This window comes from Heterocephalus glaber, unplaced genomic scaffold (genome assembly GCF_053883595.1).
Source record: "Heterocephalus glaber isolate CG9 unplaced genomic scaffold, H.glaber_assembly_v1.0 deba00001479, whole genome shotgun sequence".
In the NCBI taxonomy this organism is placed as follows: Eukaryota; Metazoa; Chordata; class Mammalia; order Rodentia; family Bathyergidae; genus Heterocephalus; species Heterocephalus glaber.
Window position 1 is genome coordinate 1,808,052 of NW_028258316.1, and position 122,020 is coordinate 1,930,071.

A 122,020-nucleotide genomic window follows, 5' to 3' on the forward strand; every position below is an offset into this window, starting at 1 on the left:
TTCATTGTAGAGGTCTTTCATTTTGTTAGGTTAATTCATAAGTAATTTTTCTTGATCCTATTATGAATGGTATTATTTTTCTAATTTTCTTCTTGGTGAGTTCATTATTGGTGTACATGAACACTATAGATTTTTCTGTGATTTTGACTTTATGTCCTCCTATACTGCTGAATCTGGTTATTAATTCTAGGAGTCTCTGGTGAAATTTTTTGGGTCTTCTATTAGAGGATTTTGTCATTTGCAAATAATGATACTTTGAGTTCTTCCTTTCCTACTTATCTCTTTTCTTTCTTTCTCTTGCCTGATTGTGCTGGCTAATGTTTTGAGGACTATTTTGAACAGCAGCCTTGTCTTGTTCCTAATTTTAGAGGAGAGCTTTCAGTTTTTCCCCATTTAATATGATGTTCGAAGGTTTGTCATAAATGGGTTTTTATCAGCTTGAGATAAGGTCCTTCTATACCTTTTTCAGGGTTTTTTGTTTTGTTTTGCGATACCAGGGATTGAACTCAGGACCTTGCACTTGCATGGCAGGCGAGGCACCACTGAGCTAAATCCCCGGCCCTACAGGATTTTTTAAAAAATCGTGAATGGATGTCGGATTTTGTAAAAGGCTTTTCCGTGTCTATTGAGATAATAATGTGATTTTATTGTCCTTGTTTCTGTTGATGTGGTGTAGTACATTTATTGATTTGCATATGTTGAACCATCCTTGCATCTCTGGGATGAAGCCTAGTTGGTCACAATGTATGATCTTTTTAATGATCTGTTGCATTCCACTAGCCAGTATTTTTTTTTTTAACAGGGAGTCACTATGTAGTTCAGGCTGGTGTTTAACTCACTATGGAGCCCAGGCTGGCCTAGAACTCACAGTGGGCCTCCTGCCTCAGTCTCCCAAGTGCTGGGATTACAGGTGTGAGCTACCAGGTATTTGCTGGTATCTTGTTGAGGATCTTTGCCTCCGTTTTCATTAGAGATTGCCCTGTGGTTCTCTTTTCTGTTGGATCTTTGGTTTTGGAATCAGGGTTAATGCTAGCTTCCAGGAATGACTTTGTGAGCACTCCTTCCCTTCCAATGTCACTAGTTTGAAGATTGGGAAGGGCTTTGTTACAGTTATGGCCTGGTTGTCTCTACTGGGCTGAGACTGGGGACGTGTCCCCAGATGCTGCATCTTGTCCTTGGTTGTAGCCTTGCCACTGCCTGATTGGTAGATTCACGTGGCCTTTTAAATAACTGGATAATGATGAAAATGGGTCCAAAATAATGTCGCTTCTCCATCAAAGCAACAAAATATTCTTCATATCATCTTCCAGTGGCTCAATTAATTTTTTGGGAAGGAGCAGAACACAGTGAAATACCAAAAATGGAAAACTTCATTTTGGAACTTTCTGACTGCCCTACACCTGTCTTTCTGTTTTAATTTTCCTGAGGTCATAAATAGTGAAGACCAAAGAAACAGAATATATGTTTAAGAGCCATATACCAAGAAATCTGTGGGCTGGAAATTTAGCTGAGTGGCACTGTGCCTGCCTTGCAAGCACAAGGTCCTGAGTTCAATACCCAGTACCACAACCAAAAAAGAAAAAAAAGAAAAGAAATTTGCCTTGAAAGCTGCTATTCTGTAAAGGAAAAGTATATCAAGTTCCAGACTGATCCTGTTTTTTTTTCTTTTTTTTGGTGCTGGAGATCGAACTCAGGTCCTTGTGCTTGCAAAGCAGGCGGCAGAGCTAAATCCCCAGCCCTGATCCTGTTTTTAAAGCAAGGTTTCTTGTGTCCTTAGATTCTGAAGATTAAGACAACTACAAGCAACCATCTGCACAGTATTTTTAGCAGTTGAGTAAAAATCATGACATTTGTTTCGAGGGCTTTGTCGAGTGGCAGGTTCAGCACTGGAGTGGACGGCTCCAGACTTTTGTTTCGGTATTGTTTTTCATCTATCACCTTGATGACACTTCTTGCCTGCACAGGAAGCTGTCTATGACCTTGTCATGAATGGTGTTTGCCATCACTTGCAAATGCCCCTGGATCATCTACTTACACATCACAGTGCTGTTGCTCAAGGAAGCTAAATGAGAACATAAGACAGTTTTTGCTCCTACCCATTTTTTTTTTTTTGTATCAGGGATCGAACTTGAGTCCTTGCGCTTACGCAGCAGGTGGTGAAACCACTGAGCTAAATCCCCAGCCCTCCTACCCCTCTTTTTAAACTTAACAGATGCTTTGATGTTCCCCGTCCCCATTCTAGAAAGCTGTCAGAAGTGCATAGTTGAGGACTGGCCACAGTAGCCGGGCGTCCCTATGCCTTATCACAAGGGGTGCTGTTGTCCAGGCAGATGAAGCTCCCCTCTAACAAGAAAGCCTTGCTGGCAACCTCCAGGACTTCAGAAAACAGGATCCCAGAGGGTGGATGCTGGACCGAAATGGTGCACCTCACTTCTGTTCCATCTTGGCTGAACTTCTAGACCCCACAGTCAGCTAAGTCATCTACAACCACGGGTAGATTTGGTCCTCGGCAACTTTTTTAACAATGGACCCTTATGAACTACAGGAGATTCCTAGTCCTAACCTCCCTGTTCCCCCATGATTCTGCAGTCTGCAAGTGTTGGACTTTAGTCAAAACAATCCTGACAACCATACTGCGAGTCATGTTCTTAAAATTTATGAATTTAGGGCTGGGAATGTAGCCGAGTGGTGGGGCACTGGGCTAATGTACATGAGGGCCTGGGCTCCATCCCCAGCCCTACAAAAACAAGGTTTACCTGTATTTAGTCCATTTCCATTCACTGAGATTGTCCGTAAGCTGGACCTAATCCTAGTCTTACTCTTCCCTTCCACTCACCTCCTTGTTTCTAAGTTTCTCTTCCCTTCTTCTGGATTCAGATCATCTGCCCCATCCTATTTTGTCAAGTTTTTTGTACACACCTTTTCTATCTTTTGCTGATTGCGATGGCTTGAATGGCCCCTCTCAAATGTGTGACTTCATGGTCATAGTGTCAGGGGAAGGGATAAATGAGAGAGAAATGCAGGTGTTCGCTGACATGACTTTGGGCGCTGCCTTTCTGCAGGGAAACTGGCCACTTCCCCTGGGAAAACGTGATGTGCAGATTGCCTTGACCAACTGGGCAGTGTTGGTGGATTCTTCCTTGCCTGCCAAAGCCACCATCTGATGCAAGATCCTACCCCAGAGGCTTCCTCATGTTTGGTGCTGTCCCCTGCCTCATGACTATGCTCGTAACTGGTGTACTTTTTTTTTTCTTGAGACTGGGTATTACTATGTAGTTCAGGCTGGCCTTGGACTTGTGGTGATCCTCCTACCTCAGCCTCCCCAGCGCTGGGATTACAGGTGTGCTCTACCACGCCCAGCTTCTGCTGTACTTTTTAAAAATAAATTTTCTGCTGTACTCTTGTAATAAACTTACTTTCACCTGTAGAAAATCTTGGTGTGGCTCTTCTCTGTTGGTATGGATTGGAACCCCCAATTTCTGGTCCCTTGCTGTTGCACACAGCAACACTATGAAGAGGTAGGACTTTGCCCAGGAAGGCCCCGCCCACTCCATGAGCAGGCAGAGGCTGTGTCACAGCAGTGGTTAGTGTGGCAGGACTCTGGGTAGGTCTTGCATCTTGGCCTGTGTGTGCTCCTTGCTCTCCTGCCACCTTGGGTGGGACACAGCTCAGAGGGCCTGCCTGACACTCACCTGAGGCCCCAGGACTCCGAGCAATCAATCTGCTCCTTGTAAGTGACTGAGACCCAGGCATTTAGTGACACAAATGGACAGAGTGGTTACCTAGGAATATGTGTTTAACTTAAATTCTGATTTTTACAATTAACAGAATAGTTGAACCCCAGCCACCTGGCTTGGAGCTATCTCTGGCCATTATTCCAGATCTGTCTTGGTTCTCAATGTTACGAGATATTGCTGGGTTTACACCAGCACTGACCAACGCACCCTTTAAAAAATCCATAGCTGTTCTGTCTCTGTGTTGTTTAGCATAACTGGGGCTCCTGAGCATCTGAAATGTGGCCAGTACAGACAAGGAAATGAGTAGTAACAGGTCACTTGTGCATTCCAGCTACCAAAGTGGAATTCTGTACACCTGACATTCAAAACATCTCGGGCCTCTGCTCACCATTTCCTGTGAAAACATTGCTCTTTCCCTCTTAAAGTGCGTCTCCTCCAGCTAGGGTAAGACGATGTTTCCAGGCGATGCTTACTGCAGTGCCGCTTTACTGGGCACAAATCCCAGACTTTCTCCTCAGTGCTTCCCATGCCTCGGGAATCACTGTGGCTGCCACAGCACCAGCCTCAATCTCTTCCTCAGAAGGGAATGTGTTTCTTCCGAGAGCTGCAGACACGTGCAGGGGTAGTGTTTCAATCCTGCTCGGGAGCTGTGTGTCACCTGCACCCTCCAGGAAACAGACTTGGAGACTGAGTTAGCAGTGCAAGCGTTTACTGGGGTCCCGCCTGTGAAGGACAGAGGGCAGGAGAATGGGGTAGACCATACCACCACCCGGAGCTGCCAACGCTGCAGCCTAGCCCCAGGACAGGAGTCCTGCTTGGGGCAGACGAGCTCAGGCCCAGAGGCTGCCCACTGTCCACATCCTTGCAGGGGGACGGCATTTCTCAAGGAGGACCCAAGGGTGCCCTGCTGTGCTGCCACCGGGCCCCCAATCCCAGGATTTCCCCGACCACTGGGCCCGCCATTCTGTCTCTCGTTGAGCGAGACTCCACAGAGCAGCACAGCCAGCCTCTTGGGAGAGGCTGGAGCCCAGGAAGCTGCTGCACCCTGGTGCCTGTCTGCTTTCACTTCTCGTCACCTGTGGGCTCCCTCTCCAATGGTGGCTCAGCTGGGCTGATTTTCTGCCTCCAGACAGAGAAATGCCCAAGGCTCCTAACCACTTCCACACTGCCTCCACACCCGTGCCTCCAGTACCAGCAGGCCAGCATCAACCCGACCCCAGGAGGTGCCAACTACTGCCTCACAGCCCTTGAGCCAGTGACGGCCTGCATGTGGCCATGTGGCCCTGACCTGGGAAGACTCCCCTCCCTCCCTCCACTTGGGCTCTGAGCTTCAAGGGCGCTGTGAGGACTGTGAAGGAGACTGGAACGGGAGGCAGGCCTTGGTGTCCAGGCCCAGAATCGCACCTGCTCCCCTTGGGGCACCCCTCCCCTCCGCCCATCCCACTGAGGTTTGGACAAGGCAGCTGGCTGAGGCCCCGCCTTCCCGAGCACCCCCCACCAGTGGGTGGTCCCCCCTGCGCCACGCCCACTTCCTTCCTCCCTGACCTGAAGACCCTGAGAAGCTCCCACCTCAGAGGCCACTGGCGCTGCTGGGCGCCCCTTGTGGTCTGAGGATGTGGCCAAACACCCTGGGGACTGTCCCAGCGTCATGCACCGCCTGCATAGAGAGACAGCCAAGGTGGGTCGGAGGGAAGGTGTGGCAGGGCGGTGCTGGGCGCTGGGCGGGAGAGGGTCCAGCAGGGCTCAGGCGAGGCCGGCCCGCTCCAGGTCCTGCGGCAGCACCCGGCCCTTCTTTCGGGCCTTCTGCAGGCGCCGCTCGGCCCGTGCGGCCTTCTTCTTGCGCAGGTTCTGGCGCCGCTTGTCCTGCCGCTGCTGCATCTTCTCCACCACCTGCACTGAGCGCTTCTCCCACTGCCGCTGCCGCTGCGCCCGCCGCTTCTCCTTGCGCTTCAGCGCGTCCTCCAGCAGGTGCTCGTTGTCCCGGATGCGCACGCCCTCCGCCTTGTACAGCAGATTGGTCCACTTCATTTTGGCCTCTAGCTCCTGGGCTTTGCCTGCATCCTGCTCACGCAGCTCCTCCAGCCGGCCGCGCCGTGCCTGCAGGCGCTCCAGCAGCTGCCGGTAGTTCCTGCCTGTCAGCGGCGTCAGGTTCCCCTTCACCCGCTGTCGCTTCTCCTTCCTGCGCTGGGCCTTGCTGGCTGGCTCCTCCTCACTCACCTCCACCTGGGAACGAGACTGGGATCGGCTCTAGCCCTCGGGCAGCCCAGGCCAGCATTGTGGTCATGTCCATGCTCTGCAGGGCTGCCGCTGATTCGGGGCGACAAGCAAGGGGCACTCCCGGCCCAGAGGCCTCTGCCCGCTCACCTTATTGAAGATCAGCGCCGGCTCTGGGCGCTCTGCACAGGCCACCCCTGGGGCCGCCTCAGCCACTGGCTCCTTCTCCTCTGCCTCCTGAGTCTGGGCTGCTTTCTTCCTGGCAAGCAGCTCCTTCCGCTTCCTCTTCCTTCGTTCCCGCTCCTGCTTTCTCCGGCGCCGTTTCTCCAGAGTGGCTGTAGACAGTTCCTTGGTGCTGCCCTAGGGGTGCAGGTTCACTCAGCAGAGTCCTTCCTCCCCACCTCAGGGTCCCGGGTGGCACATGGCTGGGAGGCAACCAGGGCTGGAAGGTGTGTGAGGAAGTCCTGATGCAGGACATGGCCACCATGCAGAACTTGCCACAGTGAGACGTCCCCTTACCCAACATGCAAGTGACCCCACAGAATGACATGCCTCCCAGCTCCCCAGCCCTTCCCGAGGGCCAGGATGCTACTCGGACAGTTCTAAGCACTGTCATCCTTCCTCCAGTAGCTCAGAACCTGGATGGGACCCGAGCCCCTGCCCTGACCTCAACGTGTTCTCTCCTGACAAAACCAAGTTCCACTCTCCTGCTGCCTCTCCCAGCCCACAGCCAACCAGACCATGCCAGGAAGAGGGCGCCAGGTGGTCAGTCCTCAGTATGGGGCAGGTCGCCTAATCTCAGGGCACCAACCTTTAGAGGGACAGACACAGGCTGCGCCTAGCCATCATGGTATCAGCAATGACAGCTTCCTGAGGAGGAAGGCCAAGCTTCCCCCTAGGGCCTGTCTCTGCCCCTGCTGAGGAGACACAGAGGGCAGGGCGAGAAACCATTCCACAAGGTCCCAACCTACCTGGCCCCGGGCCTGCTGGATCTTCTCATGCAGCCGCTGTCTCAGAACCTCCAGGGCAAAGACAGAGCCAGGCTCTGAGGCACGGCCATCTGTGGGGACAGAGACAGGGCTGGAAGGGGGCCCACCACCCTCCCCAGCACTGAGGGCCAGCACTTGAGCCTCAGCCTCTACTTCTCTGGCCCCACCCTGTGGCCACTCGTGGAACTGCAGGCCAATCAGATTAAACCCTCCACCTTTCAAGCTGGGTTGGTCTCCAGAAACCTGCCAGGACAGGCAACTGACTCCCAAGTAAGTCACTGCCGCATAAGAAGACACTTCCTACCGGGGATTTAGCTCAGTGGTTCCACTGCCTGCCTCGCAAGCGCAAGGACCCGAGTTCGATCCCCGGTACCAAAAAAAAAAAAAAGAAAACACTTCCTAGTAGCCAAGCTGCTCCAGGACCTGAGAGGCATGGCCTTGGTCCTTAACATACTGGCCCCATGTGGTTCTGCATCCCACCCGCCCTCAAGCAAGGCTGATCTTTGCTCCTGGGAGTCTTGTGTTAGCCCCAAGTGCCTGATGGTTGCCTTTTCTTAACAGCACTGGAAGCCTCGCATGGTAACCCCATGGGCGCTGGAGCCCCTCACCTTCAGGGGCTCTAGTGGGGCTAGAAACCTCCTCTCTAACTGCTGCTGGCTTCTTGGACCCAGAAGCCATTGGAGACTTCACCCCCTCGGATTTGGCCTTGCGCTCTGCAGACTTCTGTTCCCGCTCTCGAGACTTCTTTTGTGTTTTCTTCCTTTTCTTTTTTGGGGGCCCAAAAGCTTCTGAGCCTCGAGCTTTGCCCGCTGAAATACAAAATGATAAAGAGCTGTGAGCTCTGACCTGTGAGTCACTCAACAGGCAGGAAAGTCTTTCGAGGACTTTAATCCCCAAGGGTGCACAGAGAGAAACACGATCGAGGGGCCAGCAGGGGCTATCCAGAGCTAGAAGGCACTGCCCGGAAGCAGACTGACCACATACCAAAATGCAAGACACCCTCACACGCATTCTGCTGTGGGAATTATGCTCGAAGGTCTAGCGTCAAACGTATTCCTATAACGTCATCTAAGAGATTATAATACGACGATCACCTACCTAAACACTCATCTGCAGCAACAAACCATGGCACCGCGTGGCAAAGAACCACTACCTACTACAACACAGGCTTCGCTTTAAGGGATGAGGAAAAGTTGCACAATTTAAATTCCAAAGCGGAATGTGAATCAGGTAGTTTCAGAGCATGAAACTCACACATAGGATAAATCCTAGAAAGCCAATTAATTCTAAGTTATAACTGAGGGTGAGAAACTCCCTTAAGTTTCAACATCTCCTATAACGAGGGTTTTCCTCTTACAAAAAGGAAACCCTGCATTGTGCCTGCTGGTTCCTTGTTCAGCCTGATGCCCTCCTCTGGGCCCGGGCCTGGGCCCCACCCGCAAGCCCCGGCGCCCGCGTGCCCCTGAGCCCTAGGCCCGCAGACCTCTCCCTCCCTCCTCGTCCCGAGGGTCGAGGCGGCTCTTCCGCCTGCCGCTCTCCGCCGTGACCCCCACCCCCACCCCGCGCGCCGGTCCAGCCGGAGTTCCTCCCGGCGCAGGGCCCGCGCCGATGCCCAGGACAGGGCGAAGCGCTGCTTTCCCCGGCAAAGTGCAGCTCGTCCCGCAGGGGGCCGCCTGGGCCACCGGATGGGGACAACCGCGCCCGCCCGGCCCCGCGTTACCCCGCTGGCGCCTCGGCGGCTCCGGGCCCGGCTGAACGCAGATCTTCCTGGCCAGGTCCTGCAGGTAGGCGTCCTTGGCGAGCAGGGAGGCCATGACTTCAACCCGCGGGAAGGGATGACGCGCTTAACCCCGTCCCACACCCGGGCCCCAGGACCGCGCGACTCGCCGGAAACCGCTGCGTCCGCAGGCGCGGCCAGCCGAGCGCCAATGCGCCAGCTCGACCGCTCGATTAGCCCGACCGGCGCTCGATTAGCCAGCCCGACCGGCGCGGGGCACTGTGGGTCCGCACTGGAGCGGGTACCACCTAGAGGTCGCCTGTGGCTCCGCGTGCCGGGCGCTGTCCCCGGTCCCGCTTTCGGTGGCTGCCGAGCCCCGCGCCGCACCCTGGCGGTGACGCCCCGCACCGGGACCTGCTCGGTCATCCGCGACCCACCCTGGCTTCTTCCCCACTTGCAGCCCTGCAGCTGCGTCCGGCATCCTGCGCATCCCGTGTCACTGCCCCCCGGGTTCTGCCCGATTTGAGAAGACACAGCAACTAAAAGGGATGCAAAGTAAAAACAGCTGTAAAAGCACACGGCGAACAGTGTGGCGGGGATGCGGGTGACATGAAACAGCCCCTCGTTTTGCTAGTGGATGGTCTGGGGCCATGAAGAACATTCTCTTGGCAAGCTGATGAGTAGTTTGCAAATGAAGTCCAATTGTTTTCATACACGAGAAATTGCAAAGGGCTGGGCCCCCCAAAGGGCCTAAGTGGGTGTTGTTTCCACACACTACTTATAACTCTATAATACTACCTTTAACTTTTCCTGAGGCTCTAGCATCCTCAAAATGAAATGCTTGGGATCAGAAAGGTGGAATTAGACAGGACTGACCAGGGTTTAGCGCTGGTGACTATACTGTGGCTTTGCGGGAGTCACGGAGGGGAGCCCTGCCTGCCGCAGGCAGGCTCCACAGAACCTGTTGAGGGGGGCCTTTCACGGAGTGCTGCCAGGAGCAACAGCTGTGCCCAAAGGAGCTGCTTCCAGGGAGAAATTTCAATGTTGAACGGCTTTGGCCAAGCAGAGAATAAAAAGGCTGTGATACAAAGATTTTATTACTCAAGTTTTTGAAAGCCTTGTGTTTCCATCTGGTTGTAAGCGCTTTTTCTTCCTTAGTGGTTCAGTACGGGCCCATCCCACAATTACAATCCTGCAGGAGACCACCCAACATCTTACCAGTGGAAGACTCTCGCTCCACGCAGTCTAGACTCCAGGGCCAGGGCCCCGGGTGACCGTCAGCCTGTTACCTAAGCTGCCAACACTGGGGACAGTGGTCTCTATCTTCCTTCTTGGGAAGGAGACAGGGTGTGTGGATGGCAGTTGGGGTAGGGCTGAACCCCATCTCTCCTGATCTGACACCCCCATCCTGCCCCAGCACTGTGGTCTCTGCATGCTACAGTGAGCCTGGTGCCATCCAGGGTTCAAAACCTGTTTCTGCCACTTCACTTTCTGGCCCTGTAGCATGGGCACACTGCCAGTTCCAAGCCCACATCTGCCACCCTGTGAAATGCAGGCTTTTAACAGCACCAGAGGTGACATGAGAATGAGATGACAGCAGAGGCAGAGGTGCCTAACACACAGAGCCACCCAAGAGACAGTCATGGCAGCAGTGTTTTCGTTCATTCACCAGACATGGAGGACCTGCTGGGTGCCAGTGGGAGGGGCCTAGTCTGGATCCCAAGGCCACCCAGGCAGTGAAGAAGTGATGCTCAGATGTGGCTGGGTGCCCAAGGGTGGTCCCGGGCTGACCAGGGATGAGGATGAGGAAGCAGTTGAAAGAGTGGCAGTGTTTTTATTCAGTCTCATTACAAAAGTGGCAGAACAGACATGGCAACAGGATATGGGGAGAAGCCCCCACAGGGGCCTGCCAGGGTACCCAATCCATGGCACAGAAGGGTATACCAGGGCAAAAGGCAGTGGGAGGGCTCTGCACAGGCACCATGGCCCGAGGACGGGAGGCGGGGCTTGGCCATGCACTTTGGGCGGCCCCCAGTTTTAAACTCAGTGAGGTGCCTTCTGCTGTCAGTCAAGCTCCCTGCCCAGTCCAGGGCCTCAACTTCCTCCCACCTGGCCAGCCCAGAAGGCAGCAGCTGGAGATGACGACAGGCCACCCTGGAAGCAGCTGGAACAGCTCTGCCCAGCATCCCGGGAGCTTCCCAAGGAGGTCACAGGGGCTCCTGGGTCCCGGGGTCTCTAAGAAGTGAGGCTGCAGGGGGCATGGGGGGGGGCACTGGACTCTGTTCCTGATAAAGCAGGGGCGCAGGGAGGGCATCCCAGGAAGCTCAGGTATGCTCTGTGGGGCCGGAGCCACCAGCATGGGAGTGGGCAGGGGCTGCAACCTGCAGGGGGCCAGTGCCAGGCTCTGGGGATGCCAGCAGAGGGGCCGAGAGGCCATCAGCAGAGTCTGTGTCCAGGTCCAGCCTCCAGTAAGCTTCGCACAGAGGCAAGTCATTAGCTTCGCAAAGACTTGAGCTTTTCCACCACCAGAAACCCCAGGGAGGGACAGGAGCAGGCAGAGAGGAAAGCCGAGAGGGGAGAAGCAAGACAGAAGCAGAGTTAAGAAAACATGGCTGCGGCCCCAAGCTGCCATCCCTTCCTCTACTCCGAAGGCCTGGCCAGGGGAGGGCATCGCGGCGGCTGCCCTTCCTCCCGAAAGGAGGAAGCCACCTACAGGCTGTGCCACCTCAGCCGGCGCCCCCACCCGCTGAGCTGCAGCCCTCTGGTCTGACTTCCACTGGCATCTCCTAGCCCCTGCGGGGTCCCCATCTTCGTGGGCCCCAGCATGTCCCTGCACCACCGCTCTAGGGCTCTGTGCACTCAGACTCCCCACATACCGGGGGACTCGAGGCAGAGCCTGGCTGTCAGTCATGGCAGTGGCTACTTGGAGCAGGGATGCCCCACAGCGAATGTGTACTTGATGGCCCTGGCCTCCCCCACACCAGCCTCAGAACCGTCCAAGACAGAGTGACACCCACAGGAGAGCAGGGCAGAGGCAGAGCCAGAGAGAGCGAGCAGCAGAGAGAGGGCAGAGAGGGCGAGCGCTGGCACATGCGTGGCACAGGTGGAAGGGGCCTATGGAGGGGCAGCTGCTTCACCACGGGGCTGCAGGAGGGAGGGGCTGGCTGGAGTGGACGGGACACCTGCGGGAGAGACACAGACTGGCCTGGGGGCAGACCAGGGACTTCGGGAGCCTGGCACTCATGGTCCCAGGTTCCTATCCCACTCTGCTGTGTGCCCTCAGGCTGAGCCTTCCTCCCACTGGCCGGCAGCCCCCTGCGGCTAAAGTTACTGCCCCATGGCTGCTCTGTTGGGGCTCCAGGCCAGCAGCCGCCTCAAAAGCCTCAAAGAAGAGCTTTGCCCCAGGGGACCCTGAGCCACCCCAGGACCCACTCTGCCTCCCTGGGGAGGACCAGCCAAGCTAGCCCCAGAACACCCTAACTCTAGAACCACTCCAGCTGGGCAGAGAACCTGAGCCCAGCCCAGACCGAACTGGCTCTGGATGAAGGGGCCAGGAGGGAGGACGACTGTGTGGAAGGCTCACGGTGCCTGAGCTTTATGACTGCTGGTCCCAAGCTGCACAGCCTGCCAGTGGGGCAGGACGAGGCCCCCGCCAGACTTGCTTCCCACCACGTGAATATTACTTTGGACTCTGATTTCCAGGACCCCTCTGGCTCAGGAGGTGTCAGGTCTCAGGATTCCAAGTGGTCCCACGAGGGCTAGGATGACCACTGTCCCTTGGGCCAGCATGCAGAGGCCCCTGTTCCGTGAGTAAGGCTGCGGTGACCAGAAACCAGACATCCGAATACCCCAGGCTTGGGTCCATGCCATTCTCTGCTCGGTCTCCCTCGTCCCTCCCAGGGCCGCCCTGTCTCCACACTGTGGGGTTCGGTGACATCCACATGGAATTGCATCTGGGCAAACATGGTGTCCTCAACATGAGTGTGGGCCTGGCCTTTAGCCTCGGCTGAAATGTCTATGTATGGATTCAAGAGCCAAGCACAGCGAGGCCCAGAGGACCCCCTTCTCCAGACTCCGCCTCCCTGACACATGTCCTGAGGTTTCCATTGCTCAGCGCTGAGGGAACGGCTGAGCCCGCGAGCAGGTGTGAGCTGTCTGTCCATCAGACTGTTAGGGGAAACCAGGCCCTTCCAGGCAGGGCCACCCGCCTGCTGGCTCCGCCCTATTTGTACCTGGATGAGTAATACTCCTCCTCCAGCTCGTACAGGTCGATGGAGACCTCATCCCGCAGGGTGATGAGCTTCCGGTCACACTCCTCCTGAAGGGTGCGCAGCTGCTGGTTGCGCTGGTCGATGGCCTCGTTCACTGATGGGAAGTCGTTGAGGATCAGGAACTGCTTGAGGTCGGACACCAGCTTCATCAGGGATTCACCTGCTCGGACCTGCAGCCACCAGAACCAGGGCAGGCACAGCGTGAGGGCACAGCAGTGGCCTCCCTGGGAGCCTCAGCTCCCTCATCTCCAAAAGGAGACGGAGACCCCAGCCAGCATGAGGCCATCTGAGGATAAGCGAAAACACTGAAATCTGAGCTAGGGGAGCCAGGGCCCAGCACCCATCCCGATGGGCAGGTGGGACAGGCTGCTCCCTAGCTCTCCCTCCCGGGCCCTGGTTCCCACCCCCATGGGCCTGAAGTGCTACTGGACAGGCTATGCACACACTCTTCTGCACACTGCACCCAAACCCCCAGGAAGCCCACGTCGTACTCCGCCTCCTGCCCTGCTCTTCTCAGAGGCAGCAGTTGAGCAGGGCTCCTAGGGGCCTTGCCCCGTGCATTTCCACCCGTGGCACACACCTGCAGGGACCCTGGCTTGCTGGGTTCTCCTCTGATATCTGGAGGGATCACAGCACTCACAGTGACTCAGGGAATCTTCAGGTCAGTGGGAAGGGCTGCCTGCTCCTGCCCACCATACAACACCAGGGTGGACTGGGCAGACCAGTGCCCCTCTTGGGGACAATCTCCTGAGAACTGATTTGCTGTACCCCGCTCTCAGAAACTGCCTACGGGTGAAATCAAAGCAGCTCAGCATGTTGAAGACCTAACTCCAGCGGAGACCACCTGGAGGCCCGGCCACACCCTCTGCCTGGGGTACTCACGATGTTGGCAGCTCGCACATGCATCTCATAATTGTCCTGTTCACCTTGAGTGGCCCGTGACACCTGCGTCTCATCCTCGATCTGTGGACAAGCAAGAAAGCCTAGGATCAGCTCAGCTGACCCGTCCTAGAGTCCCTGCTGCTGGCCCAGCCTGGCAGTCAGGAACCAGATGGCCGCTGGTGTGTCCACGTTGCTACAGCCAGTCTAGCTAGCCACGTGTAGCCCCAGCGTTCCACTCAGCGGATCCTGGCAACGTTCTGTTCCCCTTCTCCTGTTCTGTTCTGTGGGAGACACCAGCACCTTATTGGGGACCAAGGCACAGCTGCCTGCACTGACAGCTGCACTAGGAACAGGGACGGGGTCTTAATGAATGGGGCCAAGTCCTTTTAGCGTGTGAACCCTGTTTGGCAGGGACCGGTGTGCTGGCTCAGGCACTAGGTAAATCATTGAATAACAGGGGGAAAAAAAATGCATTTTGTTTTGTGTGTGTTTTTTTGAGACAGGGTCTCCCTGTGTAGTTCAGGCTGGCCTCAAACTCACAGTGATCCTCCTGCCATAGCCTCCTGGTGGTGGGATTACAGGTGTGCACCACCACTCCCAGCAACAACGCACTTTGTTGAGCAAACATTTCCTGATTGCTGCCAGGGCGCCGGGCTCTGTACTAACACTGCTGCTGTCCATGACTCAAGCCTGGCCTGCCATGCTAGGCCCACAGATGGGCCAGTTAGAGGTTCACGGTGTCTCTGAAACAGAGGAGCCAGGAGACCAGCCCAGCACGTCTGCTCAAAGGACCTGGGAGCCAGCCTGGCCAGAGCTTCCAACAGGGCCTTAGGATGGAATGGACGGGGCATGAGCTCAGAGCCAGACTCCTCAAGTTCAAATCCTAGCTCTGTCAGTTAGCTAAGTGACCACGGGCAAGTTATGGAGTCTTCTGGGCCTCAGTTTCCCATTCTGACTGTGGAAAGGACAAGGGTACCTGCCTCACAGAGTTGTAGGGGGGATTAAGCAGAGCAACACAAATAGCCCTGGGCCTGACTGAGCTAAATAAATGTCAGCTCCCTTTATTACCATTCTGGCCGACCGAGCCGGCCTGGGTGCAGCAGTGGGGTCAGCCTGGCCCCAACCAAGACACTGACTGCTCTGCCTGCCTGGAGGGGCCTGCCTGGCTTCTGGCCTCCCGTTTCTCTGCTGTTCACTCTCACTTGTAGTAGGAACCAGGACTGGGTAACTCATTCTGTTCTAGGCCCTGCAGTAACTGCTCCACACGAACTCATCACGAGGGCCCACAAGGCTGGGGAAACTGAGGCACTGAAGAGTGAAATCCCCATCAAACCCACAAGGCTGGTAAGCGCTGGGCTTGGAGCTCTCCCAGTTAGGCTCTACCAGGCCTGGCAACTATTTGGTTCCTTTGCTTCTCTGTTGACCTGTTTGTGATGACACCCTGCCACCCCTACCTACCCTAAAATGCTTTCTGCACAGGACAAGGGCCATTCCTGTCCCATTCCCTGCTGTGTCCCAGCTCCAGCACAGAGCACAGGCCCCCGGGATGGTGGGTGCGGGGGCCCCTGGCTCTGGCTCCCCAGGTCTCAGAGGACAGCGCCCACCCACCTTGGCGGTCTTGATGATCTCAGTGAAGTTGTCCATGATGGATTTGATGTCGTCCTTCAGCCGCTTGTTGTAGGACTGCAGCAGCGTCTCCTTGCTCTGGGGTAGGGCTCTTTGCTGGGCCATGACAGGCTCAGGCAGCGCAGTGGAGGCCAGGGACCCTGACACAGTGCAGGACAGACCTTCGTGTGGGCGAGACAGGCTCTGCCGCCCTCCACCACCCGAGCAGAACGTGAAGAACTCTGAGGAGCCCCTTTCTGCCACAGGGTCACCCCACTCCTCAGCAGGCACAGCGGGGTCGGAGCTGTCCTCGGCTCACCCCTCTCCCCGGGAACGCGCACCCAGCACCCGACAGGCCAGCTACATCTGTCCAGTCCAGTGGGTGGGCAAGCTGGACGGCCCACCTGCTTGGGTTACCCCGCCAGCCCGGGGCTGTCCCACGCAGGCGCGGACCATGCCGTCGGGGCTGGGGTGTCTCCGCTCCAACGCCCGGGCCCCAGCCGCAGGTCTCCGTCCCTCCGATCCCGCCCCGCGCCCCAGGTCCCCCGCGGCCTTTTCCCTCCCCGGCCCTGCCACTCCGGGGCTCGGGACCCGGTCCGCACAGGAAGGCCAGCCTCCTGGGCACTCAGGATCGCCCCAAGCTGCGCTTACCGACGGTTCTGCGGGACCAAGCGACCCACCACGGCCTCTCCGCCCCGCCCCACCTCCTGGCTGAGCGCGAAGTCGCTCTAAGCACCGTTCCCGACCGAAGGATTTAAGGAGTCCCGTCGCTTTAAATCCAAAGTCCCGCGTAGGCGCCAGCTCTCGCGATAGCCGCTGCCGCTTACATATCACCCACAATTCCTTTTACTTTCTCTTTCTGTCAGCCGCTCAAGATGGTGAGTGAGTCTGAGTTCTGAGGTCCCGCATTTCCCTCCGGGATCTATCCGCCGCCATCCGCCCCTGGCTGCGGCCGCGCGGGGTCCCCGATTCGGCTTGGTGTTGGAAGAGGTCTCCCGGGCCTAGCAGGGAGACACTGAGCCGGGTATCCGGCGTCAGGGACCGGATGGGCTGGCCTCTGCCGCCGACGTGGAGCCGGCTTGGGGCCCTGGCTGCTGCGCCGGGCGGCGGCCGGGCACACAAACCGCGCCACGGAGCAGCCCGCCTGCGTCCCGTGCCGGATCCCTCGGTTCGAGTGCGCCTGCAAATGCTGTGTAAGACCTCGCCCGTCCGGAGGGTGCCGGGCGTCGCGGGGGCCGGCCTAATGGGGTTTTCCTTTGTGCTCAGCCGAAGGGGAAGAAGGCCAAGGGGAAGAAGGTGGCCCCGGCTCCTGCTGTCGTGAAGAAGCAGGAGACCAAGAAGGTGGTCAATCCCCTGTTTGAGAAGAGGCCAAAGAACTTTGGCATTGGTGAGTAAAGGAGGGAGAATCAGAGTGACTGCGCAATGGCTTTCTCGGGAGAGTGGCGGCATCTCGAGCCGGGGTGGTGGCGCAGGCCTGTGATCGCAGCACCTGGGGGCTGAGGCGGGAGGATCGCTGGGCCGCAAGGCCGGCCTGAGCTGCCGACGAGACCCTGTCGGCACGACGACGTACTACTGTGCAGCCAGCAGGGTGGGTCGCCTGCTGCCGTTGGATTCATTCTGCAGCTTTTCTAGAAAACTGGACCCACTGCTTGAGCCCCGCCCCTTGCGTGGGGACAGTGGTGGTGTGTTTAGTGGGTGTCTTCGGCTCTGGGCTTCAGGGGACGGTAGGCTGGACTTCTTACAGAGGAGAGTCGCCGCTGGCTGCCAGGCCTAGGTGTTGGGTGCAGATGATGTGAGAGAATATTTGCTATCTGAAAGACAGTGATGACGTTTCAAACCACCAAGATCGCTGATGCACCAACACCCTCCCAGGTGGCCCCGGTGTGCTCTGACCCAGGGCTTGAGCCTCATTCATATTCTTAACCTCTTCTCAGGACAGGACATCCAGCCCAAGAGAGACCTCACCCGCTTTGTCAAATGGCCCCGCTACATCCGGCTGCAGCGGCAGAGGGCTATCCTGTATAAGCGGCTGAAGGTGCCTCCTGCAATTAACCAGTTCACTCAGGCCTTGGATCGCCAAACAGGTGGGCTTCTGTGGTGTGGAACTGGCCTCGCTGCTGCTACCCAGGATGCTGGCCTAACTGAAAAGATGGTGCATGGCCCTGGGATTCCTAAGAGCGAGCTGGTGGTATAGCTCTGTAGGCTGTGGGTTCAGTCCTCAGCACTGCTAGGGACCCAGCGTTTATATCATGTTAAGTGATCGGTTGGGCCCTACACTGCAGAGGGTAACCGAAGGATGCTTTTCTAGCTACCCAGCTGCTTAAGCTCGCCCATAAGTACAGACCAGAGACGAAGCAAGAGAAGAAGCAGAGGCTGCTGGCGCGGGCTGAGAAGAAAGCTGCTGGCAAAGGGGATGTCCCCACTCGGAGACCACCAGTCCTCAGAGCAGGTGGGGGCCTGGGGCAGATGGGAGGCCACGCTGGGCAGCGGTGCTTGAATTTCTTCACCTGAAGTCACTGTAAACTGAGCTTTTTAACACTGAGTCACAGCTGGTCACAGCTGCATCTGGGCTGTAACCAGAGCATCCTGAGGACTCACACACAGTGGTTGTGTTCCAGGTGTTAACACTGTCACTACTCTGGTAGAGAACAAGAAGGCTCAACTAGTGGTGATCGCGCACGACGTGGACCCCATTGAGGTAGGCCTGCTGGGTTTCTGAGCAGTGACTGCTGGACCAGGGTCTTCAGGCAGAACTGGGAACACGGAGTAGGTGTAATGTGGAGTCTGGCGCTGTGGCCAGAACAGCCAACAGGATTTGGGGAGGATGCTGCTAAAGTATCTGTATTGGCTAATTTTAGGTGACCAGGGAAGGCATTTTGTTGGGTTTTTTTGGTAGCGGGGATCGAACTCGGGTCCTGGCCCTTGCGCAGAAGGCAGCGAAACCGCTGAGCCAAATCCTTGGCCCAAAGACATCATAATTTCTTTTCTACATCATCCTACTTTTTTTTGTACCGGGGATTGAACTTGGGTCCTTGCGTTTTCACAGCAGGTGGCAAAACCACTGAGCTAAATCCCCAGCCCCTGTATTGGCTAATTTTAAGTTGCTGAGACAAAATGCCTTGCATATACATACAACATGGAGGAAGTGGTTGAGCCACATAGCAGGAATTCAGCCCTTGCTGTCAGAGGGGAGGGGACTGGGGACAAGCACAAGTCCTAGGTCACAGGCCTAGGGACACCCGTCTTCCAACCCTGCCTCACCTAGGAGCATATTCAGCTGGGAACTCTTTATCAGTGGACTGAGTATCACCCCTGTGATCAAAGATGTTTGTATAGTCCCACTTCTGAACATAGGAGCCTTTCCTGGATGGGGGGGGAGTAAGATGAGTGGATTCTGTGTGGCACTTGCAATGATGTGAATCTCTCGCTGAATTATACCTTGAAGTACATGAGCTTTTTAACCCTGAGCAGTTGCCACCAAGCCAGCTCTTGGAGAACTGGTTTCGGTAAGAACATACTCCAGCCCATCCTGTCTTCCAGCTGGTTGTGTTCCTGCCTGCCCTGTGTCGCAAGATGGGGGTCCCTTACTGTATCATCAAGGGGAAGGCAAGGCTAGGCCGTCTAGTCCACAGGAAGACATGTACCACCGTTGCCTTCACACAAGTCAACTCGTAAGTACACAGCCAGGTCGCCTAGTCCGCCCCTCAGGACTTGGGACAAGTGTCTTTGTGCAGTGAGTACTCTAATCTGAATGTTTGCCAGTGATGGTTAAGAATTTCTTCACCTGAATAACCCATGTGGTCATGTTTTATCTGAGGCAAAAAGGCTCATATTTCAAACTACAGTGGAAGTCATTCCTGTTTCCTAAGATCCAAGGCTAAACGCCCATTTCTTTCACCCCTGCCTTCCTTGTTAGGGAAGACAAAGGTGCTCTGGCCAAGCTGGTGGAAGCAATCAGGACCAACTACAACGACAGATATGATGAGGTAAGCAGTGATTGTACACAGGTAAGGTCTTGGGTAAATCAAGCTGTTCTCAAGGGACCAACTTGAGCAGTGCTGCTTGGTGTGATCCACTTGGATGCGTTAGAGAGTGGGGTCGAGTACACGCTTTAAGCCCCAGGACTGGGTGACAGGTGCTAGATGAGCTGTCCCAGTGAGGCACCCCCAGCCCTGCACATGTGCTTTGAAAAGTCTTGGCGGGTGCCAGGCCACACTGACTGCTCTTTTGTCATTTCAGATCCGCCGTCACTGGGGAGGCAATGTCCTGGGTCCCAAATCTGTGGCTCGCATCGCCAAGTTGGAAAAGGCAAAAGCTAAAGAACTTGCCACTAAGCTGGGCTAAGTGTGCCCTTGAGTTTCCTGTATATAAATAATAAATCATCCTTACCCAGCGTACACTTGTCTGGAGTGGTGGCAGGTGTGCAGGCAGAATGCTTGCGTGGAACTGTGACACAAAGAGCTCAGGTTTTCTTTTACAAGCAAGCTTTTTATTTTAAATAGGGGCAGGGCTGTACTGACCCTGTCACATGCCAGGCATCCGGTGTAGAAACTTCTTACACCATAAGTATGATGTGGCTGCACACAGCCCGTACCTGGGGAAGAGAACATGAGGTTGTCAAGCTGCACACTGGTGCCTGAGGGGAGGCCCAGGGCCGAAGAGACTGACTGACCAGGTAATGATGTACTGCATGTGCTCATTCCGCAGGGTGACTCTGGTCTGCCCTCCGATGGGTCCTCCAGGGACGGTGCTCTCTGTGAAGACGGTGGGCTCCTGTCCTCACTTGTGCAGGTTCTTGAGTGACAGGCCTCTGCCCGGAACCTATCACTCTCAGGTTCCTCCTTTCCCCCAAATATCCCAGCCTTCTCTGTGGCTAAGGGCCCACTCCCATGCTAGGGCAGGGGCTACAGTGAGTGAGAAGTGTTGGGCAGGCCACAACATACTGAAATCTGCATCGATGAAAATACAGTCTGCGCCTGTGGTCCTGGCCATGGCCTCCAGGTCCCGGTAATGCCAGTGGTTCCTTTCTGGGCTGTTCTCTGGGACAAAGGGCTTCCTGGTTTCTGTCAGCCTCACCACCCCAGTTAGGGCCACTTCTCCCTCGACCTACAGAGTATTAGAGGCTGTTTCATTGGAGAGCAGGTGACAGATGAGGCCCTCACAAGGAACAGCCTGCGCTTCCTCACCTGGCCTTTCTGCCGGGTCTCGGGATTCACCTTCTTTCTGGGGACAAATCCTCTGTTTACCAGGATGGTGACTCTGGAGGAATGGAAGTGCTATTTCAGGTGGGCAGAACTGTTTATGGCATCTCTAGAAGGGCTCCAATCTGGGGCAGACCACAGCTATGAGTTGAAATGGCCGAGGCCCTGGATACCAGCAAGGGCCATGCCACTCTGGGGAAGTCTTCTCTCCTGCCCTCAGGATTGGCAGTCCCTGCCATTGCCTTTTACCACTCCTGCACCCTCCCCTGTCTTGTTGCCCCACCTCTCACCTAAGAGCCATGGGGACGGCGCTGGCAAGGGGCAGCCTGCTGGACAGGGAGCACTCAGGCCCCGGCCCAGACCCTGGGGGCTGATGAGGCCTGGGTGTTTTGCTTTGCCCAGAATGCTCTTTGTACTAACTCCTAGGGTGTACACAGCCCCTGGAGAGCCTTCCCAGCTTCATTCCTTGCTCTGGCTGCCCCTCGTGCTGCACCACAGCAGCCTAACTTGTTGGCCACTGGGTTTTTGGGGGAGGGCTGTCATAGTAACTTCCCTTCTCGTCAGTGTTTAACATCCTATTCAGTAATGAAAAGGCTGCTTGATGCCAGAATTGGCGATTTTAACCAGGGAATCGAAGCTTTCTGGGTATTGTGGATCCTCTGGGGTCTTGACAATTGGGATGGACAGTGATAAAAACCCACTTCCTCTGCCAACCAGGTCAGCACCCTGCACAACCTACTTACCCCAGGTCAGTGCAGTGGAAGGGGGTGACTACAAAGGCCCCGCTCTCGGCTGAGGAGGAGATGCGGCCAGCCTCAAGGGCTTCTCGGGCAGGGTCCACCATGGTCCGGGGCATGATGTACAGCTCCTTGGAGTGGTCAAAGTGGCCCCTGACCTTCACTGGCCTATACTCCAGATTCTTCAGCTCCACTGGGCTACAAGGAGAGAAGAGCCATCGCCAGTAAGTCCCCTTAAGGGCGTTTCGAATGACCAGACCACCAGTGATACAAAAACAAAGAGGAGCCCAGGATTTAGCTCAGTGGCACTCAACTGTGCCTGCCTCGAAGGTGCAAGGTCCTGAGTTTGATCCCAATGAAGGGGCAGGTCAGGTCCAGTGGAGACCAGTGGGCCTCAGGGTGTACCCCGGAAGGGGCTGGCCCTCAGCGCTAGCCCTGTGATACCATGGGAATACAGGTCTGTGCTGTCGACATGAAACTAGTTATGTGGCTTTCTGTATGAGTGTTTTACATAAAAGTAATAAAACGGACCCAAACCCCATCTACAAGGCAAATATGGCAGTGTTCTCTTTGTTAAATGCCAGTGGCACTTTAAGACCGTGCTTTCAGATGAGGGGAGAGGGCAGCTAGGTCATTCTGCGCACTTTCTGCAAACCACTACACTTATGCTGAGCCCTGTGTGACCTGCCCTCACCCACCAAGATCACTGCCACAGAGCTGCCAGCACAGCGGGACAGCTCAAGATCTGAAGAGGCTGAAAACTAGCATGAAAAGTGTCATCCCAAGAGTCGCCTGCTGTCAACAGCAAGCCCTGCATGACTGATCTGAGGGCTCCTTCAGGTCAGGGACATGATGGACAGGACAAGAACAGAGGCCAGGCCCCACGAGGAAGCCACACTCACTCTGCCGGCAGAGGGATGGGCTCAGCCATGACTCGAGACTCTAATTCTGCGATCAGTTTCAGCTTCCATTTCCGACGCTGGACCTAGAGAAACAGCTTAAACCAGGCAGACGGCAGCAGGATCAAGGGCTGGGGCACCCGTGCCAGACACCAGTCTTTACCTGCCACGTGCCCAGGCCAAAGGCAGTCACAGGGATGAGAAGCAGCAACCACTGGAGGACAGAGTCATCTTCTGGCTTTGTGGCCGGGGCTTCTGCTGCAGTGCTGCTGCACCTGCTTGGCATCCATGACACCCCTGAGGAAGTTTTACAGCATTGCCCTGTGGTCAGAAGCCATAAAACAGCACTCAGCAGCCAAAGGCTCCCCTGTGCAGCCCCAAGGGTGTAGTGGAAGAGTGAGCAAACAGAACCCGGCCCTCTGCCAACCTGCAGCACCTGTGTCCAGCCCTGCTGCTCACCCAGTGCCCAGCACACGTTTGTGAGTGAACAACTGAGACCAGAGCTCACTGCTGGCTCTACCCTCAACCAGGACCACGTCACCTCAGGACGTTTTTTTTTTTTTTTGCGATGCTGGGATTGAACTCAGGGCCTTCGAACTGAGATACGTCCCCAGCCCTTTTCTTTTCTTTCTTTTTATTTTGAAACAGGATCTTACTAAACTGCTAAATTTCCCAGGCTGGACTCAAGCTTCAGCTCCCCAGCGTGCTGGGATTGCAAACGTGCCACCTCGCCAGGCTAACTTCCGACTCAAAAATGTGCTGTGTTCTAGCGCACTGATCTGCGCAGGTATTCATTTATTGGCCCACGTAAAAAGCAGCTACAATTAATAGGGATCTCAGCCAGGCACTAAAAGCTTTGTGCTACCCAGGAAGAAGCATGTCATAAACTCAGGGCACTGACTTACGAAACTCCCAACAGCCTCTCGTTTCATTGCTCGCCATAAATGCTGGGGGGGAACAAAATCCACAGAAGGGACCTCAAGCTTTCAGATCCCTAGAGCCTCCCAAGCCTTGCTGATCCAGGCCTGCCGAACGTCCAGGCAGCCGATCCCAGGGCTGTGCGGGGAGGCGCAGCCCGTCACCGTGACCTGAGGCGCTGTCCTCGAGTCTCTCCGCGCCCACCACGCGGTGACTGCAGGGCCTGCAGCCCCAGACCCGCTCCGAGCCCGCACGCGTTGCTCACCTGGGTGTGGGGAGACTGTGAGGACACTCCGGGAGGCGCAGGCCTGCGGGGACGGGACGTCTGGCTGAGCTCCCGCCCGACCCCGCGCTCCCTCCGGCCTCCCCTCCGCTCCCCACTCTGCCTCCGCTCACCGGCTTCACGCACGCCGTGCGGAGCAGCCTCGCGGCCCGCAGCCCCAGCATTCGAGGAACCCCCGCCACCATCGTTCCTGCCACCAGGGAGCGCTTCCGGGGGCAGGGGTGTCTGCTTCCGGGGCTGGGCGTCTACTTCCGGGTCCTGCCCCGCCCCACGCCCATGCGCCTGGCGGCTCGCAGCCTTGATCATGGGCGAGCCATCTGACGCCTTGCAGGCCTTCCTGAGCCAGCATCCGAGCCTGCGGCTGCTCCCTTTCGTCAACAGGGTCCGCACCAGGAGGAGAGGGGAGCGGAGGGGCGGGGACGAGGAGGGGAGGCTGCTCCCTGGCGCCAACAGGGTCCGCACCAGGAGGAGAGGGACGCGGAGGGGCGGGGACGAGGAGGGTAGCGGGGTACGCCGGGGCCCTGATCCGGCCTTGCCCGCCTCTGCAGGTGCGCTGCTCCCTGACGGGCCACGAGCTGCCCTGCCGCCTGCCCGAGCTGCAGGTCTACACTCGTGGCAAGAAGTACCAGCGACTGGCGCGCGCCTCTCCGGCCTTTGACTACGCAGACTTCGAGCCGCACATCGTGCCCAGCACCAAGCACCCGTAGGTGGCCGGCGCGCCCTTACTGGACTGAGACAGGGTCCACCCTCGCCGCGGGGCCCCTCGGTGTGGGTGCAGCCTGTGGCTGGCCCGCCGTCGGAGGGAGGAAGTGGTGGCAAAGGTCCCACACAAGGGCCTTCGCGCGCAGGCTGCCTCCCGCCTGCGCTCGCCCTGGGGTGGCGTCGGGGCTGTGCCCGCCTTTCAGGCGACAGTAAGAGGTCACAGACCGTGTGGGTCAGTGGTTTCCACTCCAGCCGCGCCGTGGGTTTGTTTCCGAATCTTTTAAAACCGACGCTCAGGCTACATCACCCCCATGCCCAGCTCTCGGTGCGATCCTGCTTACAGCCGTGTGGCAGGGCCATAGGTTCTCCCCTGAACCTCCTGCACGCTGGTCTTCTTGCCCCGTAGGCACCAGTTGTTCTGCAAACTAACTCTTCGACACATCAACAAGTCTCCGGAGCACGTGCTGAGGCACACCCAGGGCCATCGGTACCAGAGAGCACTGCGGAAATGTAAGTGGCCCTGCACAGGCCTTTGACTGCTGTCACCTCCCCTTGGCCAGAGTGCGCCCTGTGAAGGCAGCAGTGGCTCCTTGTCACCCTTCTGCGGCCCCCAGGTGATGCATCTGCCTGGTTAGTCTGAGGATGGGAAGATGGGGAGGGGAGTCCCTGGGCTTCTACCTCCCAGCGCAGAAGGGCAGCCAGGTCTCCCTCACAGGTTAGTTGGCCCCTGGTTCCTGGAGCCCACACTTGGAGTGCTGAGCTGTACCAGCCTGGGGACAGGAGGAGACAGCAGGGCGACCCCAGCAAGGGGCTTCCCAAAGCCTCATGCCAACTCCCGGGCTCTAAGCCCAGGAGCCCCCAGGGCTCGGCAGCCAGCTGGCTCTCACTGAGCCCCCAGGCCTGGCCCGTTGGGCACTGGGGAGAGGACTGCTGTCTGCAGGTGACAGGCTTGTGGCTTTTGTCCAGCCTCTGTGGGGCGCACATGGGGCCTGTGCAGTGCCCCCTGGCTGCCTGCTTGCGGCCTGGCCAGGCTCGGGGGGAGCAGCCCAAGCTTGCCAGCTCTGTCCCCGAGTCCAGGTGCCCGCTGTGCCGTGCTGGTGCTCATCCTGTGAGGTGTGGCACAGCCCTGGGACACAGGTTGGCTCGGTACCCAGAGGACCAGGGCGTGTTGGGTACCGAGTCAGCCTGCTTGTCCCCAGATGAGGAGTGTCAGAAGCAAGGCGTGGAGTTCGTCCCTGCCTGCCTACGGCACAAGCGGAGGAGGGAATACCAGATGGATGGGAACAGGCCACCAGGCCTGAAAGACACCTTCTGGCAGCCAGAGTCCAGTGATGAGGAGGCAGCCCTGAGTGACGACAGCATGACAGACCTGTACCCACGTAAGCACAGTCCTGCCCCCCAGCTCCACGCCCCACCTGCCTCTCCTGGGCGGCCCCCGCTCTGCTAGGTGTCCTCCTCCTGCCGCTGGTGGCACTCTCACTCCCTGCAGAAGATGAGCCCCATGTCTGCTTCTCCTAGCCGAGCTGTTCACCGAAAAGGACCCAGAAGAGCCTGAGAATGGGGTCGACACCGATGGCTTTGTGACAGAGCACGAGGATGAGAAGCCAGGGTCCCCAGGAGGGAAGCGCCCCGGGGACAGGCGTGAGATGGAAGTGGCCCGTGAGGAGGCCTGTAAGCGCAGGAAGGTGAGCTGTCGCTTCTGGCCGCCAGCAGGCAGCCTGCCCAGTGGTGGGTTTCAGTTAGTTAGGAAAATAAGGATCACACCTCTATTCCCAGACTCAGAACAGAGGCAGGAGGTGGACCACAAGTTCGAGGTCAGCCTGGCCTACACAGAGAATTCACCCTGAACTATACTAGCAAGGCTGTGTCACAGAAACAAAAACAACAGGACTTTTTTCACAAGTGGAATTCCAAGCCAACAATGTCCAAGGGGAAGCGGAGGGCGCTGCTGTTAAGAGGGCCTCCAGGAGCAAGGTCCCGACCTGTGGTCTGAAAGGACAAGGACACCCCCCCCCAGCTGTAGTGGGTGCGGCCATGGCCTGTGGCCCAGGAGCCCAGAGGAAGGGGCCTGGCTCCAGGCAGCGCCCTTCTGTCCCCTGTGGGAGAGAAGGGAGCGGGTGTCAGGTCTTCACTTCGAAGGGCAGAGGGCGCCCCGCCCCACACTGCACTGCGGGGAAACGGTGGGAATCGGCCCTCCTTGGGCTGGTGGGGTGGCGCATGCGCAGAGCACCCTGGTGCAGGGGCAAGGCCGCTCGCCCTGACCGAGCTCTCTGCTCTGCCGCAGACGCAGCGGGGCTCCCTGACCAAGAAGCTCCAGAGCCATCACCGCAGGCCCAAGAGCTTGGGCTCCTTCAAGCAGGCGGGTTAGGAAGGCCCTCGGTGACTCCTCTCTCATCGCGTCTCTGACCTTCACTGCCCACTAAGAAGGGCTGGATGGCCTGCTCCGCACCCGCGAAGCAGCAGGGCTCAAGGGAGATCGCACCCCGTGCTCCTTGGGTCTTGAGCAGCACGCAGCTCACCAGAGCCCTGCCCAGGCTGGACACCACCATGCGACCACGCCGCATACACAAATGCCATTATTTATTTCAATGTTTCCAAAGATCAGAACGTTTTCAAACACAACTAAGATATAAAATACAGCATAAAATGAGATTTATACCTATTCCCACATAAAGCAAAAGCATTTTCAGAAACTGTTTTGCCAAAACCAATGGGCAGATTGGATCCCCACCCCCCCCAGGCGCCAGCCCTCTGGGCTGAAGACAAAGCTGACCCTGGGGCCGGCGTCATTCTATGGCCAGTGTTGTCTGAGATTGTCACTGTGTTCATGGGGAGGAGGCACGTGCCAGCCGAGACAGGTGCCCTTCGGTGTCGTCACCCAGGGAGGCAAGGGCCCTGTGCCCTGGAGCCCTTGCTAGATCTTTTTTTTTTGGTAGTGGGGATCGACTTGGGACCATGTGCTTGCGAGGCAGGCAGCAGAACCACTGAGCTAGATCCTGGCCGGTCTTTGCTAGATTTTACGCATGGGAGTTTGTGCCAATCAGAAGGAAACACTGAGGGACAGGTGTAAGCTGCTGTCCTGCACAGGCCCCACCACTGCCCGCTCAGGCCTGGCCCAGGGTGGCCTTGGAATGCACCTTGGCCACAGACATGGGGTTAGTGGCCACTGTCCCCTCCAGGGCCATGCCTCTGGTCAATCTCCCCAAAGGGCCCGGGGGAGGCTTGGAGAGGCCCCAGCCACCCTCATGGACCTCACTGCCATGCAGATGAGCAGAACCACAGCATCAGAGCCCTCCCCCCTAAAAAGAGGACACAGTGTAAGGCAATGTTAGAAAACTTTAAATACAGGATTGAGACCGAATCGATAAGGCATCACAAACTGTGAGACATAATCTTGGACAAAACTGGAGCAAGCAACAGCCTCAGGGACAGTGACTTGCTGCTGGGGCGTCCAGGCCTGGCTCTGAAGGTCGAGTGAGGTAACTGGGCTGGGACCTGCAGGGCAGCTGCTCCCCGAGCTGATCTGATGGGGTTGGCTATCCTGTGTGCAGCCTCCTGGCCGGCCCTCCCCACTGCCAGACTTGGGGACACAGAGCCCAGCCGAGCCTGTGAATGAGTGACATCTGTCACCAGCAGCCTCGGCCACCCCTCCAGTACTGCGTCACTCCCTGGGTCTGGGGTTCTCTAGGTCTTCACTGGCTGAGCTGGAAAGTAACTAGAAGACGGGCAGAACGGTGTTGAAGTGTTGAAGCCACTGGTTACGGTTCTAAACCAGGGTGCTTAACTGTGAGGTGTCTGAACAGATCATCTCAAATCGTGTCATTTTGAGCAAAGAATGTAAACCGAAGAAACAAGGGAGACTGCTCTGAGTGACATTGTCTGCTTAGTATAGCTGGAAGGCTCTCGCCCCAAAAAGGACTCAAAATGGGGCTGGGGGCCACGACCCACCACACTACTCGCTCCAAGCCTGGGCTGGGGGGCTGACCGTCCGGATGGCCAGCACTCAATGGTCAGTACCAGACTGGTTCCAGAGCAGACCTTCCCGTTGGTTTCCAGGTGTCTACGAATAAAGTTCTCAAAACATCGGTGCCTTTACCAGGGAGGGGAGGGGAGGGGAGGACAAATGCTGGCAGCTTCTCGGCTCCACCCTGAACCAGTCCTCGATGGCTGGGTCTTGGCCAGGTAGGGTAGGGACTGTTTGTTACCACTCCTTCTTCTTCTCATCCATGGAGACACCGCCGGGGCCCAGCGCCACCACCAGGAGCAGGCCTCCGATTACTGACATGGTCTGGAAGAAGTCGTACTTCAGGAAGTCGTGCATGGGTTTGTAGACGGGAATGGTCCAGAAGGCGTTGAAGTACACGTTGATGGCAAACAGCCAGACAACGAGAGTCAACGCTGCCAGCTTGGTTTTAAAACCAATGGCCACTAAGATCATCAGAGCCGTGCCCACGAGGTTCTGGACGATCTGCATGGTGTGAAAGGCAAGGCATCAGCGGGAAGCAGCTCGGGAGTTTCATGCATGACCTTTGGCTGTGTCATTAAGGCCCCTGTGCCAGGCTGATGCAACCACTGCTGCTGTGGGAGAGCAGGAAGCACATGGGAACCAGATGAAGCCACCCACCCATTTGAGTGGGGAAGGCTGGGGAGAGGGAAACCATCGCCCAGGAGATTTACCAGGATGAACTCCAGGACGGGCTGCTGGTTTGTGCCTCACTCTAGCCCAACGCATCTCGGCCCACCCAGCCATCCAGGCTGGAAACTGCCCTCCCCCGGGTGGCAGCGCCCTGCCCAGCCCCTCTGCCCTAGCACTGCATATGAACACACTCAGCAAAGGCTCAAGTGGGGCCAGAGGGGCCTGTGGGGAGGACAGTGGGCTTTGGACTCCACCTGCCGGGAGGCAGCTCTTGGTGCACAGGAGACAGATGGGGCTTATTTGATTGAGGTAAAAGGGCCGCTTCCTGTGCCCAGACTGTTCAGACCCCTCCAGAGTGGGTGTGAGAAGCCAGGGCCCCCAGCAGGCAGCAGTACTCACAGAAAAGAAGCTGGCATCGAAGTGGAGCAGAGTCATGAACATCAAGACCAGCAGGACACGGCCTCCAAGCTGCATGTACTGCTTGGGGGAGCTCTCGCGCATGGTGGGGACACCTGCGAACATGCTCTTCCCTTCTGAGCGGGACTCTGCTAGGAGCAGCAGCAAGCCCCCTCCCAGGGCCAGGTTCCTGAGGAACAGAATGGGTAGCTGGAAGCTGAAGCTCACCGGGCATCCGCCTGCCAGGCCAGACTGAGGTGAGGCCCATGCAGCGCTCAGCAGGACCAGGTGAACCTGAGCACACAGCACCAGCCTCCAGCATGAGGCAGAGCGGCCGTGGAGGTGCAACCAAGCTGGTCTCCACTTCCTGCTGGGACCCGAGCGACCCTCAGCCCACATGCCCAGGCCAGGAGAGGCTGCTCTCTCACCACCCTGCTGGCCTGCGGCGGGGTCTGTGACACTACCAGAAAGTCTGCTCCTCAGAGGCACTGTGCACTGGAGGATTCCTCCAGCCAACAGTGCGCCGGAGCACACCTACCTCATCAGAAACTTCAGGTCCCACAAAATGCTGTAGGCGATCGTCTGTGGGACAGAGAAGTAAATCAGCACTTTCAAATAAGTTCCATAGATTAAGAATGACATTGGCAGTTTATCCAGCAGAGGGCGAATATGAAATACACAAAACCACTGTCAGACACCAAGGGCAGCCCCATGTCCAGCAATCTGGTTCACTGTTTCTCAGTGCAGCGTGGCCTGGCGCCTGTTTTATCGCCAGAGCTGTGCGCATGACGTCCTAGACAAGGTGACTCCTCGGAGACCACTGGTCTGGATTAAACAGCCCACTGTGAGCGTTTCCTTCTGGCTAACTAGGCACTGCTGCTTAGGCAGGAAAGTGATCGCCAGTCAGCGTCCTGGCTGCAGCCGTCCATGTCACCCACGCCCATCTCAGGACACTCAGGAAAGTAACAAAAGAGGGCCCAGTGCCCGGTGCTGGCACCTGTTGAGAACCAGCCTCTACAGCCAACTCCGGGTGGCTGCTCCTGAACTTGGGAGGAGGAAATGCTAGCATTTCCCCCGAAGACAAGCAGCTCCAGGCAGCCAGACTTCCAAATACACGGGGTTGAAGGGAGGACACTGGGCCCAACACTCATCTCTACCAGAGCAAGAGACCTGTTCGTGTGCCCCACAGTGTGACTCTGAAGTGAGACTTGCCACACGCCCCAGGTACCTGCAGCGCTATGATTCCGAAGAGCCCGAAGCAGGCATATTGCACAAAGTTCCTGCTCAACACCAGGACACAGCCAGCTAGAAAGAGAACAGCAAGGGTTGGGGACACTCACGGTATACTGCCACCTCGTCCAACTCTCTGGCCCACTTGTGGGTGAACTACCTCCCAACCCAACAGCGACTTCTAGCCAACAGCAAGGCCCACACAATGAGACACCGGCACAGCGAGAACCTCAGACTACAACGTGGATGCCTTGCTGGCCCAGCCAACACGCCATCTACCAATGGCAGGCCAGCAGAGGCTCATCTCCTCACCGATGGGCAGCTTGGAACAGGCTCTTTCCCACCCTGCAGTGTGCAGAGGGTGGGCTGCACCAGAAGATGATGGGTGGCCAGGAGCAGACCAGCGGCCCTGACACGCCCCTTCTGTGCTGACCCAAGCCCTTGTCAGCCTTTCTGGATCCCTTTTGCCTGCCTTGGCCACCTGGTCTCCAGCATCATCTGCCTGGGGCACTCCGAACAGGGACTGTGCCTGAGTCCTTCAGAAGCTCCAAAGCAGTGAGCCCAGGACTGAGCACCAGGTACCCACCTGGTGCTCACAGACAAACCCTGCCCAGCGTGGCCACCCAGGCTGCAGACCCTCCTGATCACCAACAGCCTTGCTCTGGGTTGAGTGCTGTTCGTGCAGGAATGGGGACCCTGGGCACGCCTGGGGTGACTTCGGGCCACTCACTCAGCTGTCCTAGAAGGTTGAGGAACACGAAGGATGAGGCCAGTAGGTAGCCACAGCTCCAGGTGGTGTCAATGTAGTCACGCTGCTCACCCCACTGGAACCACATGCGGATGCCGTCCTCCAGGAAGGTGCTGATCAGGCAGAGCCGGGCCACGTGCGGGAGGTACTGCTTGGTGACGCGCAGGAACTGCAGGGCCAGAGACCGAGGGTGAGGTGGCTGCAGCCTGGAGCACCAGCCACATACCTCCCGGGGCATAACCCAGGCCCTCTGGGGAGGATGTGGGTACGCAGGCACCTGTTCCCAGGCACTCCCTTGAGTCTGGACACACGAGACAATCCAAACTCGGCCCATGGGTAAGACTCAGCACAGGGTGTGCTGGCACCTGGCCTTTAGGGTGGGGTCTGCAGCACTGACACTGATCCCCCTGTCACCTCCACAGCACGGTTAGATGGTAGCTGCCACCACCAAAGGTGGACCTGCCATGAGACACAGCGCTTCCATGGTCAGTCAGGAGCACAAACAAGTAGGAATCACAGGACCGCATCCTAAAAAAAAAGCCCACGCCACTCCCCACCCTGACATTCAGGGCCACCCCCTGAGCAGCACAGCATCCCTAACCTCCACCCCCAAGCTGGCATTACTAGCTCCTATACCCCCAACCATGGCACCAAAATGCCTCTGTGGACGCCACATGTCCAGTCCCCGGTGTTAGAAATGGGCAAACCGAAGCCTGGAGGGCACAAGGGTTTCCTGGGGCTGGGCAGGTCACACAGCTTAGGTGTTGACCTGCTGGCTCCCGGAAGTACTGAGAGCCCTCCTGACAGAACAAGGCTCCTGGCCCGGGCACCACAGGTCAGCTGGAGGCTGTTTACATTACCAGTTAACCTGAATGTCCAGAGCAGCACGAAGATAACTGTGAACGGCAATGAACTCAAGTGTGTAAAATCACTGCATGATGGAGGGGGAAAATACCCTCCTAGCTTCCTGCTGTTGTTTTGAGTTAGGCCATCTGTGATGGCCTGATCAGGACGTCAGCATGCTCTGCTGGGGCCAGGTGCAAATGTCATACAGGTATACACCACACAGCCCGTCAGAGCTCAGATACATGTGAAAGAAATCCAGTGATAACACAGCGGGCCCTTGGGAGAAAGATCAGGGCCCTGCCCCCAGGAGGGACATGTCAGGAAGTCTAAAGGGCAGAGTCTGCCTGTCTAAGGGGAGCTGAGTGAATGTGGGTCATGCGTGCCCTCTTGGGCTGGCTGTGACTACTGCTATAACAGTGAAGGGGTACAGAGGAAGCTTCCTCAATCTTCAGCGTCTCCACAGGGCGCTCCAGAGCCTGAGCTACTGCCACAGCTGCCGTGCAGCTGGTGGCACCTGGGCCCTCGGCTCAGACTCAGCCCTTGGGGGGCACCCTGTGGCCAATCCCTTCACACCGACCAAGCCTGAGCCTGTGTCACCACTCCACGAACTTATTCAGAAGCCAGGGACAGACACACACCCCAGACAGCCAGCCACAGGATCAGCCAGGTGGGTGTGGGAAGAGCCCAGGTGGAGACCTGGTGCTCGCGTTCGAGCCATCCTGACACCGACCAGAGGGAGGTGGGGGCGGGTGAGCTGTGGGAGGCTCTGCTGCCCTGTGCAAAGTGACACAGTTCAATGAGTCGTCACTACGATTCTCTACAATTTGCAGTCAAAAAACCTACAAGCAGAGGAGGGAGAAAGACTTGCTTTAAAATAACCAGAAAAAAACCCAAATCCCAGCAGCCTGAACTACAGAGCAAGACCCTGTCTCAAAAAAAAAAAAAAAAAAAGTATATAATGATGCTTAGAAAAAAATTAAAAATAGCCAGGTGGTGGCACACACTGGTCCCAGCACTTGGGAGGCTGACACAGGAAGATCACTTGAGCCCACAAGTTCAAAACCAGCTTGGGCAACAGAGTGAAAACCTGCTGTGAAGAGAGGGAGGAAAAAAGAGAAAGAGAAAAGGCAGGCCCCAGATACGCCTGGCTGAGTGTCAGGGCCCTGTGGGACACACACGGACACACACACACACACACACCCCGGGAGGGTCCAGGGACCCCTCACGCCACACGCTGCCCGGTTTCTGCCACACAGTTCTAATGTCTCAAAGTGCCAAGCAACAGTGTAATCACCAGGGTTGGGAAAGACAACTGACATTATCAGGGCTGCTCCTGATCCAGCCGCTCCAGGGAGGAACCTTCTCGTGGCCACTGAGCAGCCCTGCTGGCAACAGGCCTCCGCCTTGTCTACACCTGGGGAAAACCCACTGCCAGGAAGGAGGCGCTTCGTGGAGGGACTGCCCAGGGTGGGGTGGACCCCAGGCAGCCGACAGACACTGGAGGTGTTCTGACATGCTTCTCCTGGGGGTGGCAGGCGGCCGACAGGATTACATGGGCCACGCCTGCAGGTGAGCACCGCTGCCCCAAGGCTGTGGTCGACCCTTCCTGGGCCCACAGCCCACACCAAGCAGCTCATTTGCAAGGAACACAGCCTGCAAGATGGAGGCCATGCTTAAAAGTCTCCTGATGAGTCGGCTACTCTTAATTGGGGTGTCTGGGTCAAGAGGATTAAAAAGCCACAGGCAGCCATGGAAGGAGGGGCAAGCCAGTGGGGCAGGAGACCCACACGGCAATTTGCTTTGGGAAAAAAGCACAAAACTGCAGCCATGAGCGCTGGACTAGGCACGTCTCCTGTGTGTGTGTGGCTCCTTTCAGAGGCAAGTGCACCTGGCTGCTCTTAGGTCAGCCTGGCACAGGGCTCCTATGAGCCAGCCCTCCTCTGAGGAACACCTATGGGAACATGGAAGAAGAGCCAAGATTAACAGCAAGGGCAGACCCCACTGGACATGTATGCTGGCCAAGGCCTGGACCCACGTGTACTGCTCTGGAAAGTGTCCCAGAGCCACTGTCCCCTCAGCACACAGAGAGGAGCCCAACCAGGACGGGGCATGGAGAGCTGAGAGGCCACAGTGCAGCCCTCAGGTGCAAGGCGATGGCCCAGCCTGGCCATGAACACTGCGAACACACAAACCCTGTGACCATGGACCTTGTTACAGTTGCAGGACAGGAGAGCAGGCAGTGGGTGCGGGCAGACAGTGTGGAGAGGGGACAGCCCACTGCCACAGGCAGGCTCCTTACGAGCCTCGCCACCCCACAGATAGCATACAGGTATAGGGTGGGCCTGTCACAGAGAGACTGGTGGGGTCTCAGAATACAATTACTCCTGTCCTGAGGCTGCTGAGACAGGACCAGGAACTCAACGGCATGGCCACCTGTAGGCAGCCCCGCCCTGGGCAGAAACCCTGGCCTTCTCTGGGTGCTTAGGAAGGAGAGGAAGTGAAGACTTTGAGAAGGCAGGTCAGATCTCCTCGATCATCGCACACTGGGGCTGCCCCATTCTGGGGCCCACGAGCCCATACACCCCAGGAAATGAGACTGTGACTACTCCTGCACCAGGCAGAGCTGAGGCTGGAACAGGAGTCAGCCACAACTCGAGGACCCCAGCGAGGGTCCCTCCAAGCGCTGCCGGGAAGGTTCCCACACTGTCCCTTGTCAAGAGCCGTTATGCTGCAGGGTCACTCACCTGGTTTACTAAATACGGGAGTGTGGTAAGTGACCCAGGTCCTGGGGGGAGAGCCAGGTCTTACCTTCCATTCATCTTCTGGGGGAGCTACTACCAGTCTCCCCTGTGGCCCTGCCCCACTCCCCAGAAAGGCACACCTTTTTTTAAGATCCTGTTATGATCAGCAAAGCTAGGCGTGGTGGCGCATGCCTGTAGTCCCAGCACTTGAGAGGCTGAACAGGAGGACTGCTGCGAGTTGGAGGCCAGCCTGGACTACATAGTGACACCCTGTCTCAAAAAACCAAACCCAAGGGCTGGGGATTTAGCTCAGTGGCACCGCACCTGCCTTGCAAGCACAAGGTCCTGAGTTCGATCCCTGGTACCAAAAAACCCAAAAAATCCCAAACCAAAAGACCAGCACGAGAAGGAACTGCTCAGGGAGCCCACCACTGTCACCAGGACCTGGCTGCGCCAGAGTGCCAGGCGTTCTATTTTAATCACAAGCCAAATACTATAATGCTGCATGTGGGGTCTAGGGGGCCTTGTCAGGGCCTGTCTGGTACTCCTCAGGTCAACAAAACCCCAGGCCAGCTCCTAGGTCCCGGGACAGGACTAGCTCTGCCTCCCAAAGGATGGGTGAAAGCACCAGAGGCTTTCCTATTACCCTGGAGACAGCCATTAGGCAGAGCCCATTAAGCGCTGATGTCCCACTTACGTGTGTGAGCATGGTCAGAGATGACACTCCACAATCTGTCAGTAGGCAGAGAGTGGCGGCTACAAGGCAGGGACGTTAGTCTGGAGTGCTGAGTTCATGAGTTTCTGGCCCCTTCCAACCTGGGCTCTCATGGCTCCGAATGCCCAGCTCCCTCGCACAGCAGCCGTAGGACTTTCTCCAGAGCCTGGCTTCCTGGGGCTAGAGGACACTGTCCCTGGCTGCCAAGGGCAGGAGCCTGATGCCAGGGGTGGAGACTCAGCTCGGAGGAGCCTGCCAGCGGGCACCAAGCAGCGCACTTCCCCACCGGCTGGCTGCTGCTGCACAAAGGAAAGGTGGCTGGGAGGACGCTGTCCGGTAACCAGACAAGAAGAGTGCAGGCCCCAGCAACCTCCCCAGGCCCTGGACGTCAGGAGGGTCGCAGGAAGGCACAACTAGGCCCGGCCCGCCTATCACCCGGGGTGGGCCGAGACAACACTTTTTAGGTCTCAGCCTCAGCAGACCCGACTCCGGGCAAATGCAGTCACTTCACTTTTGCTTCTGTTTTCTGAAGACAAGATTAGACAAAGTGAATGTTCCATTACCTGATGGTGACCTCCACGACAGACCCCCACTGCAGATTAGTCTCCTCACTTACCTCTTCCTATAGTCAGCTTTGTTTTATTTTATTTTATTTTATTTTTGGTACCGGGGATCAAACTCAGCTCCTTGCGCTCGCAGGGCAGGCAGCAGAACCACTGAGCTAAATCCCCGACCCTAGCCAGCTTTGTTTTAAATGGTGAGGGTGAATATCAAAACCAAAGTGCCCCCAAGCTCAGTCAGAGTTTTGTCATAGGAAGTGGGCACTGCCCACAGCAGAGGGTCTTGACCCTGGTTTTGAAGGGCAACAGAGTCACACCTGTCCAGCACCACAGAGGGGCACCAAAGGGCCTGTGACTTCCTTCACCACCCCACAGGCAGATCCAGCACCCACCACTGCCAGTGATGTGCGTGGCAGTGTTTTTAAGACCCTCCCCCCAACTCCAGGCCCTGAGGCTACTCCATAGAGCACTCACTACCCTAAGGGTTGGAGGCCCCAGATTCTCTCTGGGCTGTGCCACCAGCAAGCCCAGAAGCCGGAGGGGACCCAGCCTTCCCTTCAGCAACATGGTGGGTCTACCCTACCCCTGAGAGGGCCCTTCCAGACCCAAGATCCTGCCACTTTTGCTTAAAGTAAAGCCAAATATATGGAGAAAAAGAAGCTAGGATTACATAAAGAGAGTCTGAACTTTTCTGTCTGTAGAAAATCATTCATTTGAGAGTTGGCAGCAGCTCGACTGCAGACATCTATCTGGGTTTGGTTATGAAATTCACTTGCAAAACTCAGGGCTTGGAGGCTGAAGAGCAAGTGTACTGGGCCCCCATGCTTCCCTCGGCAGAGGAGCCATCTTCTTAGAGTTGCTACTTGGGGAAACAAAACTGGGTCACTACAAATCGTGTCAGTGAAAAAAGGCCTACTTGATTCTTAAGAACTTTTGATAGGAACTGTTTCTGTGAGGAACAGTTTTTAATTTGTCTTTAAACACAAAACCATGACCTTACGAAAAAATATTTCAGGTTGATATACCTTCTTTCCCCCAATTAGTTCTAAAATACCAGTTCACAGGAAGATGATGCCAAAGAACCCAGTGATGAGGACACACGAGAAAGATGTCACCCACCATGGGGTCGAGGGGAGTGAATGGTGGAAAGGCTAGTTTGCCGACAGATCAGAAAATGCCCAAATCAAATACACACAAAATTTCAAAGAAGGCTAGGACTCAGAGTTTGCTTATTCAGTACACCCCCCTAAAATTAAAAACTGAACCGTCACTACCTGTACCTGGGGCCCAGCCACAGAGGCCAAGGAAGAAAGGCTGGCAGGGGGCAGGCGCAGCCCCGCCTACGGGGCCAATTATGGCTAATGTGCAGACCTAACGGGACACTTTCAGAAGTAAAGGGCACGTATGGAACGATCCCCGATCCCCACCCGGCTCTTCTGGCCGAGCTTAATCAGAGACGGAAGCTGTGCCTTCACTGTCCCGCGGCCCGGCCTCCCCGTCCTGAGGCCTCCTGTGCACTCCGGAGGGGCCTCGGGGACTACCCCGCCCGGCCCTCGTGCCCGGTCAGAGTCCACCGGGAGGGCGCGAACCCCGGCACAGCACAGGCGTGGAGCGGGGCTGTCCGGCGGGGAAGCGGCAGGCAGGGCGCCCCCTTCCCCCGGGAGGACCCGGGTCCCGCCGCCGCCAGGGCGCCCCGCGAGGGGCTGTGCGGGGTCACGGGGTTCAGGGGGCAGAAGGCGGCCCGGGCCTTCGCGGTCCCTCGCGGCCCCCGCCCGGAGCATCCCGCCGCCGTCCCTCGGGGTCCCGCTTGCGGGGCGCCCTCCCCCGACCCCGGCCCCGGCCCCGGCCCCGCGGCCTCCCGCCCCAGCCCTCCGCGCACCCCGGCGGCGGAGGAGGGGCGAGGGGGCCGGGCGGGCCCACCTGGTCGGCGACGTCCTCCGCCGTGCCCATCAGGTCGTTCTGGCCCATGGCGGCGGCGGCTGGGCCTGGCTCGGGGTCGCGCTCGCCCGCTGCGGCCTCCACAGGAAGTGCCCAGCCGGCCTCGCAGCGCGGCAGCGGCTCCACAGGCTGCCACGTAGGCCAAGCCTTAAAGGGGCCGCGCGCGCCCCGCCCCTCCCCGCTCCGCCCCTCAGCCTCCAGGACCCGCCCTCCGCCCACAGCCTCCCGGTCTCCGCATCTGAACCCCCCCCCCCGACCTTCGCCCCGCCCCTCAGTCGCTAAGCCCCGCCTTCCGCCGCAGCCTCCGGCCTGCCGTGCTCGGAGCCCCGCCCTTCAGGCTCGCGGTCCGCAGGTCCTCAACGGGCCCGCCCACCACGCTCGAGGCCCCGCCCTACGTCCCGGCCCCGCCCCGCGGCCCCTTTTAGGCGCAGTGTGGCTGGCCGGCCGCCGGGGACGCCTGGACCCTGGGCTGCCTGTACCCTGGGCTGCGGCGGCGACGTCCAAGCGGAGGGTCTCCCGTAGCGTCCCTGCTGAGCCTGGACTCCCAATGGCCAGCTTACCGGCCGTGAGGCTGGGCGTTGCTCCCCCCCCCCCCCCGACACCATGGAAAAGTACCAGGTGCCGAGTGTCCCCCGCGGGGGCGGTAACGGTTCTCGCGGCGGGGGACCCCCCAGCCTCCGTAGGCGACCTCCGGGTCTGCTCGGCGCCCCGGCCTGGCTTCAGAGTCCCCCCCTGAAATCAACTCGGAGGGCGAGAACGGCCCCTTCCTTCCGCCGGGGCCCCTGGGCTAGGTCCACGGGCAGCCTGGGACCCGGAGCGCAGGCGGGAGCCCCGGAAACGCCCCAGCTCGCCGGACACAAAGGAGAGCCCAGAAGGTTTGGGGTTTGTTTCTGGCGGTCCTGAGGACCTTTGACCCCACGGGCCCTCTGCCACTGAGTTACACCCGGGCCCTTCCAGGTTTTTGAGACAGGGTCTCCCTAAAGTGCGCCGGCTGCCTCTTCCCTGCGATCTCCCAGTGCTAGGATTACAGGGTGCGCCACCACGCCCCGCTGCAGATGCAGTTTCAGGGCCTCGGTGCCTAACCTGCCAGCCTCATTACATATTCATGAACTAGTCAGAACAGTTTCACTAATAACGAGACAACTTGTAGGTGCGGTTTCCCTCCCTCTGGGAGGGTTCTCTGTGAGCAAGGGCTACGGAGGTGGCCGGTGGTAAAGCAGATGTGTTTCTGATGACCAGAGCAGGTTTAAAGTTTTCAGAGGAAAAAAAGAATCGTGTCAGTCAGAGCTGTGGGTGCCTTTTACTGTGCGGCCTGGGGCCCCTCCTCGGGCCCTTGGGCTTGTGCTGCTCTGGACTTCATTCCCTGATTAGGGATCAGACGACCCACAGGGCCTGGGTGACAGAGTCCTTTTGGCTCCAAGGGTTCCGAGCACAGGCTTCCACCCGAATCCCCTCTGCAGCCTTTCCCTTTTCCCCATAGCTGCCCTCCTCCAGCCCACAGGCCTCTGCAGAATTCTGCCTCGGTGGCTGTCTCTCTCCGGGTTGACCCTGGAGTTTTGATCCAATCTAAGCAGTTCCACTTATCAGTGCCACAGCCACAGTTTGGTGGCCCAGTTTCCTGCTGCATACACCTGAAGGCAACGACTGTGCAGACTGCATAGGGTGGCTGTGCCCAGGATGGCGCTGTCTTATTTGGATGCTCAGTTTGGAGGCAGATGCTGGGATTGCGGTGGTCTGGAGAGTGGATAAGGACCAGTGTGCTCCCAAGGGCTGGTGTCCTCCCTGCAGGCTAGGGAGAGGTGTGGGTTGTAGAAAGAGCCCCAGAATTGGCCTCAGAGAGATGAGCTCACATAGGGCTCTTCCAATGCGGGCTGCTAGGCTTCCTGGACCATTTCCTGCAGAGCAGATCTGGGGGACAGGCCATGGCAGAGCTGGGGGGACCAGTGCGGGCTGGGAGTCGGGAGTTGGTGCATGTGGAAGGTGCAGAGCGGTGTGTGTCTGCTGACATCCCTTCCTGGCAGATCTTGCAGGAGCTGAGTCCTGGCGCTTTGGGGGTGAACATGGTGGTGGAGGAAACAAAAATCAAAATCAAGCACGTGATAAAACAGGTCAGAGCCAAGTCCTGAGACCCTGTGGGGCGGTCCTGTGGCCATGCTTTTGCTAGTCAGAAGCCCTTCATGGCCAGGTTAGGGAAAGGCTTCCCAGCAGGCGGGAGGCACACCTGGTTGGGTAGATGGGACGCTGGAGCCAGATTTGCCAGCCTTCGTGCCTCGGCCCCCACCCTGCTGGGGAAGGAACTGCTTTGCCACACCAGCCACAGCCTCTGTCACCTGCTCATCCACGCCACGTGTCAGTCACTGACTGTCCCATCATCACTGGCTAGGGCAACAGGGCTTCCATTTTGCAGCCAAAGACAGTGAAGCTTAGGGCGCCCCATTGCCAGGACCCCACAGTTTTCAAGATTTGAATTCTGGGGGACACAGTGCTCCTTAGTACAAGGTCACCTGTTTTCCCAAAAGGGAGCCAGGGCCAGAGCTGGGGGGGGACAAGCCATGGTCCCACAGGGCTGAGGGCAGGACAGGGGACCTCTTCACCAGGGCCAACACCTGGGGTGGCGTGCAGCCTACAGGGGCACACCCTTGTGTCCCCAGGCAGTGTCTGAGGGAGGGGAGCTGCTGTCAGTGTCCCCAGAACACACTTCCCTGGGGTAGAGGTGGGGACACAGTGGCATCCGGCTGGCCTTGTAGGTGGGTGGGCCTCGTTGGCAGCCCCTGCACTGCCAGGCCTCCCAGGACTCGTGTCTGTGCACCTCCGAAGCCCCGCTGCCAGGCAGCTGGCCCTGGGGTCCCTGTCCACCCCCGTTTAGCTGCTGGCTGTGGGGTCGCACCTAGTCTAGCCAGGGTGGCTCACTTCACTGGCAGTTAAGGAACTTTTGAAAAGGTTTTCTTGGGGAGCCGTGTAGGTAGGAGCTCATGTATCTTTCTAGCCTTTTTTCTAACCATCTGTAAACTTCTTTGTTTTTACAAGAATGGTACAGCTGAAAGTGGTAATTGGCAGTTTCCCCACCTAATTAACGGTGAACATTGCCCTGCATCATTACCAGAGCTCCCTCTTCTCCCGGTCTCGTGGCTGTGTGATGTCCCGTCCTGCTCATGTGCTGAAGCTGGCCAGCCAGTCCCCTCCTGGAAGATGAGCATTTAGCTTGTTCTCAGTTTTCCCTTAGTATAAACCACTCTGATAAACATCTTAACAGTTTTCTTCCGTGAGCACCCATAACGTCCTTAGGAAATTCCCTGGGAGTGGGATATCTGGGCCTTTCTTTCTTTCTTTTTGGTACTGGGGATTGAACTCAGGACCTTGCACTTGTGAGGCAGGTGCTGCACCACTGAGCTACATCCTCAGCCCTCTTTCTGGGCGTTTCTAAGTTTCAGTGTGTGTTGGCTGGCTTCCCCTACTCTTGAAGGTGGCAGTGATGGGGTGGTCGTTGGTGGTGATGGTATGCTACAATGACAGCACAGCGGTGGCAGTGGCTCACCACAGCTTCACTGATCCGGCGCTCCTGTGCCCCTGCAGGTGCAGTGCATGGACCATCGTCATGCCAGCCAGGCCCTGGAGGAGGTACCTCTTGGGGAATGGAGCATGGTGCCCAGAGGCTCTGCTCTGTCCCTCTCATGGGGGTGGGATGAAGTGATCCAGGAGGGGCTCAGGCCCAGTTCTCCCTGGTCACAGGGAGCCCCAAAAAGAACTGCCCCGTACATGCAGGTGCTGACAGCCAGGAGCTTGGGGTCCCGGAGGAGATGGGGGAAGTGTTGTAGCGGCCACTGATCCACCAACAGCCATCTTCAAAGTGATTGTTTTCCTTCAGGCTGGGGTGCAGCTCAGTGGCAGAGCACTGCCTGCAAGGCAGAGGCCCTGGGTTCCAGGCCTAACGCTGCACACACACAAAAAAGCTTTTTTTCTTTAATTACAAAAATATTAGTTACTGTAGAAAATTTGGAAAATACAGAATTGTTTACCAAAGAAAATGTAAATCACCCATAACTCTACCACCCAGGACTGACTAGTGGCCACATCCTTATTTACAATAATGGCAGTCATCAATTTTGTGTTGTTGCTTTTGTGTTTTGAGAGAAGGTCTCGCTATGTAGCTCAGGCTGGCCTCAAACTCACAGTGATCCTCCTGCCACAGCCTCCCGAGTGCTGTGATTATAGGGGTGCGCCACTATTCCTGGCTGGCAATTATCAATTTAATAGACAGAGGTTCGGAAGAGTTCCTTTTGTGTGTGTGAGGTACTAGGGATTGAACCCACAGAGTGCTGAGCTACACTCAGCCTTTTTTAAAAAGAATTTTTCTTTTGTGAGACAGTCTTGCTAAGCTGCCCAGGCTGGCATCAAACTTTCAGTCTTCTTGGGGCTGGGGATTTAGCTCAGTGGTTCTGCCGCCTGCCTCACAAGCACAAGGTCCTGAGTTCGATCCCTGGTACCAAAAAAAAAAAAAATTGAAAACTTTCAGTCTTCCTGTCTCAGCCTCCCAGGGACTGGCTACAGCTGTGTGCTGCTGGCCCAGACCTGAGTAGTGTTTCTCTGCCTTCCTAGTGTTACTGTGGGGGTGAAGCGTGTGCCCTCCTCCTGGTCACATTGTTTTCCTCTCTGCAGTCGCTACCCCTGTCCTTCACCAGCCAGGGCCTCTGGTGTCCACAGTGTGGCTGAGTGTGGACAGACATGTGGGGAGGAGGATGCAGAGGCGCCTGCAGCCCCTACACCCCACGTCGCCCTCTGCCGGGGGCCTGAGGGTGCCGCTCCCCACGCCTGAGTTGCTTTCAAAGCATTGTTGGGGCGAGGCGTCCCGAGGCTCTCAGTGGACCCTGCCCTTGGCTGCACCTCCCCTTCAGCCAGCCCTCCTGGCTCCCCTCCCATGCACCCCACTCCACAGCCCTCGCTACCTGCAGGCCCTGGCTGAGAGGCAGCATCCACGCTGCCCCTTTCCGGTCCAGTTTCATTTTCTCGAGGTTTTTGCCGTGCAGAGAATGGGACCCTGGACCTGTCGCCAGGCCTCGAGCTAGGCAAGCGCTCACCGCTGAGCCCAGCACCACTTCCAGGCAATGCTGGGAGGCCCGGAGAGGCTGGGGAGCTGGCCTCTGTCGCACAGCACAGCTGTACACGCTGGAGACAGGACTCCCCAGGCCACTCCCCACCCTGCCCGTCCTGCCGCTGGTGACTGTGCCGGCCCCGTGGCTGCAAGCTGCTCCCCTGACCTCCCTGCACTCTGCTCTACCCCACAGATAAGGCCACTGCTGCAGCTCCGGCACCCCCACATCTCCATGTGCGAGGAGGTCTTCCAGATGTGGGACAGCAAGGTGGGTCGGGAAGGTCGGCAGTCACCTAGTAGGCTGCACCCCGGCACTGACTCCAGCCAAGGCCACCCTGACCGGGCTCTTGCTGGGCTGGCCCCATGCTGCGGGCTCACACCAAGTCTCCAGTGAGCCCCAGCTGCACTTGCAGAGGAAGGGACTGAGGCGACTGGCAGGGCCCTGGGGGGCCCAGCTGGTGTGTGGCCAGGGTGGGCGGGTACCCTGCCCCGTGTCGGGGCAGCTCCAGGCTCGGCCCACAGCAAAAGTCTGAGTGAGTCTGTGCCTCTGGGAGGTTTCGAGCCCATGGAAGGGGCTGGCCCGGGAAGCTGCCGGGTCATGGTCATCCCGCCCCCAGCCCTACCCGCAAGGCTTCTGCAGGTCTTCAGCCAGCTTCTCGCCCATGCCCATCATGGTGCTCCAGGAGAGCTTCTGTCCTGGTGGGGCTGGAGCTCAGAGAGGGCGAGGCACTCCCCAGGGTGAACAGCTGGGCTTCGCAGCTGAGCCCCGCATCCAGTCCCAGTGCCTCTTCACAAGGAACCAGAGCCCTCCAGATGGGACTGAGGTGGCGGGAGGGATGCTGAGCGGGCACTGGCAGCCAGAGGGGACCCCAGTGCTGCCTGTCAGGATGTCTCACATCAGTGACCCCAGCTGGGGCCACTCCCTCCCCCTGCCTCCCCATCAGCTGGGCCCAGAGGTAGCCCTGGGTGGGGCTCACTGTGTGCACCCCAGGGCTCTCAGAGAGGGGCAGAGCCCTAAGAGGACGTTTCACCACAGGGAGTCCCGAGATGGCCCTGCTGCATCTGCTGGGCCCTGGGCAGGGAGGCTCCACAGAGGACGTGGGTCACTGCTGGGGGGGCAGGCGTGGTCACCCCAGCCCAGGGGCCACGAGGTCACCAGCCAGCAGTGGGCAGTATGGATGGAGCCTGGAGCGATGGGCGAGACGGGCCCCAGAGGGCGCTGCTGGTGGGCCTGTGGATGGTGGCTGCCGGAAGGCCTGTGCCGGGGACACCACCCGAGGGCCTTGAGGCCCGCAGGTGTCCTCCATGTTCCTCTGCCTGGTGATGGAGTACAGCCTGGAAAGCTTCCAGGACGTCATTGAGTCGAAGAGGGAAGAGAAAGCCCTCATCGACTCTGAGGTAAGACCCATGACCCCACAGCCCCGCAGAGGGGCCGAGAGGCAGAGGGAGGGCAGGCGCCCGGAGCCAGGCCTTGCGTCCCCCAGGAGTGTGCGGCCACAGACCTGAGCTGCACAGTGAGGACCACGCGTGTGCACTCCGGAGGGGCCTGGGCGTCCCCGCAGCCCCGTGATCCTGAAGGACACCAGGTGGGCCCAGGCAGCTTGCAGGCACGTGTCTGAGTGGATGTCGCTGCCTGAGCCCGTCATGCCCCAGGCTGCGGCGCTATGTGTCTCTCCCAGAGCTGACCCCAGCTGTGCCTGTCCCGGTGCCCATGCTTGCTTCCACTTGGGGCCGCTTGGCTGTGGGCTGAGTTTCTTAGGGCTTTAATTTGCACCTGCCATTTGGGTTTTGTGCCTATTCAGGCGTTTTGCCCATGTAAACATTTAGGTGATGCCTAGTTCTTTTTTTGGCACTAGGATTTGAACCCAGGACCTTTGGACTCAGCTACATTCTTGACCCTTTATATATATTTTTTTTTCTTGGCACCAGGGATTGAACTCGGGACCTTGCGCTTGTGAGCCAGGCTAGCGGCACCACTGAGCTAAATCCCTGGCCTCCCTTTTTTCCTTCATTTTTTTGAGACAGGGTCCTGCTGAGTCACTGAGTTGTGAAGGCTGGGCTTGAACTTTCAGTCTTCCTGCCTCAGCCTCCCAGAATGCTGAGATAACAGGCATGCGCCCAGCTTCCAGGAGTTCTTTACACATCCTGGACTGAGTGTCAGGGCGTCTGCCCCCACCCTTAGTCCTTAGCCGGCCGAGTCACTTGCTTAATGACATCCTGTGATGGGCAGAGGTCCTAGTGGCGGGGAAGTCCACACGATCAATGTCCCCCCTCACTGTTGTCAGCCTGTCCTGTGTCCTGGTGGCAGCAGCCTTTCTCACACTGCGGTTCTGAGGCACTGTCTGCTTTCTTCCAGAGCCTGGGTTAGTCCCTTTTGCCCTTGGTCTAGGATCTGCCCCACGTGACTCCACCTGCATTTCTCTGAGTTCTGCTCTGAGGGTGTGAGGGGGCTCCATCTGGGGGTTGAGGTGGCTCCATCCGGGGTGTGGGGGGGCTCCATCTTGGGGTGCGGGGGCTCCATCTGGGGCCATGAGCCCAGTTCTGGGAGGAGCCTCCCAGGTGGCTCTGGGTACCTTTTCTGGGTGTCTGGGAGGCACAGATGTTCAGGACCCTGAAGGACTCTGGTTGGTGTGGAGGATGCCGGGAGTCGTGGCACTCAGCCTCCCTGACCCCCTGGGTGCCCTGGAAACTCTGACGTGGGGTCCGGGGATCCTAGGACACCCTGGAAACCCCTGCTCCAGATGCCAGATGGAGGTCATGTCACATGGAGTCTTCCAGGTGACCTCTCTCGGGCTCTTTCACTCAAAGGACAGAAAGGCTTCGGAGTCTCTAGTTCCCAGCAGAGCCTCTGCCTTGAGCTCCCAGTGTGGGGCAGCATGGGCGCAGAGAGGCCTCTGTGGTGCCATGTGGGCTGGAGCCCTGGGCACTGGCATCCCCAGCAAGCGCTGTCCTGCCGGCCGCTGTGAGGAGCCCCTGACCACGACCTGCCTCTCCCCAGTGGCTGCAGGTGATGCTGGTCCAGGTGCTGAACACGCTGGAGTACCTGCACCACCTGGACATCCTGCACACGTGATGCATGGCTGCAGGAAGTGTGGGACAGTGCACCGACAGGCAGATATGCTGCCCAGGGGGAGCACGGGGTGGGGGTCGCAGGTTTGAAGGGGCTGCCAAACGGCTCTGATTCCATGCATGTGCTTCTTATTTAGAGGTAAAGAGAAAACTCACGAGGGGCCTGTGCGCACAAAGGGGGCACTCATTTAACCTCCTCAGTCCCACACAGTGGTGGAATCAGACCCCTGGGACTCCGTGGCTGAGACCTGTCAGGGGTGCACACCGGGCTATCTGAAACTTGGGATTCTGCTTCAGCCTCCCAGAGTGCTGGGGTTATAAGCATGTGCTCCTGTGTGTGGCTAGGAAACGATGTTTACCAAGTGGGCTGAGACGGGGCATTTTCTGGAGGAAAGAGAAGGGATGGGGTCAGGAGTAGCCTGAGCACATGTGGCCCCCAGGAGGGGTCCCCAAGCCGCCCTGTGGGCCCAGGTGCTACCTCTGGGTTACAGGAACCTCAAGCCCTCCAACATCGTCCTGGTCAGCCAGAACCACTGCAAGCTGCAGGACCTGGGCTGCCACGTGCTGATGACCCACCGAGCCAAGTGGAACGTCCGCTCGGAGGAAGGTGACCAGGGTGCCCCCGGCTGGGAGAGGGTGCTTCGAGGGGCGGCCCTGAGCATTGCAGGTGGGCCATGGCTGCGGGTACTGAGCTGTCCACCCGGAAGGCTGCCATGCTGGGCGTGGACTCCAGAGACGCCCTCGCCTGGGCTGCAGCTGGGCTGCAGCGCTGCCATGGGGACTGGGTGCAGGGTCCAGCCCTGAGAGGAAGAGCCTGGGGAACGGGGTACCGGCTGTGGCGCCCATGAAACTGTTAGCCCTTGTTGGGGAAAACAAAGCTCCAGAAAGAAGGAGACTGAAACGGGGGACAGAGGGCCCATGGGGTGTGGGCGCTGGCTATACATGGTACTGTACTGAGGCCTGAAATGGCCCAGGAGATGGTGGGGGTGGGCATGGGGGATGAGTTCTCTTTATCTGAAAAGAGAGCAGGGAAAATGGAGCTGGGCCTCATTCCTGTGACAGCAGTCCCCAGTGGGCAGAACAGCCACGCGGAATTCCAGAGCCCTTAGGTAGCAGTGCCTGGGTGGCACTGTCCTTGGTACACAGAGGCTAGATGGGTGGGTGGCTAGATGGGTGGTAGGGTAGATCTATGGATGAGTGAATGACAGGATGGATGGATGGATGGTAAGCTATATGGATGGGTGCAAGGTAGCATAAATGCATGGATGGATGGATGGCAAAAATATGAATGGGTGGATTGTAAGATGGATACATGAGCAGTAGGATATATATATATACATATATATACACATATATGGGTGGGTGGGAGGATGGATGCATAGATAGATGGTAGGATATATGGATGGATGTAGGATATATGGGTGGGTGGGTGGTAGGATGAACAGCTGTGTATAAGTAGATGGATGGATTGATGGAAGGTGGAGAAGGTATGGAACCCTGGAGAAAAGCTGTTTGGGTGGGAAATGGAGGTCTATAGAGGGAAGAGCTGCTGGAGCCTGAGCAAGGACTGACAAAGCTGGCCTGAGGACCCCGCTCTTCTGGTTCTTTCTCTGGGGTTCAGGGTTAGAAACTAGGGGAGCTGGAACTTGGCCCAGGCTCCTAACATTTGGAAGGAGAAGATGTTGAAAGGGGCAGATGTGAGCCTTCTAGGCATATTCCTCTCCCTGCTCCTGCAGCCAGCATGGGCACAGACACCCACACCTGGGCAGCCTGGTGGACAGTGAGCAGGATGGGCATTCTCCCTGGCTGAGGCCCATGTAGAGGCCTAGCTGAGCAGGGGCCTCTTCCTGCCCACAGCAAGACCCTCTCCTGTCTCCCCAGCTTGTATCTCAAGCTGCTTACTGGGGCACAAGAAGGGGACAGAGCCAGGTCAGCATGGCCTCACCCTGCCTTCCCCCCAGGGAGTCCAGGACTGCGTGGGTCCCCCTTTCTTGCCAACAGACCCCTGTAAGAAGTCCTGGATGGCCCCAGAATCCCTCAGCTTCTCCTTCAGCCAGAAGTCAGACATCTGGTCCCTGGGCTGCATCATCCTCGACTTGGCCCGTTGCTCTTTCCTGAATGTGAGCTGCCTCCCACCCAAGTACCCTGCTCAGCTCCTGCTGGGCTCTCGCGAGGACGCTCACCCCAGCCATACATGTGCCTCAGCCCTGCCCGACTGCCGAGGATACCCCATCTGGGTGCCCTGGCTGGTGTTCAGGATGCCGGGGGGCTGTGGCCTGTAGCGTGGGTCTGAACCCACCGGCTGCGCATCACACACAGCCCACAGGTTTGAGGTGCCAGCTGTCTCTGTGCAGCCTGGCGGGCGGGTGGCTCCCTCTTGTCCCTGCTTGGATCGTGCTCCAGGACAGAGAGGAGGGGACAAGGGGCCAGGCCCTTATGTGGCTGTGGAGCAGAGCCCGGGCTACAGGGAAACAGGAGCGCCAGGCCCAGTGCATGTGGTGCCCAAGTGCAGACAGCCCTGGCCTCCCTTTCCACACCAGGCACAAGCTGGGCCCCAGCGTCCCTGCCTGTCCCAGACCCCAGGCCGCACGCACCTCTGAGAAGCACCGTGCCTTCCGTGCCTATGGACAACTCCAGGGGAACCCCACCCCTGGACTAGGTGACCTTGGGCACTGCCACTTTCTGGCCCTCTTACAAGCTGGGTCCAGATAGGACAAGCCCAGTGGTCCCCTGTCTCCCTCCCTGACCTCCGTCTCTCCATAGAGGAGCTCCGGGCTCTTGTGGCCTCCGGCTGGCCTCTGATCCCCTCGGGGTTTTCCTGGTCCTGGCACCTCCCCTGCCTTTAACCCCACCACAGAAACACACAAAGCAGAGCTCTCTGTCCTTGCAGGGAGTGGAAGCCATGGACCTGCGGAAGTCCCTCCGCCAGCAGCCAGGCAGCCTGCGGGACATACTGGAGACCATGGCGGAGAGGCAGGTCCCCCTGATGGACACCTTCTCCTTCCTCCTGCCTGCGATGCTGCAGATCAACCCCTCGGACTGGGTAACCCTCAAGTGAGCTCAGGGCATGGTTTGTGTCTGACTCCACCCTAGCACAGTGAGGGTGCTGGCCTTCCTGCACCTCGAGAACACCGTCCTGATGTCCCTGCATGGCCTCAGGCTGCCCCAGCCTGGCTGTCCACACGGCACGGCAGACAGGGCAGCGAGCCCCTGCACACTGTCGGGAGCTGGCCACATCTCCACCAGGACAGGGTGGGGTGCAGCCCAAGTCCAGGAAAAAGTTTTAATCCTAATTTAAAATCAGACAAGAAAAGCCACAGATGAGAAAAGCATTGGTCCCTATACCAACACAGTCATAAAATTTGTTTCTGTTTTTATGGCGGGAGGGGTCCTGAAGCCAAAGCCCAGGGCCCAGGGGCGGCCCTGTGCCTCTGCAGAGGAAGCGCTTGCAAGTGGAAGTGCCAGACACTTGCTGGGCCTGGGGCATCGTGAGAGATGCAGCCAGACAGATTCTAACTCAGGAGGCTGAGGACCAGGAAGGCCGAGGCCGGGGCCAATGGGGCAGCCACCGCAAGGGCGGAGTCTGCCCCTCTGCTAGGGATGTGGTCCGCATCACCTTCGGGAGGAGCTCGCTTAAGTCCTCGACCCTGCCTGGGCCGTTGATACCTGAGGCCATCACCAGTGTGCTACTGGAAGGCAGCATGGCCAGCATTCTAGGTGACGGTGGCAGAGGCACGCGTCGGCGGCTGCGGTGGCCCTGTGTCCACGCCTCCCCCGTGCCGTCCCAGTGCCTGCTCCTCGCCCCAGCCCTCCTGCTCCACCAGAACCCAGCACCGCTGTGCTCAGGGTGCTGCCCCCCTCGATACCCTGCGTAGCTCCCAGGCAGGGCCCGCCCGTTTCACCCCCGTCCCGGCTACACCAATGGCTCTGCAGCTCCAAGGCCAGGCCCAGGCCACGCTGCTGCTCCTGTGTACTGTGTGGCTCCTGTGCTCGGCGCAGTGGCTCCCAGACTGGGCTCCCACCGTGGAGGTCTCCCCTCTGGGCAGGACTAGGGCCCTGAGCAGGCCCCGCCCTCCTGTCCAGCCACCCCGAGGTCCGGCTCAGAGCCATGAAGAAGCTCTTGTCCATGCCTGAGGACCAGCTCGGTAGGGGCCGCCCAGGCTGCTCATGCTCCCAGGAGGCCTATGGCTGGGCCACCTGCTCGGGACTCTCCCTGCTGCCCCTCCCACGGGTGGAGAAGGGCGGGTGAGTCTGCCCGCCATCCCTGTCCCTGTGATGGGCACGAGCCGTTTCTCATCATCCCCTCCTGTGGCCTGAGTGCTTGTGTGGGGAGGCGGCAGGCTGCGCTGCACGGACACACCAGCTCACACGCAAGTCCCCAAGAGCACCCTTCCCGCCCTCCTCATGAATGTTGGTGATCTCAGTGATTTTTTTTTGAGACAGGGTCTCCCTGTATAGTTCAGGCTGGACTTGAACTGGTGGTGATCCTCCTGCCTCAGCCTCCCGAGTGCTGGGATGACAGGCATGGGCCACCATGCCTAGCTCCTCAATGATTTTTAAAGTGTTTTTGCCAAAATCTGCTTTCCCAAGGTCTCTCCACTTAGCTGGACATGACGGTGCATGCCTGTAATGCCACCTACTTAGGAGGCTGAGGCAGGAGGACTGTGAGTTTGAGACCGAGCTGGGCAACATATGAGGCCGTTTCAAAGGAAAACAAAGCACTTGGGCTGTCTCACCTGCCCGGTGTCACGTTCACACGCCCATCAGTCCACCCTTCCATCCAGCCGTCTGTCCCTTCCCTCCCTCTGCCCCAGTCTACCCAGCCACCCACGGAGGTCTGTCCCAGCAGCTGGGGCTTCAGAGGGCACGATGCCGCCCTGGCCCTGTACCCCCTTTCTGTGCAGAGCTGGGACCAGGATGGAGGGGGGGCGGGGCAGGGAGCGCTTTCCTTCCTGAGGAACAGGCTGTCAGGTCCCCCTGGGGAGCGGCCTGCCCACCCCTGCCACACAGCCTGGCTTGGTGCTGGGTGTGCTGTGGCTCCTCACTACGAGGAGACGGCCAGGAGGACGAGGCGGGAGGGCCATGGGGACTGGACCCGTGTCACCTAGCGTGTGTACACATCTCTGGGCCTGGCTGGCTCTTGGAGGGCAAGTGCCTTCCTCTTGCTAGCCCTCTTTCTTTTCGTTTTTGGTTTTCTGAGATAGGGTCTTGCTGTGCAGTCCAGGCTGGCCTCTAACTCACAGCGATGCTCCTGCCTCAGCCTCCCGAGTGCTGGTGGCAACTGGCTGCCACCCTGTTTTCTCATCTGAGAAGTGCGGCCGTGGGAGAGGAAGAATCTGCCTCCTGGGGCTGCTGGGAGCACAGGCCTGGGCGAAGCTTGGCGTGGTGTTGGCATCTGTGCTCCCAGCACGCGGGAGGCTGAGGCAGGATCGCTTGAGCTCATGAATTCAAGAGAAGCCTGAGCAACGTAGTGAGACCCTATCTCTTAAAAAAATTAAGGCAACTTTTGATCTGGGAGTGTAGCTCAGTGCCGAGTGCCTGCCTAGCATGCACGGGGCCCTGGGTTCTGGCCCCGGCACTGCAAGAAAAAAAGAGATGCCTGGGCAGCCTGGATCAAGCACTCAGGAGACACGGGCCAGTCCCCTTTGCCCTCTGTTCACACGCCCAGCCCCCATGTCCTGTCCTGTGCACCCCGCCCTGCAGGGCTGCCATGGGCCCTGGAGCTGGTGGAGGTGGTGGTCACCACCATGAAGCAGCAGGAGAGGATCCTGGACGTGCAGCTGTGCGCCAGCACCTTGCTGCTGCGCATCCTGGGCCAAGGTGGGCGTGGCCGGCCCGAGGGTCCCTCCCGCAGGGTCGCCCCCCCTCCCCCAGCCTGGGCGCTGAGCCTCGGGCCTGGAGTCTGGAGAGAGGCCCGGGGTGGGACAGGGTCCCCTCTCTGACGCGCTGACAGGCAGGTGGGCTGCATCCCCAGGCGGGGCTGTTGCTGCCCGGGGAGGGGTAGCACTGAGCTCTCTGGCCACGGAGAGGCCCTGCAGCTCTGGATGGTGGCGATGGCTTAGCTGACTCCCGTTTTTACACCTTTACTATTCAGCTACCTTTCCAGCTTTAATACTGAGGGTTCAGTTGCCACGAGCCGTTGAGATTTTTTTGTGGTGCAAGGAACCCTAGTCCCCCTTCCTGCTAGGCAAGGACGATGCCAGAGAGCTGCAGCCGGGCCTAATGGTGTTCAGTGTTGCCTCTGGCTTGTCTCAGAGTGGCAGGCTCTTGGACGCCGGCATGGGCCGTGATGCCGCAGGGTGGCTGGGAACTCGGGCACACCCCTGGCCCTTGGTCCTCCGCTCCCCGTCCGGGGCCTGGGGCCAAGGTGGCCCTGGGTTTCCTGACCCCAGGTGGAGCTGCTGCCCCACACCCAGCCCTGGGCTGAGCCCTTCTCTGCCCCCGCAGCGCTGGTGCGGGACACGGACGTCAAGGTGTCCTGGGACAGCTCCTTCAGCTCCACGCTGCTGAGCGCCATGCGCAGGCACCCTGACTCGACGCAGCTCATCATCAAGGCCTGCAGCCTGCTCACCATCATCTCCAGCCACGGTGGGTGCTGGCCCTGCTGGCCCTCCTGCCCACACCCGGGAGCTAGGCACGCAGCCTGCCGTGGGTGGCTCAGCTGCACGGCCCACGCGGTTCTGCCCGACCTCGACACCCCTGGGCCCTCTCAGATGTGCAGACACGGGCTACACACTGGCGTCCACCCACGTTCCCGAAGCTTTGCTCCTGCTGGGCTCTGAGCTGCAGCCAGGCTGGGCCCGGTGGACAAGCGGTCACCAAGGGCTCACAGGGATGGTGACGCCCTCCATACTCCTCCCAGCCCACTGTCCACCCCACCCCAGGAGGTGAGCCCACTCTGGGAGAGGCGTCAGCTAGAACATCCATCTAGGCCAGCCAGATGCTGGGTCACCGTCCACTGTGAAAGGACACAGCGTCCCTCTAGGAAGGCAGGGCCCAGCCCCCTCAGTGGGCCGCCACAGCAGGTGGACCTGCCTGGTAATGGGGTGGTGGGCCCAGAAATGGACAGCCCACCCCGGGCCAGCCCGCCCCCATCTTTGGGTTCCACGAGGACATGAGCCTGGCCCCGGCAGGCCCCCAGTAACGTGGGTTGGAGGGGACTGTGGTGCCCAGGGTGGCGGGCGAGGTGGCACCTGGGAAGGCTTCTGGAGGGCTCTGTCCCTTGCCACCCGCAGAGTCGGCTTCCCAGGAGCTGCAGAAGGTCGGGCTGTGCGAGCTCGTCCTGCAGCATCTGAGCAGCTTCCTCCAGGACCAGGACGTCTGCCTCAGTGGCCTGGGCCTGCTCTGGGCGCTCCTGGTGGATGGTGAGGCTTCCTCCTGGCCCCACTGCCACACTGCCAGGGTCCCCTTGAGGGTGACACTGCCCCAAGGGCTCCTCAGAGCTTGGTCCGGCAGCAGATGGGGGCAGGGGAGGGAGGGGGCTTCGGGGCTCAGCTGCGAGCTGATGCCCCGCCCTGACTTCTGATGCAGTTGGGCCCCAGGCCCATGCTGGCCCCTACCAGGCCGTCTTGGCGCTCCAGTGGGCAGGGAGGGCTCCAGGCTGGCGGGCAGTCCCTTCCCTCCAGGGTCCCAGGGGTGGAGAGCCCATCTCTCATCTCCGAGATGTCCTTTCCGGTTTCCACTCTGTGCTGTCTGACGGGAGCAGGGGGCGGGGCAGGAACACAGCATGCACCTGAGCTCTGTCTGTGTCCTGGATCCAGCCGTCATCATGAACAGAGAGCCCTTGGAGAAGTTCCTGGGCCTGGTGGCCCAGGTGCTAGCCACCCACCCTGCTGACATGGACATGGCCGAGGCCGGCTGCGCAGTGCTCTGGCTGTTGTCCCTGCTGGGTGAGTGGCCTGGGGCCTGGGGAGTGGAAGGCCACCTGGACACGGCTGGGGATGATGAGGCCCTGTGCTCTGCAGGCTGCATCAGGGAGGAGCAGCTGGAAGAGGTGGTGCTGTTGTTCCTGCAAAGCATCCAGCTGGGCCAGGGCAGGGTCCAGCTGGTGAACAGTGCCTACCGGGGCCTGGCCAGCCTCGTGAAGGCATCGGGTGAGCAGGGGCTGGCACGGGCTGCCACCTGCAGGTCTGTCAGGACGGGGAGGCTGAGGACCGAAGGCAGAGGCTCAGCCCAGGAAGTGGGGGTCCCTGAGATCCAGGGAGCAGGCCCTGGGGGCAGCCTGGGTGGAACCAACCCACGTGGCATTCAAGGCACCTCGCCTTTGGGAGGCTGATTCCTCTGGGAAGGGCGTATAGGCGCTGCATTCCCCTTGGGAGTGAGAGAAGTCACAGCAGGCGTCAAGGCCAAGGCCTGACCTCACACAAGATGCCTCATGACTCTGGCACCCCAACATCTGTGCCGAGCGGACCCTGCAGGAGCAGAGCCTTTGCACCAGGTAGTGGGTGCAGAGCTGCACTCAGGAAAATGGTGCAGAAACGGCCTTTCCAACAATCCACACTGGGCAGGGAAGAGCTGGGCCCTGCCCCCAGCACTGCACTCTGAGACCCAGTGAAATCTGTGTCACCATCACCCCATCTCCCAGTTACCCTGGAGCTGAGGCTCCCGCCTCCCTCCCAGAGCTGGCAGCCTTCTGGATGGTGGCGCTGGAGGAGGGCAGCAGTGGCGGCCTTAGCCTGCTGCAGGCGACCTACTGGCTCTACAGGGACGACCCCGAGGTGGTGGAGAACCTGTGCTTGCTGCTGGCCCACCTCGCCTCCTACAGTGAGGGCCCTGGGTCACCCTGCAGGGAGCCCGCGGGCGGGCGGGAAGGAGCCCCATCCATGCCCGGTGCTGCTTGCCGAGGGGATGTGCAGGGCACAGGCCCTGGGTGGCACTGTCCCAGCCTGAGTGGCCTCTCCGCTCCCCCGCAGAGGAGATCCTGCCAGAGCTGGAGTACAGTGGCATCAGGGCCCTGGCCCAGGACATCCAGGGCTGCTTCCCCTCCAGCCTGGTGAGTGCCAGGCTGGGGCCACTGCCTGGAGCCAGCCCTCCCACTGGAGCCCTAAGGACTCGTCAGTGCAGCCCCACGATGGCCAAAATCGAAGCTGTGGGGTGTAGTCAGTCACCAGCCCCGTCAGTCTGTGGCCACTGGGGTACACGCCCTGTAGCTGTCAGCGACAGGCGACCTGCTGTTTCCCTCCTCCAGGAGCTGGTTTCTTACGCAAAAAAAGTGCTCCTGAGCCTGGAGACGACTGCAGCCCATGACCTCTCAGGGGATCTCCCTGCCCCGCCCTGAGGACCCCCATTCCCATCCTGGGGTGGGTATGGGAGAAGGGTCACTGCCGCCCTGACTAATAAAGCCCGAGGCTGGCTGCCAGTGGCCGAGTCCTGGCTGGTGTGGCTCTGGAAGGGTCTGAACACAGGGAGAAGCCACACCTCCACAGTGCCGAGTGTTTATTCGTGGCTGGGGTTTGAGCCCAGGGCCTGGTGCATGCTGGGTAGGCCTCACGAGCCTGTGGCACCGGCTGTGGGCACCATTTCGGCACAGCAGGCAACGGGCTGGGCTTGGGCTTTACTCACCCATGTGACAGCCACCCCAACCCGCCCTGGACCCGGGGCCCGCCAGCACGTGGCCCGCTGGAGCCCACAGCCTTCCCACTCAGGCCAGGGGAGGCGCCGGCTACGGTGGCCGAGGCTGAGTCTAGCTGGTGGGTACAAGTCTGCTGGGTGCCGGCCTGCGGCAGCCCTGCACCAAATGAAGTAAATGGGAGTGAGGGGCCAGCACGAAGCCCCCTCCAGGGCCCAGTGGCCGCAGGAAAGTCCCTAGCGAGGCAGCTGCTGTGCCAGCTCTCTGCACATCAGCCGCTGCTGCAGGCGCCTGGCCTAACCCCCTTGGGCCGGCACAGCCTGTCCCCTTACCCATGGCCAGAGGGCAAAGTGGCCTCAGAGGAAGCCGTCGAGCACCAGGCTGACTGCCATAGCTCATCAGAGCAGCAGGGCAGCCAGGCATGGCCCTTCCCTCGGTGGTCAGCAGCCGAGTCCTCAGGGCTGGGTACCGACTCCTGGTTGTGCCTGGGACACACACCTCGCCCCTCCCCTCCCCTGCATGCCCTACCCCTTGCCGATGCAGTCCAGAGGGAGGCCGGTCCAGCAGCCTGGCACCATGCTGGGACCCTGGCCTTGGAAGCGGCTTGCTGGAGCTGCTGCTTTCCAGAGACGAGACTGGTCCCACAATCGGGTCCCATGCTGGGGACAGAGGCAGATCCACAGGGCGGAGGGCAGGGCTAGGCGTCTTCTCTGCGGCGGTCCTGGGCAGGGGCTGGGGGGTGCCTGTCCCGGACGGTGTTCTCCCAGTCCCTCTTCACCATGACGTACAGCCTCATTGCTGCCTGGGCATCCTGGATCTGAAGGAAATGCAACCATGCTGACCGACCAGCGGGGACCACGCGTGGCCGCAGCCCCTGACTGCTGAGCCCTTCGTGCCAGGCTGTCCTGCACTCCGGGGACCTGGGTGTGCCCATTTGCCGGGGAAGGAAGGGAACCCCAGGTGGAGGGGCAGAGGCCTGGCCCTGCCAGGTGCATCGGGTGACCCTCATGACCATGGCTGTGTGCTGGGGTATGGCACTGAGGCATGGAGGGGTGGGGGGCTGGACGGTCCTGTCTGCCCAGGGTTTGTGGTCCAGGGGCCTGGGGCCAGTGCCGAGGGCTGGGACTCGTCCCCAGAGCCCGTTAGGTCTTGTGGAAGACCTGTTACACGGCAAGTACTTCCCCTCTCACTTCCTGTGTGGCCAGGCCACGGGATTGCTGTCCTCCCGCAATCTCCTCACCATGAGGCCTGCCTCCAGACCCAGTGCCAGCGCTGTGCCCGTGAACTCCGGAAGCCAAATAAACCTCTTCTCTTCATGAACTACCCAGCCTGAGGCCTTTTGTTATTGTAACAGAAAATGGACAGACAGCCTTCAAAGTAAACCAGTGAACTTTTCTCCAGATAATTATGAGACAGTGTTTTGGTATTGCACTTAAGCCTGCTGAGCTCACTCTTTCTCTTTTTCTTTCTATGAACTAATAGCCGTCTAAAAAAGCTGTCCTAGCCTAGCCACCAGCCACTTCCCCTGTGTCTGCCTTCAGGTGACACAGGTCTGGATTTTGGGGTCAGGGACAAGCCAATCCTGAGAACCGTCACCCACAGACACGTACCGAACAATGCTCCGCCTGCTGGACTCTGATGCCCAGGATCTTCTCGGAAAGCAGCTTCAGAGAGGGCCTTCCGCTCTGCAAAGGGAGAGGAGTCGGTGCGTGGCATGCTGGGGCGGGCATCTGCACAGGCTCTGCCCGAGGAGGGCACTTCCCTGGCCGGGAGAGGTTGGCTACTGAGCCCCACCCAAGCAGCCTGCAGCTATAGCCCTGTGGCCGCACCCCGGCTGGTCAGTCAGTGAAGGAGTCGCTCGAGGGTGCAAGGCTCAGTGTTCTGTACCGGGGAACGCGAGCCCACACCTTGTCTTCTGTCCTCGGCCCCCACTGGTGTCCAGGGGTGCAGGGCCTGCGTGCCCCCCCTGTGGACAGCCGTGGAGCTCGGTGTGCAGACAGCTTGCCCACCCACTTTCCCAAGGCTGGCAGTGAATGGACTCCACTTTTCTTTTCCCTTTTTATGGTGCTGAGGATGGAGCCCAGGGGCTTGTGCTTGCTAGGCCAGTGCTCCACACTGAGCAGCACCCCAGCCCTACTGTTTAGGTTCCTTTTAAAGGTTAAAAGAAAAACAAAACAAAAATGCTTTCAAGTCAGCTATCAGAGACCAGAACGAACAGCCCCTGACCCTAGTCTGGAGGTGTAAGTACCTTCACTTGCCTCTTGAAAGGTTTGTATTTCTGTGTATCCCGGATCTTCTTTTTTGGATGATCAAGAAATAGCACCTAGAGGAAAATAACAATAAGCATTTTCATTTTAGTTTCTGGCAGTAGCAACATCTTCTCACAAATAACATCTTACAGAGGACCCCAGGATACAACACCCCCCTCAAATGAGAACAGGTGTGAACATGAACTTATGAAAGAAATTATCAGCCAGACTTAGGGTGCTGCCTGATAGAAATGCATTAATAAAATCTTGAAATTGAGGAAGTAGAAAAACAATCAAGTGATTGTATGTTTGAGTTGATTCTGCACACAGGGAAGTGGGAAATGAGATTTCAACAGCTCATCTTACAACCCCAGCCTGGTTGTACAGACTGGCCCACGGCCTGCATGGGGCGGGGGGGGCAGCACATGGCTCTGCAGGGGGACATGCTGTCCTGGGGCCGCTTCTGAAGGTGACTGCACACATGAGTGGGCAAGTGATTTGGTAGTTTTTAGAAAACATTATTATGTTTTTGGTGTACAGATGCTAAGCATGTGCTCGACCACTGAGCTATTGCCTAGCCCCAAATTCAGGTCTGAGGCCTCTAAGGTCCTGTGGGATACTGAAGAGCCACAGTACCGCGGATGGACACTGTCCCTTCCGTCTGCCTAAGAGGCTTTCATTAGCAGGACCCTAAAAGGGCAGAGGCTGGAGGCTGCACACCCTGGCGTGCTGGGGGCCGGACTGTGAAGGGGACCCAGCCGGGCACGGCTATCCAGGAACTGTGTCCCCATCCAGGCCCCACAGCGGGCTGGCAGCAGGCTGCAGGCAGTGGCTGGCTTTGCCTACTGGGGACGGTGAAGCCCAGGAAGGAAACCAGGCAGCTTGGTCAGCACCGAATGCTGCACTCAAGAATGCTGAGGCTCAGCTCTGCTGTCCGTAAGCACAGCTCAAACCTCCGATGCTTTTACAGGATTAGGTGAGACTGCTGCAGGGCATCAGGAGGCTCGGTATGAGGAGGTCCGGGGAAGAAAGGAGGGGCAGCTCTCCCCACTGAGCAGACAGGGCTGCCACGGTCCTGTTGCTTCCTCCCAACAGACCATGCATGTGTTTGTCTGTGACCCTACGGGACCCAGGCCCCATAAGCAGCACTGGGCTCCCAGCATCAGAGCCACACACGGGCAGAAACTGGGCTGCTCCTGTGAGAGGCACAAGGGCTCTGCTGGTGTAAACCAGTTCCCCGTGAGCAACCGGGTGGCAGGCCATCTGCAAGGTAACACAGGTGTCCCTCAAGAGGTCCCAGTGGGCACCTTGGCCAGTCTCCTCCATTTGCTCCAGCACCGGAGCCTGAGCACCTGGTGTGGCTCCTGGAACACAGCAGCTGGGTGCAGGCATTCGACACAACCAGCAGAGTATTCCCGACACAGAGCACAAACTCAGGATAAAAAGCCCCGTAAAGGCGCTTCTGGAGACGGCACGGCAGCACGTGCATTCGGTGTGCACGAGGCACAGTGGATCCGAAGCTGGGGCCAGCGCACCTTCAAGTCATTGTGCAGTGCGTGCCCCACCAGGATCCTGCCCTTCAGCATCTCTGCCACTTCGCTCTGCACAACTTCAAGCTCTTCTCCTGAAAATCAAAGCAAAGACATGGCTTTTCACAGCCCATAAATCACTGCCATCCTCCGAGAGGGAGGCTGGCCGTCGCCAGCAGTGCATGTACCCTGGATCCTCTCCCATGTCGGGCACCACAGCGCAGCCTTGTCACAGCCCACAGGATGTCCGAGGGCTTCAACTCAACCTAATAATGAGCTGGGGCTTGAACTTTGTTAATTTTCCAAGTGGAAATAAAAAGCAGCCCTTGCAGGACGTGGTGGTGCATGCCTGCAATCCCAGCACTCGAAAGGCCGAGCCAGGAGGGTCGCTCCAAGTTTAAAGCCAGCCAGAGCTACATGGTGAGTCCAAGAGCAGCCTGAACTGCACAGCAAGACCCTGTCCCCAGAAATCAACCCCTCCCCCCAAGACAACCAGCCCTCACCTTGGGCAGTGGGGGGCGCTGCCCCAGACCCTGGCTCCAAGAAGGAAGGCTTCAGAACCATGCTTGTACCTGTGACTTCACCCAACCTCTAGGGCTTCCCAAGAGACCCCGTAGTCTGTCCATCCCCAGTGGCTTTCCTCCTCGTCCCTAACACACCCCATCTTGGTCCCCGGTGGAGGTGACATAAAGGTGCAGTGGGCTTGGGGTACTGGGTGTCCTAACAGAAAGGAGCAGAGGAAAAGCAGGGCACTTGCCCACGACTGCCCGGCCCACGCCCACGCCCTGACATCGTACCCTGTCTGAGATGCTTGGGCCGAACCCCGCTGACTGCTGTCCTGTAGTCCGTCACGGGCTCGGTCGGCTTGATGAACTTGTCATACACGCATTTCCCATACTGGTTCACGAGGGACACTCGGGCGGCGATGCTCTCCTCCCCCTGAGGGCCCACGCCCACCATCTCGCAGTCCAGGGCCAAGGCTTTCGTCAGGCTAGGGGACCAAAGGCTCCATGTAATAAGCACCTGGGCCTGGGAGGACAGGCCAGATCTCGAGGGGCACTGTGGGCAGAGCCCTGCACGAGTGCCACTCCATTAACCTGGACGAGGGGCACCCGAGTCCCCAAAGAGCCCCTGCTCTGGAAGGAGGCCGCTTCCAGCCTGGGCTGAGCCCTGCGTACCCGTCAAAGGCCTGCTCCTTCACTAGGCTGATGCTGCTCTCCTTCTGCCCGAGCTGCTTCCTTGCTATCCTGGCTGCCTCTGGGCCTATGGCAGCCTCGATATCAGCTGGGTCCACGTCATCAAACCAGATGTCCTCCCTAAAAGCAAAGACAAGAGCAGCTGGGCACCAGAAGGCCAGGTCCCCTGCCAGGCCCGGGCTCTGTGGCGCTGGTGGGCTCACAGTATGTAGGCTCAGCCCACCCCTCCTGCAAACACCTGGCCCAGCTGCGCCTGCTGCTTAGATGATCTTGGCAATTTCCTATAGTTACTCTCTTTTTAATTAGCAAACATGCTTATTATTCAAGATACAGGAACTACAGATAAACACAAAGAATATAAACCAAGAACAGGAAGCCCACCATTATGCAGAATGACGGCTGGCATCATCTAAATACACAGTTAACAGATTCACTGTCAAATGATCAGCAAACTCGGAGGGTACAAGGACCACAAAGTGGATGGAGACACCCATGATGGTGCTGTGCCGCTGCCTGGTGTGCTCCAGGTCTCAGGCTCCTCCCGACACACGAAGGACCCTCCTCTGCCACATGCTCCCGCCTCTGCTCGCTCATGTAGCTACAAAGGTGTCTGTCTCTCCCCTGCATGCTGCCATGCAAGACAGAGGGGCCTTGCCGGGGATGTAGCTCAGTGGTTCTGGCACCTGCCTTGCAAGCGCAAGGTCCCGAGTTCGATCCCCAGTACCAAAAAAAAAAAAAGACAAGAGGGGCCTTGCTGACCGCTCTGTCCTGATGGCCCGTCTAGCGCCACACTGGTGGGCACTGAACCCTGTGCCCTCAGCCTTCTGCGACTGCCCAGAATGCCCAGGCGACATGAAGCAGCCTCTGACACACAAGAATGCCTCCTCCAGTTGAGCCGTTCAGAGATAGCCACCAGCTCCCGCTGTGCCCATGCAAATGACGGTCACAGTGCTTATAGTAGTCACCAGGCACAGGGCTGGGCATGCCAGTTGCTCAGGCTCCTAAGACTCCTCAGATGGCCACACTGAGGCACAGCGGATGTCAGGAACCGGCCCCAGGCTCCCCAGCTGGCCGGAAGCCAGAGTGAGCGGCCTTTCCCACTTGGGTCTCTCCAGCGCCAACACTCATCCATGCCACGGGCTGACCGGTGCCTTCCTAAGGGCCCAGCTCTGCGCCGACGCAGTTCTGGCTGGAGCTGATTTTAAAGTTACTTTCCTCACAGCTCTGCCCTTGCCTCGGCTACTCTACAGAGAAAGTAAGACTCAAGGAAATGAAGACGCAGACATTGTTCAGGCAGGCGAGACTGGTGAGGGGAGACGAGGGGCGGGCAGGGGCACCCAGCCCCGTGGCTTGTGCCTGTGGTGAGGACAATGGAGGTCAGGTGTGGCGCTTGGGGCTGTCCCAGTCCCACCAGAGACTCAGGCAGAGATGGCCAATACTTACTCAGTGGGCGGGGCCGGGGCAGAGGCCACAGCCACCTCCTTAGCTTTCCGCTTCTTCGGGTTGCTGTCCCCTGGTTTTGAGGAAATGTCACCATTTGTCCTTTTTTGGGATCCTTTCTTATTCTCTGTTCTGTTGGCCTTTGTGGCAGGTACTGGCACCTTGCTGTCCCTCTTAGATTCAGGGGGAACAGAGCCCCCAGCGGCCGCCTGGTCTTTTTCTTTTGGCTTCTTGTCTTCCTTTGAATTACCTGAGATCTCTTTTCTGTTCTGCTGGATAATTCTGGGCTGCTTTTTGGGATCCATCCGAGAGACAAGAGGCTTTTCCGAGACCTGTGATTTTTGTTTCAGCAGCTAATGGAGTCCAAAATAGAATACAAGCCATGTTTTAATTTGGAAATGACATGAAACAGATTGAAAAGATTTACGTGTACATACACACATGTATTTACAACACCTACACGTACTTCCTGTCAGCATCTTTCCAGATGGCTGATCTCATCCCAGCAGAGGCTGAGGTCTTACAGCCCAACTTCCACCTCCTTGTGCTCAAATCCCCAGTTGAGACCTTGGCAGGCAGCAGCCAGTTGAGACATGAGGTAGATTTCTACTTACCTGTTCCCATAACACTAAAAGATCAAGAAGATTTACTTTCTTACAGAAATCAGAGAAAACCCAAATTTCTTCCTCCTACTCATTTAATTTTGCTTTACTTTCTTGGGAGAAAGAGCACAAGCTGGTGCTTAGGAAGTGATGAAGAACCGTGAGGTTGCCCACATTAAGATGCCAGGCAGAGTGTTAGGCCCAAGAAGTTCTTATTCTGTCCCTCTTGCTCACTGTGGCTCCATGACAGGCACTCCAGAAACTTCTCTGAAGGTCAACAGCAGCAGACCACAAACTCGGGTCAGAATGTGTGAGTCTGCATCCCAGTTCTGCCACTTACTAGCCATATGACCTTAAGCCAGGTTCCTTAGGCTGGCTCTCTGTGCCTCAGTTTCCCCTCGGCAGGACGTACGAATGTACACATAATGAATGTAAGTATGTTCTTTGCTTATCTTTTGGGAACACACGATTTTACGTGGAGCAGGGAGCGACCTCTGCAGTACGTGTCGATCACCATGTTAACACGGAGTTAAAAGCCTGGACCCCGGGTCACAGGGCCTGGGTGTGAATCCCAGTTCCCAGTAACAACCCTGGATAATTTATTCACCCTATCTGGGCCTTCGTCCTCACGTGTAAGAAGAGGAAAACGTTTCTCGTGGGCGTTACCTAAGACCACACCCTGCATGGATCCCAAGGCAGGGCGTCTGCACACCGGAAGAGCTCGGTACCGGGATAACGGGCAGCAACTCCAAGCGTTTAAGCCCTAAACGGCAGGAATCCTCTACACCACGTGCCTGCCATCAGCTATCTGGAGAGCCCGCTTCCTCCCCGGAAGAGGCTGCCTTGCCTGTGAACAGCTCGGCACTCCTTGGGCTCCAAGTTGCCTCCCCGAGTGCGCCTGGGGCCCCCGTCTTTCCTTCCGTGTGTTCTGCCCGGGACGACCGCGCCCGCCGCCGGGCCCTCTCCGGCCTCACCTCTCGCAGCGCCTTCCAGTTCGGAGAGAAGTCTTCTGGGGCCCTGGGAGGCCGCCCCGCGACACCTTTGGGAGCGCTTCCCGGCGTCTTGCTTCCTCCTTGCGCGTTTTTCTTCCAGAACCTTTTCTTCTTGTTTTTCTTCCCAGTGAGCTTCCTGACAGGCCCCGGCTGGGCCACGGGGATGCTCGGAGCACGCTCGGAGGTCTTCGTCTTCATTCGGCCGAGGCTGCGAGATCCCCACCAGGGACCCGGACCCCGAACCCGGAAGCTGCCCGGAAGACGACCCGACAGCGACCCCGGAAGCGCCTCCGCGGCGTGCTCTAGCCCGGAAGCGTGCTTTTCTTCGCGACCGGCTAGAAACAGAAACGCCACCTGTGGTTCCACACGGCCGGAGTAGGGCAGGGCAGTCAGGGTTGCGGCCCGATCCCGGGATCTCACAGAGATCAGCGGTCAGGAGCGACGAGGGCGCCGGAAGGGCTCTGGGGGGGCTGCTATCGGTGTAGCACCGCGGCTGAGCGGCCGGCCCGCTACGCTCGCAGTGGGGAAACTGAGGTCCAGGCGCAGCCCCCGCCCTCTTACCTGGAGCCCTGGGACCTTAAAGTTGCGCCATCACTTTCTGGTGCTAATGATAAAGCGCCATTAAGGCCACGATGACGCAGATGCTACTGTTATAGTAGCAACTGTAGCAGTTGAGGAGCGCAGGATGCTTGGCCCTGACAGTGCCTTCCTTGGTAGACACCGCGCATGTGGCTGTCACAAGCCTGCCCCTTGCCCTGGAGTCTCCCAGGGGCTTAGGGGGACAGGTGGGCTAGGAGGTGTTCAGGGAGCACGTGGAGGGTGCGCACTGTGGGGCTAAGGCTTCCAAAGCGTCCTTGCGGAGCTGTGTGTTGTTTTTGTGTTTGTGGTGTTCGGGTGCTGGGAGTGAATCCAGGCCCCCAGCATTCCCCAGCCCTATCCTGAAGAGCCCTGGCCCGCTTCAGCCCTCTGGAGCCTCAGTTGGTTTTGGACAGCAGACAGATGCCAGCTGTGACTGAGGGCATCACTGAGGCATTTCTGCTGGGTCCCCACGGGGTGCGGGGGCCTGTGGGTTGAGGCAAGCAGGTGGCTCCCACTGTCCCATAAGGAGGTGGCCTCCCAGGAGGCAGGGGTATAAGGCAGATTTCTGGATGGATTGTACCAGGAACTGGGGAGGGGCTGTCAGAGATGACTGAGCCCCACTTCTGTTCCCAACAGGTGTCAGGCAGTATAAAGTGACAAGATTCACTGTGGAGAGATAACTGTAGAAGATGCGGGACTGAGGTCAGGGGCGGGGAACAGGTCAGGACTTGCTGCTTGGGAGCTTGCGGGGGAAGGATGGGCAGGGAAGCCCAGAGGGACGAACACACGGTACTGAATGCTCTGGTAAGGTCGCGAAGATGAGGGCAAAGGTGGGAGGCTGCAAGTGGCATCGCGGTGGTGGTGGGGTGTTAAGAGCAGTTTGCCAGGGATGTGAGTGTGGGAGACCGGAAGAGAGCCAGCCCCAGAGATGCCCTTCTCACCTTGTTCCTGAGACACCGAGGGCTGGGGCTGAGATGGAGGGCAGTGCAGCCCCAGGGAGGCCTGTGCTGCTCATCGCTGTGTCCTGAGGCGGACACGCAGGTAGCAGGATCTCAGCATCTCACAGCTGCGGCTCCCAGCGCGTCCTCCATTAAGTAGCCCCTCCCCTCCTGCCTGTCATGGCCCCACCCTGCTGTGTGTCTCCGCAGTCCTCCTCCCACCACTGTCTGATGTGCAGCCTGCTAAGTTTGCTGGCTGAGTCTCTTTCCCAGCTAGAATTGAAGCTTCAAGAGGCCATGGTGGTTGTCTGGTTAGCTGGTGGCCGGTTCCCCGGCCTGCACAGTGCCTGCTGGGCCCATTGCAGAGCTTGGCTGAGCATTTGTTGGCTGAATGAATGAATGAATCTAGTGAAGCAGCAGAAGTGGTGATGTGGCAGGGAGAGAGAAGTGAAGGAGCAAAGCCTGGGGAGGAGAGAGGGTAGGAGGGACCCAGAGCCAGGCTGGCCCAGCAGAAATGGTGGGTGTGTCCTCCCTGAGACAGAAGAGGAGACGGGCTGCAACTTTAGTGGTTTGAAGACAGCAGTGGACCCCTGCTGGTCATTAGCAAGGGAGGGTGTGCTAGCAGCCTTCCATCACTGTGACACAATATCCAATAACCAATTTAAAAGGAAGAAATATTGGGGTGCATGCCTGTAATCCCAGTTACTCAGGAGGCTGAGGCAGTAGGGTCACAAATTTGAGACCAGCCTGAGTAACTCAGTGAGATAATAAAAATTAAGAAAAATGAGGGCCGGGGATTTAGCTCAGTGGTTCTGTTGCCTGCCTGGCAAGCGCAAGGATCCGAGTTTGATCCCCAGTACCAAAAAAAAAAAAAAAAATTAAGAAAAATGAGTTGGAGATGTAGCTCAGTGCTCCCTGTGTCATTGGCTACTGGGAGTTTTTGGCCACCCATGAGATGAAAATCAGATGTGGGCCAGTTTTAAGGTGAAAACAAAGTAAAACTTTATTAGGAAAGAAACACAGCTAGCTACTCCATAGACAGAGGCCCTGGGCAAAGGCACATTTTCTATTTATGGGGGTCTCATCCCATTTTGGTCTCAATAGCCCCTTGAAGGCCACACCTCCAGTGACATCACTTCCTCCTATCAGGGCCACCTTCTAAAGGTCCTGCCAGCTCCCAGTAGCCCCATTGGTGGGGCCCAAACCTTCGACACATAGACCTTGGGGGGGGCATTCAAGATCCAAACCATAATGGGGGACTGACGCATGAGGGGTGTCCAAGTGTGAATCAGAGTGTGTAAGGACCTCAGAGAAGGCCAATGGGATTGGCAGTTATTTGGTGACAAAGACAGAGATGTTAGGCCCCTCACCTGCCATATGACTGTCCCTCTAGGGTGCAGGCCAGACAATTGAGAAGTCAGAGGTCGGGTACAAGGACACAAAATGTCTGCAAGGAGTCAGTGCAGAGGGGCACAGGTGAAGGGAACAGCAGAGCGAAGGAGTGTGGGAAATGCAGACAGGAGGAAACAGTACTGAGAATCAACAAATGGCTCGTGTCAAATTAAAAAGCTTCTGCACAGCAAAGGAAACATCCAACAGTGAAGACAGCCAGCAGAATGGGAAAAACATTTTGCAAGCTATTCCTGAGTGTTATTGGGTGTTCTCTAGAAACGGCTCACCAGTCATACGTATTATAGGTCCTGCTTGCCTTGAACAAAGAATTGAATGTGACAAGCCAAAATGGTGAGGAGTGGAAGGGTAAGGAAAAAACTGGCTCTGCAGAGCGAACCTGGGCTGGACAAGAGAGGAAAGGAACAAAAATAAAAGTAAACCCTGGTCTAGAAGACTCGAGGTGGGCTACTGTGTGGAGTCATGATAGTAGAGTGTCTATGTCCTCATATGTCATCCACATCTCATGGGAACCTGTGAGGAATTTTGCATATGGGGTCCTGGGAATTATTTGATGCTGTCCTGGGATCTAGTAATGTTCCAGAATTGCGGAAAGAAACGCACAGAGACACAGAAGTTGGGTAAAAAAACAAATTTACTCGCGAGCAGACAGGACTGCCAGAAACTGGTCTGGTCGGAGTCTGCGCCCTCTGTTCTTTGTCCATCACCTTTTATACTTTTGTCAGTCATTATCTCATCCCTAGTGGTCTTTGTTAAGTAAATAAAGTTCCAATTCCTGTTTAATGGTTAGACACAGGTGGTTTCTGTCACTCATTACAGTCCTAAACACACGACAGTTAAGGCACATACATCACAAGTTTGTTCAAGGATTCCCACTTTGTTCTTCAGCGCTAGGATGTTATCTATAGTGGAGCTACAGATCAAAGGAGCTATATAACCTTCACTTTAGACAACAAAAGCAATGGGCTAAGGCAAGCTTTTAAAGGGATACGCTACCTATTTTGCTTCCACAACTACTTTAATAGCTAATTTAAAACTTTTCCCTATCAGTAATATAACAGGTCTGTGTCAGTTACTTTTCTCTCATTGCTGAGACAAAATACCTGGCAGCAAAAGTTAAAGGGGGAAGGTTTTATTTAGCTCATAGTTTGTAGAGGTTTCAGTCCATAATCGGCTGGCTCCAAGGCAGGGAGACAAACAGGCATCGCAGAGGAGAAACAACATGGCATGTACAAGGTAGCAAAGGTAACAAGAGAGAGTTTAACAGCGTCTTTCTGCTCCTTTTATCTCATCCAGACTACCAGGATTAGGGCAGTGCCGAAGCAATCACTCCCATGTAGTGGTTTAGTAATCACACGCCCTCAATCCTACCTCACACTTTCCAGGTTTAGTGACCTTCAGAAAATACATGAGGTGTGTGTGTGTGGGGACACATCTAGACACAAGCCACAGCAAAGTCCCACTTATTTTTCCAGCCAGCTTTGCCACATATCACAAGAGCACTAATATCTGGAATATATAAAGAACTCAGAAAGTTAGACTCCCCCAAAAGAAAAGACCCAATCAAAATTGGGCAATGCACACTTAACAGACGTACAAGTGGCCAATAAATACATGATGCTGAAAATCACTGGCCATTAGAGAAATCCAAATTAGCACAGATTCTATTTTATCCCAGAAAGAATGGCTATCATCAAGAAATCAAATAACTGGGCTGGTGATTTAGCTCAGTGGCTCCGCTGCCTGCCTTGCAAGCACAAGGTCCTGAGTTTGATCCCCGGTACCAAAAAAAACCCAACAACAACAAAGAAATCAAATAATAGGGCTGGGGATGTACTCAGCAGTGCAGCACCTGCCTGACAAGCTCCAGGCCATGAGTTTGATTCCTGGTACAGGAAAAAAAAAATCAAATAACAAATGCTGATGAGGCTGGAGAGAAAAAAGGAACTCTTCTTCATTGTTGGAAGGAATGTAAACTAGTGCAACCACTGTGGAAATTAATGTGAAGATTACTCAGAAAACTAAGACTAGAAATTCCATTTGACCTGGCCACTCCCCTTTTAGGTATCTTCCCAGCAGAGTTAAAGACATCGTTTTACAGTGATCCATGCATACCCATGTTTACAGCAGTACAATTTATAATAGCTAAATCTTGGAAGCAGCCTATGTGTCCATCAAGGTAGGGAACAGGGGAAGGGGACGTTACCAGAACCTCTGCAGTGAGTCCTGGTCTCCTGCGAGCCACGGCAGCACACGGCGAATTACAGGAAAGGTAGACAAATGAGACTGAGAAGAAGCTGAGCTTTGGGTCTGATCAGTGCTGCTCTGGGCAGCAAAGACAAAAGCCCCCAGCTTACCACACCTTTTATTCAGTGCCTCGTAACAAATGACTTGCAGAGAATTCAGTAGTTCACATTGGGATAAACAAGGTGTAACAAGAGGCTTGCAGAGAGTTCAGTACATCTCGGGTAAACAAGATGTTAACAGTCCAAGAACAATGAGGAACTGAGCAGATGTTTATTCTCCCAGGATGTTTCTTGTCCTGGAGAATCACAGCATCACTGGATCACTGAAGTCTCAGTTGTGACCGGAGGCCAAACTGGAGCTATTCTGTAGCTGGGCTGTAGGCAAGAGAACTAGGCTAACCAAATGATTTTTCCCTAGAATTATGTAGCATTGCTCCCAACACATCAACAGATAAATGGATAAAGAAATGTGGTGTTTACACACAATGGAGTGCTACTCTGCCATAAAGAAGGATAAACTCGAGTCATTTGTTAGGAAAATGGATGCATGAGACCATAATATTAAGTGAAATCAGACATACAAGCTAAATACGCATAGTTTCTCTTTATGAGAAACCCAAATTATGAACAAAGAGCAAAATAAAAGATAGGTAATAAGAAGTAGAGAAATAGATCTTTCTCAAATGGGAAAGGGAGCAGAAGATGTAGGGAGGGCGGTGGAGGGGAGGGGAAGGGGGTGGAAGAAGATTAAGATGTGTTCTGGACATGTACCAACTCCACACTGGCAGGCCTGTCAGCAGTATGTCCTGCAAATGTGGACTAATGAAAATGAAAAGCAAACGAGGGTGTCAGCAAGAGCAGGCTGTTGGCGGTCAGAGCTGTGGTGCCCTTGTGCACCCTCTCATTGGCCAGTTGGGAGTGGAGACCCCGAGAGAGCCAAACGTGCCCCACATTCTGCACCAGCCCTCATCTCCAGGGCCCGGGCCCTCCCAGGAGCTGGCTGTGCACACAGGGTGGGGGTGCCGTGCTGGTCAGCCCAGTGCAGGCCCAGGGTCAGGTCACAGTGGGAGGAGCTGCGGCTGCCCCTGCCCCTCTTCCTGGGAGGAAGCGGGGAGTTCCCAAGAGCAAACGCTGCCCAGCGTCCTGCTCAGCCAGTCAGAGAGTGAGCAGGGCCCTCGCATTCCACACCAACGAGATCCTGGGCACCAGGCACCCTCTCCCGCCACGGACTGGTCCTGAGGATGAGCCGGCTTCGGCCCTGGGCACGATGCCCCCTTCTCCGTGCAGCCAGCGTTGGAGGGGTCCTCTTCAGTGCCTTCTTGGCCCTCGGCTGCTGGGGGCTGTCGGACTTCCAGCAGGTGGGCTCGCGGTGGGAGCTTGGCATTTGGTCGGTGGAGGGCAGAGTGGGCATTGTCTTCCTGCTGACCATGTTGGCTTCGGGTTCAGGGGCGCTCGGGTGGAGGACCCGCGCCTGGCTTGAGGCTGCTCACTGAAGAGGGGTTGGTTTCTTCTAGTGAGGACAAACAGAGGCCAGTTGTCCCAGGCCTGTGCCTGCCCTGCCTGTCCCTGCCTCTGTCCGATTCTATCCTGTCCTCCCTGGTCTCCTCTCCTTTTTCTTCTTCTCCATTTCTCTTTTCTTGCAGAGCTTTCTGCAGGCTCTGGAGCCTGAGGAGGTGTCCTCTTACTTTGGGCCTGATGCAGCCTTGGAAGGTACACGTTCTGGTGCCTCCCTTGCTGGGGCAGTTTCTCAGGTTGGGGGGCAGCTCTGCACTGAGCCAGTGGTCTGGGGTTCTTGGTGGCTCTGGAGGGAAGAGGTCAGAGGAGTAGCAGTCACCCTGCTCATTAGCGCTGTCACTTCCTGCCAAGTTGATAAAAGCTAGACAGGGTGTTCTGTTTGGGCTGGGGTTGGCGGCCCCGAGCGAATGGTCATTAGCTAGCAAGTTCTTTCCGCCCAGGCCCTCTGCTGGGCTGGCTGGTTTTCAGGAGCTCGGTTGTTTCTGGCCATGGATGTAAATATTTATTCCTTTTTGGGGGAACAAGGTAGTGGTGGATCAGCCCCCTCCAGAGCCCATCCTCTGCATCTCCTGTGGCAAAGCCTTTCCCTGTGGCCTGTGGGGCTCGGGGTCCCAGGCCCCTGCTCAGGAGGGCTGTTAGTGGCTTTGATCAAAGGCTGGAGGGGACCAGAGGTGGGCAGGGTAGCCATCCGGTTGGGGGAGTTAGAGGGTTCCCACTTGTGCCCCAGCAGAACCCAGTGCCCTGGGGCCAGCTGGACCCCAGGTCCTTGAAGCTCTGCCTGTCCTTGAGGGCTTGGATGCCATCGCCGGGGCCCAGCCCTCTGCTTCTGGGCTGTGTTGGGAGGAGAACAGTGAGCTGGCCTTGTGCCTGTTTCCTGGGAGACCAGACTCCGTATTGTCACGTGGCTGGGATCATTGGCTGGCGTGGCATTCAAGACTGCAACTAGCTTGCAAGCACCACCTGGCCCCCAGGTGAGGCTTGGGGAGAAGAGGCCACCTGTGGTGTGCCAGCCCTCAAGCTAGGAAGAGCAGAACTTGAACCCAGGCCCTGGCCTGCAGGCCTGTGGAACCCCCTCCACTGACCCTCACCAAAGGGACCGACTCAGGCCTGTCCCTGGGTAGGAGGATAGGGTGGCCGGGCAGGGTGAGCGAGATGGCCCCTGTGTCCCACAGTGCCCCACTTCACTGTGGCCCCGCTCACCTGCGTCTGCGAGGATCAGCTCCCGACACTGCCCTGCAGGGCCCTGCGCTGCTCCCTGAGTGCCCCGGAAGAGCCCTTTGCCTTCTCCTTCCGGCCTGAGCAGGGCCTCTTGGGTCCCTCCTTTGTCACCGAGCATGTGGTGAATGCCTCCCTCCGGCTGCTGAAAGGGCCCCTCAGCCACTGCTTCACGGGGGGACGTGCCCTGCTGCCCCCGGGCACAGTGGCCAGGGTCACACACTGCTCAGGCCATGTGGTGAGTATCGGCTCGGGATGGAAGCTGGGGCAGTTGTGCCTGCTGGGACCCTGTGCAGAGGCCTCATCCTGAGTCCCCGCCATGAGGCCCGCATCCTGACAGTGCCCCCACATCCGGTCTGCCTAATGGCGAATGCACCAGGGATCCTGTTCCAGGGGGAAACAGAGGCATAGATGAGCCGGGCCCTCGTCCCCAGCCTGCCCAGCTAGTAAGTGGCAGAGCCGGGTGCAACATAGGCTTTGGCGACTTCCCAGGGCACCAGGCAAGACAGGGGTGGGGCTTTGGCATCAGGCTGAATGCAGGGGCCCTCAGGCCGGTCCCTGAGACTGGTCCTGTGTGAGTGACCACGGTAGTGCCTGGCCGCTGTCTCACACCCAGATGGAGCTTGTCTAAGGATACTGCTCTCGGGAAGCACTGCAGAGCCAGAGCCAGCAAGGCTGTCGAGCGCGATGCCATGGCCTGGTTTCTGGGTGGACCCATGGGACCATGTGCAGGAGCAGTGATTGGCATTGGGTGGGTGCTGGCAGCACGTGGTGGGCAGCAAGCCGGGTCCCAGACGTGGGGGAAGATGGGCTTGGCGACCCTGGACTTGGGCGGAGCCCTTGTGCCCAGTGCCAACGGTCAGACAGGCCCTCCCCCGTGCTGCACTCTGGAGGCCGCTGTCTCTCCTGCAGGAGGGCGACATTCAGGTGGGCGCAGGCAGACTGTATGTCCAGCCAGTGAAGAGGAAGCACCAGGCGCTGGTGCCACCTTGGAGTGGGGCCCTGCCCCACCTGATCCACAGCCCCGCCGCCTCGGGATTTGTGCAAGGTACAGCTCCTGGGAGAGGATGGCACCTCCAGGGTCAGCCAGGAGGGCTGGCTCAGCCCCACCTCTGGGAGGCCATGGGAAATGCCCTATTGAGATAGGAACGTTAGCGTGCAGGGGAAGGTGGTGTGCGGCCACCGGCCTTCGGACTCTCTGGCCCTGGGGGTGCTGGGACAGGGCTTCTGCTGTCCCCTTGTTGCAGATGGGGACCCGGAGCCTCAAAGGAGGGACTCGGCTGCTCCAGAACCACATGGCTCAGGGGCAGGGCCAGGATCTGCAACCTCCCAGGCCTGGCTGGTGCCCCACAGGGCCGAACTGGGCCTCGAGAAGGGTGGTGTGTCAGGGAGACTCTGTCCTCCAGCACGTGTCCAGGAGGCAGAGCAGAGGCCTGGGGCTTTGGACAGAGCCCTTGGGGCAGTGGGACCCTTGTCTCACTTGACAGATGAGACGATCACAGAAACTCCCTCCCAGGCTCACCTTCTTAGGTGCCCAGAGTGCCTGGTCACCAGGGGGAGCCCCCACTGGGGGTGCCCATGCCATGTGGCATCTTGGCTTCCAGGAAGAGCATCCCCCCAAGCCCAGCCGGCCTGTCTCTCCCCTTCAGCAGATCCTTCCCCCGGGCTCTGGAGGCGGACACGGAGACGGGCAGCAGGGGGCATCCTGCACCTGGAGCTGCTGGTAGCCGTGGGCCCTGACGTCCACCAGGCTCACCAGGAGGACACCGAGCGCTACATCCTCACCAATGTCAACATCGTGAGTCTTGGGCAGGGTAGAGGCCACAGCATTGGCCCGTGCGTGCTCATGCACATCTGCTCATGCACGTCTGCTCATGCACATCTGCTCATGCACATCTGCTCACGCACATCTGCTCATGCACATCTGCTCATGCACATCTGCCCAGCGGGTTGAACTTGGGTGTAGACCTGAGGCTGGGTTGGCCAGGGGCTCAGAGCCCTGGTGAGGGGTAGGGACAGAGATAGACCCCTCTTTCCTTCCTCCTCTCCTCAGTGGAGGTAGGTCTGGGACCAGCCGTTGTCTCCATCCTGCACCCCACAGTCTTTTGCTACTCGAATCCACGTGGCCAACGCTGCCTGGCAAAGAGGGGTGCAGGCTGCCCACACTGCCCTCCGCTCCCCAGTCCCACCCTCTCTCAGGCCTGTCCTCCCTTCTCTAGGGGAGGGGCAGACAGAAGCCTAAACAGACAGCCAGGGCAGTGGAGATGCCCAGTTCCCCCCTCTCCATGGTCTAGGGTGGGGGGAACTGTGCCCTCACCACCATCTCAGAAAGATGAGAGGTCATTGAGGCACAGGAGATTTAAACCAGCTGATTGTCAGGGTTCCCTTGCAACACACACACACACACACATACACACACACATACACACACACATACACACACACACACACACATACACACACATATACACACACACACATATACACACACACATACACACACACATACACACACACATACACACACACATACACACACACACACACACACACACACACACACACACACACACACACACACACAGTGCATGGAGAATGGCTGAGGCCCAGGCTGAGAGGTCAGGAATTCACCCACCACTGAGCTGCAACCTAAGACAAACTTTGAAGAGAGCGGTTAGAATCACTCACTGAAAAATTGCTCTAAGATCCCGACTGACTGGATTGGAAGGACAGTAGAACCTCATTTCAGTGAGTGGCCGACAGCTCCAGCCCCCTCCCGTCTCCCTGGCCTGCTGCAGAGGCGGGGCGGGCTCCAGGAGTGGGCGGCTGTGGATGCCTCGCCTCCTCATCTGGCCGGTTTCCAGGGGTCTGGCCCCGAGGTCCCTCCTGTTTGTGGACGTGGTCCACTCCTGAACAACCCTGTGTAGGTTTTCTGCCTACCAGCCACGAAGGCGGTTTTCCCAGCAAGAACGGTTTCCTCTAAGTCACTTGGAAACCACCGTGTTTGAACTTTGGGATGTCTGTTCCCCTCGAGCCCAGTCACCCAGCCTGGGCTCCCTCAGTCACTCGCCTGCCTCTCTGGGGGGCCGGCCCAGCAGCAGAGGTAAGATTAGCTTCCTCCCCAATGCCACCTGTGGTGGGAATAACCACTGTCAGCCCTGGCCCTTCACAGCTACGTCGTCCCCAAGTGTCCTGACAACCAGGGAAGCTTCTGCCTCCATTTCACAGAGGAGGAGACTGAGGCTCAGGGCTTGGTCAACAGAGCTCACAGCTGGCAAGGGACAGAGATTGGATTTGAACTCAGGCCAGCCATAGCCAGCGATGGGCTCCTCTCCCACCGGGCACTGTGTGCTTTGGGGGGAATTCGGCCAGCCATGAGCTGTGTACTGAGAAGCCAGGGCAGGAATGGGCTGTGGTGGGAGAAGGTGGCTCAGAGTCTGACTCAGCAAGCAGAGCGGAGGAGAAGGTGCTCCCGGCCAGTGGACGGAGACAGAAAGGACGGAGCTGGTGCAGGCGGGGAGAGGCCGGGTGATCGTGCGGTCTCACCATCCTCCAGGGCTCCCTCTGGGAGGTGGCCGGGGGACCCCCAGAGGCTGTGTGACCGTCTGTCTCTGGTGTGGGCTCCCAGCACGAGGACGTGCGCCTGCCCTGCTGCTCCCACTGGGTCAGGGCCAGTGCTGCCCACATACATGTTGCCCCCGCAGGGGTCGGAGCTGCTGAGGGACCCCTCCCTGGGGGTGCAGGTCCGAGTGCACCTGGTAAAGCTGCTCATCCTCACGGAGCCTGAGGTAGGCAGCACTACACTGGTCCCTGCCCCATGCAGTCAGGCACCGAGTCAGCGACTCCTCCACCCCTCCATCCTCCTCCTGCAATGCCTGTGGGGTGCAGCGGCTCAGGGGCTGTCAGCCAGGCAGGCTGGCTCTTGACTACTTCCAGAAGGCTCAGTTTACCCATATGTAATGTGGGGTGGCAATGGGGTTGTTATAAGTCAGACCAAGCAATGCAACAGGAGCGGAACAGATCCCAGAAAAGTGGGCTCTGCTGGTGATCCCGCAGGGGACCCCGAATATCACTGCCAATATCACCTCGTCCCTGCTGAGCGTCTGTGAGTGGAGCCGTTCAGTCAACCCTGAGGACGACAAGGATCCTGGGCACGCTGACCTGGTCCTCTACGTCACCAGGTAACCCAGCTCACAGCAGATGTGCCTGCCCAGACGGCCACAGCTGGGCCTCTCCTGCCCCTGCCTGGTGACTTGCGGGCAAGCAGTGCCTCCTGGTGGTGACGCCTTTCTCTTGCCAAGGTTTGACCTGGAGTTGCCTGATGGGAACCGGCAGGTCCGGGGAGTCACCCAGCTGGGGGGTGCCTGCTCCCCCTCCTGGAGCTGCCTTATCACTGAGGACACTGGCTTTGACCTGGGGGTCACCATGGCCCATGAGATCGGACACAGGTATGCGGCCGCACCAGCTGTCCACGCTCTGGCCAGGATGAGGGACGGTCTTGGCAGGCAGTAGGCCCTGGCAGAGCCTGCCTGGGGATCCTACACCCCAACCCCAAGGACTGGGAGAGTAGAGCCAGCCGGGGACATCTGACACCTCTTGATCACCAAATGCTTAGAAGACCCCCTTCCCCCGCAAAAAAGTAAAATAAACACGGATCAGAAAGTAAGTTTTGTAGGAAACTCAGATAGTGAAAAGGCAGGCTGTCACAAGTACCCTGAATCCCACCACCTAAAGTTCCTCTTGTGTTGTGTATTTTATTCCAGCCTATTTGTTATATACACACAGTTTTTTATTGGCAAAATTGGGCTCATGTGGAACCCTGCTTTTTAGTGTAATAATATATTCCAAAAATCTCTCCCAGATCTCTTACTTGTTTTTTTTTTAATGCACCACAACTTATTTGGTTAATTTCTTCTTGTTGGGTACATAGGTTATTTCTGAATTCTTCCTGTTATGTACGTTATGCATTGTTGTGGGCAAATCTTCGCTCTGTCTTCTGTCGTTGACTTAGGGCAATGGGCTTCTCTGTGATGTTTGGTTTTTCAGATGATGAGAGTGATACCCCAAAAGTCAAATAGTCCAGGGACTTCTAAATGAAAAGTGAAAGTTTCTTTTTGGCTCTTTGAGATAGGCTCTTGGTCTCTAATTCAAGCTGGCCTTGAACTCACTGTGTAGCCCTGGCTGGCCTCCTGCCTCAGCCTCCCCAGAGCTGGGATAACAAGCATGTGGCACCATACCCAGCTGAAAAATGGAAGTTTTTACCTTGGTTGCCCAGCAGCCCCCGCTGGGCAGGGTGCAGAGCCCCCGGGGCCGGTGGGGGGCTCCTCGCTCAGATCTGATGGCAGGCGCTGCCCCCCACGAGACTGTCAATTCTGCTTCCCCATCATTGCCTAAAAGCAGCTTTGGGCTGCATGTGTTAAAAGGCTTCGTCCCCAAAAGAGGCAGGACCCACCTGTGGGGCCAGTGCTCCCCACCACACCCAGGTAGGAAACTGAGGCAGAGCTGCCTGCTGGGTCCACTGTACCTCGTCAGCTGGTGGCAGGGCCGGGGGCTGACCCAAGTCTGGAAACTCGGGGGCCCAGCCCCTGACCGCGCCGGCTGCCCTCAGTTTAGGCCTGGACCACGATGGGGCACCTGGCAGCGGCTGTGGGGCCAGTGGACATGTGATGGCCTCTGACGGCGTGGCCACCACCCACAGGGGCCAGGTGTGGTCCCCCTGTAGCCGAAGGCAGCTGCAGCAGCTGCTCAGGTATGACCCCCAACCCACAGTACGTTTCCGGTCCCAGGGCTCCCTCCTGCATCCACTTCCGCCCCCTCATTCTCTCTCTGCCCACCCCGTCCTTCCTGCAGTCCTGCCCCTCCAACCTCTCCACGCCAATACCTACCTCTCCGCCTCGCCCCTCTCCTCCATCTTTCCATTGCTCACCAGCCCGTGCCACCCAGGGCCTGAGCCTACCCTTCCCACGTCTACCCTTCTGTCCACCCAACCCGTGTTCCCCGGAGCCTAAGCCAGGACCTGTCGCAGCACAGGGTGGGTACGCTGCATGTGGGACCTGCCAAGCTCGCCGTGGGGACCCACAGGGCACCTGCCTGATGCTCAGCCCGGCCTCTACTATGGCATGGAGGAGCAGTGCCGCATTGCCTTCGGCCCCGCTGCCACCGCCTGCACCTTTGCCAGGGAGGGGCTGGTGAGTGTGCTGCCCACATGCTGAGTGCCAGGCATGGAGGGACAGCTGCGTCCCTGGTCCAGTGCTGTTAGTTGGCTCTTGAAATCCTCAAGTTTTGGAAAATCCTCACATTTTATTTTTGTTTTTTGAGACAGGGTCTCCCTATATAGCTCGGGCAGGCCTTGAACTCACTATGTAGCCCAAGCTGGCCTCCAACTCACTGCAATCCTCCTGCCTCAGCCTCCCAAGGGCTGGGAGTACAGGCATGTGCCACTACGCTCAGCTCATCCTCGCATTTTTTGTTTGATTGGACCATGGAAATTATGTAGGTGGTCCTGGCACACACGTGTGCCTGCAGACGCCTGGCTGAATGAGGACGCCGGCCTTAGACAGCTTCCAAGGGCTCCCAACCTGGAGGAAGCAGCCTCCTCACCGGACAGCAGTGTGAGCAGGTGCCCACTGGTGACTTTCTCCCAGGGCTGCCTAGGGCATTCAGGGGTCCCAGGCCTTTGCCCTGGTGGGCTCCTTCCTCCAAAAACACTACCAAGGCTTATGCACTTTTCTAACCTTCATCAGTTTCAGCATACTGCATTATATTAGAGGACTTATTTTGACCTAAAGCTTCATTTTCTTGCTGATTTCGAAGGAAACCAGAACGTTTTTGTGGGCCCTGAGAAGCCTGGAGGGCTCAGGCCAGGGCCTCTGCCCCTCACTGATGTCAGCATGCCTTGTCTTCTCAGGCCACCCACTGGCGTCCCCAGAGCAGGGCACTGGTGGTCAATTGTCCTGTGGTCCAGGAGGGGTACTGCCTGGTGGCCCCTGAGGAACCTCCTGTCTCCCTCTTAGGACATGTGCCAGGCCCTGTCCTGCCACACGGACCCCCTGGACCACAGCAGCTGCAGCCGGCGCCTCGTGCCTCTCCTGGATGGGACAGAATGCGGCTTGGAGAAGGTCAGGGCGTGAGCCGAGAGACTGAGTTTGTGTGTGTGTGCAGCTGTGTGCACAGGTGTGTGTGTGCAGCTGTTTATGCTCAGCTGTGTGCACAGGTGTGTGTGTGCAGCTGTGTGTGCTCAGGTGGGTGCACAGGTGTGAATGTGGGCAGGTGTGTGTGCACAGAAGTGTACACTCAGGCGTATGCGTGCTCACACATGGCCCCTCCAGCCTGGCGGCCTTGTCGCTGGGGCAGGAGGCAGGAGGTCAGTAAGGAGGGGCTGGGCAGAGAGCGCCAGCCAGGTCAAGCGTGGCTGCAGATGCCCCCGAGGGACTGTGGGTGTGGGGGAGACCTGATTGCCGGCCACCTGAACCCTCCAGGCTGGGCTGCTGGTTTCTAGGTCTGTGGAATGCACTCGGTGCCTGCAAGGCCAGGGGATCTGCTTGAGTGCAGAGGCCCCACCAACCTGGAGAGTAGGAGGTTCTGAACCCCACTCCCAGGCACAGGGCCCCATCTCACCTGGACACAGGGGTCGTGTCATCCCCCCTGGGGCAGAGAAAGGTCTGCTTGGTGACATTGTGGCCCCAGCATCTCCCCAGACCTCCTCTTCTTACCCACCCAGGCCCTCTCAGGCTCGATTCCTGCTCTCTGGGTGGCCAGGCCCTTGCTTAGTCCTTCAGGTTGGTGGTCTGAGCTCTTCCCTTTAGTGTTTATTCCCAAGCAGAATGAGGTGTGACACACACCTAATCTCAGCACCCAGGAGGCTGAGGCAGGAGGATTACTATGAGTTCGAGGCCAGCTATGGCTACATAGTGAGTTCCAGGCCAACCTGAACTGCAGAGTGAGACCCTGTCTCAAAAACAACCAAAAAACAAAAGCACCCAAGCAGATGAGGTATAGGGGCGTCCATGAGGGCAGGGTCCCTGTGGGGGTCCTTGTGGATTTGGGGTCCTGTGTGTGTGTGCTTGTGTCCCACAGGGTGTAACAGAGCTGGCTCTTCTTGCAGTGGTGCTTCAAGGGTCACTGCCGCTCCCTGGCGGAGCTGACGCCCGTGGCTGCCATGCACGGGAGCTGGTCCAGCTGGGGCCCCAGCAGCCCTTGCTCCCGCTCCTGTGGAGGAGGTGTGGTCACCAGGAGGCGGCAGTGTGACAACCCCAGGTACTGTGTGGAGGGGCTGCCGGTCCTCCCAGGGAGGGTGGGGCCCCCATTCCCCACTGGGGCCATCTTCACCTCTCACCTCCTGTTCGGCATTTTCAGGCCTGCCTTCGGGGGGCGTGCGTGCACCGGGGCCGACCTGCAGGCTGAGATGTGTAACACTCAGGTGGGCCTGACTCCCGGACTGAGCCGTGGGGTGGGGGCCAACCTGGGGCTCACATCTCACTTTGGAGGGGGACCCGGGACCACAGCAGGGCGGTCCTACCGGTGACCAGCAGGGATCCCAGAGCGTCCCTTCCCTCCCCGAGGGGGTTTTGCCATCCTAGGCACATCTGCCAGTGAGAGTTGCCCCTGGGATGCCAGCACTGTGTTCCTGTCATTTATGAATTGAGGCAAAACCGCATAGCATGAAGTCACCCGTTTCAAAGTGCACAACCAGAGCCTTTTGCACGGCCACCACCCTACCTGGCTCCAAATGCTTGTTTCTGTCACTGCAGGGGAGCAAAGCAGTCCCTCCCAGGCCCCCCTCCACTTGCCCCAGCACCTGCTGATCGTTTTATTTTTTTACTCCATTTTTTCTTTCTTGGGAGTGCCAGGGATGGAACCCAGAGTTTAACCCCAGGCCGCTTCCAAGCTACTGCGTGGCCAGAGAGCCTGCAGTTCCTCTGGCTTTTGTGTATCGATGGGCACTGGTGTCATTGCCACCCGTCATCTGTTGCAAACTGTGCTGTGAGAAAGACGTTGTGCGGTGACTGTTGGGGTCCCTGTTGGGGTTCCTGTTCGTGTTTCTTTGGGCCGTGTGCCGTCCCAGTCTGGGTGGGCTGCTGTCACGCAGCACCGCCGTGGGTGATTTACAGACGCAGACATTTGCTTCGCCTGGTTCTGGAGCAGGGAGCCCCGGTTAAAGCCCCGGCAGGGTTGGGTCCTTGAGGGCTGCTCCCTGCTGCCCAGGTGGCAGCCTGTCCTGTGGCTGTGCTGTCCAGGGGAGGATGCTGGGTCCTCACGTGGCAGGAGGCACGGAAGGGGAAGAGACCTGCGCCGGCCCCTCCATCCGCCACGGGCACGGTCCCAGCCCCCAAGGCGGAGCCCTCACTGCCCCTTCACCTCCAAGGCCACCCCTCGTAACACTGTTGAGGGACTTTGGAGGGACGAGGGGATCACACTACAGCAAGCCCTGGCCGTGGGCTTGCAGGGCCGCACGGTAACATGGGAGCCGCCATGCTGTGGCCCACACACCGACCTGCTCTGCTTTCCTTCCCATCGGCAGCGGTGCTCCGTGTCCCTGGCCCGGGTTGGCTCTGGTTCTCTCCAGTGCACAGTAGACCTGGATACCTGCCTGGGGCTGGGGCTGGGTTGTCGCCCTCTGCTCTGGAACCTCAAAGTCCCTCTCCTTTCCCGCCTTGAGGTCACCTACACCCCAGAGAATAGACAGAGTCAGCCTTGACTTCTCAGAGTCCCACAAGAGCAGCGCTTTGTCCTGCTTTCTCTGTACTGCTGCCTCACATCCTCTACCGAATCTTTAGCATTTCCCATTGACAGAGAGACAGGCAGGGGCGCTGATCGCTCCACTATCCAGCACGGGGAGCTGAGGCACAGCCTAGGGCTGGGTCACCCGTGTCTGGACCCGCACGGAGGGTGCACTGTGACAAGGACCCCCTGTGCCTGTCCTCTACCACTCCGGCCAGGCCTGCGAGAAGACGCAGCTGGAGTTCATGTCCGAGCAGTGCGCCCAGACCGACGACCAGCCGCTACCCGTCTCCCCGGGGGGCACCTCCTTCCACCACCGGGGTGCTGCAGTGCAGTACAGCCAAGGTGGGCCAGGCAGCGCTGGAGCTGGGCCCCTTGGCAGACTGAGTGGGGGCGGCCCCTCGCTGCAGGGGTGGACAGGGCAGGCTCTCGTGTCCCCCAGACTGTGGCACACCGCTGGCCTGGCCTCCCAGCTGATAAGCGCTGGGGCCCCATCTCTGAGCCTCAGTTTCCCCTCTGGGAAATGGAGACAATGACAACATCTCCCTCTGGGGTTGGAGAAGGATTCAGGCAGAAAACTGACGGGGAAATCCCAAGTGCGGTACTTGGCTCCTAAACCAGTGAGTGCCGTTATCAATTTTGGTTATCATCACTGCGTCTGGAGGCAGAGCAGGGAGCCCAAACCCAGGGAGGCAGTTAGGTGCGAGGTGAGCAGAGGGCACCGCCGGCCCCTGCTCTCCCCGCCTGCCCCGCCTCAGGCCCTGTCCCTCTGCCCTCGCAGGGGACGCTCTGTGCAGACGCTTGTGCTGGGCTGGCAGCCAGAGCCTCCTTGTGCGGCAAGGACACCGGCTCCTGGACGGGACCCGGTGTGTGCCCAGCGGCCCCCAGGAGGACAGGACCCTGAGCCTGTGCGTGTTGGGCAGCTGCCGGGTAGGCGTGTGCGGCTAGCCTGGGCGTCCCTGCACCTCTCATGGCCCTGAGGCCAGCCTGTGCCTTCGGAAGGCCCCGGGCAGGTCTGTGGGTACACAGGGGAGCTGCGCTGGGAAGGGGGAGACTTGGAGGTCGCTGAGGTCATGGTCCCCGCCGTGGCCTGGGGCACAGCCCGTGAGCCCTGCAAGCTCTCTTCCGAACCTCAGAGGTGGCAGGGTTGGGGTGTCAGGAGACGCGTCCTCCTCTGATGCTGGCCCTCTGTCATCTCCTTGCACAGACATTTGGCTGTGACGGCCGGATGGACTCTCAGCAGGCGTGGGACGTGTGCCGGGTGTGTGGAGGGGACAACAGCACGTGCAGCTTCCGGAATGGCTCTTTCACAGCGGGGACGGCCAGAGGTAGGGTAGGAAGCAGCCCCCAGAGCCCCGGCACCCACAGCCTTGGCCCAGGCTGCTGTGCGGGCGTCCTTCCCCCACAATGCCAGCCTCCCATGGCCGGCTCAGACCTTGGCAGCGATGCCACCACCAGATGGGGGCACCTCGTCACCACTCACTACAGCTGCCATGCAGAAAAACATAGACACTGCATGCGTGGCAGGCAGGGCTCTTCCGAGCACCCAGGAAATCCTACTGGGGGACTCAAGCAGGCAGGGAGGCGTCACAGGGGCAGCCCTTGCCTTTGGACTACGTCGAGTCAGGTGCCTGGTCCAGCGCCAGTGTATGGTGGTCCTGGGGAACTGGTGCACCCTGCCGGGCAGGAGGCCCTCCACCTGGCCCCTGCTCCCAGCCGGGGCAGGGCCTTGCGGGTGGCTCCCCAGCCGGGTTTGGGTTGCTCTCCTGACAGGGATTCACTAAGTGGAGGCAACCCTGTGGCACCGTCAGCTGGGATCGGCTGGCTTTGACTGTGATGTGGGTATCCCGAGGCCCCAAGGTCCCCCACTTTGCTTTTCCCTAGAATATGTCACATTCTTGACAGTCACCCCCGACATGACTGGGGTGCGCATCGTCAACCGCAGGCCCCTCTTCACGCATTTGGGTGAGTCGACCCGAGGACACCACCATCCCTGGTCCCCAAGATGGCCTCACTTCTGACCCCAGCTGCAGGTTCAGGGGGTTCGCAAAATGGCCCTGGCTTTCTAATTCACCAGGAGAGTCCCGGAGCTCACAGAGGGAAGCTACCCTCCAGGTTATGCTTCCCAGGGGAGGGAAGCGAGAAGGGAAGGTGGTGGGGCTGACGTGCAGGGCTGTGTCCCAGGACCTGGCAGCCTTCCAGCACTGAGACTCAAGGTACAGAGCGTGATGCTCAGGAAGCTCCCTGAAGCTGGGAGCTTGAGTTTCTGTTGGGCTTCAGTCCATAGGGCGGTTGATGGACAGTGATACCCCAGGATAGTGTCCTCCGGGGTCTTGGGGCTCCATGGAAGCCATGTAGCTGGCCTCTCTGGTGTGGGCAGCCCTGCACCTGACCTTTGAGCCCTTGACAAGGGTGTTTGCCCTGGGGCCCAGCCACTGACCCGCGAGTGGTACTTTGTGTGTGAGGACCCTGGGAGGGATGGAGGCTGTGACCACACTAGGTTCCAAGTGAGGCATGGCGGGAGGCTGTAGGGAAGCCTTCCAGGGTGGGGGAGCATGCAGAGGGAGAGGCCAGGAGGACCAGCTGCCTAGGGGAGGCTGGGGACCCCAGGGGCTGACACCGCTTCTCACAGCAGTGAGGATCCGAGGGCACTACGTTGTGGCTGGGGAAGGCAGCATCGCGCCCAGCACCACCCACCCATCCCTCCTGGAGGACAGCCGCATGGAGTACAGAGTGGCCCTCTCTGAGGACCGGCTACCCCGCCAGGAGGAGATCCGCATCCAGGGACCCGTCCAAGAAGACGTGGAGATCCAGGTCTTCAGCAGGCAGGGGAGCCAGGGTGGGGGCTCCAGCTCTGCTCTCTTGTTTGTCATTTGTTCACTCACTTATTGGTCGGTGCCATGGTCATCTGGGGGAGCTGCCAGGTGTGGGGCCCTGTGCAGCTCATCGGCCTCACTGGGGAAGGGAGGAGCTCTGGAGCTGGGGGTGGTAGGCAGGGCCAGCAGGAGCTGTGGTGCAGAGGGAGCTCAGGGTGTGCCCAGTCCTGATGCCTCTCTGGGGCCAAGGTTCACAGCACCCAGGGAGGCTCTGTGTGGCTGTGCGTGCTCAGCTGGGGCCCAGAGTCAGTGTGCAGCTGAGATGGCCTGGAGGACACTGGGGTTCCGGCCGAGGCACCTCTGGCATCCTGGTCCCCTCCTGCTCTGCTGCTGCCCGGAAATGCTGACCCAAATGCTTGCTGCCGGGAGCTCCTCCAGCATCCGGGAAGCATGCTCTTCCAGGGGCCCTGGAATCCCCCTGTTTCCTGCAGAAGCCTGTGGGGTGGCCGGCCATGGGCCCGGAGGCGACAGGGGCTGATGGCACACTGTGCTGTAGGATCTGCCTCCAGGCTGGCCCTTCTCTTGGGTCTAGACCCCTCTGCAAGTGCACACAGGCCCAGATGCCCTGCCGAACACCTTACAGTTCCAAAGGTCAAGCCAGGCCACCAGGTGGCCACACGGCCTCTAAGATCGTGTCCCTTCCTGCTGCCCCTGGCTGAACTCTCGCTGTGGAAGCTCATGGGGTGCTAGACTCACCTGGACACTGAGCTGGGTGACCCTTGCTGGAGGCTCCACTGCAGTCCGTCCCCACTCCAGAAAGACTGGGAACCCCTGCTCCATGCGCCCACAGTACCTGTCCCTTGGGAAGCACTACCTGGGCCCTTAGCTCAGATGGTGCTGTCTGCTATGCTGTCCCCAGGGCCTGGCAATGTGGGGCTGAGGAATGAAATGTGCAAAGGCTTCTGGGGGCTGGTGGCCATGGTGGTGGCCCCGGGCGCCCACTGGACAGGGTCTGGCCCCTGCAGGTGTACAGGCGGTATGGCGAGGAGCATGGTGCCCTCACCCGCCCAGATGTCACCTTCACCTACTTCCAGCCCAAGCAGCAGGAGGTGTGGGAGTGGGCTGCGGAGCGTGGGCCCTGCTCCGTGAGCTGTGGGGAAGGTGAGGCCCAGGACAGGGTCGCCCGCAGCCCCGCTGGCCCCTGCTTGGAGGTGGCCGAGCCCTGGCTCTGCCCTTGCAGGGCTGCACCGGGTGTTCTACAGCTGCCTGGACCGGGCCCAGAATGTGTGGGTGGAGGCCACTTGGTGTCAAGGGAGCCCGAAACCACCCGCCTGGGTAGAGCCCTGCGTCCCCATGCCCTGCCCTCCTAGGTAAGTGCGGGCTCAGGGACCCATGGGGCCTGCATGGGGTGGCTCTGCGTGTGCCTTTATTTAGTGCCGAGGTCGCTCTGGGTGTGGGCTTCATCGGTGACCCCATTTCTCAGGTGAGGGACTGTGATTCAGGACAGACGCGGTGACAGTGGCTGCCTGCTGTGACCATACCTACTGCTACCTTATCTGGGCAGCAAGGTCCTAGGAGACTGGAGGGAGGCCTGGGGCTGGGGCCAGCACTGACCAGGTCCTGTGTGGTCCTCAGGCAGGAGGTGTCAGAGCCCGGCCTGAGCACCGAGGCTGGGGGAGCAGGCCTGGCCTTGCCCAATGTGACCCGTGGGCAGGGTGCCCATGGCCCGGGCTCACCAGCGACTGCAGGGGCCTGTGCCACCCACGAGATGCCACCTGCTGGCAAGGCCTGTGTTGGGACGGTGTGTCCTCCGGCCTGGGCTCAGGTGAGTGGGTTGGGTACAGGGTGGCTGGGGCTCCTGGGTCCTACTTGGCTAGGAGAATTCGGAGGCCAGTGTCCTTTGGGCCAGAGCAGGAGCACTGTTTGCTGCAGATGCTGCTGGGGCACAGGGTAAACAGAGCCTGTGGAGGGGCGGCAGGTTGGGAGGACAGAGGCCTGTTAGAAGCATCCTGGGAGGAGTTTAATTTAGTTGTTGTGCTGGGAAATGCTGCCCACCCTGGCTGGTAACCAGGCTCCCGAGGCTGAGTGAGGCTGCAGGCCAGGCTTGCAACCCCGCTATGCTCTCCAGCTCTCGGCCCACCCCACGGAGGACACTGCCACTGCCGAGGAGCCTGCAGATGCCAAGGTGGGCACACGGCAGGGGCGCGGTGGGGTGGAGGGCCCTGTCTGCTCTCCTCTGTCTCCTGATCAGGTCAGGGTGGGTGCAGGTGAGCTGAGTGCCAGGTGGAGGCAGGAGTCCCGACTCACCTGCTCACCCCCACCCCTGCAGCTGCACACCAGGTCTCCAGAGGAGGAGCCTCCAGCCGCACACAGGTGGACTCCTGAGCTAGGGCTGTGCTCTGTCTCCTGTGGTCGAGGTGAGCGCCCCCAGGATGCTCCCGATGGCCAGCATGGTCCTTAGCTCTCTTACCTGCCTGCTTCTGCCTTAGACCCAGCAGCCATTTGCAGTGGCCCCAGAAAACCCAGCCTTGTGGGTACAGGGCATAGACAGGGGACTGCAGCCAGGTCTGAGCCTGCACCCAGTGTTCACTGAGTGGGCAGAAGGTTGGGAGCGAGAGTAACACGTGGCGAGGGTGCACCGACTGGCGTCCCTTACAGCCAGGACAGGTGTAAGAGATGGTCCAGCCGGCCACCAAAGAGAAGCAAAGTCAGACACATGTAGTGGCTCTGTGTTCCTTTCTGACAGAGGTAAAAGACAGTGGGAAACTCACCATTTTGACTATCAAAGTGTTCTGTCCATCAGCGTCTAGCACGTTCACATTGTCCTGCAGAAGTCTGCTCCATCCATCTATCCGGAAATTTTCTGCCACCCCAAACTGACCCCCTGTCCCCAGTTAAGCACCAACTTCCTATTCCCATCTACAGCCACTGGCCACCTGTGTTCTACTTCCTGTCCCTGTGGATCTGACTCCTCGAGGGCCCTCAGATTCCTAGAGTCCCACAGGGCTCGTCCTTCGGTGACTGGCTTCTTTCACTTGGCGTGGTGTCCTCTGAGTTCCCCCTGTAGCAGCTGTCAGGATTGTTTTCTCTCGCAAGGCTGAGAAGCATCTTCATAGGATGGGCCAGGCTTTATCTCTCCATCCTTCCATGGATGGATGTGCGGCTCACTTGCTGTGATAATGCCTCTCTGCACAGGTGCTGCAGATCCTTCCGAATACCTGCTGCCTGTTGCTCCTTTGGGGCGTCTCCTGGAAATAGGGGGGCTGCTTGATCACATGCTCATTCCGTGTGTAACTGTCTGAAGAATCCCTCTACTGCTTTGCAGTAGAATTTTACATCCTGACCAGCTGGGCATGAGGTTCAGAGTCCTCCATCTCCTCAGTGTCTGTTACTTCTCAGGTTTGAAAAGCTTTAGTTCCATAGCAGCCATTTCGAAGGGTGTGAGGATATGCACAAGGTCCTAAGGCCCTAAGCACATGGCCCATCTGACCTCAGCAGGCCTAGAGCTGAGGCCAGATGGAGACGCTCCTAAAGCAGCCCTAAGAAGAGGTGTGCTTGGGTCGGGGATTTAGCCCAGTGGTTCCGGCGCCTGCCTCAGAAGCGCAAGATCCCGAGTTCAATCCCCAGTGAAATGCTCTTCTAGCAATTCTTACCACGTCTCTCCATGCCCAACAGTACCTTCCATTTGCGGAGCACCTATGTGTGCCAGGTACTTTGTAGCTCTCCTTTTACACCTTTTAAAATGACTATGCAGGTAGGCACTGTAATACAAAAAGCCTGAGGCTCAGGGAGGGTAAGTCACTTACCCAAGGTCACACAGCCAGTAAGTGGCAGAGCCAGGGCTCAGGCCCCATGGGCCTTGTCGGCCAGAGCTGTCCAGCGAGCCATGTGCTGTGGCCCTTGCTGAGCCACCTCTTGGGGTGAGGGGCCCCTGCTCTTCCCTGCAGGACTGATGGAGCTGCGATTCCTGTGCACGGACTCAGTCCTTGGGACGCCTGTGCAGGAGGAATTGTGTGACTTGGCCAGCAGGCCTGGGAGCCGGTGGGAGGTGTGCCAGCCTGGCCCGTGCCCTGCCCAGTGAGTGGGGTAGGGAGACTGGGGGAGGGGGAGGGGCCCGGCCCAGGGGTGGCATCCTCGTGAGCTTGGCCTTTCTCCTGCAGGTGGGAGGCCCGGGCCTTGGTGCCATGTCCTGTGACCTGCGGAGGCGGGCGGATCCCCCTGGCTGTGCGCTGCGTGAGGATGGACCACGGCCGCCCTGTCCCTCTGCCTCCCTCTAAGTGCTGGCCCACACCCCAGCCCGGCCCCTTCCAGGACTGCAGCCCGGAGCCCTGCCCGGCCAGGTGAGCCCCTCGCCCAGGGACGGACAGCCCTAGTCTGCACCCCAGCTCTGCTGCCCCTCCTGACCCTCAGCGTCTGGGCTGCAGGAGCCATCGTCCTGCTGCCCAGCAGGCTGCGGGGCCTAAGGAGACACCCCCTCGTGTCAGCGCCGCAAAGGGCGCAGGGTGCTGTGGGCGCCATGCTGGCTCCCATTTACTCCCCACCCACTCTGTATGGGCACCTGCTACGCCTGAGTGCTGCTCGGGGCCAGGGGACACAGCGGAGAACAAGAATCCCCCCTCCTGGAGCTGAAGGGGGCAGGGATGCTGGACAGTGGCTGGGACACAGTGGGGCAGTTTGATGCGGAAAGCAGAACTGCGGGATCCCTTTGTGCCAGGCGCCTTCACAGGGTCCCCTTCACACTGGCTGCCCGCACTGCCCCAGACTCGCACGTGCCACCTGTTGTTGGCCCCCGGCTTCCCTCTCTACGAAGTGGGTTACTCTGAGCACACCGTCCCCGGGCTGAGCTGCTGGGGGACACAAGGGGGACCCCAGGGAGGAATTTCCCCAGGCCCTCCCCAGCCTCCTGTCTCCCCGGTCTGGAGGGACGACGGGGAGACCTGGCTCTTTGGGTCTCAGCCACGGGGCTCCAGGCCTACTGCGCTGGTTTGTTCCAGGTGGAGCTACAAGTTGGCAGCCTGCAGTGTCAGTTGTGGGGAGGGGTCACGCAGGGGACCCTGTGCTGTGCTTGGGCCCAGGGGCACGGTGAGGCCGAGGAGATCCTGCCTTGCCCAGAGCTCCAGGAGGCCTGCAGCCTGGAGCCCTGGCCCCCAGGAGAGGGGAGGTGACAGGTCCTGGGGCAGAGTGGTGCACGGTGACGCCCACAGGCACCTGGGGTTATAGACACAGGACAGCCGGGCGGGCTGCGCTGGGCTTGGGAGGTGAGGCCCACGTGCCAGGGAAAGGGTGGCGTCCTGTGGGTGCAGTTGTGGGGAGCCCAGGGGAAGGAGCCACCGGACCTGCAGAAGGGGGAGGCCTGGACTGGTCCCAGCAGGGATGGTGACAGAGCCACCACCAGAGGGCGCCCCGTCCCTCCCATAGTTTGTGTGCTGGCCGGTTCACATTTTGTAACTTTATGGTCCCTCCAGCACAGTGTCCCGGCATCTCCCTTCATGCCGAGGTCCCTGGGCTCAGGTTATTCAGAGCCGGGGTGGGGTTTTATGGTGATGGCCGCCCCTTGGAAGATGCCGCAGCCACTCTGGCCTCTCGCTGTCCTGGAGGTTTCCAGGGGTCCTGCACTTGGCTCCCCAGGGCTTGAGGATTCCTTGGGGGAGCAAGGCTCCGCCCCGACCAGTGCACAGTGGCAACTTCTGATTTGTTTTTGATTTTTTTTTTTACTATACCAGGGCCTTTGCACTGAGCTACGTCCTCAGCCCTTCTCTGCTTTTTATTTTGAGACAAAGTCTCACTAAATCGATAAGTTGCCCAGGCTGGACTTGAACATGGCAATCCTCCTGGCTTAGCCTCCCAGAGTGCTGGGATTACAGGCATGTGCCAACCCTGAAGATGCTTCAGTGGTCACAGCAGGGGGACCTGCTGCTGCCTCCCACAGGGCATGGGGCAGGCCCCAGGCCAGCAGCACCAGGGGGAGACCATATGCCCCGAGGGCTGGGGTCACAGCTTGTCCCTCCTCAGCAACCCTGTCCCTCTGAGGACACAGGGTTGAGGGCAGCATTGCAGGCTGTGAGTTAAGACCTGGACTGCAGTGCGGGGTGCCTGGATTCACGTCTGGGCTCTGGGAATTGCCTACCGCTCCCTGCTGCATTCATTTTGAAGTGAGCTGGCAGGGCGGGGTCGCATGGGCCTTGCCGCCGCTTGTGCGCGGTGGTGCATCGGGTCCATTTCTGTTCCTTGGGCCTTGTACCTATGTCCTGGGCAGCGAGCAGCTGTGGGGTGTGGCTGTCCTGTGACAAAGGGGAAATGGGCCACTTCCTGCAGAGCCCTTCAGAACCATTCCTGGCCCAGGGAGCCCGAGACCCGGCCAGAGGTCTGGCCAAGTTCCCTCACCTGTCCAGCGATGGCTGGAGGAGCAAGGCGCTCACGTGGGCCTTCTGTCCCTGCAGGTGGAAAGTCCTGTCCCTAGGCCCATGCTCAGCCAGCTGTGGCCTGGGCACTGCGACACGTGCAGTGGCCTGCATGAGGCTGGACCAGGGCCGGGACGCAGAGGTGGCTGCAGCTTCCTGTGAGTCGTTGGTGCAGCCGCTGGCCAGTGTCCCCTGCTTCCTGGCTGACTGCACCTATCGGTGGCACATCAGCCCCTGGACAGAGGTAGGGGCTGCTATGGTGCTTGGACTTCCCCTGCGGAAGGTGTGGAGTTCAGGTGCCCTGGTGGCTCTGGGGCCACTGAGGGCCCTGAGAGGAGGGCACCAGGCCGAGTCTGGAGCTGGCCTCCGGGAAGCCGGAGGGGACTCTCTGGCCTGTGTCTCGGGCTGTGTAACAGAGACACCTGCCCATCTTCCAGGTTAAAGCTGAGCCTACCTGGCCTGTGGGCACCACTGTCCCCAGCACCCTGTGTCCAGGTCAGCCACAACCCCTCCCCCTCTCCCCCACAGTGCTCCGTCTCCTGTGGGGACGGCATCCAGCGCCGGCGTGACACCTGCCTTGGACCGCAGGGCCAGGCACCCCTGCCGGCCAGCTTCTGCCAGTACTTGCCCAAGCCAGTGATGGTGCAGGGGTGCTGGGCTGGGCCCTGTGAGGGACAGGGGGGCTCCAGCCTGGCGCTCCACGAGGATGCCACCACTCCAAGCCCAACCATGGCTGCCGCTGCTGCTGCTTCTCTGGAGTGGTCCCCGCCCCCGGCCCAGGCCCACCTCGTCTCCCCTGCTTTTCGGCCTCCAGGGCCCCAGGAGAGGCCAGCAGAGTCCAGTTAGGTTCCTTGGCCCTGCCTCTGGGAGGATGGTGGCAAAGGCACCTGTCAGGAGCCAGGACTTCCCTAGTGCTGGAGCACCGGGCCTTGGAGGGTGACGGTGACCCATGCAGCCCCTCCCGGACCCAGGGAGGCCCTTGCATAGCAGAGGAAGCCCTGGCCTGCACTGCCGGGGACCCCACAGCTCTGCTCACCCCATTGCTCCGCTCCTTCTGCAGGTGTCTGTGGCAGGCAGCACCTGGAGCCTACGGGAACCATCGACATGCGAGGCCCTGGCCAGGCAGACTGTATTGTGGCCATTGGGAGGCCGCTGGGTGAGGGGGTGACCCTCCAGGTCCTCGAGAGTTCCCTCAATTGCAGCGCAGGTACATCTAGGGCCACTGCTGCCAGGTACAGGGCCACCAGGTTCCAGGGCCACTCCAGGTTGCCCCATTCCCACGGGATGCTCCCCATGCATTCCTACTCATTGTCACGGTGACTCATGACCTGTCCCTACTTCACAGGCATGCACCTGAAACCAGGGAGATTCAGTAACGCGCCCGTACTTGGAGCCCTATAGCCAGGGAGAGGGGTGTCGACTGGGTCTCAGCTTAGCCTACCCCTGAGCTGCTGCTGCCAGCCTGGGGCAAGGGCGCTGGGCCCTCACATCTCCCCACTTTCTAGGGGAGTCCTTGCTGCTCTGGGGCCGGCTCACCTGGAGGAAGGTGTGCAGAGACCTGGCCGGCGAGACTTTTGCCTCCAAGACCAACACGCTGGTGGTGCGACAGCACCGAGAGCAGCCGGGGGATGGAGTGGTGCTCCGGTACTGGAGCCAGCCTGTGGCGGAAGCCTTCCACAGAGGTACAGCGAGGGGCTGGGGTCACCCCTGTTTCCCCATGGGGTGACCAGGCCTGTGCTGCTGGGGCAGTGGGTAGGACAGAGTGGCAACAGCTGGCCAGGGCTGGTCTGGGCATGCAGCCAGGATGAGGTTCCAGGACGCGGCTGTGGTCCTTCCTGTCCAGCCATGCAGCCGGCTGGGTGGATGTGAGGCAGGGTCCGCATCCGCCCCACCCTTCAGGCCCTCGCGCTCGGCCTTCAGCTCCCTCAGGGGCCTTAGCACCCTTCTGTGAGCCACTCTCCCTCAGTTCTCGTCCTGCGCACTGCTGTTCACGTGTGTCCCTGCACCCACGGCGCACAGGTGCCCGCCGCCCCTCCTCAGACAGAGGCCGGCGTTTCGGGGACCCTCTGGCTGTCTCTGGGGCTCGCTCTGGGCCTCCCAGCAGCCCAAGGTGGCCGAAGTTGGCTCTGCCAGCCGCTCACAGAGGTTGCAGGGGGTGCAGGGGCTTGGCCGCAGCAGAAGTTCACTTCACCACCCTCTGCCCCGGCACCCCCCGCCCCTCGGCAGGGAGCTGTGCTGCCGGTCCTGCTCCCACTGCCCCTCACTGCCTGGCTTCAGCACATTCGGGCACTGGTGGGAGGGCGGCCGAGGGAAGCACTCGGGGTGGTGAGTGGGCTCCTGGCAAGCGCTATAGAGCCGACCTTTGTCCTAAAAGGTCCCTTCCCAGGGTGAGCCGCATTCCCTTCACTCTACCGAGGAGGCAGGGACGGGAGCATGAGCTTTGAAGGTCTTTGCCTGAAGTTGCTCAGGCAGGACGAGGTGGAAGCAGGGGCCTGAGGCTTCTGCCTGGGATCCTCTGAAGATGACCTTTGTGCCCCCTGGCTGTGAGCTGCCCTGCTGTCCCCATCTGTCTGGGTTTGTGTGTCCCTGAAGTGGCCCGCCCCGAGTCTGCCATCTGTTCTCCCCTGCAGAATGCGACCTCCAGCTCTTTGGCCCCCGGGGTGATATCCTGAGCCCCCGACTGAGTCCAGATGGGAGGACTGCAGGTGGCTGCCGGGTCTTCATCAGCGTGGCTCCGCAGGCCCGCGTTGCCATCCATGTCCTGGCCACCGACGTGGGCACTGGGACCATTGGCAGCTACATCTCAGTGAGGACCCCAGGGTCGGGACTGGACAGCTGGCCCTAGAGATGAGACAGGGACTGGGCTCTGAGGACCCCCTCAGTTACTTCAGACCCCGAATCTCAGAATCATTACTGGAAAAATGGGAAGGAGAATTTCCCCTACTTACTCAACAAATGTGTGTTGCGTTACCTGCCGGAAGGAAGTGGCAAAGCCCAGCTGCGTGTCTCCGATGGGGCTCTCTCTGGTGAGGGGTCCCATCATCCCAACTGCCTTTTTCCTCCCAGATCCGGGACACCCACAGCACAAGGACCACGACCTTCCGTGGGCAGCAGGCGCTCTACTGGGAGTCAGAGGGCAGTGAGGCTGAGATGGAGTTCAGCAAGGACTTCCTGGAGGTGCATGCTGGCCTGCGAGGCCGGTACTGGACCCTCCCCCCGAGGGCGCCGGAGGGGGACCCTGCCCTAGCGGTCTCTCCAAGCAGAGGAAGGGAAGCCAGGGTGCCTGACACTCCCTGAGCACCTGTGTGGCCAGTCCTGGGGGTTGAACTGTGTCCTGAAAGTGCGTCCCAGCTCTTACTTAAGCAGATCTTAGGGACTCTCCTTGAGGGTCCTCTCCAGTGTGCAAAAACCTAGGGGTGGGAGGTGGAGATGGCCTAGAAGGCCGTTCCCAGCCCCTCAGGTACCAATAAAGGAAGCAGGAGCCCTGACTGGTGTTTTCTTCATATGACCTGTCCAAGCCTGGCTTGACACCGGTCCTGCCGCAGGGCAGGGTTTCCCTGGGTGCAGTTGGCTTATCCTGGCCTGAGCAGGCCCCTGGCCACCTCTAGTTGTCCTCTTCCTGTCCAGGAGTCCGATTAGGCCCTGAGGCCTGCGCATCTGGCACCTGTCCACACACCTGCTGGCTCTCAGCGAAGCGTAGCCCTTACACTAGCCCTGCCCCTATGCTAATGAGGCCCAGCCCCCTCGGGCCTGCCAATAGGCGGCCTCTAGCCCCGCCCCTTACACTAATCTACCAGCCTCCCACCCCTACTGCTCGTGAAGGCCCCGCCCCTCGTGCTGATGGAGCCCCGCCCCCTCAGGCGCTGCTCTGCCCGACCTGAGGGCCCCGCCCCTACGCTAATGAGCCCGGAGCCTTCCCGGAGCCTTGGCCCGAGGCCTGCGAGCCCCGCCCCCTATGCTAATATCTCCTCTCCCACAAGGCAGTGCGCGGGTGGACGCGGCTCTTTGTGCGGGCCGGGGGCAGCGCCCGGGCACCATGAGCGGCTCCGGCGGACCGGGGGCGCCCGCGGGCCCTGCGCCGCCCGCACAGGAGGAGGGCATGACGTGGTGGTGGCGCTGGCTGTGCCGCCTGTCGGGCGTGCTGGGGGCCGTCTGTGAGTACCCGGCGGGGACCTGCAGCGGGCGGGGGGGCAGGAGCGACGCTGCTCCCGGCCGGGTGGGACCCAGCGCCCCTTCTCTCGGGTGGTTCGAGGCCCGGGTACGGCGGCCCCGTGCTGGGCTTTCTCTCTGCGCGGCGGTTCCCGGGGGCCGGGCTGTCAGTCCCCGGAGCAGTCGTTCCCCTTTCCTGACGCCTCCACGGAGGGAGGTTGCCAGGACCCGCGCTCACCCGGCTGGGCGGGCCGCCCGGGCAGATCCGTCCCCAGCAGGAGCCGGGTTCAGCGGCTGGGAGGCTGCGCCCTGGCCCGTGGCACTGTCCAGAGCCAGGTTCTTGACTCAGGAGCACCTAGGGGTCGAAGCCAAGTCCTCTCGAATGTCCTGAGCTGCATCCCGGCGACTCCAGTGGACGGTGGAGGGGAGGCTCTGACTGGGGCCTGAGGCTGTCCCCTCCCGTGGTCTTGATGGGTGGCCCAGCTGACTCCAGTCCAGTCCTGTGCTTCTCAAAGCCCGGGTGCTGTGCTGGGGCCACAGGGCGGCTTGAGGTCAGGGCACCTGCCCCCTGTGGGTGTTGTCATGCAAGGACCAGGCCCACACCCTGAGGAAGGCACACATGCATCTGCTTTAGAGCTGATGCAGGGATTCAGACAGGGCTGGGCGCCTAGCTGGCCTCTCTGAGTTAGGTTGCCCTCCCCTGCCATGAGGGTCCGCCCCGGGAGCTGGGGAGGCATCTACCCTCGTCCTGGGGCATCTGGACACAGTAGTGAGGGGGCCTGGCAACAGTGCCTCATGGGGAGGACAGAGTACTAGAGACCCCAAGGGACATCCTCCAGCCCTTTGTAGTTGAAGGACTCCTGGTGGAGCCTGCCGGTCTGGCTTGAGACCTGGCCTCCCAGGGCTGGCTGGGAGGTCAGTGGGATAGGGGCGGGGCTGCAAGCCAGGTGCAGGTCATCTGCAGGTCCTGAGGTGAGACTGGGCCAAGACAGGTGCAGGCAGAAGGCTCCTGTCCCCGAGCCTGTGGCCCTGGGAGCCTTGCTGCCTGAGGCAAATGTTACTAAGGATGCCCACGACCTGCGCCAGCTGGAGCCCTGCAGTATAAGAGTCCGTGGGCACATGAGGACAGCCTCTCTCCGGCTGGGTCACTTCACCTGGTCTCCATGGCCTGCTGCCCGCGTAGAGTTACACAGGAAGATGGAAAACGGCAGGATTCCAGGCCCTAGTGGAGTCAGGTGCAGGGGAGCTGCTACAAGTTTAATGACCTGGTGCTAATTGCTGCCTCCGAAGGCCAGTGCCCTGCCCACCCTGGCGACAGCTCCCGAGTTCCTGGTGAAACCTGTGGGCAGCTGTGGGTGGGCAGCCGGTGGGTACAAGGAGGGAAGACCGCCTGGCTCCACCTTTGGAGCATGAAGAAACTTTGATCTGGTGCCTGTCCGGGCCCCTTGGTGTTCCAGCAGTGGGTGGGTGTGCTACACCCGAATATAAGAGAACTGGCTGGAAGGAGGAAGGGAGCTATCACCTGGCTTTTACCTGGTCCCTGTCTCCACAAGAGAAACGTTTTGTCTCAACCCAGATCTACTCCACACTCTGAGGCAGAGGCTTCCTGTGGCCAGCCCAGGGTGTAGTGACAGCTGGCCCTTACTGAGGGATCAGGCTGGGCAGAGCACTGGCCTGGCCTGCAATCCTTGCCACCCTGTGGGGTGAGTGTGGATACAGCTGGGGCCAGAGGGTGACCACTCTGAGGCCCGAAGGTGGCCCTCCTGCCTCCTTGCTGGGGCTGGGGGCTGGCCCTTCCCCTCTCTGAGTGGCCGCTTGATGCCATGTCAGATGACGGAAGCCTGCTCATGCCTGCTGCGTCTCCACTTTCCAGCCTGTGCTGTCTCCGGCCTCTTCAGCTGCATAACCATCCACCCCCTGAACATTGCGGCTGGTGTGTGGATGATGTGAGTAGCCGTGGCTGCCTTGCCCTGGTGGGGTCTGAGGCTGTGGTTTTCTGGCTAGAGCACGGGTCTCCTTCCTATACCCACCATGTCCAGGTCCCTGGCGAGGGGTCAGGGCCAGGGAATGGCATCCAGCCCCTTACCTGGGTTCACAGTCAAGGCCCCAGAAAACCCCTGAGCTCTGGGCCCTGGAGGAAGGCCCACCTTGGGAGGCACAGGGAGAGCTGGGGTGCACGCCAGGAAGGGCTGCCTGGCCTCGAGGTGGGTGGGCGGTGCTGGGGACAGGCGCATGCTGAGCTGCATCTGTTGGACAGGTGTCAGTGACACTTTCTTCCCAGCCTGGCGCAGACAGCCTGGCTGGGGCGAGGGCTCGGCTTGGTAACTGAGTTTCCCGGCCATCACACCGGCCAGATGCCCTGTCAGTGGCTTGGCTACTCAGGTGACAGGGGCCTGGACACAAGGACTTCTGAGTGCCTTTCTCTGCCACGTGGGCTTCCCATGTGTCCCATTGGGTCCCCAGCCCAGCAGTCGCCATGGCACTGGCACGGTCAGCCATCAGTGACTGTGGGTGCCTGGCCGGCCATTCTCTGTGCTCCTGCTGTGTGGCCTTCGCTGTGGTGGCAATATTGGCAGCCATGGCTACAGCACTAACGGCTGGCAGAGCTGCCAGGTGCTCCTGGAGGCTGTCGCCATAGCAAGGGGGCCTGCCCCTCCACGTCAGACAGAAGGGTAGAGGGACCGATGTCCCGGCGCTTCCCTCCAGGGGTGCAGGTGCAGGGGGCGGGGCTGGGGTGCCCACCAGAGGCTCTGAGGGCACGCACGGGTGCCCGGCATGACCAGGGTGGAGGGTGGCATTCCTGTGGCACCGGGGCTGCCCTGGCCCTGCCATGCCTCTCTCCCTCCCGTCTCCGCAGCATGAACGCCTTTATCCTGTTGCTGTGTGAGGTGCCCTTCTGCTGCCAGTTCGTGGAGTTTGCAAACGCAGTGGCCGAGAGGGTGGACCAGCTGCGCTCATGGCAGAAGGCTGTCTTCTACTGCGGGTGAGGGGCTGCGGGCAGGGAGCAGAGGGCCAGAGAGAGGGCGACAGTGCTGCAGAGTGTGGCCCAGGAGGGGCCAGGGCTTCAGCCTGCAGCCGCAGTGCCCATGAGATGAAAGGATGGTGTGCAGGGACTGGAAGGAATGGGCCCTTGACTGGGAGGTGTGGAGCAGACTCATCTGTGTGGGGCGCTCCCAGGGGCTTGCCTAGGTGTCTCGACATGAAGGAGTCAGGAACAGGACATCGCTGCTCTCTAAATACTCTGCTTTCATTTTCCTGTTTGTGACGAGGTCAGTGTGTGGCACTTCACCTCGGAGTCAGGGCCCTGAACTACTTCCAAGACAGATGTAATACTCTCCCTGGGCAGGGCCTGTGCCCGGGAGGCTGCCTGAGCAGCAATATTTATTATTGTTACCCAGCTGTCTTTAAGATAGATTCATGCCGGGGGTGGTAGAGCCTGCCTGTAATCCTAGCACTCTGGGAGGCTGAAGGAGGAGGATTGCAAGTTGAGCCCAGCCTGGGAAATGTAGCAATGTAGCAGGACCCTGCCCTGAAATAAAAAATACAAGGGCTGGGGATGTAGCTCAGCGTGAAAGCCCTGGGTTCAGTCCCCAGTACCAGGGGTGAAAAAAAAGCATAGATTCAGACACACTCGGGGCTGCCGGAGACCAGCAGTTTCTGCGGTGTCTAAATCTCTGAGAATCTCAGATCCAGGGTACCCACTGGTGGGCCTCATCGTACCTTTGGGGTTTTAGGTATGTATTTTCAAAAATCGCTAGATGGGTTTGTAAAATAGAAAAGTGTTACTCAGAGCCTCGCGCCCTTCTGGTGTGTCCCTTCCCGTCCAAATTCAGGCATTTCTTAAGCTTGTTTTTAACAGTTATAACCATTATCAATAACTTTGTTTGTACCTGCTTTTTTCACTTAATGTAACAATATAAACATTTTTATGTCACCCCCGAAGACTTTATGACATTATTTGTAATGATAGAAATATTTGTTCATTCTTTTTTAAATTTGTTAACTGATATTAATGAACTGTGACCAACATTTCCCTGCTAACACGTACATGTTTATGATGATTTCCTTAAGATGTACTTCCAGGTATGGAATTAGCAGGTCAAAGACAATGATCATGAAAAAGATTTTAATGCATATGTTCAGATGCTTTCCAAAGAGGCCTTCTGTGTGTTCTCCTGACCCCGGTCCCCTGTGCTGGGTGCCATTTTTACATTTGTATTTGTTACATAAGGGATAAAGTATTTCCCATGTGTTCTAATTGCATCTTCATACTTGAATGTTTTCTGCTTTACTTTTTCAATTTATTAGAGTCCCAGGGTTTGCTTAGCAGGTCATAGATGTTTTCTGTATTAAAGATTTCATTCTCCTTTGTTATATTTCCTGCAAATACTTCTCCAGCCTATGGTTTGCCTTTCATTTTGTTTCAACAGTTTCTTCCTGCTGTGAGCCTCCCTTTCCCTCGTGGTTTTTATTGTTTCTCTATTAACGATGCTCCTCCACTTCTGATGGGGTTACAACCCGATGAACTCATTGTTGAAAATACTGTAAATTGAATACAACTCCCCTCCCAAACACCACCGCCCAGCCTGGCCGGCCCCAAATGCCTTGAGAGCCCTTGGTGTCTCCTCATCGGGTGTCTTGACGTGACACTGGGCATGTCACTAGGCCAGGGAAAGATCAGGACTCAAAATTCAGAGTACAGTTTCCACTGAGTGGGACTTGAAGTGTTTTTGGTACCTGAGGATCTCCTGAACACGGGTCCCCCAAGACAGACGGGAATGCAGATGGAGCGTGGCTGGGAAGCTGCGGGACAGCGCCCCCTTCAGGTTGGCAGGTGCCAGGATCAAGAATGGGCTGCACGGCTTTTAAAGCCAAGTGGACCCCACCACCAGGTGGCGCCCCTGCAGCCGTGCGCCTGAGTTCCCCGCGTTGCAGTCGGGTCGGGGTTGCTGAGCGGCGGCTGGCTTTCCTGTACTAGCAAAGAGCATTTATCTGGTGCTTATGATGGCCCAGGGTCGTGTTAAGTGGCTGACACACCGTCCTTGGCCAGATTCACTACCTCTCTGAGGTGTCACCCACTTCTCTTGGAGAAGCTGAGGGCTCTGGGGCCAGAGTAGACTCCAGATTCGCTGGGCACGGCCTCTGTTTTCATGAGCAGTGGGTGCCTGGACCAGCTTGTTACCGTTTAACTCATTTTCACAGGCCTGTCAAAACTCTTACAAGCTTTCGGATCAAGTTCAGGGGCCAAGTTTCGGATCAATTCAAGGACCTTCTGAAGCCAGCTGTGAACTTGTCTGGTTGACCTCTAGGGCTTCTTCCTGCCCCTCAGTTGTCTGGGGGGGAGCGGGTGAAACGGGAAGCCCAGGGCATTGTGGGGCGGGAGTGTGCCCTTGACCTCTGTCTGTCCCCCAGGATGGCCGTCGTCCCCATCATCATGAGCCTGACCCTGACCACGCTGCTGGGCAATGCTGTCGCCTTTGCCACCGGGGTGCTGTATGGACTCTCTGCTTTGGGCAAAAAGTGTGTCTGCAGCCCCTACAAGGGCGGGGGGTTGTGGGTCTCCCGGGCTTGGTGGGGAAGTGGTCCCTGCATGGACATGGACGTCCAGGCATTGCTGTGACTGCCCAGTATTCTAGGGATGGAGGTGGGAGAACTCAGGGGATGCTCTGAGTGACCCCACCTTGCCTGGCCCAGCCAGGATGTGCCCTGGGCATTTCAGCCGGTCACCCTGTTCCTGAAGAGCCTGGCCTAGGGATGGAGTCTTCTGGGCCTGGCGTCCTGGCACCTGTGCCACTGTCAGAGGTGGCCCAGCCTTTTCAGTGGGCTCTGCAGCAGTGCCTGCCTGGGTAGCAGCACAGGAATTGGGGGGCACCTGGGCTGTGCCCTGTGGGACACCCATCATTTTCGGGCTTCTTTATTCTCTCCCCAGAGGTGATGCCATCTCCTACGCCCGGATCCAGCAGCAGAAGCAGCAGGTGGATGAGGAGAAGTTGGTGGAGACTGTGGAAGGGGAGCTGTGACGTGGGTTGTGCCAGCCCTCCCTCCCTCCCTCCCTCCCTGCCTGTCTCCTGGCTCTGGGGGAGCTTGTCTGGAGGAGGCTGAGGCAGGGCTTGCCAGAGGAGGGCCCACACGTGTCCTTGGTAAGGCCACGCCCCTTTCTGCCGAGCAGCTGAGCCCGCTCCTGACCCTGCTGGCGCTGAGGGTTGCAGCACTGCACAGATGGCCACCTGGCCCAGCGCTGCTGGTCTGGCTCGGCGAACAGGCCACTACGGGGCTGCAGATTCCATGGTCTGGGTGCAGCTTCCATGGGACACATGGGGCCTGCTCGAGGGGCTCCCACCCTAGTCCTTTGGGCCTGAGCATCGAGTAGAGGGAGCACCCCGGCTCCCCGGCAGGTGGGGTTTCCAGTCCTTCTGTTTGCCTGTCCACAGGGCAGGGTGTGGGTGAGGCAGTGTCCTGAGCCATCACTGCTGGGGACCTGGCTGGTCCTCCAGGAGCCCACAGTGGAGCCCTGCCCAGGTCAGCAGGCCTGTGTGGCCTAGTGGCCGGGTGGAAGCATTCCCGCGCCAGTTCCCTGGCACCTTGGACACCCAGCTGGCCCACCTCCTGCAGGCCCAGCTCCCAGGTCCTGCCCTGCCCCACCTTGGTGGGTGCTAAGGAAGTGAGGTTATCCCCCCACCCCCCGAGGTCCTGCCCTGTGTTGACGACAGCCACTCCCCTCCACCAGGGCCGAGGTGGCCCGCCGCAGGTTTGCCTGCCTGAGCAGCATCCTGTTGTGGAGAGCCACTCCCTACAGGGCTGTCCCGTGCCAGGCCCCAGAGCCAGATTGTGCCCAGAAGCAGCCCCTTCTGGCTGTGCCTTGTCACACCCTCTGTACTTCCTGCAACTTGGCCACCTCCCTCCTGCCTCCTGCCCCGTGACTTCGGCCTCAGATACTGATTAGACCCATCCTTGGCTGTTGGGCACATGCCTGTGGGTTGCTGTGATATGCTGTTGTGGGGCTGGCCCTATTCCTGCAAAACCCCCAGCAGGGCCTGCTTCAAGCTTCCCGAGCTAGGGACCAGGTTGTGCCCACGTGTTTCCTGGAGGGACACTGAGGCCCATCAGCATTTGGGGCCAGAGCAGCAGGCACTCTGGTTGGGAGTGGGCCCCTCTGGGCTGTGCCCACACTGCCTCCCAGCAGTGAGCTCTGGTCAGCACAGCCCTCCAGCTGCCAGGCTGAGCCCAGGGGGTCAAGCTGTCACTGTGCCTAGCTTGGTGGAGTACACATACCTTCAGGCTCCTCTGGGCTCATAGGGTCTGTGTGTGTGTGTGTATGTGATCTCGTCTTGCTCCCAGGAGAAGCAAGGGGCCTACTGGCCCTCAGCCTTTGTCCAGGTATGGGACTCGGGTCACTTCTGTCCACACCTCACTGGCTGCAGCAGGACGGGGAAGGGCTGACATCCCACCCCAAGGGGAGACTTGGTGGGTGCTGAACAGGCCACAGTGTGGGATGCAGAGGGGGTGATCACTTGCCCCAACTGGCTTATTATGCTGCCTCTGGCAGGGCTGTATCTGGGCGCTGACTTCTTGTGCCCCCCTTTCCAGCTGTTGTGTTTTGAGCAGTAAACCAAGGCTGTAGTTTGTGCACTCTGCCTGCTACCTTCTGTGTTCCGAGAGTGCCAGGGGTGCCCCGGCCCACACTGCTGAGCAGAGCCCGGTGGCCAGGCCTGCGCCTGCACACACAGAAATGACTCGCCGGAAGTCATGGCAGGGCTGTGCAGGGCCCACCCCCTTCTCGGGCGTAGTCCAGAGGGGCCACAGAGGCCTGTGGGCAGCAGGGCCTGCTGACCTCAGCTGGCTGCTCGGCTGGGGGCTGCCTAGAGAGACCCACTCCTTCCTGTCTAGGGCTGCAGGCCCGTTCCTTTATTTTCATAAATACTGTGAACAGTTTGCGGACGGGAGGCCCTGTCCTCTTAGGTTGGGCTGGGGCGAGTGGCCACACTGGGTGCTGCGCCCTGGCCTCTGAAGTCTGTAGTGTTCCCGGCAGTGTCCAAGAGGCCTGATGGTGGCCAGGTGCTCCAGACAGGGTGAAGGGACCGTGTCCTTGTGTGGGCCATTTTGCCACCTCTAGCCCTGTTCTCTGTCCTTGACATAGTCCTCTGTGTGGTGGGTCCCTGTGCGTGAGCAAGGAGCCAGGCCTGAGGTCACCCAGCAGGGCCTTGTCCCTGGGCACTGTGTGCCCTCCTTGGCCCGTGCTGCCGCCTCCCTGGCAGGTCTGTGTGTAGGCAGCACCATGGGCAGCGGGTCTGCTGCCACCTCCTGGTCTCAGGGGCAGTGTGTACAGGTCCCAGGCGGTCTCGACCTAGCGCAGGAAGGACCTCCTCCCCGTGCGAAAGAAGGACTCAATCTGCTCCAGCGAGCGGCCCTTGGTCTCTGGTACACAGCAGCCCGTGAACACCAGGCTCACCAGACAGATGGCCGTGAAGAAGAAGAAAGGCACCTGCAGGCCAAAGGCGTTCTGCGGGGGAGAGTGGGGGGCAGGTCACCCAGAGAAGCTTGGCCAGCCTGCGAGGCCGCCCTGTGGCCCACTGCTTCTGGCTGGCCTCTCCACTTCCCGCAGGGTGGCTCTCCGTGTCCCTGACCACGTGGAGGCTGCACCTGGCCCAGCACACTCCTCAGGGTGCCCAGTTGCCCCGTGTGCAGCCCCAGTGATGCTGTCCCAGGCGGGCCCTCGTGGGGGTGGGAGGCTTGGGCTGTGCTGGAGGCAGGAGCCAGCACAGGTGATGGGGCTCAGGCCTGGCAGTGCTCTGGCTGTGTCCTGGCCTGGGAGGTGGCCTGACCTCTCAGCCTGCTCCCAAGCTCATTTCTGCTTCTTACGACCAAGGGGTCTTCACTCTTAGCCTGTGTAAGGGACACATGCTGGTCCCCGGGCCACCGTGGGGGTGATATCACTTATTGGAGAAGGACCCTGGCGCCCTGCCGCAGGATGGGCCCTTGAGGTCCCCAGGCCAAGCACTCACCACCACGAGCAGGAAGGACTTGGTGAGGACGAAGGCCGTGAGCCAGCTGACCAGCACGCAGAGCCCCGAGGCCACCCCTCGGGCGCGCAGGGGCAGGATCTCTGACATGAGGAGCCAGGTGATGGGCCCCCAGCCCACGGCGTAGCCTGTGGAGTGTGGGGCACACAAACACTTTGTCTGACTCACTATGCCGAGAGGGCCCAGCCCTCCCCGAAGACAGACCAGGACAGTCCTGGCCTGGCCACCTACCCATGATGAAGAACATTGTGGCCAGCAGAGGCACCAGGGTGAGGTAGCTGGTGGGTGTGGCCGGGGGCTGCTCCGTGGCCCCCCAGGGCATGTTCTCCAGGCCCACAGTGCCATTGGGGGCCAGGGGCTTGGGGCTGAAGTGGACATACAGGCCCAGGGTCAGGTTGGCAGCGAACATGATCGTTGCTGTGGAGACATAGCGGCCCCTGGGGTTAGGACCCTCTGAGCTCAAGTTGCTTGCAAGTCCCTGGGGCCTGGCTGGCTCATGATGGGGCAGGGGATCCACTCTGGGCCCAGGCTCAGCCTCCAGCCAGCCGTGGGGCCCCCATTACCCTGAGGTACCACAGCCAGCTCTGTCACTCCCGAGCTCTACCTTTCTGGAGCAGCTGGCCCATGCCAGGGCTGGCAGTGGCCCCAGGTGACTGCACTTTGCTCAGGCCCTTGTGGTGGCTGCTGTCAAGCGGGCACACGAGTCAGAGGCAGGCTGCTCACCTGACACGAACAGCAGAAACTTGCGGCCGGCCAGGTCCATGGTGAGGGCGGCGATCAGCACGGACAGGAGCCTCACAGCCCCCACGATGGCTGCGTCATCCTTGGGGGGCTGCAGGGAGGGGCTGCTGTGGCTGACAGACCCAGCCTGCAGCTCCTGTCCCCGCCTCTACGACTACCCTGTCCCTCAAGGCGTTGTGGAGGGCTCTGATCTGAAGCCACAGTTGCAGCTTCCTGGAGGAGCCGTGTGCCCAGCACTTCCCTGCCACCCTGAGCCCCACGGGCACAGAACTGTGCGACAGTGGCCTGGGCAGCTGTGCTGTCCCCATCTTCCTGTCTCCGCTCCCATGGCCTCAGGATGAGGCAGGCCTGTGCCGTCTCCATTCGCAGCAGAGGGGGCTAGGGTTCTGGGGGGCAATGTCCCTTCACGTGGGTGCAGCCCCCAGGGCTCTAAGCCTGGGGCTCTGGTCCCAAGGGGTCCACATTTCTATTAAACTGGTTTGGTTTGTCATCCTGTTCAGTTTATTTTAGAGACAGGTGCACGGCTGGGAGACAGGTGTGACCCCAGGAGCTTCCGCATCCCTGCTGGGGTCTGAGTGCCTGACTCTGGCCCAGGTGGGCACCATGGCCCGGCGTCAACTCATGAACCAAGGCCCCCGTGGGCTCTCACCAGCAGCACAGCCGTGCTGTCGAAGATGGGCTGCAGGTAGACCAAGATGGGCGTGATGCCCGTCAGCTGCTGCAGGAAGCGCATCAGCAGGGCGATGAGGATGGGCCGGTACATGTAGGGGTCCCGGACCTCAGCCCACGACATGTGGCTGCTCTGCAACACAAGGCCGCCGCTGAGGGGGCTCTGCTGGCCTCCCCCACCCCCTGCCCTGGGATGGCCGGTGGAGATAACCCTGCTGGGCACCCAGGCTCTGAGAGGCAGGCCCAGCCCAGCCGAACCTGTCGCTGGACATTGTCCTGGATCTGCTGGAACTCCCAGCGCACGTCCTGGGTGTCGGTGGCATGGCGCAGCCAGGTCAACGCCCGCAGAGCCTCCTCCTCCCGGCCCCGGGAGAGCAGGAAGCGTGGGGAGTTGGGCATGAAGCTGAGCAGCAGGACCATGATGAACACAGGCCCCTCCCCGGCCACGGCCAGCCAGCGCCAGGGCAGCAGGAGGCCTGCAGGGGAGGAGCGTGAGGGTCTGTTGCAGCCCAAGGCCACCTCCTGCGGGGCCTCTGTGTGCAGGCAGGGAGGGCTGCAGAGATTGCCTGGCCCTTGGCATGTGGGGGAAGGGTGGGCAAGGCCTGGGCCCACCCTACAGACTCCATGGGCCTTCTGCTACTGGAAGGCTGTCTGAAACTGCTGGCCTGGGAGACCTTGCCCTCACTGTCCAGCTAGGGAGTGGGCCTGGTGACCAGAGAGGGGCAGGAGACTGGCTGGAGGGACGCGAGCCCCAGTGCTGGTGGTGGCCTGGGGGACTGGTGAGCTGTCTGCTGCCTCCTGGCCCCCCGGTGGGCATTTTCATTCCCTTTTCACCCACCTGGCTCCCTGGCACCCTGAGCCTGCCCACGGCCACATGGGGGTACTTGCCCAGAACATAGAGGGACAAGGATCCAAACACAGCCATGAGCTGCGGCGTGGCCCCCAGGGCCCCCCGAACGCCAGGGGGAGCGATCTCAGACACGTACACCTGCAAGACACACACACTGCTGTGGGGAGAATGCAGGTCCTGGGCCTGGCAGGCTGGGAGAGGCCACCCCTTGGAGCCGTGGGGAGTGGGGCTTCTGGTGGGGGCTTCTAGTGGGGCCTCGTTCTGACTGTGGCTCACTGTGTGCTCTCTGGCCTCAGATCCCTAACTGTAAAGTGGACAGAAGCACTGAGGTCTAAAATGGGGCGGTGAGGCTGGGAATTTACGAGGCTCAGGGGCAAACAGACAAGGGGGCTGAGCAGGTGCGTCTGTTTCTCCCCCGACCTTTGTCGGCCCTCTGGGCTCACAGGACCAGCTGACTGGTGTGTGTGAGAAGGACCAAGAGGGGTCAGGAAGGGGACTTCCTCTTCCTCCCTATTGCTCAGTGTGGGTTTTCTCCGATTGAGCAACGCTTCTGTTGCCAAGAAACTGGGTAGGAAGTTTGCAGAGACCAGGGCAGGGACAGCTAGAGACACGGGGAGGATTTCCCCAAGATCAGCTGCTCTGGGGGGCGGGGCTGGAGACGCCCTGGGCAGCTGCAGGGCACAGCTGCACTGGGCCAGGAGGTCTTCACCCAATAGTGGCTTGGCATCAATATCAAGGCCGCGTGGGAGCCCCCTTCTTACAGGGATGCAGGCAGCTGTGAGGCCCCCGGCGAAGCCTGTCAGCATCCTCCCCAGCAGCAGCATCCAGAGGCCGTGGGCGCCAGCCATGAGCGCGTAGCCGATGGCAGAGGGCACTGCCGAGAACATGATGCTGAGCTTTCGGCCCAGCAGGTCGTTGAGGAGCATGGCACTGAGGCCCCCAGCTGCAGCGCCCAGAGTGAAGACGGACTGCGGAGGAAGGGGCAGACTGAGCACCCCACCTCCAATCACAGCTTTCTCCTCAGCTGCTCCCCGAAGCCCCTGAGGTCAACGAGGCAGGGACCCTGCTGGCTCCAGAGGTTTACTCGAAGTGGTTCTGTCTAGCAGATGCTCAGCATCTGATATTTTAGTATATACAGGAGCATTCCGGGACACGAAGGGCTTGCGACTTTGAGATTGAGGCCTTGGATTCCCTGAAGGTTCTGGCTCTGCTACTCGCTAGCGGTGAGTCTGGCGCACACTGCTTAGCCTGAGCCTCAGTTTCTCCAGCTGGACTAAGAAGGCGGCAAGAGCTCTCGCGCCCAGACTGGTCCTGGGAGGCAAGGCACGTTCTAGGGGTTCAGTGGACCCAGGGGTTTTTACCTTAGCTACCGAGCTGTAATTCCACGTCCAAGGTTATTGGGATCGTAAGGGCAGAAACTTGGACTCTTGGGGTCCCAGGCGTCCTTCCCAGGGCAGCGCCCCTCCCACTGCCACCTGGTGCCCCGCCCCATCCATCCGGCCATTGCTTCTGCCTCCTCTATCCGCCGAAATCATTCGGCCTCATCCTGCCGGCCAGCAGCGGGGAGTGGGGGGCGGGCGGGGCCCTGGAGGGGTCCCCAGGTTGAGCTTCCAGGGGTCCCCAGAGCCGCGCTCCCCGCCGCGCTCTTTCCAGGGCACGGTGCCTACCCCGAACCAGGACGCCTGGGCTTTGGTCAGACGCAGACCCGGGTCGGAGGAGCGCTCCAGGGCGGGGATGACGGGAGACGTGTAGACCAGGGCGTAGCCGAAGCTGAAATTGCCCAGCACGGCCGCGAAGGTGGCCAGGAACACCTTTCTGCTCGGCAGGGCCCTGGTGGGGAGGGGAAGGGGGACAAGAGGCCCGGGTCTCGATTCCTCCCCGCAGAGCCCGGGGGCGCCCGGCCCGGGGACACCGCGTGGGCGGGCGCGTGCGGCGTGAGGGCCTGGTCCCCTCGGAAGGGGCCGCCCAGGCCCGCACCCCGCTCCCCCGAGCTCACCCGGCCCGCGCCCGGTCCCGCGGCGGCGGCGGCCCCTCGGGGAAGGTGTCGTAGTCCCGGCCCTCGGCGCCCAGCAGCGGCTCCTGCATCTCAGCATCTGTCAAACGTCCGCCCGAGCCGCAGCGCGCCGCGCCGCCAGGCTCCGCCCCCCCCGTCGCGATTGGCTGCGGGGCGGCCCTGCGGCGCCGCGCCGACCAATGGGGTGGCTGCAGCCGAGGGGATGCTGGATGCGGAGCCACCGCCCGAGGTCCAGCCAGCCCGCGCCCTGCCGGGTCCCGAGGTTAGGACGGCCCCGGGTGATGTCCTCGCGCCGCAGGGGCAGGGCCGAGCGGAGCCGGAGAGGCAAAGCGACTCGCCGAGGGCCTCCGCAAACGCTCGGCTCTCTGCCTGCCCTCCGCCGCCTGCGCGGGCGGGAGCCCGAGCTTGGCGGGGAGTGGCGGGCCGGGGCGGCGCCTGGCAGCGGCCGGGCCGGAATTTTCCGTTTGCAGGAAGAACTCCCGGTGATACAAGCTTAACGCTAAGAAAACCCAAACCGAAACTTCCCCAGAAGCCGGCCCCCCCCAGCCCCGGCTACGTCCGGCGGCCCGGGCTCTTCAGCCACAGCGCCGGCCACTTCCGCTTTCGCCCGCGACGTGGCCGCCCACAGTCTCAAGCGGACCCTTTGTCCTCTAGCGGTTGGGTTATTTCCAAATGTTAGCAATCAAAATAGTAAAGCATGCTTTTAAAGTCTCAGTTCCCTTTTATTACAATAGAAGCGTGATTGTAGTGGACTGGCAGAGAGAGTGCAGCCGGGGCTGGGCCCGCACCCTGCCTCCCCGGGCCTGTCGCCCCTCCCAGACACAGTCGCCTGGGGCGTGCTCAGTGTGTGCACAGCCCGGCCTCGACTTTGCATCGCAGTTTAATCATTTTCTCACCATGAGGGCAGACTTTGGACACAGACACCCCCAATAAAGGGCGACACACTGATCGCAGCTCTCCCTTTGTAAAATGGAGAGAGAACAAAATAAACTTGTTTTGGAGACAAAGTCTTGTCATGTCCCTCAGGCTGGCCTCGAACTCACTCTGTAGCCCGGGCTGGCCTCCAACTCCTGGTGTTCCTCCGCCCTCAGCCTCCTCCGTGCTGGGATGACAGGTGTGTGCCACCACGCCCCGCTGGAGAGAACAAATTTTAAACTCACAACTCAATGAATCGACCTCTGTGTGCCTGCGATCATGGCCTGGGGCCGGAAACAGAAGTTCCAATCACCCTGGAAAGTCCTAGGCTTCCCCTCCCATTGAACCCCTCTCTGCGCCTCCCCAGTCCTGTTCCTGAATTGTGGATTAGACTTCTGGCTTCTGAACCTCATATACATGGGACCCTGCTCTTATTTCCGGCTCTTTATTTAATTAGCTAGTTTTTTTCTTTTTGAGACAGTCTTGCTATGTAGTCCATGCTGGCCTTGAACTTGTGACGATCCTCCTGCCTCAGGCTCTGGAGTGCTGAGATCACAGGAGTGTTCAGGCCTGGCCTCTGGCTCTTTTTAAAAGTTAATTTTATGAAGGTATGATTTATAGACAGCAAAAATAACTCATTTTAAGTGTATCTGTTGATGAGTTTGATGATGCGCTAGCCCAGAACAACTCCCTGATGGTGATGCAGAATGCTTCTGTCACCCTGGAAGCTTCCTTGGGCCTCGGGTCTTGGAAGTCCCCACCCCAGCCCAGGAAGTCAGCACTGTGCCTTCTGTGACTGCAGATAAAATTGAACTGCACTGGTCTTGCTTAGGGAGGGGAACCGCACATCAAGCGCTCAACCGTGTCTGGTTTTGGGTGTGTGTTGACTTCCCTGGTGCAGCTTTCAGGTTGGCTTTTTCTTCCAGAGCAGGGTCATGTGGAGTGTGCTCTTCCCTGTCCTCTCGCTGGGCGGTCAGGAGCTTCTGGTTTGGGCTGAACGGCTGATGGTGGTGGGGGGGTGGTCTCGGCAGCCCTGCCAGGCTCTGCCCGGGGGGAACCCTGCTTTCTGAGTCTGCCGCTGTGGGCACTAACACGGTTTCAGATGTTTCTGTTTTTAAAATTGACAACGTGGGGCCGGGGATTTAGCTGAGTGGTTTTGCTGCCTGCTGCGCAAGCGCAAGGACCAGAGTTCGATCCCTGGTACCAATAAATAAATAAATAAATAAAATTAACAACGTGACGATTTCCTCCTGGGAGGGTCATTTGCGTGGTCCTCACCGCCGCTTTACCCCTCTTGCTGGCAGACTGGCTGCTTTCTCTTGCCTGGCCCGTGCTGGCCCCCCTGTCCTGGACCTGACTGCGTGCATGGCTGTCTCCTCCCCGGCTGTGCCCAGCATGGCACGGGGCTCTTGGAGCACCTGGAAGGTCTGCTTCCTGGATTCAGAGCCTGTCCTCTTCCCAAGCTCAGGCCACTGGAAAGCCGGGTTTAGAGGCGGCAGGTGGGCTGGTCTGGGAGGGGCCTGGCCGTGCTGGAGGCCTCTCCTGCCCTGACACACCCACAGGAGGGTGAGGGAGGGCGGAGGCCCAGACTGGCTGTCCCTCACTTCCTGAAGCAGAGCTCCAGCTGCACCCCAGGGAGGCCCGGAGGGGGTTCCACAGAGGAGAGGTCCAAGGGGGTGGAGCAAGGCTGCCCCTGCCAGTGCCCCTCCTGGGGGGTGGGGGGCTGGATCCTCCCAGGGCTGGAAGGTGAGTCCCCTGCAGCGCATGGAGCACATGGCAGGGAGGCCGGGCAGAGCCCACCCTGCCTCCTGGGTGTCTCTGTCACTGCCCAGTCCGTTTGGCCCACTTCAAACTCGGCCACTGTCCAGGGAAGGGGTCTGAGGCTCCCCGCGGCCCTGTCAACCTCTGGAGCTCCTGCGTCCCCTCTTCTCATCAGAGGTGGATGTGACTGGGGCCACCTGTCACGCTGTGGGGAGTGCTGACAGGTGTGATCTGCAGTTACCACCTGCCAGCCGGGGGGCAGTGAGGTGGTATAACCTTTGGCTACACCATAAAGGCAGAGGTGGCTGGCGTGGGATGAGCTTCTTCCTAGGCTTGACAAAGGTCCCTGTAGACCAGTTTGACAGCTTCCAGGTGCCCGGGGTGAACTGGCCAGGCTGCATTCTGGGACTGGCCCAGGGTCCAAGGTCTTCCAAGGGGGCTGCCCATTTCCGACTCTCTAGGCCCTTCGTCCCAAGGCATGGTAAGGAGGGGGAGAAGCTGGTGGGCGGGGCCTTCCTCATCTCCAGTCTGCAAAGGAGAAAACAGGCTCAGGAGTGCTATCCAGGGTCCTGGGGGCCCCCTGTGGCCCCTGCAATGCCCCCGCGGGAGTGGGGCAGGAAGGCACACAGGGCAGCAGGTGGGGACATTGTGCTGTTCTCCTTCCCACAGATGGGCCACCTGGGGCCCCGAGGGGAGAAGATCTCTGGCATTCAGCTTTCTGGGGCCCCCAATGCCCTTGGTGGTGCCCCTGGTGATGCCATCCCTGGCTCGGAGCCCTCAGACATGGTGGCCTCGGTGACCCTGGCTGTGGCCCTCATCCTGCTATTCTTCCTGCTGTTGGCCTGGCTGGTGTGGGACCCGCCTCGACAAGCCTCCTGCAACATTGGAACCAGTTCCCTCTAGCTCTTGGGTTCTTGTTTGGGAGCAAGAAAGGGGGAAGCCGACAAAACAATATGGCACAAGCAGCGGGGAATGACTGAGCGAATGTTTAACGGAGGGAATAAAAGGAAGAGCTCCCTGCTGGTCGAGGAGGGTTCTGTGAGGCAGACACCGTAGACGTTTAATCCCATTGGCTTTTTATACAGTTTTGGTTCTGGTGAACAGGACAGAAGGCAAGGATGCTCCAGGTGAGGGAGGCCTTTGACGGCTGAAAACTGGCTTCTTCGTTTGCATTTGACTTCCTCCAGGGCTTCTCCCATTTGTTTGGGGACCTGTTCTTTGTCCCTTGCCGTCCATTGGGCCCTTTGTCAGCTCACTCGAGCCCTGACCTTTAGTTTACTCCATATTAACTGTTCAGGACCTGCAAACTATCTGCTTAACTTCCTCTGTCTTCTGGCTTCCACAGGGGCTCCAGGGCGGGTCAGCCAAGTGGCCAAAGCCCTCAGCTCTCCTTTCCCCTCGGAATCGTGGGTGGGCAGCCGTGGGAGCTACGCTAGAGCCTGGCTCCAGGGAGGCCTTGCGTGCTTGGTGGGTGGCTAAGAGGTGGGGTCTGAAAGGTGCCCCTGGTACCTCTGTCTTCTTTCCTAGGTTGCTATGGGCTCTTGCCCTCTTTCCAAGGTTCCCCGAGGGTGTTGCAGAGAAAGCCGAGCAACCCCTGGTTATCTGTCAGGCGGGTCGCGGGTGAGGACCCGCTGGGGTGCTTGCTGGTGGACCAGTCCTTTCTCTGCTCCGGGCCTTGGTTTACCCAGTCTGCGTATGGATGGTGACACCAGCTCTGGCGCTCTGGGAGGGCCTCCAGCGGGCAGACCCTTGGGAGTTGTCCTCAGCACGCACTCCTCCCGTGTGCTTGCCCCCTTCCCTGTCCAGGGACCCCAAAACTCTTGAGGGAGGGGGAGACTGAGGTGGAACCCACGGAAGATGTGCTGGCCTTTGCTGCCACCTCCTGGCCGAAGACGGAAACGCACCATCTGCTCGGCGATCCCCCAGGATAGCCCAGGCCAGGCCAGGTTGGAGGTGAAAAGCTTTTTAGGCGTTAATGTGGAATGTGGAAAAAAACCAGGTTGAGGATAGGCACAAGAGCCAATGCCACAGAAAACTGCTCTTAGCATTTCTGCTTATCTCTCCCCACCTATGCGTCTGTGATCTTACCAAAGAGTCACCTACACGGGCCTCGGTGTTCCAGGATCCCAGGGAAATTTTGCGCTGCGGTCCAGGCTCCTGGTGCCTCCAGCCCCTCTGAAAGGGGACTTAAAGAAGAAAAACAAGTTCTTCCCAGCCTTGGCCACTCCCCCCGAAGCTGTGACTCCCCAAAGCTGGTACAGATAACAACTATTTCCTGTGAGCAAAGTTTATGACACTATTCTCGTGTGATTCAGGAGACACTGCTTTCTTTCAAGGCGGAGTTACAAAACCATCTGCCCTTGTAAATTCGTTTGCTGCATCACTAAAAAGACCACCCCATTGGACCAAATGTGTAAAAGCTAAAACTTTTCGTCACTCTTCCTTTGGAATTAGTCACCTAAAAATAAAGTCCTTCTATTCCCCATTGGTCTCTCCTTTCTCTTGGATTCTGCAACACCTCTGCACCTCCTTCCCGACATGTGTTTCCCCCAAGTGTGGGGGCCTGTGGTTGGGACCCGGAGAGCCCAAAACTCTCCTCTTGTGGAGCAAACATATTTCAAGAGCTCCACTGTCCGCCATGCCCTGGGGCCAGGGTGCCCCAGCCCCGGAGGAGCTCAGTCTGACCCAGAATGGAAGGACAGGCTTGCATGGCCTCAGAGGCTGGCTGGGTAAGCCAGGGACGTGGAGAGGGACAGGTGGGCGGGATCCCAGGGAGGCTCTCCCCACAGCGGAGCAGACCGTGGGGTCTCAGTCAGGCTGCGAGTCTTTCTCTTGAGGGATCAGAAGCCTCTGGGAGCAGAGAGTGAGGGTCTCCAGGAGAGGCTGCTCCCTCCTTGCCTGCTTTGGAGCCAAGCCACAGGTTATGTGTCCAGGCCGGGGGCCCCCCACTTCCCCTGGATGGCCTTTAGTTGAGGCGGCACGGGACTGACACACTGGGACTGGGTGGTGGCTGGGTCTGCAGGAGGGTCTCCTGGGAGGTGGGGCCCCAGACCTGAGGACCCCTGAGGCAGTGGGGGTGGGGCAGGCTGTGGCTTTCCTGGGCCCAGAGGATGGGACGCAGGCCTGGGTGGTCCCACTCACGTGAGCCTCTTGGCTGTGGGAGAAGGAGGCCAGTTCTGGTTGAGGCCACTGGGATAGACTGCCCCCACCCCAGGCCAACTTCCAGGGCAGGAGGGTGGGAGTCGTCTTGTAACTCCTAGCACAGGTGGGCAGGGCCAGGGGCCCAAGCTAGAAACGGAGCTGAGAAGCTACTCCCTTCTCTCCATTTAATTCTTTTTAGTACCGGGGATGGAACTCCGGACCTCACCCTTGTGAGACAGGCGCCAGAACCACTGAGCTAAATCCCTGGCCCTTCCCTATTTAATTCTAAACAGCACCCAACAGTTATTCCTGCTTCCACCGTCCTAAGAGAGGTAGAAAATAAGATAACAAAAGCTTAGGGGATCGCTGGTGTCCTAGGGAAGAGCACATGCGGTTGGGTTTCCTAGCCTGATCTTTTGGTCACCTTTACCCTACTTCAGCCTCATTACAGATGCATAAATATGCACCACATCTCGTAAATAGAATTAAGATCAGTGAATTCTGGGATGAGCATGCGTGCTGAGAGCCCCTGTAATGGCTCAGCACCCTGTCAGTCACTCCTGTCAGTCACACCTAGAGATTCATGGGAGGCACCTGGAGCAGAGCTGTCTGGCCTTTAATTCTGAAAGCCTAGGGTATTGGCCCCCTCTTCTGCTGCTGTTGCTACTTTTGACCTGTGTGCAGTGCTTTTCTGTCACCCTGGCACTTTTCTTGGTCTGTGCTGTACCTTTGTTGGCACAGACTGGCCCTGAGCACAACTTGTTGTGATCTTCAATAAATGTTGCTGTTTACTACTACTACTGGTTGTACACTTGGCAGTTCTTCCCTCTACTTACACAAGAACCTGGACTATTATCATCTATTCAACTGTAACATCTGGCGAGCCAGCTAGGAGGACATCGCCAGACCTAGGAGACCTCACTGGACAGCAGCCCAGAGACCTTTGGAGACCTCCAGAGACCTCAGCAGACAGGGGCAACCAGACAACTCAGCCAAAAAGGAGGGTAACTCTCCTTTTCTGCTAGCCTGCTTTTTACAAGTGACTAAGACGCTTGTGGAGGGTGTGGAATGGGGTTCAGGAGGAGCCTCACGATCAGCTGGGCTTATATCCTGTTGTTGATCCAGGCAATGGGTAAAGTCCAACTTGCAGGTTGTGACGCATGCTCCTGTGGGCATGGGCCTAACCCAAGGCCAGCAGAGAAGGTCGTGAGTAGGCAAGTGTTTTGGTGTAGCTGCCCACAGCTTCTTTTCCCTGTGGACTTCTTGGTAGTTTTCCCTGGCCTTGGGCAGCTCTTTGTTTAGCCCCAAAGGAGTTTGTAAGGCTTCTTTGAGACATGGGCTCATGATGAGGCCTTCCTTTTCATAGGTTTCACTATTTTTCTTCTCCTTTTTTGATTCCGTCTTCCCCTCAGGCTTTTGGCTATCAGAGTGTCTGGTTTGTTTGGTTGTTGGTTGTGGATAGCTAAAAAAGAAACACAAACAAACCAGAATTAACAGGTATGCATCATCTTGCATAGGGTTGAAAATTTGCCCATTTTACAACTCCTGCCCCTGCTTCTGCCATGGTGGCCAAGGACAAGCAGCAGCCAGGGCAACTAGCTGGGTCCTAAAGCCCTCCTAGAGCTGCTGCCTCCTAGTCTGGTGCTCAGATGCTGGTTTGCTCTCCTTTTCACTCAGTTTTGCTTTTGTTGTGATAACTATGGCTTTAAGTTTTTGCCCCTATCTAAAAGGATGTGTCGTCTGTATTTGTGGACTGAATTTACATAGTGCCTGACTTTTATTTTGAGATTTTGTCACCAGACATGTATGCTTTGTGGCTTGAAGTTTTTCTAGGTCTCTAGATTGCCAGTTAGTGGAATATCATCTGTGGAAATGCCCACTTGTCCACCAGAGGGCCTGATAGCCATGTTTGGAGGGAAGTAGTCTGGCGTTTGGGGTTCTGAGGGGCAAGGCAATTGCTATCCTTCCAAAGCGGGACATTAGGTGGTTTCAAAACTGGCTGAGACACAGCAGTGAGGCCTCCAGTTCTGGGCTCTATGTATAGACTTTGTGGACACAGGAGAGATTCCAGGGTTTAAAAGGAAAGTGGCATGCACCCATGTGGGGCTGAAGATGTCTAGCCCCAGGGAGTCCCGCTTTATTAGGGACGCTTTGATGTAAGCTGGAAAGGGTTATAGATATCTAGAAGATGCTCTGTCAGGTTTCCACGTATAACTGACTCAGAGGAAAACTCTGTAAGGCTTCTATGACTTAATCTCAAGGAATTCAGCCTTGCCAGGTCACGCCCTTGGGGCTGCAAGGCTCGGGATCAGGAGATGCCCTGTCAGTTCTCCACGAATGGAGACTGACCCAGGGACAGGCCTGGAGGATCACAAAACCTAGTTTCTACCCCTAATATCTACAGACACATCACGGGCAACGTCTCATCTATTCCAATTCCACCCTCAACCATTGTGAAGAGGAACCCCAAATGCCAGGTGCCTAAGACCCTTCAAAGAGACCATCTTACATCCTGTGTAATAAAAAGGGGCTATGTATCCACCTGGGGAGATGTGGCCACCCCTCGGCAGCCTGAAATATAATGCTGTGTTTCAGTTGTATCTTTACTGTAAGGAATGGGGAAAATCATTAGAGGTGCCTCAAGTTCAAGCCCTTATGGCCCTCTACCAGAGGCCTGACCTGAACCCCAGAAGTCCTCATCCCTCAGGAGCTGATGCTGCAGAGGCCTCCAGCCTGCAGCTCCTCCCCACAGGCCGCCTCCTCAGCAGCCTGCGCAGTCAGGACCCTCAGGAGACAAAGGCCAGCTCCTGAGTCCTCCCCATAATGGGACTGGCCCAGCTACCACAGGGCCCAGATTCAGAGAACTCAACATCTAAGCCCACTGCTGCTCTACCCCTCTGAGAAGTAGCGGGCACTGATGGTACAGTCTAGTGCTAGTTCCTTTTTCAGTTACGGATAAAAAATTGGGTAGATTTTCTGAGGATCCCGAAAAGTTTGTTGACGGTTTCTGTACCTTAACAATGGCTTTTCATCTGAGCTGGTGAGATGTCCAGTTCATCCTGGTTTCTTGTTGCACAGCAGTAGAAAGGGAAAGGAAGGGCCGGGATTTAGCTCAGTGGTTCTGCCACCTGCCTTGCAAGTGCAAGGTCCCGAGTTCGATCCCCGGTACCCCCCAAAAAAACAAAATGAAAGGGGAAGGATTAGGAGGGTGCAAAGCAGGCCGCTGCTGAAGCCTTCGCAGCTTCATCCTCTAATAACCAGCCAGCTGCTGCGTTATTTGGGTCCCAAGAAGGACCAAGTGGGATCGTAACACGGGCCGGAGAAGCTAAACGAAAGTTATGCATCAAGCCTGTTTTAGCTGGTATGTGACAAGGGCTGCCCAAATCTGTGAGCCACGATGAGTCAGGGCCCTGATGAGAGTCCAGCTGCTTCTCAGCTGCTGCTTGAGGAGGCCCTCCGTAAATACACTCATTTAGACTCTGAGTCAAGAGAAGGGCAGTGTTTTATCAGTCAGCCGAAGACATTAGGAGAAAGCTCCAAAAATTCCAACTGAGCTCACAAACTGAAATAAGCCAGTTGGGTGATGAAACTTATTTGGTGTTCAATGACCGCGTTGAAGCGGAGGACAAAGGAGAACTGGGTAAGGAAAGGAGGCGGCGAAGGCCATGTTGGCCCCATTGATAAGGTTCATGGCAAAGCGGGCAGCACTGGGGGAATCTGAGGTCATCCAAGGGTGGCAAAAGCGAGCCAGTGTGCTTCAAGTGCAAGTGAACAGGGCACCAGACAAAGGAGCACCCTCAGAGACTGCCCAGTCCTTGCTGGACCTGTCAGAACTCGGGAGAAGACCCTTGGCATTGGAAGAGGGATGGCCTTGCTCCCACAGAGGGCCGACTCTGTCCCTCACCATGGTGGCCAGGAAGAAAGCCCAGACCAAGGGTGTCACGATGAATTCGCAGGAGGCTTGGGTAACTCTGGATGTAGTGGGCAAACAAATTATACTTCTTTGTGATACTGGTGCGATTTATTCAGTTCCATTTTCTTACAGGGGCGAGCTTTCATCCCATCCTGACGTCGTTGTTGTGGGTCTTGAGGGAGTTAGCTGGCCAGCTTTGTTAACCCCACTCTGAACTGTCACTTGGAAGATTTTCTTTTCTAAGCTCCCTTCATGGTGATACCGTAATGCCACATACCAATAATCAGAAGAGATACACTCTTCCCACTCAGAGCCATCTGATACTCAAACCGCAGGCAACCCATGTCCCTCTTGCTGGAGCCCCAGCCGGCCTGACCCCACGGAGCCCAATGTCTATGCTGGGAGTTGGTCTTCCAGCATGGTATGATGGCACCAGGAAGTGCTCAAGGCCACTCCTGTGGTCAGTCAGCTAAAGGACCCTACTCTCTACCCTCATAGCAGACAGCATTTCCTTAAGAACGAGGCCAGACTGGGCTTAAAGCCCATGACTGATAATTTTTTCACTATAAGATTACTGGTGCCATGCCAGTCCTCATGCAATGCACCCATTTTAGCAGTAGTCCAGCCACTGGGAGAAGATCACCTTGTACAAGATCTGAGAGCCATCCATGAGGCAGTGGGACCTACTCACCCATTAGTAGCAGACCCTTTAAGCACAGATCCCAGGAGACGCTGTGTGGTTCTCTGTCCTTGATCTCAAAAATGTCTTCTTTTCTCTCCCTGTGGATCCTAACTCCCAATATTTGTTTGAACTTGAATGGGAGGATCCCCAAACAGGACTTCACCAACAGTATATACTTAGCCTGGTTTTTTTGGGTAATGGGAATCGAACTCAGGACCTTGCACTTGTGAGGCAGGTGCAGTGACACTGAGCTAAATCCCCAGCCTTGGTTTTTTTTTAGATAAGGTCCACTATGTAGCCTAGACTGGCCTCAAACTCACTGCTATCCTCCTGCCTCAGCCTCCCAAGTGCTGGGATTAAAGGCTCTACTTGGACTGTCTTAATCCAAGGCTTCGGCGATAGTCCCTACTTGTTTGCACAGGCTTTAACTCAAGCACTGAGAGACCTAAAATTCTGAAAGAGAGGCCTGTTACAGTACCTGGGACCTCCTCATTTGTAGCCCCACTAAGGAGTTATCTGATAAAAACACCATTGAGACTCAATTTTCTAGCAAAAAGGGGCTATAAGGTGTCCCAACATAAGGCCCAGATTTCTCAACCAACTTATACATCTCAACTTATACATTTTAACCCCAGGACAAAGACAACTTTCCTCAAGGAGAACAGAGGCAATCTGTTGCCTGGGTCCTCCAGAGTCCAAACAGCAGCTGAGGGCTTTCTTGACAATGGCAAGCTTCTGCCACACAGGGACACCCCACTTTGGAGTAATAGCCAAGCCACTATACAAGACAACACAAGGACCAGAAACTAAACCCTTTAAATGAACAGCAGCTGCTCAAAAGGCTTTTAAAGCCTTAAAACAGGTTTTGATGCAATCCCCAGCATTAGATATCTCAGACCTAACTGACCCCTTTTCTTTCTTTGTGGCTGAGAGATAGGGAGTAGCCACCGGAGTGCTAACTCAATGTCTAGGCCAGGAAAACTGACCAGTTGCCTACTTTTCCAAATGACTGGAAGGAGTAGCACAGGCCTGGCCTTGCTGTCTGCAAGCAATAGCCACTATGGCACTCTAAGTCTAGGAAGCTTCCAAGATAACCTTAGGAGAAAAGCTCTTAGTTCTAATGTCACTTTAAGTTAAGGCTCTGTTAGAACTCAAGGGACATTTGTGGATGCCCGGGGAAAGGCTCACTAAACGTCAGGCCATTCTTATTGAAAATCCAGATGTTTGTCTTCAGTCTTGTGCTGTTTTAAACACAGTCATCCTCCTCCCAACTAAACAGAGAAAACATAAGTGTGAACAGGCCATTGCCCAAAATTATGGCAGCCATTCTGATCTGAGGGGCTACCCGTTAATGGAGCTGACTGACACATGGCTCACTGCTGGCAGCAACTTCACAAAGCATGGCATTAGGAGGGCATCAGCCCCAGCCAAGTCATTGAAGGGAAAGGACTTCCCCCTGGGACTTCTGGCCAAAAGGCAGAACTTACTGCCCTCACCTGGTCTTTCTAAATTGCCCAGGGCAAGAGAGTCCATATGTATACTGATTCCAGATGTGCCTTTCATGTCCCACATGGACACGCAGACATCTGGAAAAAAAGAGGACTTTTGACCAGTCGGCAATCTCCACTAAAACATGAACCAGAGATCTTAAACCTTCTAAAAAAATTCTCCCAAGTGAGGAAAGAGCTGTCCATTGTCAGGGGCAATGGACAAGCCTCCCTTGACCTCCCTAGACCCTGCCACCAAAGCACTGGGAATTAAGTGTCAGCTCCACACTGTGGAGACCCCAGTTGTCTGGAAAGGCTGAGAGGGACCATCAAGCTCCCAAGCAAACCTTAGCCAGACTGTGTCAGAAACCCACCATAAGTGGCTACCTCTCCGTCCAACTGCGTAATGAGACGTCATCAGCCCCCAAGTCCGAACTTAGTCTCAGCCCACTTGAGATACTTTCTGGGAGGCCCTACTTTAAGGCATCTGATCTACTCACTGACACTGAAATGTCCCAGCTCCTTCAACAAGTGTCCCATCCAGGAACTTCCCAACAGGCCCTTCAGGAATACGGGAATAAGATTCTTCCACTCCCAGGGACTAACAGAAATTGTCGACCCAAAATCTGCCCTGGTGACCAGGTCTTGATCAAGACCTGGAAAGAGAGTGGACTTCAGGAACAACTCACACCCACATGGAAAGGCCCTTACACACTCTACTAACCACTCCTTCTGCCAGTGAGGTACAGGAAATAAATAGTTGGATTCACCTCTCCAGGGTAAAGCTCAAGCTGCCTGAGACACCAGAAGACACAAAAGAAGGACCACAAACTTTGTACAGCTGTGAACCAATGAAGAACCAAAGTTTCTTGTCAGAAAAGAAAACACCAGCTGCTCTGTTGAACCAGATATGTATAACGGTTTCTCTCTTTAAGTGAATTGTGTAAGTAGTCTCACTACTGTCTGGTTTACTACACTTAAGGTCCCTGCCCCAAGTGTAGGGAGAGGCAGCTTCTAGGCAGGGAAAAGAGAGTTTATTAAAAATTTATGGGAAATCTTCCTGGGGGCCAATGTCTGGCTCCACAGGTAGATTCTACAGTTAGAGCAATCAGAATGACAAGAGGGGGCGCTGGGGATTTAGCTCAGTGGTGCTGCACCTGCCTCGAAAGCACGAGGTCCTAAGTTCAATCCATGGTACAGAAAGACAAGAGGGAGGACGGACAGACCCCTCCAGGCACCAGGTAGCGCAGTTACCATGGGAATTTATCAGAAACAGTTAACAAAGCAAAAAGGAAGCCAGAAACCTGAAAGACCAGGGAAACCAGCCCCCTACCCACCTCTGATAAAATGCAAAGGCAATAAGGGGCAGTGACCAAAGGACGCTGCTTAATATATAAGACACATACCCTCTACATATACACTGATACGTGTATTCTCAGTTTAGCATCACTATACCTGCACCAAATACACACATGTCCCCTTCACTTAATTTCTAACTTTAAGCTGCCCTTCTGTGAGCTCCCTCCTCACTCATCACAAAAGGGCAGAAAAGAGTCAAACAGCCAGGAAGAATGTGGACAGAGGTGCTCAGGTCCGGGTCAAAGGCAGCCAGACATCCAATCAGACGGCGACAGCTTCCAGGTGCCCACACGGGGGATGGGAGAAATCACCAGCCCTAAATAAGAAGGAGCCAAGGACAAAAATCCACAGTTCTTCACTTTCTGATGCTCCCTACTCTTCCAGGGTAGCTATCTTCTTTTGTTGTCCTTTTCCAAATAATCCATCTTCTTTTATTTTAAACTCTGACTCTTTGATTCATTACTGCAGCTGAGAGTTTACGATCCTGGCAGGATCCCGGCAGCGGTGGGTTCCAGCACAGCAGCGGCATGATGTGGTGTGGTGTACACTCTTCCCTCAGACGTGACACGCATTATGACATGACCTCTTTTGGGTTTTTCCTGTTTCTTTTGGGATTATCCTGGTTTATTCAAAAACTGCCTCTGTAGGGATAATAAACAGTGACTAAGTACCTAAGACCTTAAAGCTAATCACACCTTTCTCCCATTATCATCAGCCACCCGAGAACTTGACAGTCTAGACAAGGTTGCCAGAGCATTGCCTTTCTTCAAGATCAGACGC

At 58.3% G+C, this 122,020-nt stretch overlaps 11 protein-coding genes and 4 non-coding genes across 38 annotated transcripts; 9 read left to right on the forward strand and 6 right to left on the reverse strand.

Moving 5' to 3' along the window:
* Positions 1-4,429: 4,429 nt before the first annotated feature.
* On the reverse strand, positions 4,430-8,860 carry Surf6 (surfeit 6). Its single transcript, XM_004848946.3, has 5 exons — positions 8,661-8,860; positions 7,549-7,749; positions 6,923-7,011; positions 6,102-6,311; positions 4,430-5,960 (listed from the first exon to the last, which is right to left on the reverse strand). Exons 1-5 carry the CDS (start codon positions 8,752-8,754, stop codon positions 5,481-5,483), a joined length of 1,074 nt encoding a protein of 357 aa, XP_004849003.2. The 5' UTR covers positions 8,755-8,860; the 3' UTR covers positions 4,430-5,480.
* Positions 8,861-10,471: 1,611 nt separating this feature from the next.
* On the reverse strand, positions 10,472-16,198 carry Med22 (mediator complex subunit 22). Its single transcript, XM_004848949.4, has 5 exons — positions 16,067-16,198; positions 15,419-15,576; positions 13,811-13,891; positions 12,890-13,098; positions 10,472-11,171 (listed from the first exon to the last, which is right to left on the reverse strand). The coding sequence occupies exons 2-5, from the start codon at positions 15,539-15,541 to the stop codon at positions 10,982-10,984; spliced, it is 603 nt and encodes a 200-aa protein (XP_004849006.1). The 5' UTR covers positions 15,542-15,576; positions 16,067-16,198; the 3' UTR covers positions 10,472-10,981.
* Positions 16,110-19,812, forward strand: Rpl7a (ribosomal protein L7a). Of its 2 annotated transcripts, none has more exons than XM_004848948.3 (8): positions 16,110-16,293; positions 16,682-16,802; positions 17,350-17,499; positions 17,724-17,864; positions 18,034-18,113; positions 18,956-19,086; positions 19,332-19,401; positions 19,655-19,812. In XM_004848948.3, the coding sequence occupies exons 1-8, from the start codon at positions 16,291-16,293 to the stop codon at positions 19,757-19,759; spliced, it is 801 nt and encodes a 266-aa protein (XP_004849005.1). In that variant the 5' UTR covers positions 16,110-16,290; the 3' UTR covers positions 19,760-19,812. The 2 variants fall into 2 exon arrangements, with proteins under 2 accessions (XP_004849005.1, XP_087038826.1); XM_087182700.1 differs by having other exon boundaries at positions 16,274-16,608.
* LOC147826024 (small nucleolar RNA SNORD24) lies at positions 17,198-17,272 on the forward strand. Its single transcript, XR_015439894.1, has one exon. It is a non-coding gene; the product is annotated as a small nucleolar RNA SNORD24 (small nucleolar RNA).
* On the forward strand, positions 17,897-17,963 carry LOC147826025 (small nucleolar RNA SNORD36). Its single transcript, XR_015439897.1, has one exon. It is a non-coding gene; the product is annotated as a small nucleolar RNA SNORD36 (small nucleolar RNA).
* On the forward strand, positions 18,821-18,887 carry LOC147826026 (small nucleolar RNA SNORD36). The gene has a single exon (XR_015439885.1). It is a non-coding gene; the product is annotated as a small nucleolar RNA SNORD36 (small nucleolar RNA).
* On the forward strand, positions 19,171-19,237 carry LOC147826027 (small nucleolar RNA SNORD36). The gene has a single exon (XR_015439893.1). It is a non-coding gene; the product is annotated as a small nucleolar RNA SNORD36 (small nucleolar RNA).
* A 70-nt stretch (positions 19,813-19,882) lies between the features above and the next one.
* Surf1 (SURF1 cytochrome c oxidase assembly factor) lies at positions 19,883-23,701 on the reverse strand. Of its 5 annotated transcripts, none has more exons than XM_087182695.1 (10): positions 23,567-23,701; positions 23,436-23,478; positions 23,158-23,199; positions 22,416-22,573; positions 22,256-22,338; positions 21,360-21,551; positions 20,602-20,674; positions 20,359-20,521; positions 20,088-20,236; positions 19,883-20,009 (listed from the first exon to the last, which is right to left on the reverse strand). In XM_087182695.1, the coding sequence occupies exons 1-9, from the start codon at positions 23,636-23,638 to the stop codon at positions 20,112-20,114; spliced, it is 951 nt and encodes a 316-aa protein (XP_087038821.1). In that variant the 5' UTR covers positions 23,639-23,701; the 3' UTR covers positions 19,883-20,009; positions 20,088-20,111. The 5 variants fall into 5 exon arrangements, with proteins under 5 accessions (XP_087038821.1, XP_087038820.1, XP_087038819.1 ...); XM_087182694.1 differs by having other exon boundaries at positions 20,088-20,169; positions 22,416-22,549; positions 23,567-23,699; XM_087182693.1 differs by having other exon boundaries at positions 20,088-20,169; positions 23,567-23,699.
* Positions 23,702-23,720: 19 nt separating this feature from the next.
* On the forward strand, positions 23,721-28,623 carry Surf2 (surfeit 2). The gene is made up of 6 exons (XM_004848958.4): positions 23,721-23,835; positions 24,002-24,156; positions 24,562-24,665; positions 25,355-25,534; positions 25,674-25,840; positions 26,440-28,623. Exons 1-6 carry the CDS (start codon positions 23,758-23,760, stop codon positions 26,521-26,523), a joined length of 768 nt encoding a protein of 255 aa, XP_004849015.1. The 5' UTR covers positions 23,721-23,757; the 3' UTR covers positions 26,524-28,623.
* On the reverse strand, positions 27,474-38,121 carry Surf4 (surfeit 4). Of its 2 annotated transcripts, XM_087182698.1 has the most exons (7): positions 37,948-38,100; positions 31,443-31,624; positions 31,148-31,334; positions 30,416-30,492; positions 29,726-29,769; positions 29,191-29,377; positions 27,474-28,623 (listed from the first exon to the last, which is right to left on the reverse strand). In XM_087182698.1, exons 2-7 carry the CDS (start codon positions 31,497-31,499, stop codon positions 28,357-28,359), a joined length of 819 nt encoding a protein of 272 aa, XP_087038824.1. In that variant the 5' UTR covers positions 31,500-31,624; positions 37,948-38,100; the 3' UTR covers positions 27,474-28,356. The 2 variants fall into 2 exon arrangements, with proteins under 2 accessions (XP_087038824.1, XP_004849014.1); XM_004848957.4 differs by lacking the exon at positions 31,443-31,624 and having other exon boundaries at positions 37,948-38,121.
* A 432-nt stretch (positions 38,122-38,553) lies between these two features.
* Stkld1 (serine/threonine kinase like domain containing 1) lies at positions 38,554-55,489 on the forward strand. Its single transcript, XM_087182947.1, has 19 exons — positions 38,554-38,583; positions 39,987-40,073; positions 41,539-41,583; positions 43,248-43,322; positions 44,351-44,452; positions 46,053-46,123; positions 46,615-46,730; positions 48,125-48,243; positions 49,014-49,177; positions 49,722-49,840; positions 50,185-50,268; positions 51,827-51,943; positions 52,571-52,711; positions 53,359-53,487; positions 53,884-54,012; positions 54,088-54,216; positions 54,743-54,886; positions 55,036-55,115; positions 55,311-55,489. Exons 1-19 carry the CDS (start codon positions 38,569-38,571, stop codon positions 55,398-55,400), a joined length of 1,956 nt encoding a protein of 651 aa, XP_087039073.1. The 5' UTR covers positions 38,554-38,568; the 3' UTR covers positions 55,401-55,489.
* Positions 55,490-55,543: 54 nt separating this feature from the next.
* Rexo4 (RNA exonuclease 4) lies at positions 55,544-65,388 on the reverse strand. 3 transcript variants are annotated; one of them, XR_001183792.3, is made up of 8 exons: positions 63,682-63,989; positions 62,109-62,458; positions 60,648-60,785; positions 60,267-60,460; positions 59,476-59,564; positions 57,950-58,014; positions 57,302-57,376; positions 55,544-56,508 (listed from the first exon to the last, which is right to left on the reverse strand). XR_001183792.3 is itself a non-coding variant. In XM_013073843.3 (8 exons), exons 2-8 carry the CDS (start codon positions 62,408-62,410, stop codon positions 56,389-56,391), a joined length of 993 nt encoding a protein of 330 aa, XP_012929297.1. In that variant the 5' UTR covers positions 62,411-62,458; positions 65,220-65,388; the 3' UTR covers positions 55,544-56,388. The 3 variants fall into 3 exon arrangements, 2 of the variants coding, with proteins under 2 accessions (XP_012929297.1, XP_004849016.1); XM_013073843.3 differs by lacking the exon at positions 63,682-63,989 and adding an exon at positions 65,220-65,388 and having other exon boundaries at positions 57,940-58,014; XM_004848959.4 differs by having other exon boundaries at positions 57,940-58,014.
* A 4,587-nt stretch (positions 65,389-69,975) lies between these two features.
* Positions 69,976-94,027, forward strand: Adamts13 (ADAM metallopeptidase with thrombospondin type 1 motif 13). 12 transcript variants are annotated; one of them, XM_021261740.2, is made up of 31 exons: positions 69,977-70,230; positions 70,516-70,582; positions 71,560-71,840; positions 72,515-72,650; positions 72,850-73,400; positions 75,307-75,390; positions 75,659-75,783; positions 75,904-76,050; positions 77,211-77,351; positions 77,628-77,790; positions 78,616-78,720; positions 79,707-79,858; positions 79,958-80,021; positions 81,541-81,667; positions 82,104-82,252; positions 82,530-82,650; positions 83,207-83,287; positions 83,955-84,136; positions 85,164-85,299; positions 85,379-85,508; positions 85,774-85,963; positions 86,267-86,323; positions 86,468-86,555; positions 88,086-88,215; positions 88,299-88,478; positions 90,579-90,783; positions 91,068-91,380; positions 91,600-91,746; positions 92,045-92,221; positions 93,170-93,345; positions 93,606-94,027. In XM_021261740.2, exons 1-31 carry the CDS (start codon positions 70,114-70,116, stop codon positions 93,834-93,836), a joined length of 4,953 nt encoding a protein of 1,650 aa, XP_021117399.2. In that variant the 5' UTR covers positions 69,977-70,113; the 3' UTR covers positions 93,837-94,027. The 12 variants fall into 12 exon arrangements, with proteins under 12 accessions (XP_021117405.2, XP_021117399.2, XP_021117402.2 ...); XM_021261743.2 differs by having other exon boundaries at positions 85,233-85,299; XM_021261741.2 differs by having other exon boundaries at positions 83,958-84,136.
* A 183-nt stretch (positions 94,028-94,210) lies between these two features.
* Cacfd1 (calcium channel flower domain containing 1) lies at positions 94,211-104,939 on the forward strand. 2 transcript variants are annotated; one of them, XM_004848962.4, is made up of 6 exons: positions 94,211-94,693; positions 96,562-96,634; positions 97,546-97,671; positions 99,891-99,980; positions 100,101-100,208; positions 100,618-104,939. In XM_004848962.4, the coding sequence occupies exons 1-6, from the start codon at positions 94,495-94,497 to the stop codon at positions 100,706-100,708; spliced, it is 687 nt and encodes a 228-aa protein (XP_004849019.2). In that variant the 5' UTR covers positions 94,211-94,494; the 3' UTR covers positions 100,709-104,939. The 2 variants fall into 2 exon arrangements, with proteins under 2 accessions (XP_004849019.2, XP_004849022.2); XM_004848965.4 differs by lacking the exon at positions 99,891-99,980 and having other exon boundaries at positions 94,415-94,693.
* Positions 102,571-108,099, reverse strand: Slc2a6 (solute carrier family 2 member 6). 4 transcript variants are annotated; one of them, XM_004848969.3, is made up of 10 exons: positions 107,965-108,098; positions 107,636-107,798; positions 106,730-106,936; positions 106,007-106,106; positions 105,377-105,594; positions 105,099-105,251; positions 104,432-104,540; positions 103,940-104,125; positions 103,691-103,836; positions 102,571-103,188 (listed from the first exon to the last, which is right to left on the reverse strand). In XM_004848969.3, the coding sequence occupies exons 1-10, from the start codon at positions 108,051-108,053 to the stop codon at positions 103,033-103,035; spliced, it is 1,527 nt and encodes a 508-aa protein (XP_004849026.1). In that variant the 5' UTR covers positions 108,054-108,098; the 3' UTR covers positions 102,571-103,032. The 4 variants fall into 4 exon arrangements, with proteins under 4 accessions (XP_004849026.1, XP_087039072.1, XP_087039069.1 ...); XM_087182946.1 differs by having other exon boundaries at positions 105,377-105,640; positions 105,987-106,106; XM_087182943.1 differs by having other exon boundaries at positions 103,691-104,125; positions 107,965-108,099.
* Between the last annotated feature and the right edge of the window lie 13,921 nt (positions 108,100-122,020).

Coding starts and splice junctions, on each gene's coding strand:
- Surf6 (XM_004848946.3), bottom strand. CDS start 8,754: ATGGCCTCCCTGCTCGCCAAGGACGCCTACCTGCAGGACCTGGCCAGG. Junction 7,750..8,660: donor GCCGCCGAGGCGCCAGCGGG/GTAACGCGGGGC, acceptor TTTGTATTTCAG/CGGGCAAAGCTCGAGGCTCA. Junction 6,312..6,922: donor TCCAGCAGGCCCGGGGCCAG/GTAGGTTGGGAC, acceptor CTGCACCCCTAG/GGCAGCACCAAGGAACTGTC.
- Med22 (XM_004848949.4), bottom strand. CDS start 15,541: ATGGCCCAGCAAAGAGCCCTACCCCAGAGCAAGGAGACGCTGCTGCAG. Junction 13,892..15,418: donor AGATCATCAAGACCGCCAAG/GTGGGTGGGCGC, acceptor GCTTGTCCACAG/ATCGAGGATGAGACGCAGGT. Junction 11,172..12,889: donor GAGGAGTATTACTCATCCAG/GTACAAATAGGG, acceptor GTGGTGGAAAAG/CTCAAGTCTTTGCGAAGCTA.
- Rpl7a (XM_004848948.3), top strand. Junction 17,500..17,723: donor GGCCTTGGATCGCCAAACAG/GTGGGCTTCTGT, acceptor ATGCTTTTCTAG/CTACCCAGCTGCTTAAGCTC. Junction 19,402..19,654: donor ACAACGACAGATATGATGAG/GTAAGCAGTGAT, acceptor TTGTCATTTCAG/ATCCGCCGTCACTGGGGAGG.
- Surf1 (XM_087182693.1), bottom strand. CDS start 23,638: ATGGTGGCGGGGGTTCCTCGAATGCTGGGGCTGCGGGCCGCGAGGCTG. Junction 23,479..23,566: donor GCACGGCGTGCGTGAAGCCG/GTGAGCGGAGGC, acceptor CCGTCCCCGCAG/GCCTGCGCCTCCCGGAGTGT. Junction 20,170..20,358: donor TTTCATCGATGCAGATTTCA/GTATGTTGTGGC, acceptor CCGTCTTCACAG/AGAGCACCGTCCCTGGAGGA.
- Surf2 (XM_004848958.4), top strand. CDS start 23,758: ATGGGCGAGCCATCTGACGCCTTGCAGGCCTTCCTGAGCCAGCATCCG. Junction 24,157..24,561: donor GTGCCCAGCACCAAGCACCC/GTAGGTGGCCGG, acceptor CTTGCCCCGTAG/GCACCAGTTGTTCTGCAAAC. Junction 25,841..26,439: donor AGGCCTGTAAGCGCAGGAAG/GTGAGCTGTCGC, acceptor GCTCTGCCGCAG/ACGCAGCGGGGCTCCCTGAC.
- Surf4 (XM_087182698.1), bottom strand. CDS start 31,499: ATGGGCCGAGTTTGGATTGTCTCGTGTGTCCAGACTCAAGGGAGTGCC. Junction 31,335..31,442: donor AAGGGAGTGCCTGGGAACAG/GTGCCTGCGTAC, acceptor CTGGCCCTGCAG/TTCCTGCGCGTCACCAAGCA. Junction 30,493..31,147: donor CAACCTTCTAGGACAGCTGA/GTGAGTGGCCCG, acceptor TTCTCTTTCTAG/CTGGCTGTGTCCTGGTGTTG.
- Stkld1 (XM_087182947.1), top strand. Junction 44,453..46,052: donor AAGCCCTCATCGACTCTGAG/GTAAGACCCATG, acceptor GCCTCTCCCCAG/TGGCTGCAGGTGATGCTGGT. Junction 55,116..55,310: donor GCTGCTTCCCCTCCAGCCTG/GTGAGTGCCAGG, acceptor TCCCTCCTCCAG/GAGCTGGTTTCTTACGCAAA.
- Rexo4 (XM_004848959.4), bottom strand. CDS start 63,897: ATGAAGACGAAGACCTCCGAGCGTGCTCCGAGCATCCCCGTGGCCCAG. Junction 62,459..63,681: donor ACTGGAAGGCGCTGCGAGAG/GTGAGGCCGGAG, acceptor GGACTCCATTAG/CTGCTGAAACAAAAATCACA. Junction 60,461..60,647: donor AAGGAGCAGGCCTTTGACGG/GTACGCAGGGCT, acceptor TTGGTCCCCTAG/CCTGACGAAAGCCTTGGCCC.
- Adamts13 (XM_021261740.2), top strand. CDS start 70,114: ATGAGCCGGCTTCGGCCCTGGGCACGATGCCCCCTTCTCCGTGCAGCC. Junction 72,651..72,849: donor CGCCTCGGGATTTGTGCAAG/GTACAGCTCCTG, acceptor CCCTTGTTGCAG/ATGGGGACCCGGAGCCTCAA. Junction 81,668..82,103: donor TGCAGTGCAGTACAGCCAAG/GTGGGCCAGGCA, acceptor CTGCCCTCGCAG/GGGACGCTCTGTGCAGACGC.
- Cacfd1 (XM_004848962.4), top strand. CDS start 94,495: ATGCTAATATCTCCTCTCCCACAAGGCAGTGCGCGGGTGGACGCGGCT. Junction 96,635..97,545: donor GCGGCTGGTGTGTGGATGAT/GTGAGTAGCCGT, acceptor CCGTCTCCGCAG/CATGAACGCCTTTATCCTGT. Junction 100,209..100,617: donor CTCTCTGCTTTGGGCAAAAA/GTGTGTCTGCAG, acceptor TTCTCTCCCCAG/AGGTGATGCCATCTCCTACG.
- Slc2a6 (XM_087182946.1), bottom strand. CDS start 108,053: ATGCAGGAGCCGCTGCTGGGCGCCGAGGGCCGGGACTACGACACCTTC. Junction 106,937..107,635: donor CCCAGGCGTCCTGGTTCGGG/GTAGGCACCGTG, acceptor CTTCCTCCGCAG/TCCGTCTTCACTCTGGGCGC. Junction 104,126..104,431: donor GTTTCTGCTGTTCGTGTCAG/GTGAGCAGCCTG, acceptor ATGTCTCCACAG/CAACGATCATGTTCGCTGCC.